Source organism: Haemaphysalis longicornis, unplaced genomic scaffold (assembly GCF_048455015.1).
Source record: "Haemaphysalis longicornis isolate Haplotype H1 unplaced genomic scaffold, Haemaphysalis longicornis Haplotype H1 scaffold_8, whole genome shotgun sequence".
NCBI classification, from domain to species: Eukaryota; Metazoa; Arthropoda; class Arachnida; order Ixodida; family Ixodidae; genus Haemaphysalis; species Haemaphysalis longicornis.
Window position 1 is genome coordinate 77,025,077 of NW_027526445.1, and position 144,179 is coordinate 77,169,255.

At 46.1% G+C, this 144,179-nt stretch overlaps 1 protein-coding gene across 1 annotated transcript; it reads left to right on the forward strand.

The window, feature by feature from the left end:
- The first annotated feature begins 48,096 nt into the window (after positions 1-48,096).
- Positions 48,097-108,665, forward strand: LOC144148349 (uncharacterized). The gene is made up of 4 exons (XM_077679897.1): positions 48,097-48,175; positions 49,389-50,303; positions 50,781-52,115; positions 108,376-108,665. The coding sequence occupies exons 1-4, from the start codon at positions 48,097-48,099 to the stop codon at positions 108,663-108,665; spliced, it is 2,619 nt and encodes an 872-aa protein (XP_077536023.1).
- Positions 108,666-144,179: the final 35,514 nt, after the last annotated feature.

The following is a 144,179-nucleotide window of genomic DNA, read 5'->3' on the forward strand; positions in this document are numbered from 1 at the left end:
TACTTGGTAAAGCGGTGCTTTAAGCGGTTAAATGGAGTGAAAGACACTGGCTGCCCTGAACAGCGGCGTTTTATTTTGCATATTTTGCTTTACGCTAACTCCCAACATAATCCCGCATTATTTATGGTCGTCTTACCGACGTGGTTCATCATAACAGGTGAAAAGAACTTTGTTGGCAAGCCCTTTGGTTTGAGGAGAATAAAATATTTGGCTAAATAAGTCTAACTGTAAAAAGTTCTCCGCGGGCAAACTAAAGCTAACCCTAACAGGTGGCACTCTAGTTGCACAGGTGCTCGATCAATGCACGAAGCTGTACCTTAGCTCGCGGTCTTGCAGTAATAATTTAACGGCTTGTTGACACGATGAAACGACTATTAACTTCACTGTCTGTACTAGCTCATTCCAGGTTGCTAGTGGTAGGCTCTCAGCATTGTGATTTAGGCCGCCTAATTTATGAACAATGTATAAATGCAGATGCTACCATGGCGCTGTTTCTGATGGCAAAGCCGAAACATTATTCTTTGCCATTCAAAAACCAGCAAGAAAAATGGTGGTATGTGCCCATGGCATATACTTTGCCCTAATAATACGAGTTGAAAATATTCTGCAACAGTATTGCAAGTTGTAGAGTTGGTAAAATTGCATGTCGAAAACTTTAAAAAGCCCAACACTTGAAAGAACGCGCCACAAACGAATGGAACACAGGACTAGCGCTCGTCCTTCGTTGCCTACGTTTGTGTCACGTTGTTTTCAAGTGTTGCACTGTTTGAAGGTTTCGACATGCTATACGAGTGAAACCGTTCCTTCTCAACGACTGCTGTTGTAATTTGAGGCAAAATTTTTGTTTGTATTTCCTATAGGCAACTAAACACTTACGTGGTAGTCAGCGCGGTGCGTGTAGCCTTTTCTTTGTTTCACATCTTCAGCGCTGTTTGTATTTTATGAGGTATTAACCCATCAGCCAAACATTTCCTCTACTCCCTGCCCTTCGTTACTTCTCAAAACTAAAGATTAACCCAGTAAATCTGGTGCATTGCAAGACCGCAGTGAAATAACCCGGCTAACCATTACAAAGATAAACATGTGAATGTGGGTTCGCGTGGAATTTTTAGGTACCTTGGTCAATTTCTACAAACCCGAATGTACCAAGTTGCTTTTCACCTCAATCGTAGAAGGTAGTTTAGAGGAAGGAAGCTTGCTGGAAAATATAGTGCCGAAGCCAATACTCTCTTACCTGCTTTTATTGTTTCAGCCATTCCCCAAATTGTGCAGCTTTTGTAAATCATTTTATTTCTGCTATGTCAGTCATGGTGTCTGCTTTGTGAGCTTGGGCTAGATCCTATACATTTTTAAATAGGTTGAGAAGCCAGGATGCCTGTTTTTCTTCTAGGAAATTGTATCTTTGCAGAGTCGGTACTCTTCTTAAGGTAATGTGAGAAATTACATTGTGGGGTTAGTTCCCACTTAATAAAACTTCTTTATTTCAATTAATACCAGACAGCAGTGAGTAGTGTCAGTTCTGCACTCCGCAACCTAATGCAGTCCCCCGAAAGTTATTTCGCATGGCCGGTTAAAGTTTGGCACGGTTGTCGTTGTACTCGCGTTTGGTTTTTATTGGGTGTTGCGAAGGTTATTAACGGTGAACATACATGGCAGCGATGTAAACATAAGATTTGAAGGGCTGAAGACGTGACGTACTTGGAATTTTCACTGAATAACGAAGTTTTCAGAAGGTTGAAGCAAATACAGTGGCAAGAAAGCTGCTTTCAAAAGGTGATATACGCCTGACGTAGTTGGTGTTATTACAACGCAAACGTTACTCTAAGTACATTTCCACCTGCTGTATTACACAGAACTTGCCGCAAACAAGAAACAAAAAAACATGTCTGCAATGAATATTAGAAGCCTGCTTTTTTGTAATGAAAAAGCTATAAGCCTGGATGCACTGCCTGCAATGCTTTTTGTTTTCAACAGACAAATACTTGAAGATGGACGAAATATTTCTAGTGCTCTATTAGAAGTTGCCCATCTGGCAAAGGGAGGGCCGTAACTCCGGCTTCTTAAAGCACAACGAATAAAGGCGAGCCTAAATAACTGACTGCCCACCTTTATCATTTCTTTTCACAGTTGTGAATGTCGGCTTCCTTAAGCAAGAATAACACTGCAATACGACTGTACTACAAAAGCTGGAAAGATTTATAAGCGTGAAATCAAACTGAGCCTGTTTTCTCATCGTGCGGAAAGTTGATACGACTTCCAGGGTCTGCTAACTGGTCAGTGTTCCTAGAATATTCCCAGATGCTTAAAAATTTAACCGATGGAAGGACTCTTTATGAGATTCACTAGCACGGCAAATAAATCAGAAGTGTAGTGAATCAAGCACGTCTATAGAAGTGTGGCCTCCAAAAAGTACAGGCCAGTTGTCTACATTGTTAAGCTCTAGCGATAATTTGGCTATAGTACCATGAGGGTAGGTATGCAGTTAACGAGCATGCTGGTACACACAGTTAATTTCAATTAAAGTAACCTAGTAGGTGTGTTACGTAGGGGTAGGCTAATCAGCGTGTATCGTTTAGAATAACCGCAATTTGCGTCTAAAGTGCGAACGGCTCAGCAATGCCGTTAAGTGCATCACTACATTTGCGTGCTGTAGCGAGACAGCAGTGGTTTTGCCACGACTTTACCTACTGCCGAAAAAAGCTACTGCACGGTTTCAGAACGTAAAATTCAGGTTTAAAACCAGTACAAATACCTTTGTATTCTTTTACCATTATTTAAATGACCAATATCTGCGCTTCGTGTGCCTAATCAAGCTGGCAAAACTCCAAATTGATTAAAAAGCCCATGGTTGTGAGGAGCAAGGAACCTGCATTTTTCCATCCAGTTGATCGAGCTTCGCAAATCAGCATGACATCACAGCAAGCTCTGTTTTCAACTAGAATCGACACAAGCTCTCCGTGTAGTTCATAAGCTAAATTGTGCGGCTCTATATTTCTCTGTTTGAGTGCCTACTGTTTGAGTGCCTACCTAATAGTTTATAAAACGTTACTTTGCCCGGACTAGCCGTGGCATATATATGTTATCAAATTTTCGTAAAAGCGTGATTTAAAAAGCATAAAAGCTCAGGGATTAGCGGATATGGTCTGAAGGCAGTCATTGTCTTTCTTCCCGTAGGATTTGGTTTAGATTTCTACTAATTTTGGCGTTACCAAAAATTTTCCAGCGTAACGTAGGACGTGGCCGTCGCTGCTTGCATAAAATAGTTCACTCTGTGGTTCCTGTGTATATTGCCGCGAACATGCAGAACATACAGGTATAAAGCTATACAGGTATACATCTTTGGAGTAATTGTCTCGTCTTTGAAGCACGAAGCCGACAACGAGTGTCCCAGGTTTTTTTTCTACTTCGCGTTACGAAGAGATCGAGCGCGAGGCGTAAACGAAAGTCCCGGTGTTATTCCTATAGTAGGCGCTAAACACCAGAGCTAGGCGTAAATGAGTTACCCGGTGTTTTAGTACCGTGATAACCTCAGACGACGACTACGACGAAGACAACAGGGGGTGTCCACAGCCCCAGCCCCAAAGGGGCTCCGCCATGGAAGACCCTATTTCAAAACCGAAAATAGCAAATATAAAATAATAGGTTCTGACAAATATTGTCCCAAAGGATAAATATTGTCCTGACCTGGACATGTATAAAATTCAATTTTTTTCTGAAATGAAGAACAAAAGAGAGAAGTCAAGAGAAAAATAGCGTGATGAATGATACCGTAGTATGTTAAGAGCTCGTTAAACAAAAATCAAGACTGTTCCACCATTTTTAAACACATGGGAAGGATTTACGTTGAATAGAAAACAACGAGAAAAAAGGATACAAAAAAGCTGAACGGAAAAACTGCAATTTTGTTTGTTAGTATGATCGCAGTGTTGCACGTACAGTTGCATAAAGCACATACTCATTGCACCACTTCAGCTTTGAGAGACTGTTTTAGTTGTGCTTCCACCCCATTTCGTTTAAGGTGCACTGAAATTGGAACGTTGGGTATGTTGTATGCGGGCCTTAAGACGATATGGTGCGAAACACTGGATGCAGGACAAAAGCGGCTTGTTGGGCTCGAAACACTCTCGCGAACGGGGTAGGGGGGACAGACATTGGAGACGGTGAGATTAGGGCGAAGCGCGGCGAGCTTCTGAGAAGCAGAGTTCTCAGATGCGTGGACGAGGAATCAAACCCTTCTTGACAACCGAACCCTTCTCTCTCTCTCTCTCTCTCTATATATATATATATATATATATATATATATATATATGTGTGTATGTATGTATGTATGTATGTATATCTATATCTATATATATATATATATATATATATATATATATATATATTTATATATATTTATTTATATATATTTATGTTGTCATGAACAATGTCCAATGCCTACTACGGCTTGTTTATTCTGCTCTGAACGAGCTCCGCGCCACTTCTTCCATCTGTTCCAGTCGGCCGCTGTCCTCTTAGCTCTGCTGGTGGATGGGCCGCTGACCCCGCCTGCAGCTTTTCGTTTGCGAAGCATGACGCCTTTGCGCTCGGCCACACTGCAAGCGGGCCCCCCAACGACCTGATTGCGTGGGCCCCTGGCTCTGGTTTTAGGGTCAACCCCCGAGGAGCTGAAACGCCCTTTGTACGTCTTCTGGGTGGACACGTCTCGTGGTTTGGTGGATGCACGCCACGGCTCAATTGAAGTCTTTCGTTCTGGTTTGTTCGATGGCCGTCTCGGTTTTCAGAAAAATTGTGTTTCGCGGTCTCAAGACAGGCGGCATGCTGTCCTTGTAGCCGGTGTGTTTTAGGCTGCTATTTTTTGTCTTGTAGAACACGTAGTTGTTTTCTTTGCTGGGGGACTTTGCCCGTTCTTGGGGGGCTTCGAGTTTTGTGTCACCGGATTGGACGCTTGGTGCGGCTCGGTTGCTGGTTCCTGACGGCATGTCCTTCAGGTTACTTACATCAGCTTTACCTGAAACGATGGGCTGTTCTGTAACAGGTACTTGGCGTATTCATCTATCGTCTTCTCGCGTTCTTGTAGCGACAAGAGGCTCTCCGTGGGGTTGTTGGTTTTGCTCGTCGCGGAGAACGGAACGTTGCGACGTTGCGTTTTGTGGGATTTAGAAGGTGGTTCCCCGCCGTCTGTGACCTTCATGGTAGTCTGTATGGCCACCTCCTCGTCTTTCAGGGACTTCTGTTCAGCGCTGATCTTTTTCTCGATCCAGCTCCGGGGTATTTTAGGTTCGTTTGCCTCTGTCGGTTCTTGTTGACCTTTTAACAGGCAGAGGTTTAGTGACGGTAATGAACGGCTCTCCGTCGGCGACAACCTCTCCGAACCTTGGGGAGTTGAAGGTGGCTCATCTTCAAGGAAGTCCTCCAATGGCATAGAGGAAACCGTCGGCTGGTTACAGGTTTGTTACGGATGCTCGACATATGGGGCCCCTTCTTCAGTCACAATAGGTGCTGTCTTGCTGGTAGCCTCCTCCTCACTCACCGCCGCATCACTTAATTCAGGACCAGGGCCCAGAATCTCCGCAAGGGTCTGCATCGAGGCTTGCAGGCGAGGCCATCGGTCTCCTGTTTCGCACCCTGCTGAGTTGCAGTTCTAGAGCAAGGTGGATGCAATCTTGCAGGCTCAAATCTCGTGGCTGAAACGTGAGGATATCAGCTTGGGCGGGGTGAGCAATGCCATCTATGTGTAGTTGCCTCTCTTCAGAAGACAGCCAAGGGAGGCCCCAGTCTACGAGCCGGTGGAGCTTGTCATAGATGTAGACCTTGAGGGCCCCTCCGCTGCCTTGGGAGCAGCTGCGCATGTCCTTGTAGCGGGTGCCATAGGTATCTGCGAAGTTACCGAACGCAGTGGTCAATGCACCGCTCAGCTTGCCCAGGACGAATGCGTGTGTAGTGATAGAGATTCCACGCCTGTGCAGCGTCGCGCAGGCGTTCTTCTGCGATTGACCACATGATGTTCTCAGGCCACGAATGGCAGGCGACCAGGCTTCCATTCAGCTGTACCCAGCAAACAGCGTTGATCTGAAATCCATGAAACGCCGGTACGTTCGCGGGGGCAGGCGATGAAAACGCACTGCCATGATCCGCATATTAAGGGGCAGGCACGACGTCGTCAAGCCGCCGGCCCACCTTTGTCAGGGCCTGGACAACCCAAAAAGGGTGGCCGCCACGCGCAGCACTGGTCGCCATCGGTAAAGGTCGCTCACTTACGAAGGAGAATTTCATGTGGATAAATCACGCGCAAACTGCGGACGCAGCGGCGAGTCAAGAAGACGTCGGCCGCTGGTGAAGGTCACGCCCAAGGCTGGCTGTCCTGGGGGCTGGGCTGTCCTTGCGATTGGCGCTCGTGCCGGGTTCTCGATCCCACCGATGAAATCGGGCAGCAGGGCTGGAAGGTACGACAGGCCTTGGCCGCTGCTGTGGGCCGACCCAGCGGTTGGAACGCAGGGAGGGAGAGCAGGTCCTGAGGCTGGGTGGCCTCGGTCTTGAAGACTGGTCGGCTGCGCCACTTGTGATGAACCAACGTCCAATGCCTAAGACGTCGTGTTTATTCGGCCCCTGAACGAGCTATGGGCCGCTTCTTCCTTCTGTTCCAGTCGGCCGCTGTCCTCTTTGCTCTGCTGGTGGATTGGCCGCTGACCACTCCTGCAGCTTTTCGTTGGCGAAGCATCACGCCTTTACAATATATATATATATATATATATATATATATATATATATTGCCACGACGACAACGACGCTGCAGTTGTTTTGAGTGAGAAACACGTTTATTGGGGCGAACTTGTGCTCCCCAAACAACTCAAAAAAATACAGAGACGGGGAAGCAGCGGTAAACAAAGTGACTTGCACAGGCGAGTGTCGTCGAATCGAATGCTCCGGCGTCCGCACTGCCGGCTTTTTACCTCTCAGCGCGCGTGGTTCTCGAAACGTCGATTCACATCGAGAACATAGTAGATCCAAGAAGATTATTCTGGGGTCTTAACGTTATAACAGAACGCTCTCCCTATCACAATAGATAACACATGCGGCACAGAAAGAAAGAATGGAACACGCGCTTCCCGTGGCGCAGAGATAACACCTACCGGCGCAGCCGGGCGGTAAAAGCAAAACACAAATAAACACACCCAATGTACGGTTCGCGGCACTACCCCCCTCTAAGAGTGCATCGACCCGATGCTAACAAAAGCGACAAGTCCGAGCAAATGAAAATAAAATTTCGTCGTCGTCCGTAGAAAGGTTTTAAGCGAACCACGTGGACGACTTCAGGCCGCGTGCGTGGTCGTGATGAGCCGGAGTCACCATCGGGGATCACTTCGTAGGTAAGTTGGCCAACACGTCATAGAATCTGGTATGGTCCGAAATACCGTCGCAGGAGCTTCTCACTGAGTCCGCGTCATCAAATGGGAGTCCAAACCCACACACGATCCCCTGGTTGGTACTCGGCGTCTCGGCGTCGGAGGTTGTAGCGGCCCGCATCCACCAGCTGCTGGTCCGTTATACGAACTCGAGCGAGCTGGCGGGCGTCCTCCGCACGTTGAAGATATCCGTGGACGTCGGCGTATAGGTCGTCCTCTTCTACGTGCGGAAGCATCGCGTTGAGCATCGTAGTCGGCCTTCTAACGTAGACAAGCTCGAACGGCGTCAGCTGCGTCGTCTCCTGGATAGCCGTGTTGTACGCAAACGTGACATACGGGAGCACTTCGTCCCAAGTCCTATGTTCAACTTCAACGTACATTGACAGCATATCTGCGATTGTCTTATTGAGACGTTCTGTTAGTCCGTTCGTTTGGGGGTGGTACGCCGTCGTTCTTCGGTGATCCGTGTTGCTGTAGCGTAATACTCCTTGCATCAGCTCCGCAGTAAATGCCGTTCCGCGGTCTGTGATTAGGACTTCCGGGGCTCCATGTCGCAGCACAACTTGGCTTATGAAGAACTTTGCGACTTCTTGTGCAGTCCCCCTCGGAAGAGCGGCGGTCTCTGCGTAGCGCGTCATGTAGTCTGTCGCTACGACAATCCACTTGTTCTCTGATCGTGACGTAGGGAACGGACCTAAAAGGTCCATTCCAATCTGGTGAAATGGTCTCGATGGGACGGCGATCGGTTGCAGAAGTCCGGCGGGTCTTGTCGGCAGCGTTTGTCGTCGCTGGCAGTCACGGCAGCTCCGGACGTAGTGGGTGATATCAGAGGTAAGGCCGGGCCAGTAGTACCTCGCCTTGATTTTTCCAATAGTGCGGGCTGTGCCGAGATGTCCGGAAGACGGGTCGTGGTGGCACGCTTCCAAAATATTTTCACCAAGGTTCGCGGGGATGACGAGAAGTTAATTCGCTCTTGTTCCGGGGGTGAAATTATTCTTCACGACGACGGAGTTTCTCAGGCTGAATGCTGGTAAGCTGCGTTTGAAGGTCCTAGGAACCGCAACGTTGCATCCCTCGAGGTACTCGATTATGACGCGTAAGTCGGGGTCGGCACGATGCTGGGCGGCTAGGTCGCTGTCCGTCACAATCCCGAAGAACGCGCTGTCTTCAGCAGAGTCTTGTGGTGGTGGGTCGACGGGGGCGTGGGACAGGCAGTCGGCGTCGGAGTGTTTCCTGCCGGATTTATAAACGATTGTAACGTCGAACTCCTGCAGGCGCAAGCTCCAGCGCCCAAGACGGCCAGAGGGGTCCTTCAAATTGGCGAGCCAACACAGCGGATGGTGGTGTGTTACAACCTTTCCATACATGTATGGGCGAAATTTTGAAATCGCCATATAATAGCCAGGCACTCTTTCTCAGAGGCAGAATAGTTTTTCGCCTCCTTCGACAGACTACGGCTGGCATAGGCGATTACCCTTTCGCAGCCGCTTTGCTTGTGGACAAGGACGGCACCAAAGCCTATATCACTGGCGTCCGTGTGCATTTCCGTTTTGGCATTTTCGTCGAAATGAGCGAGCATGGGCGGGCTTTGAGGGCGTTTTTGCAGCCCGCAGAATGCTTTTTCTTGGTCGTTTTCCCAGCTGATAGGGGTGCTATCTTTCGTCAAGCGCGTGAGTGGCTCTGCAATGCGTGCGAAGTTTTCGGCGAAGCGCTGGTAGTATGTGCACAGCCCGAGAAGTCTTCGCACGCCTTTCTTGTCTTTCGGCCTTGGGAAGTTCGCAATGGCTGAAGTTTTTGCCGGGTCAGGTAGGACTCCCGTGGTGTTGATGACGTGGCCCACGAACTTGAGTTCCCCGTATGCGAAACGGCACTTTTCAGGCTTCAGCGTCAACCCCGACGTACGAATGGCCTCAAATACCGACTCCAACCTTGCAAGGTGTTCGTCGAAAGTCCGGGCGAATACCACTACGTCGTAGAGGTATACGAGGCAGGTGTGCCACTTAAGCCCAGCTAGCACAGTGTCCATGACTCTTTGAAACGTCGCTGCTGCTGTGCACAGCCCAAATGGCATCACCTTGAACTCGTATAGGCCGTCATGGGTTATAAAAGCAGTCTCCTCTCGGTCTCTCTCGTCAACTTCAATTTGCCAGTAGCCGGTCTTCAGGTCCATCGATAAGAAGTACTTCGCGTGGCAGAGGTGGTCGAGGGCGTCGTCGATTCGCTGGAGGGGGTACACGTCCTTTTTCGTGATTTTGTTCAGTCGCCGGTAGTCGACGCAAAACCTTAATGTGCGTCTTTTTTCTTTACGAGTACGACGGGCGCAGCCCAGAGGCGTTTTGATGGCTGTATAATGTCGTCGCTGAGCATGTCGTCGACTTGAGCCCGGATGGCTTCCGGTTCGTGTGAAGAGACGCGGTACGGTGACTGTCGGGTAGGTCGGGCTCCTTCTTCGGTTATTATTCGGTGCTTCGCTAGAGGGGTCTGACGTAGTTTTGCGCTCGACGAAAAACATTCGCTATAGCGACGCAGCAAGGCCAATAATTTGTTCTGTTGTTCTTGCGGTAGCGCCGGATTCACGTCGAAGGGCTGCGGGAGCTTGGAGGTTTCTACGGGTGTGCCTTCAAAGTCGGCGACCGCGATCACGTCACTTGCTTCTAACGTTTCTTCGAGAAATGCAATCGCCGCGGCCTTGTTGAAATGCTGGTACTCCTCGGTGAAATTAGTAACCAAAATGTGGGATTGGTGTTTCTTGAAGCGCGCAATGCCTCTTGCGACAGACACACCACGGTCGAGAAGCACCCTTTGATCAGTGTCTACGATGGCGTCGACGTCAGGAGCATCATCTTCACAGTAGACTACGACCATCAAGCTTGCGCGGGATGGCAGGGTGACATGATCATCGGCAATCCTTACAGCAGCACGTCGTTCGGGGTTCGGTTCCGGCGTCTTGGAGTGATGGGGGGAAAAACTTATTGACATATTCTGCTGATCGATTATTGCACCGTTGTCCATCAAAAGTCCATTCCAAGAATTACGCCGCAGGGTACGTTGTGCCGTCTATGGTGACGCGCGAAGTGCACGTTCCACTTGGCGTCACAAGGTGGCCTCCTGCTGTGCGTGTGTGCGGACGGTCCCATCTGGTCGTAACTTTCTTCAGTTTAGACGCAAATGGTTCGCTCATTACCGAATAGTCAGCTCCCGTGTCTACGAGGGCGACTACGTCAAAGCCGTCGATGGACACCTTGACGTCAGATGCAGTCTTCCTCGAGTTCTGGGTTCGTCGGGGCGGCGTATCTCTGCTTGTACGTGTTGACGGTCGGGCACTGTGCATCGTCGTTGTCGTGGTCTTCTCAACGGACGTCTCGGTCAGGTCGGGTGCGCGTCGCGCCGCATAGCTGTCGTCGTGCTCGGAGTCTCGTCAGGGTTAGTTCGGCTCGTCGGGATGAGGGCATGTTGTGAATCACTTTCTTCAGCGCGTCCTTGCGTCGTTGGAGGGTTTTCAGTTTTTCCCCGTAGAGCAACTTCACCTCCAGAAGTTGCTGCTTTTAGTTTCCCCCGCGTGGGCTGGGGGACCATCCACGGGCGAAATCAGCATTGCTACGGCGGCTAGGCGACTGGTATGGGTAGCGCGACGGCGATCGGTGTGAGCGGGCTGGTCCTCTCTTGGTGTCGATCTCGGTAGGGCACTGGCCGGGTCGGGGTCGTGGGGCATCGACGGAGAAACCACGCAGTCCGAGTTTCCTGTACGGGCAGCGACGATAGATGTGATTGGCCTCTCCACAATGGGAGCACAGCGGACGATGATCTGGCGTTCGCCAAACGTCAGTCTTCCTCGGCGTCTGGGTTTGGGCTGGGTACGGCGGTACGGTCGACGGCGGCGACAGTGGGGACGGCAACGAGAGTGGACGGCGGTACGGTGGAGCTTCTTGTAGACGGCTGGGAGCAGGGCGGGGTCGACGAGCAGCCGCGGAGTAGGTCATCGCCTGTGGCTTGCGGGGTGCCTCGGATGGCATAGAAGTGCCCAAAGCGTGTTGAACCTCTTCGCGGATGACGTCAGTCAGGGAAGCCACTTGAGGTTGCGGCGTCGTCGGAAAAAGCTTCCGAAGCTCCTCCCTGACCACTGCTCGGATGGTCTCACGCAGTGTGTCGGAGCTTGTAGCCACGGCACCGATCGTCTCGAAAACCAGCACGTTGACTGGGCGACCGTACTGCCTCGTGCGAACTTCCAGCGTATTCTCCATCGCGGCCGCCTCAGACGCAAATTCGGCCACCGTTTTGGGAGGATTGCGGACAAGGCAAGCAAAAAGCTCCTGCTTTACCCATCTCACGAGAAACCTTAGTTTCTTTTCTTCTGTCATCTCCGGATCCGCACGTCGAAATAACCTCTTCATCTCCTCAACAAAGATCACTACCCCTTCGTTGGGGTGCTGCGTTCGAGTTTCAAGTAAAAGCGCTGCACGTTCTTTTCTGACCACGGTAGTGAAGGTCTTAGTGAACTCGCTTTTGAACTGAGCCCAGTTTGTCAAGGAGCTCTCGTGGTTCTCGAACCAAGTTCGAGCCGAATCTTCTAGCTAAAAGAAAACGTGACGGAACGTTTCTGCGTCGTCCCACCTGTTGAATTTCCGGACGCACTTCAGTTTCTCCAACCATTCTTCTGGGTCTACTGCGGGGGCTCCTCGGAATGATGGCGGTTCCCGTGGCTGCTGCAGAACGACAGGAGGATTGGCTTGGTTTAGCATGGTGCTGGTTGCGACGTCTTTCTTCTATGTCTTCTCCGGTAGTAGACCTAACTCGGGTGGTAAATCTTGCAGGCGGAGGCTGGCTCTTGTTGGACTGTCCTGGCGGCTTCCAGAGGTTGTAGTGGGCATGAAGGGTGCGTACCCCGCACGTCACCAGATGTCACAAAGACAAGGACGATGCAGTTGTCTTGAATGAGAAACACGTTTATTGGAGCGAACTTGTGCTCCCCTAACAACTCAAAAGAATACAGAGGCGGCGAAGCAGCGGTCAACAAAGTGACTTGCACAGGCGAGTGTCGTCGAATCGAATGCTCCGGCGTCCGTACTGCCGGCTTTTTATCTTTCAGCGTGCGTGGTTCTCGAAACGTCGATTCACATCGAGAACATAGTAGATCCAAGAAGATTATTCTTGGCTGTTCACGTTAGATTGGAACGCTCTCCCTATCACAACAGATAACACTAGTGGCACAGAAAGAAAGAATGGAACACGCGCTTCCCGTGGCGCAGAGATAACACAGACCCGCGCAGCAGGGCGGTAAAAGGGAAACACAAATAAACAAACCCAATGTACGGTTCGCGGCAATATATATATATATATATATATATATATATATATATATATATATATATATATATATATATATATATATATATATATATATATATATATATATATATATATAAATATATACATATATATTTATATATATATAGTGTAACTAAAGAGTCAGATACTGTGATGAGCTCCTGGAAGGAAACCGGCGCAGAAAAAAAAGCATCGGAAGGAGACGAGGGCAATTACTCGCCAATGGGTATGCGCCTTCAGAGAAGAGGAAGAGAAACAGGAACGCGACCGGGCTCTTGGATGTACGAGCCTTCGGGGTGCGCCTGCATCAGCTGCGAATACAGTCATGGATGGCGCCCGTGCGACCGCGCCGGGACAACGCCAGGTACCTCCTGGCCACCATCCGGATCCGTTACAGCACCGGGTAACAGCGCCGGGATCCCTCTTCTGACGTTTTCGCTGCGCCTGGTGTCTTGGCCTTCCATTCCGGTCAGCCTGGAGCCATCGAGCCGCTCGCGACCCAGTCTCAACGGACTGCATAAGTGAGACTGTGAGGCACGCTTGTGCTACGTCTCACAAATCGCCAAGAAACTGCGGCACAGAATGACTTATTCACGCTGTCCTCTCCCTTTGTGTTTCATTGTTTTATTTCTCTATTTTTTATTTTTTTGCCGTCTTATTCTGCGCATATCAGCTTTCCCGCTCTCTGCAATATATTGCATCTACGCTTCACCTTCGTGTTGTCGCCTTTGTCATCATCGATCTTGCGTAAACGTCTCGTGGTTTTCACCACCGAACCCTAAGATCATCACACTTGGCGTCTACGGCAGGCTCTCTTCAATACCATCTGGAAGAGGTCACGACGATTGTACAAGAGGCGTGGTGGCAGAGAACCGACCAGGAGGTAGAAAAGTTAGTGTCCAGCGGAAAGGAGCTGGGACTCCGCAATACACAACTGCAGGAATTGGTCAAAGCGGAGCTGGATTGGTTGCGCGATGAAAGGGCGGCAGAACGGGAAGCTCTGAAGGTCGCAGCAGAGCTCGAACGCGCGAACCAGGAGAGCTTAAGGCTCAGCTGAAGGCTGCAGGAAGGCACACAAAATGACCCACAAGCTGAGGTCTCCGTGGCAGCACAACCAAACCCAGTGCCTGCCATATCGACGAGCCCGCATAACTTTATTGCCCCATTTGATGCGCGCAGAGACGACCTGGACGCATACCTCCTAAAGTTCGATAGGGACGTTGCAGCTCAAAAATTCCTGGAAGATAAATGAGCCGTCAGATTGAGCACATGCCTCACCCGAGACGCGCTCTCGGTCACCGGGAGGATGACGCCAGAAGATTCCCTGGACTACACAAAAGTCAAGCTGGCCCTCCTTCAGCGGTTTTGTTTCACCCCTCATGTGTATAATTATAAACTCCGCCATTCAAAAGCTGAGGTCGGAATTACGGGAACTTAGTTCGCTACGCGACTCTCCGGTTATTTTGACCGATGGCTCGAAACGTCTGGGGTTCCCAAGAGGTTCGAAGCGTTACGCGTCAAGGTGATTGCGGAGCAATTTTCCAAGTATTGGTCGTACCAGCTGGCCATTTTTATTAAGTAAAGGGACTGCAATTCGACCAAAAAAAATGCCAAAGCATGTGATCGCTTGTGCGAAGCACAAGTTTCACAAATTTGGGAAATACAAGGGAGGAAACAAAAGAGTCGCAAGCAGACCGTCCTTCCAAGAGAGCACCCACCTGCTTGTTATGTGAAAAAAACGGGGCACAGTGCGCAAAACTGCAGAGTAGTAGGCCTGAACTTCCACTGCGGAAGCTGGGGAAAACAATGCATTCCGCAGACAGCTGTCGCTCTAAGCCGTCTGATAAAGAGCAGGTTTCGGCATGCGTAATTGATAAGTGTCACGACAAACCGCAACAGCACCCCGGGAATAAAGCACATTGGCATTATCACGTTCCCAGCGTAAAAAGCAATGCCAGCTCCAAACAAAAAGTGCTGCAAGGCGTGTGCCAGTTGTAACCGGTGACATCTACGCTCATCAAGTATCCGTTCTGAGAGACACCGGCAGCAACGCCGTCATCTTGCGATGAGAGCTGGTCCCTGATAGTTGCCTTACAGGCCGGGCATCAACCGTCCGTTTTGTGGACAATACCACAAGGAGACTTGAAAAGGCTTCCATCGACTGGGATACACCGTACTTCACAGGAAAAGTCCCGGCCAATTGCATGGCTGATCCACTGTACGACCTCTCACTTGGAAATGTACCACGTGTTAGGGACCCCAACATTCCTAACCATGCATGGAAGCCACAGCAGCCAAAGCATCCAGCAACTCCAGTGGTTCTCGGTGGAGAAGCACATCCTCCTTCAGCAAACGAGAACACCAGCCACGTCCATCAGTAGGTACCACATAACCGGCCGGCAAGTCCCATCATGTTCGTAGGTTTTACCAGAAAATAGATGCATCCACAGCAGCAGCTGGACAAGACTCTTGCCAACTGCATGAAGATGGCAGCGACCGATACCCGTTCTGGTAAAGAGATCCCCTGCAAGTTTTTTGGCCAAAAGAGGCTGCTGTACCGTTGGTACGTCTTACCATCTGGGCGTTTTATTCAACAACTTCTTCCACGTCATTTCAGAGACGTGGTAAAGAAGAAGGCTCATGAAGGAGTACCAGGTAACTAGCGCTTCCTAAAAATAGCTAAGAGAATCCTCTGGAATTTTTATTGGCCCAATGTTTACGCCGACGTCCGAGGCTTTCTTAGGACCTGTGAGCCGTGCAAGACAGGAAACCGGAAATGTGAAGTGGGCGTCGCTTCTACAAGAAAGCTGCCTACTGTTGGCCTGTGCGTAACGGAAAGTCTGTTTTCAAGCAAAACGACAACCCCATAGTGTACATACGGGCCACGATCAACATAATCATCTGCTCGAAGGTCAAAGTGTTCAACCTTGTTTTAGCGTCTCTGCAGTGAAGTGTCGTGGACACCAGACGATGCTTACGGCCGGGTCGCGAAATCTCTTGACTGTGCGAAAAGTGCTTTATTTGATTTTCCTGCACCACCTTTCGCCCACCAGAGTCTTCTGAAAGTGGTTGTGTGGCGTCACCACAAAACACTTTCTAAAGCCGGGGGTAATGTGATGAGCTGCCGGAAGGAAACCGGCGAAAAAAGAAAGCAGCGGAAGGAGACGAGGGCAATCACTCGCTAATGGGTATGCGCCTCCAGAGAAGATGAAGAGATGGAGAAACGCGACCGGGATTTTGGGCGGACGAGCGTTCCCGCTGCGCCTCATCAGCTGCAAATACACCCATCTGAAGCGCCCGTGCGACCGCGCGGGACATCGCCAGGTACTCATGGTTACTGCAATCGGTTACTGCACCGGGCAACAACACCGGGATCCCTCTTCTGACGTTTTCGCTGGGCCTGGTGGCTTCGCCTTCCATTCCGGTCAGCGTGGACGATCGATCCACTCGCGACCGAGTCTCAACGGACTGTATAAGTGAGACGGTTTAGTTTTGCTTCATCCTTGTGCTAAGTCTCACAAATCGCCAAGAAACTGCGGCAGGGAAGGACGTATACACGCTTTGCTTTCCCTTTGCGTATCATTCTTTTATTTCTCTATTTTGTTATTTTTTCCCGTCCCGTTCTGCGGATTCCAGCTTTTACGATCTCTGCAATATATTGCATCTACGCTTCACCTTCGTGATGTCGCCTCTGCCGTCATTGATCTTGTGTACACGTCTCGTGGTTCCCACCACCGTACCCTGAGATCATCACAGATACACAGCAAGAACAATAACACGTGAGGTTTACTTATGTAGCGGAGTACACTTACACACATCAGAGTGCGCTAACATGATTTTGCTGTCACAAACATTTGGAACACAGTTCTTATATAGTTTTGCAGAAAACTGTGAGAAGGAGCCGAAGATGTTTCAGAAACGTAGGGTATGCATGAAGTCGGGCTACGCCTATGTTACAACAACAAGAAAAAAAGGAGAGAGAGTCACAGAAATAAAGAGGTCGTGTTAACAAAGCAGCGTTCAAGGTTGCACCATGACAGGGCAACATGCCCGGAGTGGGATGCAATACAGACAATGCAGAAAACTGGACAATCGCGGTTTCAAAAGCAAGGGAAGAGTACAGTGTTCAGTGGTTGGAGAGACTGGTTGGGGCGGAACCGAAGATGGGTGTGCCCCCCAGGGATGAAGAGAATAGATACTGAGCACAAAAGAGCATTGCACAGAAGCTAGCAACTGAACAGGAAATAGATAGGGTCTATATACATCACAAAGTGTTAAACATTCCTAAATGGTGGTTCGAACGCGCCTTGCTTCCGATGCACAAATGGCATTGTTAAGTCGCATTAGAAAAATAAAGCTGCTGTATTTGGAGAGTTTCTGCGTATTCTGACTGGAAACTCAATGGTAGGATTAATGGACGTAGTAATAAAATCTATGAGGCCAGCAATTTTTTTCGAGGGCTAAGCACATTACTTTTCCATAACTTTCAATAATCCCAAGTGTTGCTAACCCAAACCTAAAATTAGATAAGATTCCTGAACATCGCGGTCGTGGTGGGTTTTGCAGGCGGATTTTAGATTTGTTGCTTTAAGATGTTCAATTGCATGCCATGGACTGTTCACATGTCTTGACAGGGGCAAATAAGGGCAGCTTTTTGCATGAGAGCGGTGATTATTGAACCGTATTCGGAAGGACGTTTCAGTTTGGCCGATACACTGTTGCCTACAAACAGTGCTCTCTAGAAGGTATACGACATTACCGCAGTCACAGTTAAAGTTACCTTTTATATTTACTTAGTCGTCTGAAGCCGTGCTGGTGGCACGCTGTGTAGTGGTCATGTGTGGGCATACTTTACATCAGGGTTTATTACAGGGCATGCAGCCAGTAGTTTCCCGTCGGTTGATACGAGAGTTAGAGAGAAAGTCGCTTAAATTTATATTACTCCGGTATGCAACGCCTGTTGGTTTAGGGAATATGCTTTTTAAGCGGTCACTTTGCATTAGGTAAATGTAATGTTTTTTTAGTACGGTTGACACTCTTGGAGCGGAGGATGAGTGGGTTAAAACTAAGTTAGTTTGTGGGTTACCGTCCGGGGCTTTGTTCTTACAGATTTTGTTACTGTCTAATATGTTGGCTCGCACAATAGCGTCGCCGATAACTTGTTCCATGTATTTTTTTATTCAGGAGGGTGGTCTTGAGTTCTAGACAAATTGAGTCAAAGTCGGTTTGGTTTGAGCAAATTCTCATAAATCGGTGGGCTTGGCAGTAAGGTATTGCTGTCTTGCAGTGTCTTACATGGCTAATTTGGAAGTGCAAATACTGCCGCGTGTCTGCCGGTTTTCTATACAGGTTACTTGTCAGCTGACCTTGGGGGGTAGTAATGGTGACGTTCAGAAAGTTTACACTTTGTTTCGAATAGGAATGAGCCATGGAAATGCTATGTTGGGCTATGTTAAATGCCTCAATGAAGGTGAGGAGCTCCTCGTCACCGTGCTGCCAGATCATGAACATGTCATTAATATACCTTTTTATAGTACAGTGGCTTTAAATTTTGGGTTTCAAGAAAGTTTGATTCGAGGTGAGCCATAAAGACATTGGCGTAGATAGGTCCGCTTCGAGTTCCCATTGACGTTCCGCTGACTTGCACGTAATGAACTCCGTCGAACTGATAACTGTTAAGTTCAAGAATAAGCCTAAGGAAAGTTTGGACAGCAGAAGAATCCATAGGCTTGTCGCACGGTGACTGCTCATATGCTAGGGTTACAGCGGCGATGCCATCTTCATGGGGGATGTTAGTATACAGTGACGCAACATTGAGGGTGACTAGGAGGCAGTTATCAGCAATTTCAATTTTTGAGATGTCTGAGAGAACGTCATTGGTATACTTAATGAAGAAGGGAAAGCTGGGCGGAATGCCGCAAATGAGATTATCCACGTAGCGCGAGAGGTTTTTGGTAACAGTGCCAATGCCAGAAACAAGGGGGAGCCCTGGGTTGTTCACCTTGTGAATCTTTCGGATAAGGTAAAATTCTTCGTCTGCTTGGCTTAAGGGGATCAGGGAACGAGGCGTGGTTTTATTTATTGTTTTGTCCTTATAGTCTAGAGTCGGATGATTGGGTAGTGCTTAATAGAACGTCTATACTGATAGTTGCTTATTGGCCTCGTTAACGTAGTCAGTTTTCTCAAGGATTACGATGGCGCCTCCCTTATCGGCAGGTTTAATAATTCTGTCGGGACAGCTTGCGAGTTCCTGTATGCTTAGGTTTCGTCGGTAGTCATGTTGTGGTGGAAAAAAAATTGTTTTTGGTAGGATGTTCGCACATCGCGTTGGACAGCTTTGATGTACATGTGGAGGCAACTATCACGCTGTGTGGAAGCGGTTCGGTGCTTATAGCTAGGTAAGGTTCTCCGGGCTTCTTCCGTCGCGGGGTGATCGTAGAAGTATTCTCCTATCCTCATATTTCTCCAAAATTATCTAAATCTTTAAAAAGTTGAATTTTATCAAAACAACCAGTAGCCTGGCAAAAGTTTAGGCTCTTTGACAACACGTTCATCTGGGCTGGGGAGAGGGTTATTCTTAAAAGTTTTATTAGATTCCCGGTAAGACTCTCTTTTGTGATGGCAGACGGGGGAAAATTATTAGTATACGGGTTTAACTTAACTGGTTGGGTTGCAGTAGTCGAACACATTTATTACAGTCATAGTGACATTATCGGTCTTATTGTCAGAGTGGGGGCAATTACTAGTGCCGGAGCTTGATACGTTCTTATGCATGTGGCCAGTGTTAGAAATTTTATCTTGAATAAGTTTTCGGGCTTTTGTTCGCGATATGGCGGAGGCAGTCTTGAATTCGTGGTTCCTTAAAAAATAGGTTCAACTCTCTTTGCTTAGTTCTTGACTAAGTAGTTTCTCTTTGTTTCGGAGAGGATGGGCCATAGTTTCGTAGTGATTGAGGAATATTTCAGTTAATTGTAAAGATGCTTTATTGAGCACCTGTTTCCACTTATTCATGTTGGACCGGGAGAGTTTGGTAGTAGCAGGTTGTATTGTAATCCTAAGACCCCTGGGAGCGACCGCGGCCGTCAAATACTCTGCAAGAGCGGAAACGTGCAATTCGGAACGTACGCATTTTTCAGTGATTTTTGTTAGCTTTAAAAACTGTCTTGAAACGGGGAAGGAGGCCGCGTTACCTGTTCTTTGTGTGATAGTCAGTTGCTGCTATCCGGCTTCTTTGGAAGGTTGTAAGGGCATGTGGCACAGAGGGCTGGATTTTGGACCCTGGAAGATCCGTCGGATGAGCTGCTGTTGGTTTCCGTTGGCTGGGTGGTCGAACTAACCTCCGCATCTTCAGCGAAGAAAGGCGTAAGACTAGAGATTCATAAATTGTTTCAAACCAACAACATAGCAATGGTAGTATTCATACCGGTAACCTTTCATTCTGCAACAAATAGAACAATAAATATTTCATTGGTCAAGTTTGAGTACGTAAGGTTCTCAACCCGTCGGAGGGTAACTTCCGGCTCCGCAATTTTCGTTCTTGATTTATTTGTTTAATTATATGAAACAATTCATTTATTTATTTATTTATTTATTTTTTATTTATTCATTTTTTAATACCTGCAAGCCTTGCATGTATTACAGCAGGGAGATACATAACACTAAGCATCAATTATAATATCAAATAACAAAATATATTCTACAAACCCTGGTGAAAATCGTCATAAATAGTGGATGAAATCATACGTGGAAGATAATTACACTTTCGTATTGATCTAACATAAAATATATCCCGCAAGGCGTCATACTAAAAGGAAACTAATAATTTGCTTCAAGCTACCGGTCCCAATTTGGGATATGTAGAATGGCGCTTGGATATACGTCTCCCCTTATATTCCAGTTTTCGACTGATAGATATTACGAAAACATTTCAACCTGAGGTTTCCTTTGTGATATTTTCGTCTCAACATTTAAGTTTACTTTTACATTACCTCATGCTAAGTTTACAGTGCCAGTTACCTAACACGTATCGCACTGCCCTATGCTGTATGTATTCGAGCGTATCAACAAGCTCATTGCTGTATGGATCCAAGAAAACATATACCCCTACATTGAGCGCACAGGAATGAAATATTGTTGTTCATTTATGTTATTCCGAGGTTCGCTGGATTTTTATCTCAGAAAGTCAAAAATGCGCGTGACGCCGTAACTTTTATGTCGTAAACGTGCGTATTTAAAATCAACCCAGTACTTAAATAAACTCGTAGTGATTTATATTCCCCCCGCCGTTCTTAAAGCAGTATGATGTACGCTATTCGTATTCAATTGGAATAAAGGTTTTTTTTGTAAACGTGACCTTAACGAACTTTCTAATATTCAACAACTTTTCTGAATGAGCACACGAGGATGTTATTAAATTTAAATCATGCGGCAGGTATGCGGAATCATGTTCATTCGCTATTCTCTGTAAAAAACACAGTCATTCACGGAAACTACAACTAAACTACACAGAAACAAAAGAGGGCCCGCTACTGAGCCTTGGAGAATTCCTGAGGTCACGGGAAAATGTCCGGACGAACAACGATTGAGAGCGACCGACTGCTGTGTTAGAGAGATATACGCGGCTATACATGTATAACCGATTCATTCAGTTTATTACCCGCAATATACTAACAAGAAGGTTATATGAAACACCACCAAATGCTTTTTTGCAGTACAAAAAAAATACAGTGAACTACTTTAAGAATGAACAACGTACATTTTCGAGCCGTAAGTTGGCCGGTCTCCTTTATAATACTGGTTGCCCGAAGAAAACAATTATTCTGCTGCCGGACACGTGGTTCACCGTTGAAAGACCGAATGCCCGGAAGCCGCGCTCCGGCCGGTCTCCTTTCGAACACCAACTGCCACAAGAATACGGATATTCTCTCGCCGGCCGCTCTCCATGCTTCGGCTGAACACCGCTTGCCGAATTAAAAACAAATGCCCTAAAGCCGCACGTGGGCCGTTTTTTTTTCAACATCGGCAGCAGAAGGGGACCTCAATATCAGGAAGCCAGATACCTGCCGTAGTGCGTCTGAACAAGGCCGGCGGGAGAAATACTGAAGCGCTGGTTGTCGAATGTTGGCCGTTCATCGTATGGTCAATGGCTGCCAGAACCTGGATGCTGGCAGGACATTTCAGAAAGCGGCCATAGCCGAGCCAATCTTGGGACCTACTTTCTGTGCCACCTGGAAATCCGACTTCTTGGGGTGAGGAGAAAAAGAATGTCCCCTTCACCCCTAGCAGTCGGAGTGGCGCTGGCTACCATCAAATTATAGTGACATAAATTCCCCAGATAGTGGAGTGGAAAATAGCTCCTCCGATAGTCTAGTGGTCGTCGCACCAGACCGGTATTCTGGAGTCGTGGGTTCGGATCCCACCTGGTGGACATTGTTTTTAAAACCTCGTGCCATGACTTCGGTGTCTACGACATGTAGATAGTGGCAGATGAACTTTGAACGCTTTTAAGCTTCCTATGGCACTAAGACTGCCAGAACCGAGGCCCTGTCTATGCATGTAGCGAGTCAGAATACAAAATGAGGGACCTGTTGAATTAGGACCTAAATAAGGGTTGGCAGTCAAGAAAACCTCGGAGAGAACCGGGAGAATGTGATCGGTCATTGAAACAATTAAAAAATTTTGAAAGACAGAAAGAAAGAGGAGAAAAAATACCCTCCGGGTGGGATCCGAACCCCCGCCCCCCAGAAGACTCGTCTGATGCTGTGCATACAAGGCTACGGGCGGGGCTAGTCTGCCCTCCACTTTCTGGGATATTGATGTTAAGGTATTTTTGTTTTCAGTGCTTGGAAGTGATGGTCAGCGCCACTCGGTCTACTCTGGGTGAAGCGGCTATTCCTGTTAACCCCAGGGCCATGACTCTAGGGTCTACGACATGTCGAGTGTGGTCGACCAGCATTGAATCCTCTTAAGCTCAATATGCCTCAACACAGCCACAACCAAGGTCCTCGCTTTGCATGTAGCAAATTTGAATTGGAAATGCGGGGCCTCCTATTTTAAAACAGAAATAAGGGTCGACATTCCAGAAAACCTCGGAAATCAGAAAAGGAGAATGAGTTAGGTAAATGATACAGATAAAGAATTTGAAAACACATAAAAAGATATTGAGAAAAAAATGCCCTAGAGGTGGAATCCGAAACCAAAACCTCAAGAATAGGCGTCTGGTGCCATGACCGCTATGCTACCGGTTGGACTAGTTTCTTTTCCACTTTCTCGGGTATTTATTCGAAGGTATTTTGGTTTTCTCTGGATCGGAGTTGTGGCCAGTGCCACTTGGACTACTCGGGGTGAATGGGACCTGCTTTTTATCCTCTATGCCATTACTCGCGGGTCTACGATATATTGCGAGTAGCTAACCACTGTTAAACCTTCTTAATCTCCCTATGGCACGAGTACTGCCAGATTAGAGGTCCTCGCTATGCATGTAGCGAATCAGAATAGGAAATGAGGGGCTGGTTGATTTAATACAGAAATGAGGGTTGGCAGTCAAGAAAACGTCGGATAGCAGAATGAAGAATGTGACAAGTCATTGATACAAAGAATTTGGATGGAAAGAGAGAAAGTGGAGAAAAAATTTCCGCCTGGTGGGATTTGAACCACGCCCCTTGCAATACCCTTCTGGTGCGATGACCACCACGCTACCGGTGCGGCTATTCCGACCTCCACTTTCTGCGGTACTGATGTGAAGATATTTTTGTTTTCTGTGGTTGGGGGTGGTAGCCAATAAAATTTGGACTCATCGCGGGGAAGGATACCTTCTTTCTGACTCCCGGGCCATGACTCGAGCGTCTACGACATGTCGGGCGTGATTGACCAGCGTTGCACCCTCTTAAGCTGCCCATGGCACGAAGTCTGAAACAACAGGGGTCCTCCATATGCATGTAGCGAATCAAAGTAGGAAATGAGGGCCCTGTTGATTTAAGCCACAAATAAGGGTTGGCAGTCAAGAATGCCTCGAAAAGCAAAGAGGAGAATTTGGTAGGTCAATAATACAGACAGACAATTTGAAATGTCAGAAAGTTGGGAAAAATGCCCTCCGAGTGGGATCCGAACCCCCACCTCCAGAATACGTGTCTGGTGCCTTCACAACTATGCTAATGGTGGAGTTAGTCTCCCCTCTGCTATCTCAGGTATTTATGTTAAGTTATTTTTGTTTTCTTCACTTTGGGATGGTAGGCAGCGCCACTCGGACTACTCGAAGTAAAGGGGACCTTTTTTTACCCCCGGGCCGTGATTCGAGTGTCTACCACATGTCGAGAGTGGTCGACCAACGTTAACCCCTCTTGAACTCGGTATGGCACTAAGACTGCCAGAACCTATGCCCTGGATATGCATGTAGCAAATCAGAATAATAAATGAAGGCTCGTTGAAAGAAGTTAAAAATAATGGATGGAAGTCAAGAAAACCTAAGCAAGCAAGGGAGAGTAAATGGTAGGTAATTGAAACAGAGAAAGAATTTTGGAAGACCGAAAGAGAGTGGAGACAAAAAGCCCGCTGGCTGGGATCCGAACCCAGGACCTTCTTATACGCGTCTGGTGCTATGACCTCTAAGCTACCGGTTGGGCTATTCTTCCCTCTACTTTCTTGGGAATTTCTGTTTATGAATTCTTGTTTCCTGCGCTTGGAGCTGGTAGATAGCGCTGCTCGGACTCCTCGGGGATAAGGGGGTCTTATTTTTAACCCCCGCCCCGGGACTTGAGTGTCAATGACAAGAGTGGTCGACCAGCGAAACTACTCCTTCACCGAGGAGTGTCTCGGCATATTCCACGCACATCGCAAGTTTGAGATGCACATAAAGGGGGCCAAATTCACGATCGAGACCGATCACATGACTCTGACATGGCTTTCCGCCTGCGCAAGCACTGCGACAGGCTCTTGCGATCGGCGCTGACATTGCAAGCCTGCAAATACGAAGTACGCTATCGCCAGGGTGCCACAAATGTGGGTTCCGAAGCGTTGTCACAGGCGCCGGTATCTGAAACCCAACCAGCCGGAGAAGCCGAGGAGGATGCTGAGGGCCAGAAAACACTCTCGGCGTGGGAGGTGCGCAAGGCGCAGTATTCCCTTTGCAAAGAAAGCTCACCGCACGTGCATCTAGTCGGGAGAAGACACTCCTCTGAAGTTTTTGTGCAGTCGGGCAGATATAATCGAGGCTCAGCAGGAGGATTTGTTTAGTCATGAGATGATTGCCAGTCTGAGTGAAGAGACGGGCCCTTAGGCAAATCAAACACCGGAGAATGACGGGCGCCGGGAAGGTGCAGGTCTTGCGGCTGGCGTGAGCTTTAATGCAGCTGGCATTGCTACGAGTGGGCTGTAGAGTTACCTGCTGGACGCCGATGGAGCTCTGGTGAAATACGTGCCCGGCAAATATGACTCAGACGAGTGCCATAAGGCCGTGATCCAGAGCAAGCTTTGGTGTGCTGTTTTGCAGCACTAACGAAAAACAGACGGTCACGGTAGCACCCCAAAGACCTGTCGGAAGCTTTGTCGGTATGATACCATACCCGGCATGAAGGCTCAAAAATTTAGATACGTACGCACATGCTACGTCTGCCAAGAGCGCAAACCGCGAGGCGGCAAGGCATCGGTCTTGCTACAGCCTATCGTCAGCACAAAGAAATGGGGAGATCCACGCAGTGATCTGATGGGCCCGCTGCCACGCAGAAACGGAGTGTACAAGTTTGTACTCGTGGTGACAGGTTAGTTTAGTGGGAACGCAGAACTCTATCTGCTGCACAAAGTGCCAGCACAGGAGTTCCAGCAAAAGGTGCCCTAAATGTTTTTTTACTCGGGATTCCCGGAGCGGCTGATTACTGATAACGCCACGTATTTCATATCAAGATTGTTATTTAAAGCATTTCCGGCTATGGGTATCAGGCAGCGAACAACATCGTGCTATCATCCCCAGTCTAACGTAACGGAGCGCCGCAATGGTGACTTGAAGCCACTGCTCAGAACATATTCCAGACGGCATCAAGAATGGGATACGTCCTGGAGCTCAATCTCATTTGCTCTGCGCACGAGCGTGAATTGGTGTACTGGCTTCACCCCAGCGTTCTCGATGTTGGGCAGGTAGCTGAACACACCGCTGGACACGGTTCTGGGCAAGGCGGTCAATTGGAGTCCCCTGAAAGCTGCAGACACAGCTTAGGCACAGCGGTTGCGCGGTCGGTTGGGAGACGCTATCAATGAGACGAACCGTAGTCGTGGTAGGGCCAGGGCCGACTAGAAGGTGGCCTATCACCGAGCTCAATGAGACGTCGTACTAGGTTGGCGACACTGTTTTGAAACAGAACCAAGTGCTAAGCGACGCCAAAGGTAGGCGGTAACACCCATGAGTCTACGCACTCAGACTCATTTGGACTCAAACTCACACGTGAGTTTGAGTGAGCGCGATTCTTGAGTAGCATGGTGATTTTAGGCTTGAGTGAGGTTGAGCCCGGCTGAGTTTGTGTACGCATGAAACTGAGTGAGTTCTGATTCCGTTTTCAGTTTTGAGTACATTTTGAGTTTGTGAACATTTTGAGTTTTGAGTACATTTTGAGTACTGTGTACATTTTGAGTTTGTGTACATGTTCTGTTTTGAGTACATTTTGAGTTTGAGTACCTGTTGAGTTATGAGTTCATTTTGAGTTTGACTACATTTTCAGTCCTGAGTACATTTTGAGTTTGAGTAAATTTTGAGTGCTGAGTACATTTTAAGTTTGAGTACATTTTAAATCGTGAGTACATTTTGGGTTTGTGTACGTTTTGAATACTGATTACATTTTTATAATATGTACATTTTGAGTTCTGAGTACATTTTGAGTTCTGAGAGTACATACGAGTAGCCGAGGGGCACATATAGTTGGAGGTTAAGTTTCATCTTCCTCTTTGGGCTCGCATCGGGTTAGCTGCAGGTACGCCAGAATTCGCGATGCGCATAATTGGTTGGCAGGGACTTGTGGAAACAGAAGGGCCTGGGGGTCTGATTCAGCGGCTGGGCGTGAGAATAATATAAGTCTGGTGAGGTGATAAAAAGGGGTTATCTCACTTTTTTCTTTTTAGAGGTTCTCTATGAGGGTGGTAGGACATCACACGGTGGCGCTTTCTTGCTGGTTGTTCGCCTGCTTCTGTGAACAATTTGATTTGCTAAGGTCAAAAAGGAAGAGTTCAGCGGCTGTCGCCGCCACTGTTCCAAATGAGTTGTCAACTGAACTGACGGTACGACGCCCGTTCAGATGAAATATTGACTGCATTATGGCATAGTTGATGTAAAAATTCGAACAGATGTCGCGAACGTGTGCAAGGTATTCGGTTAAAGGACCCAGTTAACAGAATTACACAAGGTAAATTTTAAAAAATTGCTTCCTTTTTATAGTCATCAGACAGTCATGACAAGTCACAGATTGGATTAAAATTCAAAATGACGCCACGAGGGCATGTGGGCAATGATATTCAAGGTCTAGATGAAGGGAATCACGTGGGACAAAAATTCATTATGGGTATATTAGACCTAGTCATGGCTGGTCATAGAGTGCGTTAAATTTCAAATTCATTGGGCTAGGGCGTGTGGCGTATGAAATAAAAGGTCTCGATAAGAAAATCACGTTGGGCAAATGCAGAAATGCTTCCTGATTATTATCATAAGACATAGTCATAACAGGTCATGAATAAGTTTAAAATTCTAAATCATGTCCTAGGGAGTTCGGGCCATCAAGTGGAAAGTGGCGATGAGGGAAATCATATGGGACAAAAATGCGGTGTCATGATTGTCATGGTTAGTCACTGTGTGGGCAAACATTTAAATTGATGCCTGTGGCGGCAATCAAATTAATAGTCTCGATGAGGGGAATCAGTTAGCAAAATACAAAAATTCTTCCTTGTTATAGTCATGCGATATTCGTGGCCATACCTCGGGAATTTGGCGTGGCTCACTTAAAGTACTCAAATTGAAAATGGGCTCAGTACTCAAAATGTCCGCAAACTCAGAATGTACTCAACTTAAAAATGTACCCAGAACTCAAAATGTACTCAAACTCAAAACGTACTCAGAACTCAAATGTACTCAAACTTAAAATGCACTCAGTACTCACAATGTACTCAAAACTCGAAATGTACTAAAACTGAAAATGTACTCAGTACTGAAAATCCACTCAAAGTCAAAGTGTACTCAAACTCATAATGTACCCGAACTCAAAATGAACTCAAAACTGAAAATGGGCTGAAAACTCAAAATAAAACCTGAAATCCAAATAGACCCGAAATCTCAAAATGAATTCAGTACTCAAATACACTCACAACCATCTCGTGCTAGGAATTTTGTCGGGCTCATATATACTCTGATTTCCTTAGCATTTAGAGTTTTAAAATTCACGTGTGGTTAAAAAATTACGGGTGCAAATACGTGAGCTCAAACTCTTGCATTTGGTACGATATGACACCCTACCTATTGTGAGGTCAGAAACAATTTTCGTTGTAGATTCAACACAGCTATACCTGCTGACCATGATGATTGCTGGTGGCAAGCAATTGCACGTATATATTGGATACCAAACTCTACATGTAGGCTCCGTGTTCGTGTTCATCACAGAGCCGGTCCAGACTCGATGGTGTGCTGGGGCACTGGGGCAAAACAAACAAGATTGGGTGAGGGGACGTGTGCTCACTTACTGAGTTCATTTACGTCGAAGCTGTATAGAGTTGCGGTTCTGTGCATACTTTCCCTGGATCATGAAAAAACGCCTTGTGTCAGCGAACTGTCCACGTGAATCTCTGAAGCGCGAGGCGTTCATAGATATGCCTATGCTTTTTTAACGCGTAGCTTCTTAGACGACTACCCCCCTCCTGTTAATCCGGCCAGGATAGTGTAACGCCCGGCATTTCACTAAAATACCGATATCACAGACGTTCAACATGTAATCATAAAACCATAAATGTAAATAAATAATCAAACGAAATATAAACAAAAACTCGGTGGGCTCGGTGGCACCGCCCGGCATATGATGCTGAAATCTTCAATCTTGTTTCTTCAGGCTTTCCTGGACGTGCTCAGTTATGGCTAAGGAACGTTCCCGCTGCGCATCGTCCCGCTGCGCACCACTTCAAAGACAACAGCGGTGTTCCACCAGCCCGTGATTCCGGTCATCCTGGCGACAACGATGCCAAAGACGACACCTTTCGTTGGTGGCGTATCTTGGCCATCTCGACTGGACCAACCCTTCGGCGCAGCAGCGACACCCGCGACAGCGTGGGAGATGCTTAAAAAGGAGACCCAGCCAAGCACCGAGTTCAGTGGGCTCGGTGGCACCGCCCGGCATATGATGCTGAAATCTTCAATCTTGTTTCTTCAGGTTAGTGATAGGTGGTTATTCGTTAAGTCAGTCAAAAGTAGTTCTCGTTGTCTTGTTGTGCTACCGAGCCCCCAGTGTATTATGCTTTGTTGCTCTGACTCTGTGCGCATTATCAGGTTGTTGTTGCAACTTAGTGGTGACGTCGAGGAAAATCCCGGTCCTGTTGATGCTAAGCTTGACGAGATTCTCAGAGTTGTCACTGAGATCAAGTCCTCGCAACATACTTCACAGGCTGGTCTACAGAGCGTAGAGCAGAAGATTGCGGACATTGAGGCCACTCTTGACACACTTAAAGAGAACCATGAGAAGGTAGATGAGTGTGTGCAAACAATCACTATCGTTCGTTCTGAGGTGAAGGAAATGAATAAAAAAATCGATGATTTAGAGAATCGTAGTCGCCGAAATAACTTGGTTGTGTATGGTGTAAAAGAAAAGGACGATGAAGATCACGGAAGTCTTGTAGAAAGTGTGGTGAACAACATTTTTAAGGAAGTTCTGGGGGTCAAAGCGACGTCAGTCGAACGCATACACCGCGTTGGCAAGAAAAAGGCCACGCGAGAGCGGCCTGATGTGATTAGATTTTACGATTTCACAGAAAAAATGGCCGTGCTACGGAATTGTTTTAAGTTGAAGGGCTCTGACATATCTGTTTCGGAGGATTTTTCATTAGCTCTCCGGGAAACGCGTCGGAAGCTGTGGCAGTCGGCAAAAGTTAACCGCGACAACGGCGATAAAGTTACTCTGGTGTATGACAAACTGAAAATAAACAAATGCTTGTATGTTTGGGATCATGCGCAGAATAAGCGAGTGGAACTGAAGAAATCCCATTATGATTCACCCCAAGATGTCGGAGCTTCTAACGCGTGACGCATTAGGAATGGCATACCGCTTTCCTTACTGTGTTTTAATGCGAGAAGTATTGTTAACAAAGTAGAAAAGTTAGAAGAGTTGTTATTGCTGTACTCCCCTGATATAGTCGTCATAACAGAAACGTGGCTAAATTCTAACATACATGACTCCGAAGTAATTCCCCCGTCTTATACCCTGCTTCGAACGGATCGTGACGGTCGCGGAGGGGGCGTAGCCATTGCAGTAAAAAACGGACTAACATTTTTTGCCCACAAAGGCATCCCTAACCATGAAAGTACGTGGTGCACAATTAAGGTTAATGATGCTTCTATTCTGGTAGGTGGAATTTATCGAAAACCAAACGCCCCTGAAAGTTACCTTATGCAAATTCACGATTTCCTTCACCAAAATATAAACGACCGCACTAAAGTTGTCATGCTAGGTGATTTCAACTTGGGAGGCATTCATTGGGACCAGCTTACAACCGGTAGCCATGAAGTAAGCAGCTGTGAGTGGCTTTTAAACATAATGTATAGTTTCTCGTTGTCACAGTTGGTAAAAGAGCCCACGCGCATACAAAGAAGTGTTCATTCAGTACTTGATCTTGCGTTTGTATCGCGTCATTTAACTCCTGAACTCAGTGTAGAAGATGGTATTTCCGATCACCAAATGCTTTTACTAACATTTGGTAACCAAAATCATAATGCGAACCACACTAAAAATTCTTCGAAGGTCCCAGTCAAGCAATACAACCGAGCAAACGACGAAAGCGTTATCGATCATTTGGAAATAGCATTCGAGGAATTTTCATCTCAGCCTGGTGCCAGTATTAATAATTTATGGTTAAAGTTCAAAAACGCAATACAGTTTTGCGAAGCTAATTTCATTCCTACTAAATGGAAGCGCACAAAACGGAAAACGCCCTGGATTACACGTAGTATCATTCATATTAAAAGAAAGTTACAAAGAATGCGAAGAAAAAAAAAATTACTCCGCAGAAATAGGCCAACTCGCGCGAAGATTAAAAGAAGAAATAAAAAATGCAAGAGAAAATTTCTTTTCAAGCACGTTGACAAGTTTTATGATAAATCAGCCACATAAGTTTTGGCGATATTTATCCAAACCAGTTGCCCCTATCGGTACACTGGAGGTTGCAGGGGTTGTTATAAACGACGCACAATCTATCTCAAACTGTTTCAATCAATACTTCCAATCTGTATTTACACGTGCCCCTACCACAGCAGCACCAGCGACAGCGTCCTCTTCCTTAATGCCGGGTATAGAGATAACAGAGCCAGGTATTCTTAACTTGCTCTTGCAGATTGACGTCAAGAAAAGTTCAGGCCCTGATAACGTGTCTAATGTTTTCCTTAAACGATATGCCGAACAGCTAGTGCCGTTCTTGCATGTGATCTTTACGACGTCCCTCAAGACAGCCACTCTGCTGGACGATTGGCTTTGCGCAAAAATCACTCCGATACATAAAGGCGGCAACAAACTGCAGGCAGAAATGTACCGGCCAATTTCACTAACCAGCTGTTCCTGCAAATTGATGGAACACATTCTAAATAAAGCAATAATAAATTATTTGGAAGAAAATAATCTGATTTATTCAAAACAACACGGCTTTCGCAAATGTTTGTCCACGGTTACTCAGCTTCTAGAAATAACTCATTATTTTGCTTCAGCAATAGATGCCAAACTCCAAGTTGATGCAATATTTATTGATTTCGCAAAAGCGTTTGACCGCGTCCCGCACAACAAATTACTTGAAAAGCTCAAGTCTATTGGCATAAATTCTCAAATATTATCGTGGCTAGCAGCATATATATCAAACCGCACTCAATACGTGTCTCTGAACAAATCCGAATCTGACCGCCTTAATGTTTTTTCAGGTGTCCCGCAGGGTTACGTACTGGGCCCTTTATTTTTTCTCGTATATGTTAATGATGTTGCGGATTGCGTTGAAGATGGAGTTACCGTGCGACTCTTTGCCGATGACTGTGTTGTTTACACTAACGTGCATGATGTTGCAGACCAAGTGAGGCTAAACTCTTCCCTCCGTAATATAGCCCGTTGGTGCGACACCTGGGATTTGAAAATTAATACTAGCAAAACAAACTGTATGAGCATAACCCAGAAGAGATCACCTCTCCAATTTAACTACACATTAAATGGCTCCCAAGTGTCCCGAACAAATTCCATAAAATATTTAGGCATAACAATTACGCATACATTGAAATGGGATGTTCACATTGAAAACACCTTCACCAAGGCCTTCAGGCAATTGTGCTTCATTCGTAGGAAACTGTCGGCAGCCCCTCCTCATGTCAAATTAACGGCTTACAAGACTCTTGTGAGACCCATCCTCGAGTATGGTAGTATAGTTTGGAATCCACATCAACAATATCTTGTACACAAATTAGAAAAAATTCAAAATAAGGCACTTCGTTTTATTTACTCTAAATATTCTATACACGACAGTGTAACTTCGTTGCGCATGCTAGCGCGCATTCCAACCTTGTCGTCACGTCGTAGTGTTGCCGCTATGAAGTTCCTGTATCTTTTGTATCGGGAAGCTATAAACATAAACAAAAGTGATTACCTTAAACCTCCTCACCGACACTCAACAAGGACGAACCATGGCAAACCTTTCAGACCATTTAGCAGTCGTACAAATACATTCAAGTATTCTTTCTTTCCGCTGGCCATTGAAACTTGGAATGGATTACCGTCTGATGTTATCAACGCCACATCGGTTGATAGCTTTGCTAGGAACGCGGAATCGTGGTTTACTTCGTCTTTGGAACAGTGAAGGCGTTCGGCAAATAAAATTTTTCTTCATCTTGATTTTGTACCAAACTTGAACAAAATTACATTGCAAGTGAATTGTTATCGCTTCTTTGCGCATGTTTGAGATTACTGTTTTCCGCCTTATTTTATCCTATCCCGTATTGCATATGTTTGCAAGTGTTTTACTGCATTGTTTTGTGTTAGAAGAGACTTATTTATCTACACCGTCATTGTTGTCGGTTGATTTAGTATTACCTGTTAAACTAAAAACACAGCGGAGAGCGTTCTGGCGTTTTCTTTTCTTTTTATGCGCTTTGGCAATGGCGTGGTTGATTGTTGTGTTCTCTTCAACGTCCAGTTTGCTTTTTGTACCTATTTGTGTAATGTGCATTATGTGCCCACTTCCTGTATGAGCCTGACCAAGGCTTACAGTATTGATAAATAAATAAAAAAACTCAAGAAAGAAAAATAAAGAAAAATATTGAAAATGTCGAATCGTGTAACACGGGTGTCATAGATAGCCAAACCGTTGTTATAACTCAAAAGTAATGTTCCGCTAGAGCATTTGGGGTATCAAATTGAAAGTCTGGAGGTAGGAAATTAGCCGGGACAAAAAAAAATGCTTCGTGGTCATAATCATGGCTAATCTATCATGAGTCATAATCAAGGTTGGACTTCATAATAACGACCGGTAGGCATATCGGATCTCAACCTAAATGTTTCGATTAAGGATAATAACCTTGGAGAAATAAGAAATACATCCTGGTAGTAGTATTAACATAGTCACGGTGAATTATACGCTGATTTAACATTCATTTTAATGTCGCTAGTGTGTCCCCCCGCACCGAATTAAAAATGTTGTTGCGTGGATTCGCGTGAACAAAAAATGCTTCCTGGTTATAATCGTGACACAGTCATGGTAAGCCATTGATATGGGTAAGATTCAAAGTGATGTGCGCTAGGGCATGTGGGGTGTCAAATTGATGGCCTCAGTGGGGGAAATCCCGAGAGACAATTAAAATTCCTCATGTTCATTATCATGACACAATCATGGTGAGTCATAGATTGGGTTAAAAATCAAAGTGACGCTACCGCGTGGTTTGAGTTTCAAACTGAAAGTCTTGATGAGGGCAATCTTTTACGACAAATAAAAGATACTTCCTTGTTATGCTTATGCGATAGTCATGGAAAGCCATAAATTAGGTTAAAATTCAAAGGAATTCCGGCACAGCGTGTGGGGTATCAAAATAAACGCTTCGATGGTAAAATCATGTCAGACAGAAAAAGGGCATCCACCTGATCAGTACTGGTTACGAGTAAATTGCGCAAAATCATAGCAGATGCTAGAAGGGTAGCACGATAGGAATAGTGGGGTCAAAGGAAAGGGTTTGAGAGAGAAAATATAAACCGTGCAATGACTGCTTCGCAAGATAATGTACACTCAAGTAAGACGTAAACACCGAGTTGTGTTGTAAGCTCATCGGGGCTGTACAATTTTTGGTTTTTGTGCCGGGATTCTCGTGTAGGTACAGGTATAAAATTGTTGGGTTTAACACGCCGACGCACCACAGGCGATGAGGCACGCCGTAAGTGAATGGTTCCGGATATTTTTGACCACCTGGGGGTCTTTAGGGGCGCCTAAATATCGTACAAACAGGCGTTTTTGCTTTCTCCACCATCATGAAGGCGCCCGCCGCCTGCGGGAATCGAGTCCGCTACCTTGTGAAGAGCAGCGCAACGCCTTAGCCACTTAGTCACCGCGCCGGGTGTAGCTACAGTGAACACATGCTATTTATTAATGGTAAGTTCAGTTTTAAAGGAAAAAATATTGTAAGCGCGAAGCACCGAAGCGTGCGAATTCATTTATTTCACTTCCACATTATCCCTATCCTCAAACACTTCGGGGAACACTTCGTCTTCTTCTGGGTTGACCATCATCATCGTTGGTTCCTGGGCCAATGCTCGGAGACGGCTCTGTCGTACAATAAACGTCTTGTTTCACCAGGTGCCCAAGGACCTTACAATTCAACAACCCTCATCTGGTGCTTCGTAGGGATTAATTCTGCTTGCGGCATTTTCGCCCACCGTCTTTAAAACGTGGCTTGTTCGACACCCTGCGGCCTGCAATGTCTGAAAAAATGCCAGCGTAGCCATCAAAACAACGGTGGTGAACAGACACAGGGGCAAGATGGAAATGGAAATCGGGAAAACATTTGTATGACGGGATGGGCCAACATCCGCAGCCAACCACTGCTCACTGTACTCCCCTTCTATAGCTTGTAAGAACTAGAATTTGCCGGGGCGGCCATTTTCTAACCATCGAGGCACCACCGGTCGGGCACTTTTTTGTGGACTGCGGGGCGAGCATACGTCGCCGTCTCACGCTGTTTCTCCGTGCTGTGCTTGGATTTCAGACGTCCAGACGGCATCGAAAATCGGTACGTGTCTTTTATTAGGTACGTCAGCAGCACCAAGTTCTACTGTTTAATAGGGCTTTACAAACAACGTTCAAAGCGGCCGATAGCTGTCAGATGTGCCAATAAAATCTGTCCCCAACCCGCTAAGGCAGCGGGACACGCCAGAATCGCTTTGTCCTGACGGGAGTTACCTGTGATGCTACGTTTAAACCTGCAAAAAGGACGCCCCACTTTTTATCCTCAATTCTTGTTAATTTTCTTAATTGGGGGCTGGTTGCCGTCGTTGCCTTCACTTGGAAATTTGCAGGTGCTAGTCGTCCTTGCTAATTACGCCATTGTTGGCTTTACCAAAAACCAGCGTTAGACAAAGGGCTCGTGCAACAAACGTGTGAAGTGCTCCGCGACAAAAGAAGTGTCTGCCTGTGCGAAAACCTATTTGGTGCACAAGTTTTGTGCCACCGCGAATTGGTCACCGTAATGAATCGGAATGACTGCGAACCAAGCAATTTTGCCGGAATATTTGCGGCCGTTGTCTGCTTCCTAGAAGCACTGTTTATTCACCCTTATGTTTAATTTCTATCGCACGTTTTCGTTCTCTGGAGGTATGTCCTGTTCACCCCATCGATGGGAAGCCGACAACACTTATCCGGACACATATGCTGAAGCTCGGGTATGCGAAAAAGTTGAGCCGCAAGGAAAAAAACCGTCGGGGTCGCGAAAAACGCCTAGTAGTGCCAGGAAATAGCTGTTCGCGGTTTGCACCCACCACTGTAACGTTAAAGTTCTTCTAAGCAAGCAAACGGCCGTGAAATCTCGGTGCACCAAATAGGTTTCCCCTGCTTTGCAGCAGAAAAAAACTTTTATGAGGCGGGAAATATTTTTTTTTATGAGCATGTACTTCTACGAAATGTACAGTTAAAAGAGTATTTAATTGCCTCGTTTACCAACCACGTTAGTATGAGTTTTGGGGTTGCGTATTGGATGTCAACACGTTCGTGGACCAACAGCAGCAAGCGATGCTTGGAAATTTGCACTATCCCACACGCGTCGGAGGCTTTCACTGATTGCGCAAACCCACTTACTTCTTAGCGTATACGTAGGAGGCATATCAGCAAAATAGTTCTTAAGCTGTTTCATGGAAACGCAGGTTTGTTGACGCATGTTGAGTGCTGCAATATGTCGAACCAACCACGCTTTCAAGATGGCGTGCCAACAATTACCCAGCCCAATTATATCTATGGAACACTGAATAAGACTTTTTATTACTCGACTGGTCATTATTCAGTGCCAGGATTTTTGATGGTGGCGTCCCATCTACCTTCATTCACCAAGGCAATAATTTATTACCCTACACGCCCAATCAGCTTCACTTTATACTTTAACCGAATCATTGACTATCCTTGACTATACCCGTATGATAAGGAGGACGCATTTCTTTATTTATTCAATGTGATTCCCTTCATTGATACCTTGAAATTGATCCCCTTAAAGCCCTATTGGAGTCATATTTAGGTTTATCTTAATCCATGACTCACCACCACTATCTCAAAAATATAACCCGAAAAATTTTTTATATTTCCCAAAATGATTCCCCTCAACGAGACATTTAATTTGATACCCCGCACAGGCTAGCATGACCATTTAAAATTTTATTCATATCTGACTGTGACTCTAAGCAGGACACATTATTTATTTGCCCCACGTGATTTCCTTATTGAAACCTTCAATCTCGTAACCTATTTGCTTTAGCGGCGTCAGATTGAGTTTTAAGCCAATCTATGACTCACCATGACTATATTTTTATGGCTCCCACATGATTCTCGTCATCACGATCGCAAATTTGATACCCTATCCGACCGACCGGAGTGACTTCAAATTTTAACCCAATAGAAAATGTGCCATGATCACCTCACAACTGTAACCAGGAAGCATTTTTCGTATTTGTCCTACGGGATCTCCCTCAACGAGACCATTATTTTATACCCAACCCATCACAGCGACATTAATTTGAATGCTAACCCAAACAGTGATTAACCATGGCTATCTCATCACATACCATACCACATTTTTGACCCATGTGATTTCCCTCATCGCAACCTTCAATTTGATGCCCCGCATACCCTAGTGGCATCACTTTGAAGTTTAACCCAATTTATGACCTATTTTGAATAGCTCGTATCATAATAATCAGGAGGCATTTCTGCATTTGTCCGACGTGATTCTCCTCTTCGAGACTTCTAATTTCATACACCACACGCTCAGCGCTAGGAATTTGACTCTTCGCACAATTTAGGACTAGCCATAACTAGGTATAATAAAACCATAACGCATTTTTGTCGCACGTGATTCCCTTCCTCTAGACATTGAATATGATTCCCCACACGCCCTCATGGCATAATTTTGATTTTTAACCCAATACGTGGCTTATGACTGTCTGATGACTATACACAAGAAGTACTTTTATTGTACCTACCGCGATTCCGTTATTCGGGGCTTTGAACTTAATATCTTCCACGCCTTAACGACATCTGTTTGAATTTCACACAACCTCTCATAATCCGGTCATTATTCTATCTGAACGGCTGTCGCGCAGTCAGTTCAGTTCACACAATCATATGAAACAGCAAAGAAGAGGACAGCCGTCGCCCCTTCCGCCCGGCGATCAACTCTTCATTTTTGACCCAAGCAAATCAAACCGATGAACGAAGCAGGCGAAGAACCAGCAAAAAAGCGCCGCAGTGTACTTTTTCACCAAGCTCTCCCACCTTGTTAGAGGATTCATCAAGAGGAAAAAGTGCGGTAACCCTTTTTATGAGATCACCCATCAAATATTATTGACACGCTCAGGTGCTAAATCAGACACCCTACGACCATACCACCACCACACCAACCGATCATGCGCATCGGAAATGGGGACGCACGAGCAAATAACCAGAATTGCAAGCCCAAAGCGACACATGAAATTTAACCGCCAACCATATCTGCTTCATAGGCTACTCATATGTACTCAGAACTCAAACTGTACTCAGAACTCAAAATGTACACAAACTCAAAATGTACTCAGTTCTCAAAACGTGCTCAAACTCAAAATGTACTCAGCAGTTAAAATGTACTCAAACTCAAAATGCACTCAAAACTCAAAATAACCTCAGAACTCACTCAGCCTGAGGTGTACTCAAACTCAGTCGGGATCAAACTCACTCAAGCTCAAACTCACCATGCAACAGTAGCCTCGCACTCACTCAAACTCAAACTCAAGTATGAGTTTGAGTTCAATGAGTCTGAGTGAGTAGACTCATGAGTGAGTCCACCGACCTCTGTTATGGCGAGTCTTATACCGGGTTAAAATTTGAAGTTACCCGGCCGGGCGAAGACTATCAAATTTGCGATCTTGTGGTGGGGAATCACATGTGACAAACTAACAAATGCTTCGTGGTTTTAATTATAAGATAGTATGGTGAGTCATAGATTGGGTTAAAATTCATGGTGAGGCCACTAACGAAAATGGCGTATAATTTTCAAGATTTTAATAAGGGAAAGCCCATTGGGCATATAAATGATGCGTCGTGCTAACAGTCATGAGTGTCATGGTTAGTCAGATTTGATCAAAATTCCGAACGATAACTCTAGGTTGTGTCGGGTATCAAATAAATGTCTCTTTGAGGGGAATAACGTGGGACAAATAATAAAATTCTTACTGGTTATATTGATGAGATAGTCGTGGTAAGTCCTATATTGAGTGAAAATTTCGAGTGACGCCAATAGGGCTTCCTGGGAATCAAGTTAAACGCCTCGATGAGGGGAATCACGTGGAACAAATGAAAAAAATGTGTCCTCCTTATCATCATATTTTGTCATGGCTAGTCAATTATTGGGTTAAAATTAAAGGTGATGTCCATAGTGCATCTAGGGTATAAATATATTGTCTCGGTGAAGGAAAGTTGTTCGGATGCAACCATCGGGAAATATGGCACTGAATACTGACCTGTTAAATAAAAAAGTCTTATTCAGATTCCGATAGATATATTCGTACACATTTTTTGTTGGCACGACATCTTGAAAGCCTGGTTGGTTCAACATAATGATCAATCAACATCCGTCAACAAGTCTGCGTTCCCATGAAACAACTTATGAACTATTGCGCTGATATTTTACTTACGTATACGCTAAGAAGCAAGTGGGTTGCCGCAATCAGCGAATGTCTTCGATCGCACGCTGTAGTGCAAATTTCCAAGCATTGCTTGCTGCTGTTGGTGCGTGATCGTGTTGACATTGAATACGCGCTCGCATACCTCATACTGAGTAGGTTGTTTAACAAGGCCCTGAATTACTCCTTGAACTGTACAGGTCATAGATGTACATGCTCATAAAATAAATATTTGCCGCCTCATAACAACATTTCCGGCTGCCAAACAGGAACAACTAATTTGATAAACGTACGTTTCATGGCCGTTTGCTTGCCTAAAGGAACTCTAGCGTTTCAGCGGCGAGTGGGAACCGCGAAAAGCTATTTCGTGGCACGACGGGGCGTTCTCCGACACCACGACGCTTTTATTTCGCTTTCTGCTTAACTCACAGATTTTTCGGGTCAACATTCGGCTCAACTTAACGACACTTACCGATTTTCGGTGCCGCCTCGACGTATGATATCCACGCGCGGCACGGAGCAGCAGTGTGGGAATGCGACGTTGTGTGCTCACCTCGCAGTCCCCAAGAAATGCCCGCCAGGTGGTTCCTCGATTGTTGGAAAATGGCCGACCCGGCAAAATTCTAGTCTATACAAGTCATAGAAGCGGGGTACAGTGAGAAGTGGTGGCGGCGGATGTTGACCGGTCCCGACATTTAAAATTGTTTCCCGAATTTCCATTTCCACCTTGCCCCTGTGGGGGTTCAGCAACGTTTTTTGGTCGCTCCGCGGGCTTTTTTCCAGACATTGCGAGCCGCAGGGTGTCCACGAAGCCACGTTTCAAAGATGGCTGGGGCAAATTCCGCAAGCACGATTGATCTATCGTAAGCACTAAATAAGGGTTTTTGTATTGTAAGGGCCTTGGGGACTTGGTGAAGTAAGACGTTTACTCTATGACGCAGCCGTCTCCGAACACCAGTCCAGGAACCAACGATGATGATGGTCAGTCTAGAAGACGAAGTGTTCCTCGAAGTGTTTGGTGATGGAAATTATGTGGAATTGAAAAAAAAAATTTCACGCTTCCCTACTTTGCGCTTACAATATTGCCATCCTTCAAAACTGAACTTGCCAAAACTAAGTGGCATGTGTTCGCTTTAGCTATACGCGAATCCCTACACGCAATCGAATATTTGTACAGCCTTGATGAGCGCAAGGCACAACTCTGAATTTTTACTTATGAAGTGAGGGCACAAAATGATCTTAAGATGCGTTCATTCCCCGTTTAAATTTTCTCCCTCAAACACTTCCCTTTGGCACCACAATTCCTCTTGTGCTACCGTTGTAGCATTTGCGCTAAATTTTCACAGTTTACTCCTAACTAGTACTGATCAGTGGTATGCCGTTGTTATCTTCCCCACATTGTTTTATTCAACGAATTCTTTAATTTGATACCCCACTCTATCTGCCGGATTTTCTTTGATTTTTAACGTAATTTATGGCTTACCATGACTATGGCATAAAAATTTTGAGGACGCATCTCTTATTTGTCCCAAGTGATCCTCCTCAACAAGAAATTCAATTTGATACCCCATACCTCGCGGCGGCATCATTTTCTTCTAACCCAATCAATGACTCATCATAACTATGTCCTGATTATGGCCAGGAGGAATTTTTATTTGGCGCACGGGATTTTTCTTATTGAGACCTTCAATTGATTTTTCTCATTGAGACGAGCGACACCCAAATGAATTATAATCATTGTATGATTCACCGTGACGATGTCATTATTTCTACCAGGATGTAGTTCTTATTCGTCTAACGCTATTTGCCCAATCTAAACCTTTTATTTGAGCTCCATAGGCCTAGGGGTCATCATTATGAAGTACAATCTTTATTATGACTCACGATAACTAAGTCATGATTATGACCACGAAGCGTTTCTGTTTGTCTCACGTGATTTTCCTTTTCAAGACTTTCAATTTGATACCCCACATGCCCTAGCGGCATGTAACTTTGATTTTTGACCTAATCTGAGGCTTTCCATGACCTCCATGTTACATGATTCGCCATTTTTCGTATTTTTCTTAATATTTCTTTTTTATATATTTCTTAAATTTCGTGTATGAATTATTTACCTTTACGCTTTTATAACAATTGCACGTTGAACTTCACTGATATCTGGATTTTCTTGGAAATGCAGGGCGTTACTTGATCCTGGTCCGGGGAGGAGGGCGGATACTTCACAATAAAAAGCAAAGGCATGATATAATATCTATGAATCTAGGAGGCATATCTATGAATGCCTCCAGCTTCAGAGATTCTGTGAGACAGTTCACTTTGACACAACAAATTGTTTCGTGATGCAGAGGAATAATGCATGGAACCGTAACCCTAAACAGATTCGACGTAAATGAACTAAGCAGTGAGCGCACGTCCCCTCGCCCAATCTTGGATCTTGGTTGTTTCGCCCTAGGACCCCAGCACACCATTGGGTGTAGACCACCTCTTTCATGAACGCGAACAAGGAGGCTACATCGAGAGTGTGGTATCCAATATATACGAACAGTTGCTTGCAAGCAGCGCTAATCATCATGGCCGGCAGGTATAGCTGTATTAAATCTGCAACGAAAATAGTCCCCGACGTGACAGGAGGTATGGTGTCATATTGGACCAAGTACAAGAGTTTGAGCTTACAAATGTGCACTTGTGATATCATTAAACCACGCGTGAATTTTAAAACTCTGAATGCTAATGAAATCAGAGCCCATGTGAGCGCGAGGAAATACCTAGCAAGAGAGAGGTCTGTGTCAATTTGTTTTCAATAATAATTTTGAGTTTCCAGTCCATTCTGAGTTATGAAATCGTTTTGAGTTTAGAGTGCATTTTGAGTTCTGAGTACATTCTGAGTTTGAGTACATTCTACGTTTTGAGAACATTTTGTGTATTTAGTTTGAGTACATTTTGGGTTTGAGGATATTTTGAGTTTGAGTACATTTTTAGTACTGAGTACATTTTAAGTTTGAGTACATTTTGAGTTTGAGTACATTTTGAGTTTTGACTCCGAGTAAGTGCAGTTTTTCGCTCACATTGAGTTTTAATGAGGGCAGATATGCTGCTCAAGATTGAGTCTTAGTTTGATTGAGTGGTGATTCGAAATAAAAATTTGTGAGTTAGTTTCAGTGAGTCGCGTACACTTAGCCGAGGTATAACCGATGTTAGCGCGGGTTTTCCTAGTGGTCTCGCATCCAGGTGGGTTGGACCTATCTTGGTGGCCGAAAGGATCTCGCGGCTATACTACAAGCCGAGAGGCCTAAGTTCATGCCTTTATTTCAAGCAGTACTTTTAGATGTTAGATATTACCGTCGAATCAACCTCGGGCGCGCGAGAACGCTAGCTCGAGGAAGGCGCGGAGAGAAGCCTCCAGACGGACAGCTACAACATCTGCAATCGGCGAGTCCTCTGACCGGGGAAGCATCAGCTGGTGCATGCTCAGGGCGACACGCCCGGGGGGAGGTGTGCGGAGGACCAGACGCCCAAGCAACGATTCCTCGTACTAGGGGAGATGCCGCAACGTGCGCGAGATGTCATCCAGAGAATTCCATGGCCGTGGTTCGGGTGTCAACCGCACCTTGACAACCCGCTCAGGCGGGCCTTTTCTCATCCTGCCAGCAGCTAGGAACCACATCTTTTCCAGCTTTATCTGCCTCCTCCAATGGCCAGAGGCATACCTGGCGCGCACCCCATTATGGGGAGTGAAGAGGCGCGGGCAGCCCGCGTCAAAAAGCCGGCAAGAGACGTGCAGCCGCGACGCTTTACCAGGACGAGTCCCGAAGGGCATGGAGGGACCAGCGTGGAGACACGGCCGCCGACGACGCTCCGCACGGTGATGACCTGGCCTCCCAAAAGGAAAAGGAGCCCCTCCGTGGCGGCGTTGAGCGGACAACTCAAACGCAAAGTAGGCATGGTGCTGGAGCAGGTGTCCCAAGCGTTCCGGGGCTGAAGGCTGGTGGAGCACAGCGCCACGCACCCGGCTGGCGTGGCAACTACAGAACCGGGGGCCGGCTACTGCGGGATTTGCGGCCGCCTCATAGTTGCCGCCACATACCATGAGCCATGGGCTCGGCACAATGCCGCCGTGAAGACCGCAAAGAAGAACGACCACGGGGAGCGCCGCTAAATTCTTTTGCGGCTGAATCCCTGGACGTCAACACCGTGCGGGCCGATCCGGCGTTTTCCTCCACTATCTCGGCTTCGGTGACAGCGGACGCCGGTGGCCCTCGCGGTTTCGGAGCAGCAGCAGCGGTTGTGTCGGCAGACCAGCGGGGACCACCTGGAGGTGCCTTCGTCAAAGGGTTGGCGTCGCCGTCGGCCGGAGCAATTGAGGCGAGCCCCATGGAGTCCGATGGTTCAGTTGGCCGGGGCGCGGCTGTGCCCGTGGTTGCTGTCGACCCCAAGGGTGCAGTAGAGGAGCCCCTCGACGACGTGTTCGCGCCTTCGGAAGCGGGGCTCGCGCCGAACCTCGTCGCGCAAGAGCAGACTGCCTTCCTGGAGCTACTCGACGACATCTCGCGGCGCTAGGCGGTGAGACCACCGCCGGCTGGAACCCTCGAGTCCTAGGGGCTACGTTCTAGGAGGGGAGGGATGTGTGGAAACCATGGGTCAGGGTGCTTTCCCCATTCCTCTCCGCCTTCCACCGGAGCGAGGGAAAAGGCTTCATCTGTCTCTTCGGCTGCTGCGCCTCTCTTGCAGTGGGGTGGGCGTGTCGTGTCGGTGGTGCGGCTGTCCCTCCTCACGTGACCGGCACGTCGGGGCTCCCTGGGGGCCGGGCTGCGTGCGCGGGAAGGAAGGAAGGAAGAAAACTTTATTAAGAAAGGATAGCCCGAAGCCGCAGGGGAAGGGGGAGGGCAGGAAGGACGCTAGTAATGTCCAGCCATCGAAGCCACACAGACAAAGCTCCAGAGTGCTGCCAAGGTGTCCTTGACACGCCAAGAGGGCCGAATTCACTCTTCGTAGGAGTGAACCCACGCCGGGCGGTGTTGGGCGCGAAGCACGGCAAGGCCCGGGCAAGACCAGACGAGGTGCGGAAGGTCAGGCTTTGTTGTGCCATGACATGCGTAGCAGAGCACATTGGGGTCCAAGAGAGAAGGGGAGGAACTGGGAGCTGATCCGGTCTGTGGAGGTCCTGCGAGGTCTACAGAATGGGAGTTTCCCGCCATTGTTGACGTCGGAGAACCTGCCTGCGGTATGGTGTTGCCGTGTTGGGATTCATTGCCCGAAGGGTCAAAGTGAGTGTGCCGTCCTCGCCACCGTGCGACGATGTCAGCGGTTATGGCGAAGCCAGAACGGGCCCGGTTGAGAAAAACCTGGGCGCCGCGAGAAAATCCAGGAGGCAGAGGATGCGGGTTCTGGGGTACTGATGACTCAAGGTGAAGGCGCCGGGCATGTCGGCGACGCTGGCGCTCCTCGTGAGGATCGAAGTGGGCTCCGCTGGCTATGGTCTCCCCGGGCTGACGGCGGTACGACGAAGATGCCTCGCTCGCCAGCCTGTGGGCGCTTTCATTACCGGGATGCCCCCCATGGCCAGGGATCCACCGTACTGTTACGGGCGTGTGGAAGGTGTTGTGCAGAGAGCTGCATGATTGTTTAATGCAGTATGCTGCAGAGTGTTTCCGTGGAATTCCTATAAGGGAACGGAAGGCCTCGGCACAGTCCGTGAAAACGTGCACGTGGTGGTACGCGCGCTGATTGCATGCCTGCAAAACGGAACGTGCTAGGCGTAGGCCTTGTTCAATAGCGCGCAGCTCAATGGTGGTGGTGTCCGGAATGGAGTCGACGATGTAGGCTGTAACGCTGCGTTCATTTCTGTCTGCCGCTACAGCTGGAAGTGCCACAGCAGCCGTGCGAGGTTGCCAGGAGGCGTCCACGTACACACGTAATGTCCGCGGATCCGCAGCGTCGGTGGCTGCGGTGGTCTGCACCAGTGTGGCACGTTGCGCCGCATAAGTAGCCCGAGCAGTTTTCCGGGGTGCTGGTCGCCGTTCTGTGATCAACACATCCTCCCATGGGCGAACGTGTGGAGGGATGGGCGGCTCATCTAGTAGTCGCTCACCGTCGTGACGTAGCAGGCGGCGTCCCTGCAGCGTCAAGTGGCGAAGGTCGTTTGCGCCTGCTATGCGCGCCGAGAGGGTATCCCCAAGCGTGGGCAAACCAGCATAACGGTACAGCTCTTCGACGCGAGTGTGACGGGGCAGGCCAGTAATAGCCCGCAGCGCCTCCCGATACAAGACCTCTAGCTGGTGAAGTTGGTACTTCGTGAGATCGTAACACATGGCGCCGTAGATCGCTCTAGATACCAGCACTGCCTGTACTAGGCGTCGAACGATATCTTGCGAAGCACCACCGAAAGTGCCAGAGATGCGACTTATTATGTGTAGGAGACGTCGCCACAATGGTTTGAGCTGTCTCAGCCACTCTTGAGCTCCCCCGTTTTCATGAAACGGAACACCTAGTATGCGGATCCAACCAGCTGGAGCTGGCTGGATGGGTTGCCCTGCGATAGTTAAACGAATGCGCTCACGATTAGTGGCTTTGCCGCGCACAGCTAAGTAATTTGTTTTTGTTGCTGACACCTCCATGCCAGTGGGTATGAGAAGGGCCGTGAATGTGTCCAAAGCATGTTGCAGGCGCTGTACGGCGGCATCAGTCGTAGGATGATCGTTGGCCTCCGTCCAGATGGTCACGTCGTCAGCGTAAGCCGTGACATGAACCCCTGTGACGGCAGCAACACCCTTGACTAGCTTTGCCATTACGATATTGAATAATATCGGGGACATTATGGCGCCTTGTGGTACCCCGCATCTGTTCTTGAAATGGTGGGTATTCACACGTCCCGAGCGTATTCCAAACGTCCTGTCGGCCAGGAAGGCTCGCACGAAATTCCTCATCCTTTTACCCGGGTAAGCTTCGCAGAGGGCTTGTAGTACCGCGTGGTGGGAGACGGTGTCGAAAGCCTTGCGAAGGTCTACAGCCACCAAGATGTGTGGCTTATGATGTCGTGTACGCCGGAGTACCCGCCGAAGGAGGTGGATGCTGTCATGCGTTGCGAGATTGCTTCTGAATCCAGTCTGCGCGGGGTGGAAAAAAGAAAGCCTCTTCTTCCAAGTAGTGGATTAGTCGGGTAGCGGCCATTCTTTCAAGTAATTTGCACAGTGTCGACGTCAGGGAGATGGGCCCTAGATTTGACATCGTGGATGGATCTTTTCCAGCCTTAGGAATGGGTGTGACGACTGCGTGCTTGAGAGATTCTGGCAGATGTCCTGAGGTCCAAATGGAATTCAACAGTTCCAGTATGTCGCATCTAGTTTGTTCATCTAGATTTCGCAGCATTGACCAAGTCATGCCATCTTTGCCAGGCACACTGCGCACGTTGACTTGCTCCAGGGCAGTTATAAGTTCAGTAATAATGAAGGGCGCCTCAAGGGGATCGTTTTCGTCTACCGGCTCCGAAAAGTAAATGTTCGGGGGTGGCGTAGAGGACGGCTGCGGGAAGAACGTCCTTGCAGCTTCTCGTTCGAAAGCCTCATGAGTGGCCCCGGTGCGCAGAAGCACAGCCGGGACTATAGCCTGCGCGCTCGTGCCACCAGTGATGGCCCGAAACGTTCCCCACAACTTTCGAGCTCCGGTTCGGTGAGAGAACGAAGCGCAATGCTCCTCCCAGCGGTTCCTCGCAAGTTGCCTAGTGTGACGTCGAATGCGGGCATTGTGTTGGCGTATTCGCACGAGATCTGAATAAGTGCGGCCTCCAGCACAGTAGCGCTCTTGTAAAGTGTCGCGAATCCGAAACAAGTTAATGAGGTGGTGGTCTGGAGGTGGTGTGTCAAGCTCTGTCTGTAAAGTTTGAGTAGCTCCTTTAGCTGCCTCAACAATGCGGCTAACAAGGGCATGCGTTGGAGTATCGCCTGGCTCGTGGAATAGCTGGGATGGTGTTTCGGCTAGAAGTATTCGGAACCGTTGCCAATCTTTTACCCTGAGTTGCTTCGTACGCAGTGTGGCACGAGTAGAGCTGCTGAGCTGAATCAATAGAGGGTAGTGGTCACTACCCCATGGAGAGCTTTCGCGCCACCAATTGGCTATCGTATTAGTAGTGGCCCATGTCAAATCGGGAATGGTGTCTCGTTGATCGGGTCCTGAGCCTAGACGGGTTGCCACTGTTAAATTATTTACCAGTACCAGGTCGCCATCCTCGGCCGCCATTTCCAGGTTGCGACCCCGAACAGATGAGCAGCGGTAACCCCACGTTGGGCTTAGTGCATTAAAATCACCTCGAAACACTGCCATGTCATTAGGGTATAGGCTACGTAGCCGTCGAATCCATTCGAAATCTGCACCTCCAACAGCAGGTCGAACGTAAGCTGACGCCACTAACAGCTTTTGACGGTCAAGGGAAATCCTTACGGCCACCACCCCCTGTACATCGCTACCAAATTCCATTGTAGGCAATTGACAGTGGGGAACACCTTGCTTGACGTAAACGGCGACCTCTTGTGTGACATCCATTAATCCCGATCCCCGAGGATGGACCCGTCGGATGGCCGGAGCGGCGTATCCTCGGTAACCGCGTATCGTAGGGCCAGTTCCGCGCGTCTCTTGCAGCAGAATAGCAACCGGCTTGTTTGGCATACCATGCAGGTGTTCATTTAGTTCATAAGCATTGGCGCGTAGGCCGCGACAGTTCCACTGCAGCAGCAGTGGAGTTGGCGTCACGTTATTGGACATACTGGTGGGGCGGCGCCATGGTGCCTTCAGACACCACGCCTTCAGGTGGTGCCATCACAGCGGTCTCTTGCAATGACCTGCCAGAGCGTATGTCTGGTACGCCGGGATGGTAGGGTAGAAATTGCTGGATTACTTTGGTTACAATATCCTCCTCATCTTGTTTAGTCAAAGGTGCCGGATCCGGGCGAATAGTGGGATGGCGCGACTTAAGGTGGGCGGGAATTTTCCGCCGGCGCTCCTGAATCATGCCGAGGCGCTTGTCCTCCTTATTCTGATATTCGGCAAGGGCCTCCTTGTACTGGCGCTGCAGGACAACCAGCTGGTCATGTAGGGCACGAATGTGGTCGGGTAAAGCTGGTGGAAGGGGCTCATTACCGTCGGGCGTGGTCACTTTTTCCTCAATGGTTTGGGAATTGTCTGCGCTGCTGTCTTGGAGAACGGCAGAGTACGTCGGCCTATCGCAGTGGCTGAGGCTTTCTGAAGGCAACTGCTGTACTGTTGTGACTTCCTCGCTCCTAGCAGAAGACACTTATCATCATCATTTCATGCTGCTTTTCACGAGCTGCCGCATGCTCTCGTGGCTGCGTCGGCTCGCTCCACTTCTTCTTCTAGTTCCATTAAAAGCCTCATACTATCACGACGTGTCGCTCCCCTTCCTGAGCATCGCGCCGCAGCTGGAGGACCCAGAGGTCCAACACATGGTGCCGAGAACCCGGGACTTCTAGATGACGCCAAGCCCATCGACGCACGGAGCCGCGAAAGCCCAGAAAAAGACGCGGCGCCTGCGATCTTGGCGAGTTCCCAGCTGCGTGCGACCGAATGGAACGACAGCTTCGACGACGACGCAGCCTACAGGCGCAACTTGATGGCCTTCTAACAGAAGCGGAAGGCCACATAAGTGGAAACAGAGAGGCGACGGCAGGAGCGGTGAGTGTACTGCTCGAACGAATAAATGCATTCTATGGCCAGATAGAGAAGTTGGACGAGGCGATCTTTGAAGAGACACCGGAGGACCTAGTAGACAGCGAGACGACAGACGCGGGACAATACCGCGACAAGGTTGTAAGCGCTACCGCGAACCTTCGTCTCAAGCTGCAAGAGTCCCGGTCTGCAACGCCACGTCCGACGACCGTCCACCCATCACCGACTGGCAAATGCAAGCTTCCTCAGCTAGAGCTCCTCAAATTTGACGGGAACCGCAGGTCGTGGCAGCGATTCTGGACACAGTTTTCGGCAGCCGTCCACAACAACGACGAGCTCAGCACGGCTGACAAGTTTAACTACTTGAGCAGCCTCGTGACCGGAGCAGCTGCATCAGCCATAGCCGGATTGCAAGCTACCGATGGCTGTTACAAGGACGCCATCGAGATCCTGAAACAGCGCTTCGGAGATGACCGCATCATCGTGCAAGATCATCTGCGAGGCCTCCTGGACTTGAAGCCGGTGTCATCGTCATCCGACGTCCGACAACTGAGGCAACTTTACGATCGGGTCCAGGTGCACATTCGCAGCCTCAAGGCACTTGGCACGAGCTCCACGACATACTGCACCATGCTTCGGGAAATTCTGCTAAGGGTTCTACCGACAGACATGGTCCTGCGGTTCCATGAGGGGCTAAAGACGTCACGTTCCACAGTTGATGCTTCGTTAAACGAACTCGGCGACTCGACCGGTCAAACGGGCCAGCCCGACCAGGAGCTACAATTGCTCTTGGAATTCTTCCAACATCAGCTCATGTGTCGGGAAGCCGTTGCTGAAAACACCGCACAGAAAATTCATCGCACCCCAGAAGATGGACGTAAAGCCAACCATCCGCGTGACCTCTCTACAACCTCTGCGCTGCAAGGCTCAGCGACCGACCCGCAGCGGTGCTTTTTTTGCCACTCTGGAAAGCACTCTGCCGATGCCTGCGATTCCAAGGAACTGAGCCTATCACGCAAAAAGCAGATGCTCGCCAAAGCCGGAAGATGTTTCCGTTGCATCAAGAAGGGCCACATGGCTAAACAGTGCAGAAGCCAGCCTAAATGTGGCAAGTGCTCGAGGAGGCATGTAACGTCCGTGTGTGCCTCAGACAGCACTAAGAACGACGATGGCAACGTTACTTCGACCCCTGTCAACTTGGTCTCAAAGCAAGCGGGCTCAGTCGTGCTGCTGCAGACTCTCACAGCGAAAGTAGCAGGCACGACAACATCCGGGCGCTACCGAGTTCTCTTCGATGGAGGAAGTCAGCGAAGCTTTATTACTGCGAATGCTGCTCAGAGACTTGGTTGCGAACCGCTTGAAGAGGAGACGCTTACCGTTGGCGTGTTTGGAGGTTAACAGACACGGAAAACGATGAAGAAGGTGCGAGTTATCCTTTTCGCTGCAGACAACAAACGTCCAGCCAGCATCGAAGCCCTGGAAGTGGACACGATCTGCAGCGAAAGCATCCCTGTACCAGAAGAAAGAGTTCTAAGGGAGATGAATAATATGCACATCGATACGAAGGCTCTTTCGGTACAAGGAGTGGAGGATAAACAGATTGCGGTCCTCATTGGGTCAGATTATTATTGGGAGATAGTGACCGGTGCAGTGAGGCCTGTGCATGGAAAGTTGAAGGCCGTAGAGACCAAACTAGGATGGACTGTTCAAGGTCCACTGCCTGATGCAGCCGACATCATTCAGTGTGCCAACGTTGTTGTTCTTCGAACATCTGTTTAAGATCAAGAGATCTCAAAACTTTTGACTCGGTTCTGGGACCTTGAAAGCATCGGAATCAAGGCCGAAGAAGAACGAGCGATGAGCAATGATTCAGTGCTGACGAATTTCGAAGACAACATCTCGAAGAAAGGCCAGCGATACGAAGTCGCGTTACCATGGAAGGAGAGGGTCGATCTGTGTGATAATTACGCTGTTGCAAACAAGCGTCTGCACAGTTTGATGAACAAGCTCAACAGAGACCCTGAGCTCCTAGAAAGATACGACTCGACTATTCGAGAATACCTCAAGGAGGGATCTGCGGAAAGAGTACCACCAACAAAAGGGCAGTCTTCAGAAAGACTATATTACATGCCGCATCGAGCTGTAATACGTGAGGACCGAACTACAACAAAAGTGCGCATCGTGTTCGACGCGTCGTCTCACGAATCGGGTACGAAGTCATTGAACGAGAACCTAGAAGCCGGCCCGAGTCTAATTCCCGACGTAGCAAGGCTATTACTCCGTTTCCGACGGTACAAAGTTGCCATGATTGCCGACATTGAAAAGGCGTTCCTCCAGATTGGCCTCCGGGAATCAGACAGAGATGCGCTTCGCTTCTTGTGGTTCAGGACATCACCGAAAGCAGGTCAGCCACTACCAGAACTAGACGTCTGGAGAATGACTCGGGTGCCCTTTGGAGCCACTTCGAGTCCTTGCCTACTGGCAGCTACATTGAAGCACCATTTTCGCTCCGTAGAGAATCGGTTCCCAGTGACAGCTCGACTCCTACAAGACTCGATGTACATGGACGACCTCCTGATTGGAGCCGATACCACTGAAAACGCGATCCAGATGCATAGGGAAATATTGGAGATTTTCCGTGAAGCTTCCATGAATATTCGAAAATGGGCCAGCAACGACCCTGTTGTAGCTGCAGAGTTCGAACAAGGAATGACTTCGGCGGAAAAATCCCTTTGCTCGCCCTCTGGGACTCTGAAAGTGTTGGGAATACATTGGAACAAGCAGTCGGACACCTTTTCTTTCAAACCGGAAGGAATCCTTCACTTCATCAAGGAGCATCAATGCACCAAACGGTTCGTGCTTCAGGCGGTGGCAAGGATCTACGATCCCCTGGGGTTTTTGTCGCCCTTTTTAGTGCGGGCTAAAATCTTCCTACAAGATCTATGGAAGGAAAACCTCGACTGGGATGACCCCTTACCACCCAACTTGTCTTCTGTCTGGCTGAAATGGAGCAAAGAGGTCGCCATGCTTCAGGATCTTCGGATTCCCAGGTTCCTAGCAGCCGGCGGTGAAGGCCCTTACCAGAAATCAGACCTTCACATTTTTTCGGACGCAAGTGAGTCGGCTTACGGGGCTGTAGCCTACCTCCGAACAGTCGACGCCAGCGGTGCCGTCACCACAATCTTACTGTTCGCGAAGACGAGAGTTGCACCGTTAAAGAAGGTAACCCTAGCGAGGTTGGAATTGATGTCGGCTTTGCTTGCGTCCCGCATGTACGACTACTTCGTCAAGAACTGTGACCTCGGCATTGCCGACACAACATTTTGGTCAGATTCCCAGATTACACTCTGCTGGATAAGCAAAGACCCCACCTCCTGGAAGGCGTTTGTGCGAAACCGCACGCAAGAAATCCACACGTTAACGGACAAAACGCGGTGGAGATTCTGTCCTGGTAAAGAGAACCCGGCGGATTTGCTCACACGAGGTTTGCCAGCGCACAGACTGAGCCGGTCACATTTATGGTGGCATGGACCTAGATGGCTTGCCAGTCCTTCAGATTTATGGCCGGAGTTTGGTGAGAAGATGGACATCGAAGACTCAAGCTTGGATGAAATTGAGACGCGACCACCAGAAGTTAATGCTTACGCTTGTAATACCAGACCGTCGGTGCCATCGCTTATTGAATGTGAACGGTTCAGCAGTCTCACAAAACTTCTACGTGTGAAGGCATGGATCCTACGATATGTAAAGAAACTAAAGAAAGAAAGTGATAGAAGTGGGGACCTGTCTGCGGAAGAAGTTCAGCAAGCAGAGCGCTACTTGCTTCGCATCGAGCAAAGAACTCACTTCAGTGCTGAAGCAGATTGCGTCGCTACCTTGAAACCGTTTCCCGCACAAAGTCCCATCGGGCAGTTGAGACTGTTTTTCGACGACAACGGGTTACTTCGAGTCCAAGGAAGAGCAGAGAATGCTGACGACTCTTACTGCTCTCGACATCCTATCCTACTGCCGAAGGACTCTCACCTCGGGAAATTGATAATCCATCATGCTCATGCAAAAGTCTTCCATGGAGGAGTCCGAGATACTCTGACACAAGTCCGGGAACGATTCTGGATTCTGAATGCGAGGCAGTCGGTGAAGAAGGCAATACGGTGGTGTGTCGTCTGTCAACGCCTCCCAGCTAAACCAGTCGAGCAAGTGTCACCTTCGCTGCCCAAAGACCGCTTTAAGCAAGCTTCTCCATTTCTGGTGACCGGAGTCTACTTTGCGGGACCCCTGTACATCAAATCGCATTGCCAGAAGCGCTCCTATGTCGCCCTTTTTACGTGCGCAGCAACAAGGGCCGTTCACTTGGAATTAGTGGCAGACATGACGACGGAAAGTTTCCTGTGCGCCCTGCGGAGGTTCATATCCAGACGTGGTCTCTGTCAAACTGTGTATAGTGATAATGCACGAACATTTGTCAAGACCTCCAAGGAACTTCAGAAGCTTTGGAGAACGATTAGAAACCCCGACGTGCTTGCCTTCTTCTCATCCTCAGCAATTGAATGGAAATTCATATGCCCGAGTGCTCCCTGGTGGGGTGGGTTTTACGAGAGGCTCGTACGGTCTGTAAAAACCTGTTTAAAGAAGATGCTTGGACGGAGGCTTGTAAATGAGACTGAGTTGTCCACGCTACTAACAGAAGTGGAGGCCGTCGTGAATTCGCGGCCTTTAACTTACGTTTTCAATGACGTTCAGGAACCATATCCTTTGTCTCCAGCAGACTTTCTCGTCGGAAGGCGACTGACAGCATTACCACCGTACGATCCAACAATCAACACCGACTCGACCACCGATCAACTAAAGAATCTTTGGCGCAAAAGAGAAGAAGATTTGCAAGCCTTCTGGTCACGTTGGTTAAAAGAGTACCTTAATGAGCTTCGGAATTTCTCATCCAACAAAGCTAAAAGGACGGATTTATTGAAGAAGGGCCGTATTGTTCTACTAGGTGAACGACAGCGTCCAAGACAACTGTGGACTTTGGCGCGAATCGAAGAGTTGATCGCCGGACGAGACGGCATTGTCAGATCCTGCTATCTCCGTTTGCCCTGCGGCACTACCGTCAAGCGCCCCGTACAGCTACTCCACCCTTTGGAAGCCACCTAGCGTCATCTGTCGGTGGGGGAGACTGTTGTGACTTCCTCGCTCCTAGCAGAAGACACTTATCATCATCATTTCATGCTGCTTTTCACGAGCTGCCGCATGCTCTCGTGGCTGCGTCGGCTCGCTCCACTTCTTCTTCTAGTTCCATTAAAAGCCTCATACTATCACGACGTGTCACTCCCCTTCCTGAGCATCGCGCCGCAGCTGGAGGACCCAGAGGTCCAACACACACGGCGACTCCTTCGGTCGAATGACCTCTCCGGACCAGGAGCTTCAACTGCTCTTGGATTTCTTCGACCATCAGCTCACGTGTCGGGAGGCTCTTGATGAACACGCCACACAGCAAATTTATCGAACCTCAGAAGATGGACGAAAACGCAGCTTTCTGCATGACGTTGCAACGACCTCAGCTTTGCAAAGCACAGTGAGCAGGCTACATCAGTGTTTGTTTTGCCACTCTGGAACGCACTCTGCCGAAGACTGTAATGCCGAACAACTGAGCCTTTCGTCCAAAAAGGAGATTCTCGCCAAAACAGGACGATGCTTCCGTTGCCTCAAGAAGGGCCACATGGCTAAACAGTGCAGAAGCCTGTCTAAATGTAGCAAGTGCTTGAGGAGGCATGCAACATCCGTGTGCGCCTCAGACAGTAGTAAGAACGACGACGGCAACGTTACCTCGACCCCTGTGAACTTGGTCTCCAAACAAGCGGGCTCAGTCATGCTGCTGCAGACTCTCACAGCCAAAATAGGAGGCATGAAAACGTCAGGGCGCTACCGAGTTCTGTTCGATGGGGGAAGCCATCGGAGCTTCAATACTGCCAGTCGGTGATGGGTGGACGGTCGTCGGACGTGGCGTTGAAGACCGGGACTCTTGCAGCTTGAGACGAAGGTTCGCGGTAGCGCTCACAACCTTGTCGCGGTATTGTCCCGCGTCTGTCGTCTCGCTGTCCACTAGGTCCTCCGGTGTCTCTTCAAAGATCGCCTCGTCCAACTTCTCTATCTGGCCATAAAATGCATTGATTCGTTCGAGCAGTACACTCACCGCTCCTGCCGTCGCCTCTCTGTTTCCACTTATGTGGCCTTCCGCTTCCGTTAGAAGGCCATCAAGCTGCGCCCGTAGGCTGCGTCGTCGTCGAAGCTGTCGTTCCATTCGGTCGCACGCAGCTGGAGGACCCAGAGGTCCAACACATGGTGTTGGAAGATAGTGCGCGGGAAGAAGGAAGGTGCTTATGGTTGGAACGTTCGGCCACGACTGACGTGAGTACCGGTGGTCTGGCTTTACCTTCCTTTGTCTGCCCTATTGTGTATTTCTTCTTATCATCGCTGGTCGGCTCTGTCAAGACAAGCGAGCAGTCGACCACGTTATTGGAGCGCCAATAAACGTCAGCTTGGACGTTTCATTGGGTGTTGTGTGTTCCTTGCTGTTCTCTGCTACTACGCCGGCCGGTGGTCCGTGGCAGGTTTCAGTGGAGCTACCCTTGCGGTCGAGTATCCAGGACCAACCTTCGTCGCTGTGAGAAACCTGGTCCCCAATATGTGTGTGTGTGTGTGTGTGTGTGTGTGTGTGTGTATACAGTCTGATAAAGAACCTTTACTCTCTTAGCACCAATAGGACTTGCCTTCACCGGAGTACATATATGTGATATTATGGCCCAGGCAGCCATATCATGTACCGGCTGGCTATAACTTTTTCGGCGGCAAATTACCTGCTCAATAAAGATGTCCCGGTGCTGTTAACCTTTCTACTGCTGCTGAAAGACAGAACCGGGAAGCGCACACTCCTTAACACCAACTAACGTATTTACATTGTAGGTTTGTAATTGCCTAAATAGGTATTGGTGGTTTCAAGCCGGAACCACCCTGCAGACTTCCTCACAATAAAGCACGGCAGTCTTAGCAGGAACAAATGGACAGAAGTTCGGGTACGCAAGCGAGGAAAGTGAAGCCAAGCCAATTTCGGTTATTTCAGGCAGAGCGGTGACCAATGGGTAGTGAAGAGGCAAACCCACAAAGAATATTCAGAATCCGATAGACTAACTAAGCCAGCAGCTGTAAGCTGTGGTCTTCCTATAAGGCTATAACCCACCTGCGTCAACATGAGTCCCCATGCGCAGTTTCCTCTCTACTTTACTTACTAATAGACATTATGCCTTAAACAAAGAAATGGCACAAACAGGGTATATATACTCACTGCCTTTGAACTTGTTACGGCGAGGAAATAGTATAGTAAGCATATTGCGTTAAAACAAAGAAGCGGAGATCTTGGCAAAAAAATCTGATAAAAAAAATATCCCACTTTTGAAAAAAAGAACCTCTGGCGAAGTGTGAATACCTACCCTCCGAATACAAGTCCGACGCCTACTGCTTCACGATCCCACTTTTAGAGCAGGCATAAATTGACTGCGATGAGAACATGAGGCAGAAAATTGGGTAGGGTGGACTTGTAAAGGGTTTATTTTGTAGGAGGGTTTTGCCTGTGTGGTTAGAATTGAGGGGAAACTCAACTTTAGCCGGGAATGATTACCACCCCCCGCGCCCTCACCAGCTCGTCTGAGCGGTGGCGGTTTGGGTCCGCAGCTTTGATCAGTTGCAATGATGGCCGTCAGTGGGTTAGCACGTCTTATTCTAGAGATAATCAACTCACAAAGAGAGGACTCAGTGGCACCGGAGAATTGTTTGATCTAATTTCGTACAAGAGAATGATGCCAGATGCGGAGGCACGGCCACACAGCAAGATCTTCTTTTGTAATCAGACAAAAATGCGGTGAAAACTTTGCTCTCGAACTAAAGGAACCCGCTACACTCTTCAACGTGGAACGTGCACCGGCCCGCCAACATTGAGGCTCCTGGTTGCACGTGCTTTTGTGGGGCTCATCCGGCAGGTTTCAAACTGAGACTTGTGGAAGCGTGGTTCGGAGAAAGCATGACCCAGATATTTTATTCAAAACGAAGAAAGGGGAATTATTTCACCGATTGGGTAAAATAATGAATTATTTCACCGATTGCGTGAAATAATGAAAGTGCTAAGTAGAGCATGGCAGGGCCGGTCTGATCTCTTTCCTCTAAGCTCGGAGTTTGTTGGCTGAAGATCTTTCTGCTAAGGGTATCAGGATAATTGATCCGTGTTCGTTAGGCAGACCTCCAGTACCCAAGTACCAAGAAAAGAATGGAGTAGTTCGGTACCAGAATAAGGGAAAACTCCCTAGGTAAATCGCTAGTACCACTGGCCGGGTACCGCCGCATGGACGGGCTGTGGATTTGAGTGTAATTGACGAACAAAGGTTGCCACCCCCTGTAAGGGTTTCTCTCTCATCGCACAGTCGATGTCCAGCCAGCCGCTCCAGTGGGTGAGTGGCAACCCCAAATAAAGGGCCATTAAATTTTAAATATCTGAGCATGATGCCTTTCCTGGGGTGAGGGATGTTGTCTGCAAAAGAGACAGGGATCTATAAAAGAAAACTACAAATTAGCTATGCCTATGCCTTTCCCAAAAAATATGACCAACATCGTTCTCCTTTTTACAATACCCTTTAACCGAATTCTTTTTGCTACTTTCCAGTGCAGATCAGGGCAGTATCCTGAGTCCGCACTCCTGCCTGTCGTTCTTTCAGTAGCTTTATCATTTTATTTTAACTCCGCCGTCAGCTTGCCAAATTTCGCTTTTTCTCGAACCAATAATTTTTTTTTTATATTTGGCTGTATAGCGATAATAGTTCGGTGTTGCCTAGTCACCCAATTTGATTTAAATTTTTTTTTTAATTTGCTCGATATGGGCGAAATCGAAAACACACCAAAAACACCTGTTTGCATTGCCCTTCATCTGGCCACTGTGTCCTCCGCTGGAAACGACTAGCCAAGCTTGTGAATTGATAAGCCATCCACAGGGAGTTTGAACATGGGAGGTTGGTGGCCAACGATGTAGACAAATGACCGGTTATTGGCAAGAAGGAACCTGTCCTCAACGACCCCATGCAGAGGAGCACCTGTTGGAACATGCCAGATCCCAGGGTTGTGCCCGCAGGGTTGGAGAAAATGACATATATGAAGCTTGATCTGCAGGAGTGCAAGTAACCGGACACGTCCGCAGAGCAGAGAGGTGTAGGCCATAAATGATGTTGACAATATTTTACAAGCAGAAGCACCTTGGTTCAGGTCGCCTGAATGCAGCCGAATGCCATCAGACAAATGTATTTTTCTCTGGGGAGGGGTGGAAGGATGGGTACGAAAAAGCACTCAAAGTGCTAAAACATGTGCAACAATTTCTGGGCGAACTTGTAGACACGAAGCTTCCGTCGTGTTTTCGCTCTCGGTGACAGAACACCATTTTTCGCCCCGGTCATTTTTCTTTTAGAGGCGAAGCCCCTTATACCCTAGTTACGTCGGTAGTTTAACATAGTTAAGCAAACTGAACTTCGAGAACTCCAAAGTTTGCTGCGCTACACTGGAGACAAAACTGCGTGTTTCCAGCTAAACATGGTTACCATAAAAAGAGCTTCGCCACCTCAGTCCGGTAACGCTAACCGCTGACGCTGCAGCCGCAGTGTTTGAAACCGCACAGGCAGTGAGCGACAAAACAATTACACCATCTTACCGTAGGGGAACCCTGAGTAGTACTCGAAGCAGACATGGGGTCAATTCAAGTGCCCATTAGTTTTCAGTTCGTCGTTTCCATTAGGTTAAGGTACATAGCTACCGTTATATTTACCGTTTGGTTTTCATGATAACTACTACGTTTTTCACTTACAGGAACTATGAAATGGAAAATTGCGTTGCACCATGGCTTTCCAGCCATGATAGGTATTCCAGCACCTACCGTCGCGCCTGTAACCGTGAGCTGCTTCGAATTATCGCGCCCACAGCCGCAGGTGTTTCCATTTGTTGTGCAATTACGAGGAGGAAAGGAGATTTGGAGAGGAGAGGAGGAATACTGGAAAGGAGGGGAGCGTCGGAGAGGAGAGGAGGGATGCCGAAGAGAAGAGGACATGAGACAGAGAGAGGAGAGGAGACATAGAGGGGACAGCAGGGAGACGAGAATGCAAATGCGCAGTAGGGGTGCGGACAATTCACGGCGGAGGGAGTGATTCGTCCCGTGCCGGCCCAGCAAGACACCGGCAACACTGTCGCTCCAGGAGCCCTTAAAGGGTAAGACACCACCGGGTGTTCAGCAAGCCGAGTGCCCGCAGGGGGAGTGTGGACGCCGCACGGCGTAGGGTGGGACATAGCCCCACCCATAAGTTGCTTCGCATTAAAAAAATTTCCCCTGGCGTGCGGTGGAGATAAAGACCCTCAGATATCAGAATCAGCGGTAGCTCATGGAGCGCCACATGCCCAAGCAGCACACCCACGTATGGCTAAGCAAGAGCTGTCCATCTCTGGCCAGGTAATTTCTTCCCGGCCATTCCCCAATCACCATGCAAAGCCCATAATCAAAAGTGGGCCTTGGCGATGAGCCGCGGCGATCGAACAGGCCGAGCTCCCGAGCCCCCAGAGAGTTCCGAGACGCATTACTCACGTTCAACGAGGTAGTCACACACTACCAACTTACGCGAAGAACACTCCCGCTGGCCCACCCTGCTCTCACACACCCACAGTCAGCAGCCTTTAGAATGCTTCAGACCGGTTCCTTCCCAACCAGGAGCCGGGTTAGCTTATTTCACCCGGAAATTGACCCTCACTGTCCTCTCTGCGACGCAGCTTACTGTAACTTAGACCATATGCTATGGCAGTGCCCGGCGTTACAAGAGGACGCCGAACTCATCACAGAGGAAGAATGGACCATGGCGCTCCACAGCGAAGATTACTACACACAACTCCGGGCTGTCCAGAAGGCCTGCGTTAGGGCGGAGGTCCCAAACCTCCCGCCACCCGCGCAGGTGCGGCCCGCGTCTACTCTAGACGGTCCTCTGGGCCGCTAGGTTTGACCTTCCGGACCTAATAAAGTTCAATGTCTGTCTGTTGTCTGTGCTGAAAGTTCCCTGGTGGAAGTTGAACAGCTGCTCACCTTTGACCAACGCATTGCCAAGGGCCTACAACTGCTCTTCGGCCGCCAGAATTCGCCGCTGTCTAGCCGTTCCTTTGTTGGCCGACGGCAGTTCAACCTTTAACAACCCACGGCCGTTCAACTCTTAACGACGATGGCTATTCATCCTAGCCAGGTGACCAGCTGTAAAACCATTGCTGCTCAGCCATCATTGAACTTTAGCCGTGCAACTTACTCGTCCGACCGTTCCACTTCAGCAGGGGTATTAATTGTGTTTCCGCTCTCATGCAGCCCTAGAATAAGTATAGTCAAGATGTTTCTACAGCAGAGTGTAGAATTTATAACCTCGTAAGAACAATCGTTCGTGCTTTTAAGAAATAAATTAAATTCAGCAACTGACAAAGACTGCGTTTATTACACAATGTAGGGCAGATTTATTCCCAGACTTGGTACCCATCAAGTGATGCTGCTTTATTTGATGCAACCGCAATTGTGGTCATGGACAGAGTACAGCTGCTTTGCTCCAATGGAAATCACAGCTGCCATGCGCAGGAGTGCCTGAAGCAAGGAACAAAAGGAAAAAATGGACGAGTTACAACACTGCACAGTCCAAAGTCCTCAAACGCAGCAAAGCAGTTCGAGGCCCCTACAGATATTTAAACTCCAGATGTGCAATGCATCTTGCTTTAAAGGGACCCTGCAATACTCTCTGAGCAGTGGAACTAAACTTTCGCAACATTTAGATTACACTGCCAAGAATACCTCAGCCAAATATTATACATGAACGTGAAGCAGTGGGCGCGCTAATGACTGTTAAAGACGCAGAAAAACCAACCGCGCTTTCACTTTTCCTTTTTATGCACCCCTGGCAGGTCCTCAACGATCTTACTGCAGCCATGGCTGTCCTATTGGCTGCTGCTGGTCAACTACGCGGCTTATTTCTCGCATTTCCTGTGGCGATCCGCCGTCGTTGGCTTTGTGTACCAAACTCTTCTAAGCCTGATCCTGTATCCACAGTTTGGGGGTTTCTTTTGTGTTTTGAGTGCGGGGAGCTTGAGTGATGAACTAAATACTCCCCTTTCAACGAGACAACTCTACAATAAAAGTTCGTTGCTTTAAAAATGCCCTACCAGCCTGAGCGCGTACTTGGGATCAAGCCGCAATGCCTGCTTTTTTTTGGTACCAGACCGGAAATACCTTTCCACATTGCGGAGAAACGAAGGAAACATCCCGGCCTGTGATATAGTGAAGGCTCCCAAAGAATATGCGGCGACTCGCCCCCACTCCAGAAGAGAGCGTGCCGCTTTTGACGCGTTGTTTGCAGGTGAGTTGAGAGGGAACAATTCCGGTCAATTTGCCATCGCGCGTAGTTTCGATTATAGTGAACACATATTCATAATACTCGTGGGAGGAGATTGCTGGGAAAATCAACTTTAACCCAAAAGTTATTGAAAATAATCGATGGTTAGGGCTGCTGGGACCCCTTAAAATGCCAAAAGTTTAGAAATAACATTTATCATGAATCTTGAGTTGCCAGTACCTGTTGTCAAGTTACAAAGAATTTCGTCAACTTTTAGGGGAAGTTCAAACAATGTATGGCCCAAATCATTTTTTCAAAGATACAACTGGTTGAAACATGTGCTGGTTCAAAAATGATAACCAGTTAAAAGGAAATATTACAAAGTAACAATAGTCACAATGTTTTAGCAGACCGGGCTCCCCAGCCTCACCGTGTCAAGACAAAGCTAAGAGTTTTTCAAATTAATCAATAGTTATCATTTAAACCATTCTTTATCCATAACCATTACTCATGACGCACAGCTAGGCTGTTTCGGACAGTTGAGTGGCTGCTGCCAGAACACTTCAGTCGATACTCAAACAGTCCATACTGACACGAGCTCTCCGACAATGACTTGATTGCTGGCCTTAACAACAAGCAAGACACTGCTGCAAATTATTTTCCATTTGCAATGATTGTGCCTTATTTGTAGTTAACAAATCAACTGAAACACCAAAAAGGAACCTATGCTCAAACTCAATATTTTAAACCTAAACTGCATTACTTCATTGTGAAGAAACTTGAAACCTCTTTTTGAGCACAAGTGCCACAGCTTCAAAGTGCGGACTGTTGGTTCGGGAGAAAAAGCCTTTCAGCTATTCCAAGTATGCAAGCTTGTTGCAATAATAAAGAGAGCTGGGCAATTGGTTCCGCAACAGTACAATCAAGGCTGGTAAAGTAATTTTTTGACATTAGAGGCACTCTGCTCCCATAAGCTAACGTGCCAGTGTACTGACCCAAAATTCGGTGTGAACATAATGGGGACGAGAGCGCTAGCTATATAAAATTTACACTAAGAAAAACAAGCTTACCCAACACTTTTTGTGTATGGGGATGGTAACCACAACTTCACAAGTGTAGCTAGAAATGAGATGGCGAATTGGTTTTTCTGGTTCAATGCAAGGAAATGACCTAAGGTAATACCTAAGCTGCTAAAAATTTCATTTCTTTGCAAAGGTGTCAAGCACAGGCCGCATTTTTAAATTATATACAGAAGATACTAAGTAGTGATCCATATAAGTTTTCCACTACAAGGCAATCTAACAGCCCCGTTAACACAACTGAATGCATGTGAACCACTACATAAAACATACTTTAGCCAGAAAATGTGCCTCCATGATTCAAGTTATCTCCGTCCCTGTACAAAATTATTTTAGCTTCCCTGTCCCAGTAACCTAACTGCAAGGACAACTGTACACCATCAACTGCATTACCTTGCACTCCTTTTACAATTACATCTACCAATGAACAAATCTGTCTGTCAAATGAATACATGACAAAATAAGTCAACCTGACATTTCCAAAGAATGAATACTTTTTTCTCAATCGTATGCTGGTGTGCATAAATTTCTTCACTTCTAATTACACACTAAATTTTTGTATTATAAATTAAGAAACCAGTTGTTGTTGCAACCATAATAACGCTTTCTTTTTTCTCTCAATACTCTATCAAACAAGCTGACTGTTTTTTGCATCTTTATAGTGTGCCTAAAAAGCACACAAAGATTTTGGCCAGCAAAAGAAGTAAAAATCCTATGTGGTGGATATTTGAAAGAAGGTAATTACTAACTAAAGCAAAAAAAAATGGCTTAACCGATGGGCAGGGCAATGGAGACAGCAGAAGCAAAATGTTCACTGCGAAGTCTGCTACGGTATGGTAGCTGGACGAATATTCAACTGAAATTTGCAGACATGAAGTTAAGCTTGATTTTTTTTGCTCAAGGTGAAGGAGAAGGCACTGAAACCATGCAATTCACTCCTTTAGGGGCAATGATTCTAAAATTTCTGAGAAGCCCAGTTATTAACACTGCCCCTTTAACTCAATTTAGTTAAACTCAGGGGCTACTTTTTAATCTCTGTTCTGACACCGTATGTACTTCATGTGTTTTAGCCGCGTACATGAATAACCTAAGGTGAAACGAGATGACTTGGAGAAGCTGCAAGCATGTCCCTCCACTTTTATTCAGGCCTAGTGGATCTAGTACCATGCAGTATTTTATTAGTGGTAAATTCTCTGGTCCTGAAGTTACACAAACAAAGTAACAACAACAGAGCTTAGTCTGAAGTTCAGAATTGCATATTGCTTATAGCGGAAGCACATTAACGAGGTCGTAAAGAGATTTTCTAATAAAGTTGTGTTGTGTGAGTACTTATATCTGTGGAACCTTAATAAGCAATGCATAACAGTTCTGCAGCCCGATACTCGGGAAAAGGAAAAAACGCAGTTTATGTTTCCCCGAGGCTTTCCTCCTCAAATCGTGAAATAACGTCTTGGTAAGAAGACAATCCCAGTTCCCCCTTATTTGCATATGTCGGCACAGACTGGGCTCGCAAAGGGTAAGAGAAATCTGCACCAGAAATAAATTCACCTTGCAAGTAAGTAGGAGATCTCTGATCTCTGATGCGACTGATCAACATCGTCGAACTTTCATTTAACAATGCGGGCGAGTGACGGAGGCAGAGGTAAGCAGGTTGAAAGTAAGCTGGTTACGCTTTTTCGCACGAGTCTAAACTGCAGACGTCTGTCTGACGTAGCCTGTAGTGTGAGTTGTGTGAACGTGAAACCTCTGACCTGAGAAGATAAATGACCAAAAGCTTAAAATGAGAATTTACTACCTAACACGTTCATAGAAAAAACTTCGAGTAGTGGCAACCTAAACCAACCCGTCATTTACTCATCAAGCACAAATATGACTAGCCAGAAGCAGGGACACAGTGCTGAGTCCCACCATCACGCAGTTCGATTGTTTGCTGTTTCCTGCAATACACAATGCTGTTAACGCTGTTTCGTTGATTGGGTATGCTCCCATTTGGCTCACTGCAGAAACACTCAACCATAAGTTGGCAGTGAAAGCTCTAAGTTGACTAGAATTTATGAAAACACACCTGAGTGCTCGGTTACAAATGTCCAGCAGCTTTTATGCTGCAGTTTTCTGTCACGCGCGCTTCTTCCATCCATAAGGTAGTGGGTAAATTGTCTGACACTAATGTGGGCTAGCCATAACCTTGGGCTGATCCGGCGGCCTCAAATTCAAATCACATAAGGGGAATTTTTTTTAGGTTTCACGATTTCTTGCCATTTATATAAAATAGGTAAGATTCCAAAGGGAATGCAGCAAAACATAAACTTCAGCAGGAAAACAGGCTACAAATTGTACAAACAGCCAGTAGGTTTGAGTCATACCCTCTACAGGAGGCTATGTCTGAGTTCTGTTACAATGGTTGCCACACGACAGAAGCGGTCGCGACACCGCTCGCGTCAATAGAAAACTGGTTTGGTAATAATTACAGGGTGCATTATTTTTAAAATATTGGGTTTAGAGTTGTACAGAAAAATATACACAAAGAGCATTTACTTTTGACTGTTTTTACTGTTTCGTCACTGCTAGTCGCGCTGCCGATTGCGATGCGCGCATGGCCGATTGAGATGCAACTCAAAACAAAAATTTAGAAGTTGTCTCCTAATTTCCAGAAGCAATGAATTGTGAAAATATTTTGGATTGATGTTCTTAAAAGGTCATTTAAGTAGGCAAAATTAAGCAAAGACAAATGAAATTTCTCTTCACGACCCCTTTACATTTTCGTGAGCTTCTAATTTGATGACATTGGATTTGAAACCAAACTTTCTTTCGCTGTGGCCTAATACTGCCTTTTCATATACACAGAATCCTGTTAGTGCGCACACTTTATTTGAAGAATGCTGCCTGTTATTATTTGCATCAGCTGTGTCTACCAATGAGCGCAAAATTGGCTAGAAACAACACTTGTAATCACGGCAAAATATTAACCACAGAGAGTGAGTAGCTGACAGGGACTGGCACAGAGTATGAACTATTATGCAATGCGAAAACACAAGCATGGGTACCGTGAATGCACATGCACAAAACAAATGTCACAAGGAAAGTTTCCGCTCTCCCTAATAAATATGCTCTTATGCACACTTCATCTATCTGGTATACACGCCTCTTGACACAATCATATTTTTTCTTATGAGGTAAGCCTCCTGCGTTTGCCTCAATTGCACGTCGCTGCACTAACATCATTATTTTTTTTGCGCGAAGGGTACTAGACTCAATATATCCTCCATCAAGTGCAAGTCATGCCTCCACAAATTTAAGGACCGCTTCGGCGTGCAGATTGTCAGGATAAAAGAATTAAAATTCCTGGAATCATTTTTCTCAGCGGCAGCGCATATAGTACTAAAAAAGAGAACCGAAAATGCTAACAGTAACACCGAAAAGGAGCGAGGAAATAAAAACCGTGAAGCTGTGTCACAGCTTCAAATATGTCCCATACCATAAGAATGGTAATGAATGACAGGAGTTGAGGTGCTGTTTTCACCACCCATCAAGCATGTAGGAATGTGCGCCCGCAGTGTAAGGAAGATGAAAGGGACCCTGCAACTTGCGTTGAGCAGTAAACAACCTACGCGCTGTTTTGATTACACTGCGAAGAATACCTGAGCCAAATATTACACGTGCACATGAAGGAGCAAGCACGCAAATCACTGTAAAAGACGCCGAAATACTAACCGCACTCTCTTCACTTTTTATCATTAATTTATGCACCACCGGAACCTCCCAAAGTACGTCATTTCTGACATGACAGTCCTATTGGTTGTTTGCAACGCTCTGCCGCCATCAGCACTGTGCACCAACCTTTTCTATGCCTGAACCAATACAAACAGTCTGAGAGTTTCTTTTGAGATCAGTGTGCACGAAGTGTGAGTGGCAAACTCAATACTTCCTTTTTAATCAAACCCCGTGAAAACAAACATTTATTTCTTCAAGAACCTGAGTGTGCGCTTGCGAGCAGGTAGCCATGCCTGTTTTTTTGTTGCTCCAGACCAGGAATACACCCCTCCACATTACGGTGAAAAGGAGAAAACTCCCCAGCCTGCGAGATATTGAAGGCACCCTAAGAGAACACCGCGAGCCACCACTTCTCTGGAAGAGAGCGTGCAGCTTTCATCGCATTGTCTCACTTGTCAGCAATGAGTTGAGAGGGACTATTTATGTGCTATCTCTCGTCTCACGTATCTTCAATCATAGCGAACAGATGTTCATGATTCTTTTAGGAGGTGATTTCTGCGACAGTAGACTTTACGCCAAAATACATTCCGAGTACTTGAGGGTAAGTGCTGCGGGTCCCTTTGATAGGCAAGGGTGCGAGAAAAAGACCACCAATGCCTACGCAAGTTGCTGTGTAGGGACATAGCTTATGAGATACCTCTTTCATGTGGAAAGGTCTACATAGGGCACACTGGAAGGTGTGTGAACGTGCGATTGCATGAACATGAACATAGCCTCTGAGTTGAGAACTGCACAAGTGGGCATCACCCCATCCATTGCTCTGGAAGCGCATGCATGACGCTCTTAAAGCAAGTGAAAATCGTAAGGTGCAGTAACAGAAGACGAAGGGGGATACATGAAGCTTATCACATACAAAAGAACGGATGCGATTGTGTCAGTGGCATTTCAATGGGTCTTTATAAGAAAGAGTGTATTTATAAGGCTGTGAAATTTTCGTATCACAATTGTTTTGCATGCAAGTGGAACCACTTAACTTTGGCCTGAAATCATGAGTGTTTTATGCTGCCTAAAAGTTAGCTACTAGTCATCACCTGTTCTGACCAGCTACTATCTTTGATTGTCAATACTTCATGCCAAGTTCAAGTATCGTAAGATACACCAACTCGCCAAATATGTCTTTTTAAGCTTCAAAGAAGGGCTGAAATGACCTTAAACACGAAGAAATCATACTGTGCTTCATGGCTATGCCAACTAACCCACCAGCAATTATTACCAGCAGGTATTGTCTAAAGCCTAATAAACTGCATGTCAATTGTTTCGATTTGAAGATGCAGAAATCCCCAAAACCTTGTGAGATTAGCAGCAGTGACGCACAGATTTCTCCCACTCTCGTCCACAGCTGTTGTGGCAGGAGCAGTAGTAAAGAGCCCTTGCTATGCACTGCAAAAAAAAACACCCATATAATATATGGTACTTTGCAAATGAAAGATGGACAAGCAACCAAAACGAAGAGAAAACCGGGCTAGCATTTTGAATGATTGAGTGGGGTCACAAACTGTTACAAAATTGTAAAAATAATCCTTTCTTTAGAATCTTTGCAGCAGCCATAAAAATTTTGGAATTTGTTAGCACCCCGACACTAGTCTTTAAATGGGTCCCCTGACACAGGGGTTCCGTCTCACAAGTATTGCAACGTAACGAGAGCAAGCTTGTCAATCTTCCCACGAAAACCTGCCTTGAGTTGTTCGCAACACCCAGAAAGTTTCCATAGATGCCACACATCTCTGCCACAAGTTAAGGTATCACCAACTGACAACCTTAGGTTGTCCAGTGCTTCATGTTCAGACGGTATACGAAAATGCTATAAATCAGGGGTTGGCAACCCGCAGCCCATTGGGCAGTATTATATGGCCCCCGGCACAATGGTAGACACCATTCTTCTCTGTCACTTACAACCTGAATGCCGACATGGAAGTTTCGACCACAACTGGCATGAAAGCTCATGACGTTTGTGCTGAAAATAAACATCATAAGGATTACTAATATAGTTTTGTACACTGCTTTCAATTTCCCCTCCAAAAATTTATTTGCCTGCAAAGCTCCCCTCCACTCTCAATCAATGTGCGCTCCGGCCGCCTCCATGTCCTTTGCATTAAACCCGGCTCTCCGCCTGAAGAGCTTGCTCGCCCCTGCTATTCAGCAAAAGTTGTAAATTTTTAACCGGTCACTACTTGTTCAATTCGAAGTAAATGAAAATAAGTAAGATACCTCCTTTGCATGCAACCCGCAATCATACAAACCCTTAAACCCTTCGTAATTTCAATGAAGGGCCCATGAAGACTTGCTGGTGTTCAGGCTAGGCCAAGTTGATTCTATGTTGAAAAAGACGAGAATGCAAAATGGGCCAGACACATAAGAAAACGAATTGACGAAAAACACAAGTGATTTCGGTTTTACTTATTTCTTTGTTTTTTGTGTTGCCTGTTTTGGGCATTTCATTCCTTTTCACCTAAGACGACAGCAGACATTTTTTTTAAAGACTGGGCAGTAGCTCATGGCTCTCGACAACTGTGTTCAACAGAAAATACTGGCGCCATCACTGAAGGATCTGTGCTTTCTCAGAAAGATCAGGCAGAACAGGCCACCTTGGATGCGTCATGGGAGCCGTGACTCAGGCAGTTTGGGGAGAGCCACGCATGGCATCATACTGATGTCGATGTGGAAAGGTAATTTGTACTTAACTTTTTCGAGCATGCACGTATTAAAACTGACCTAAAATATGTTCCACCGAACAGAGACAGGTTACCCTTCCTGAGGAGTATCTCCATTTACAAAGAAAGCTTTTTATGTAGTCATCTGTGCTTTGAAATTTTGTGCCAGCACTCCTTTAAGAGGCAGATTGAAGTTTTCACTATTGCCCACACTATAATGCGGCAAGAGCCATGTGACACACTGGAAGGCAGCAGTGAGAAAATTGGCAGTTAGGAAACTAGATTCCACACCATTGTGGTGAAACCTAAATCTTTGGAATTGCTGATCAAACCTTGCGGAGCTTATCAGTGTTTGAAGTGCAAAATGATATAGCCATGGTGTTTTTCTTTCTTCAGGTGCGGACTCTGAGTAGAAGTAGGCAACTGAAGCTCCCCTGAACCTTCTGGTAGTTCCGAGGAAATTCCAGGCAAGATTTACGTGATTTTCCGAAAATTATTTCAACTTCAAAAGTTGGCATGCTGTTGAAAACCCAATCCAAAGAATGGTGCAACATCCCACCATTAGCAAAACAGCTTTCCTTCATTTTATCTGCTCTCCTTATGCAACTGCATTGTAGCTGTTTGTCCTTTCTGTTATCATTAGAAAATATTGTTAATTTTGACATGGGGCCCTAGACGTTTTGCAAGAAGTCAACAAACCTGTTTTAATATTCAAATATTTTGGTTGTCCCCACATCATCTCTTAATTGAGATTACTACCCTAGATACATCACGGGAGTAACCGCAGTTACGTTTAATCGCGGTTATTAAATTTTAACCGCGGCTGTTGCAAACTGCGGTTTTGGCTGATACATGCGAAATTCCAAGTCTGTCGACAGAGGTCACTTCATTGTGAGCGTAACAAAAATAAAGTAAAAAACTTTAAACCTCACGATAAAAACCAAAACCGAAGCAGTGTACACAAAAGAAAATATTGTTCAACAGTTGCTTCTGACCCAATGCGACGCACTCGCGCGTGGCGAAAAAGGGGCTCCCCAGCAGCTCCTGACCGGCTTGTTCTCGGCTTGGTTTGGTCTTGGGTTAGCGGCGGATATTTGACCAATGCTATCTCTACAACTGCGAGTTACAATCCATGGCACAATTTTTAAACGCAATAACATTCACTTTCTCCAATGTCGAAGTTCTGTTTCGGGATCAGATTGATTTCGAAAAGTGGCGACAAGCTGTTGCTGTCCCGTCTCGGCCGGTTCAAGCCGCTTTCAGTGCCGTGCAGAGAGACGCGCCGGTGTGTTTGCAGGCACGGCCAACGTGTGCGAAGATCGTTTCCGAGGGCTGAAAACGCTTTATGATTGTCTGCTTTGTCAATTTTATTTAGCAAACGATGAGAGGAATTTACACATTTAGGCTTTTCTCTTAGTTGATCGGGTGAACGGGGAAACGAGCTGCTTCTCACGGGTGGTCGTGCCGACTACGAGAGACACGCAAAGAGCGCAAGCTCCTCTTGGGGGCAGCTTTGGGGTTCCCGTTTTGAGGCCTTTGTCTGCTGCGAACGCCAGGTGATTTTTTTCGCCTACACTGATCCGCCGCCACTTGCGCTGAAACTGACTTGTGCGATTTTTGAACACTGCGGCAGCGGTAAGTGCGGTTAGCGTGACCGAACTGAGGTGGACAAGCTAAGTTTGCGTTAACCATGGTTACCAGGGTAACTGTGGCCGTGTAACTAGGGTATAAGTCTCCCAGTCAACTGGGGAAACTAGCAGGCGAGTTTTACTCATTACATGACCAACTGAAGTGTGTGTTAAAATAGGCTATTCAATCTCTCAGTTGGAAAAACAAAGACCATAAAATGCGTATTTTGACAACACTAATGGATACAGTTCCGTAATTATTAAGCATCATGTTACATTTCCCCACCTGTATATTTATCAAATTAAAGCAGTGCACATAAGCCACAATGCACCTCAGTACATTAGCATCTATTTGAATAATCACTAATATCAAAAAGCCTCAAAGCAGCCACTGAGTTAAAAGGTTTGTGCGGATGACGGGAAAGGACTGCTTCTATTATGAAAATACAAAACCTGAACCCACACTTATATTATTGCACTTTTTACAGCCTACATACCATTGGCATTATTTCAGTTGTTTCAATTACGGCATAGTACCGCATTTCCTCTTTAGTGTTGTGTAATGAAGAAAGGGTATTGCAAGAAGCACACGCCGAAAAATTCTGCGCATATGTGTCCTCGGAGTGTTGAACTTTAAAAAAAATAAAAAAATAAGAAAGAACGCTAACGCGATAAGAAAAAAAAACTCCCAAGCATTTCCCCGAGGGTAAACAGGGTTAAGTGCGAATGCACGGGGTGATGCTATGAGGGGGAGTAAAGTTAAAATCCGTTGGCATTCGCCCGTGAGCGCGCGCGAGCCGACCCACGGAGGTGTGGCAGTTTATCGCTGCATATATAGGGGGGTACGCCGTGCCGAGCGCGCCGAGCCAGGTGGCTGAGAGAGGAGGCGAGCGCAAGGGGAGAGGGACAGCGGCGCACGGCAGCTGCAGCCGAGCGAGGGGGAGATGAGAGAGTGTGACGTCACGGTGGAGAGAGAGGCGCGCGGCAGCGGCTGGGGAGAGGAGGCGCGCTGTGACGTCATACCATGACGTCACGGCGCGAGGAGCGGTGCGGGGAGCGGCGCGCACCCGCGCAGCCACGGCGAGGAGGCGGAGCGAGCGCGGTCACGTGGTGAAGTGACGTCACCGCACTGTTGCTACCGACGCTCCTCTCCGCTCCACGCCGTTGCTAGGGAGAGGAGGACTGCGGACGCCGCCGCCGCCGCCGGCGGTGGAAGGTTTGGGGTCGCTTATAAAGAGCATTCGCACTTAAAACATGCCCAATTTTTTGTACAATGGCTATGAATGGTCAGTTGCCAAGATTATAATACTCTGCTGCCTCAATATTGTTGAGGCCACGAACACAGCAGGGAGCAAACTCAGTGCGCTCGCAATAGCTTTGCAGCCACATAAATGGCAGCGTGCCTAGTTCAAAAAGGAAGATGCCAAAAAAGGTGTGTCGGTGCATGTAGGAGGGGGGGATTGGGCATCAGTAGTTTCTCACTAAATCCACCAGCGGTTGTCTTACAAATAAAGGTAGAAAAAAATTTTTCGGCCAAAAAAAATGCGTGAATGCATTTGACTTGCTTTTGAAAGGGCACTTGCATTTGACTTGCATTTGAATGGATTTCACTTTGCATTTGAAAGTGCAAATGCGTGAATGCACTTTGCCATATTTAGCAGTACACAACTTTCGAAGCTCACTGACGACTTATTTTCAAGGTGTTCATACCACTGTAGAAAGCAACAGCTTCTTTCTTAATAACTGACTGCTCTAAAATTACAGCCAGACTGCATTCAGAACTTCTCTACAAGAAATACTGTGTTGCGAAGAACAAACTATTCGCCGCAGTGTTTCGCTGAGCATCATCTTTGCTACTTTCAAAACAGCAGCTTATTTTTACTACAGAAACATGGCTTGCTCGAATGTTTCTTTTTTCTATATTAGCTTATAAGGAAGGTTTGCAAACTCCATTTAAAGGCCAGGAGTGTACTGTGTTCGCAATGAACCGCCCCCCCCCCTGCTTCCTCCCCCCAAAAACCAACCAGCCGGCAATATTCACGTCTTTGCTGCGGTGCTCACAGGATAGCAGCGGTCCATGCACTACCCCAAAGCTGGTAAAAATGCAGGCAAACTCGTTTCCAAGCAAAATGTCTACAAGCTCCTAGAGCAAAATTTTCTGAGAAATACCTTAACATCAAAAATACACATTTTTCCTCGCGTGCAAGAAAATGCCCTTCAATTTTCTACTATCTTAACTGAACCTTCACAAACCGATACCTAACTCGACGACTTAGAAGCTCTTTATCAAGGTCTGTATTGTGATAATGGCTTAACCTTATTTATCTCAGTACTGATTCAATACATCAGGCACCCCATTGACTACAGGGACCTGCCAGGAGAAATGCACACATGGCTTTTGCCACATTTGCATAGTGAATGGCAAAAAAGCCGCTGCCTCTCAAGGTAGTGCCGCGGCAAAGACAGGACCATTGTCAGCTTGTACTATCCCATGGTTATTAACACAGTAAGCTTCTAGCCAACAGCAGAGGTTAGAAACTTGCACAGGAAAGGATACTAAAAAAGTGAGCAAGCCTTGTCTGCACACTACAAGAACTTCTGAACTTGTGCTTGGTTGCGGCGATTAAGTTTCTGAGGAAGCATAAATTAATGCTGCTTAAAAGACTATAAAGACGAATTGCGTTCTTATTTACATTGGCAATATTTAGTTCTTTGTATGAATATAATTTATGGTTCATCCAGTTGCCCCCAGTAGGACGTTTTTTGGCGCAGACTCGATTTCAGAGCACACATGGTGAACTTGTGCGAGAAGCTGCATCTCTCCCAGTTTTTGATAATGCTATGAACTTTCTAAAAATGAAGCACCGACGAGGTTAGATATTGCCATTACCATCAAAAAGTGCTTACCCAAATGCATTCCAGGCAATTTGTCTCAGCACCTAGGTTTTTGCAAGTAAAATTTTATCCAACGAGTAAGCACCCCACAGCTTTAGAGTGCACTGGAGTGCGCACTCATTGTTAGCGAGAACTAATTCCACGACGCGTTTGACCATGCTGTGCACAGGCTGAAAATGCACCGTGTCGCATGTAGTCTTTTCAGAATAATGGCCTCTGGGTGGTACATTTTGTCATGCCAGACTCCTTGAATATAACAGCTGTGCCCATATTTTTCATACTCTTTTTTACTCCAGCATGGAGGTCGGCATGCCTTGGTTGAAATTAACAATGTGCAAAGTGTAATTGTTTGAGCGTCACTGCACACTTGTTGAGTACACAAAAAAATTAAAACACAACATCGTTATGCAATAAAAACCATAACTAAGATTTTGGAGGTCCCAGAGTGCTTCCTCCAATAGATCATCACGCCCAATTGAACATATTTGAATATAGCACCTTTGCAACAATACGCGCTGTCGTACGCCGTTTTTAGAGCCCAGTTATTGATTCCTATCCCATTACCCATCGCTAATATCTGTTCCCAAGAGGTTAGCTGTGTTCATTTTATAGACGAGAAACCAACGAAAATCAACCCTTTTCTAGTGCTACAGCTCAGCTCTGCGGGGAAGGTGAGCGCACAGCTAATTCGTAGGGTATAGGAGTCGGGTGCACAAAATTACTTCAAAAAGCCTTGCACAGTGAACTATAGCTCCACAAACCACGATTTCGGTGAGAACCACGGACATCGTGGTCCATTTGCAGCCTGTGTACAGCATACACAGTCGCCGCATGCAACTACCTTACACTCGCCTTTAACCCACTTTCTACAGCACTGTTAAACTGTGGACTGCAAACTGTTGAACAAAGAACTTCCAATTTTTCCAATCAGATTAGGTGTCCGAATCAGCCACACGATACGCAGTCCAATGCGGCTGGTGGTAAGGGACTGAGGCCGTGGCTGCTCCCGTTGTCCCTCGGGAAATGCCTGCACGGCTCTACACCAATTTCGTGACAATGGTGCCACCCTGAGAGGTTTGGAAAATTGTGGACTATAGTCAGGTCGTCTACAAAACTCATGCGTCATAATTTCCTAGATTTTCCAAATTTCAATCAGTGCTTCAGCAAATTGCCATGAGCAACATCAGTTAATTTATCTCTAGGCAGTCTGAAAATGTCACAAGATGCTGTGATGCTCAACTATGCTTAACAATCAAAACAAGAGAGGAGGTGAACAAATATTATACATTTTCTAAATTGAATTTAAATAGATACAAATGTGAATGTTACTGGGTTTCATCGATTATAACACGTTTTCTTTTTGCAACCTGAAGTCAACTCTCGCGTTATATTTGAATACGGCGACTCAGGTTGCCTAATAATTGCAATGATACTCCAATTTGTCATCAATGCCTACAGTATTGACCATTTTAAAATCTATGTCAGCAAGATGTGCCAGAGCTGTTCTGGTCCACTACAAGCTAAGACCGACTTTTTCCGTTTCCTTGGTTTTTATTCTGTGGTGGTTGACAGCGTGCGCACCGTTTTTCTTTTGTTTTTGCGCCGTACGTTTGTTTTCAGCAATAGGTAACTTTCACTGCCCTGAAGTGTTTCAACACCTCTTCCGCTCCTCTTGTTGCGGCAACGTGCTGCACTCAGTATGACCCATGCTATTTTATTGCCTCAAAAAATTAACAATTTGGCAGCTCTGCCAAGAGTCAACATCGACCGTCTGTGGATGGCAGCTACTGCGGGAGCACCTGTTTACATGCGAACCCTGCCCAAAAAGTTTCTGAGGGCCTTGCGAAAGCAGCCATGTCGAATTACAAACGGGTGTTGCTGATTTCGTCACCAAACAGTGCAGCCGCCTTTTGGCGGTCAGTGTTGAACTCATTGATACAGCTCAAAACAAGTGATATCACTCGACAGATGGGCTTTCTGCGAAGTTATGTGTCAAAGGTGGATGCCTAGCCCAAGTGTTTGACAAATAAATGTGTTTTTCCATAATTCCACTGGCCTCACGTAAGTACTTTGGCGGCTCATCTTTTTTTTTGGCACGAGAGAGAAATGTACCCCTGAGTTACTTCTGCGGTTTTAATTTCTCTTTCTGGATGAGATGAAGTCACCACCCACGCTACAATTGCGGCCACATTACAATTCAGTAAACACGGTACGTGGTTCACTTTGGCAATATAATTAGAAGGGCAATCATCAAAATAAGCATACACTATGCTCTCTGTGCTTTTGGAGACCGATCTGGATCAGAAGAGCAAGACTACAAGCAACATCAAAACGAAATCTTAGTTTTGCACGATCATCAATGAGAGAAAAGCGTTAAGGACTCTTTCAGATACCCCTGATTCACATGCTTGTTCAAAAATAAGTGGACAATAAAGACTACACAGTGTAAGCACACACAAAGTAATTGCTAAAGGCGGGAGGGGCTGAGGCCAAATCATTAGGGAGCACTGCCTTGCTGTCCCAATATCTACCTCAAGCAGACCATGCACAATGAAGCACGTGCCAGCATGGTCTACTTCAGGTAAACCTACCCATCCGTACCATTGATGCATTTTATTTGACAGAGCTCTGAGCAACATTTTCCCCCTCCTCCCACCAAAAGGCTCTGATAAAATCACGTGATTACGTTACGCCATCGGATGGATTGGAGGGTTTAACACGCTAAAGCTGCACATGGGCTAAAAGCGGTGCAGTAGTGGAGGGCTCAAGATCACTTTTGAGCCCCTGGGAAACTTTACCTTATTCTGAATCTCGAGAAAAGGGTGTTTTTGCTTTTCGTTGCTATCAGAAAAGCAGCCACTGCGGCCAAGCTCAAACCTGCATATATAGGATCCGCACCACACCTTAGCCACTGAGCCTAGCTGCGAGTGCATTATGCTCTCAGTGTCTCAAGCTTGCGAATGCAGTAAACGCTGCTTAGGTACTAACATTACCCTATACTGCAAAGAACCAAACTTTTGACTGCAGGTAATTTACATTGGTTTTGTGCCATTTTACATTGTTTTGGTGCCATTCGTTTTTTTCCCATCCTTCGCACACTATCTAACCAAATATATGTTCAATATGATGACCAGGCGATTTATGCCTCGCCATAATTACCACCCCGTGAACAAGTGCGGTCACTTTACTGGCCTGAAAGAATGAAATCGTCAATTCTTGATTCGAGAAAGTGAACTCGTGATCTTGAGTAGCATATGATTACGCCTCATTTAAAAATAGAACCCAACATGTAAACTTTTGTCTGCACACATTTAAAAGCCCCAAGACATTTTATGCAGAGGAAGAAAAATATTTTTAAATAGTGAGCAAGAATTGAAAAAGATAGCAAAGAAAACATGACGGTTCGTTTTTTTTTTTTCAAAAAAACTCTATTTGTATACTATGAATTTGAACTCATTCATATGATATGCCACAACAACCGAATTGGTGCGCATAATGTAAGCAATGTGCTTACTGCCATTTTGAGCAGTCGCAGTATGCAATCGGCATAAATAAAGCAAAAAGGTGCCTCATTCCAGGTGCCACAAACAGTGCAGCTCAGTAGCATAGACATGATTGTATTTCAGAGAAAGGGGTGGGTGAGCTTGAATGAAAAAAAGGAAGAAATCAATCAAGAGATCAACTCACAACTCAACTTCAAAAACCGCTTCGAGACCTTGCACACACACCCATCATAACCTTCCCATTGTTTTTATTTTCTTTTACCCATTGCAAGACAGCCAGCTGATTAACTGACCACTGACAAGGAACCCGTGTAAACTCAGTTCATAGATAGCGCCAAAGGAAACCAGGAGTCTGTATTCACAGAAGAGAACAGTGCCTTCCTGTAACCACAAGAGATTCAGCTAACTAGGTCCCATTCACTGGAAGCATGCAGGCTATGCTGCCAGAAGTGTCTGCTAAAAGCACCATCACTCCACTGGTGCAGCATCCAACACCAAATGCTTAATGCTCAGTGCCACGGTAATAGAGAAGGGTCCATAGATACAGAAGGGTTTTGTGGCCGATTTACATGCGTATATGATATGCTCATGTCAGTTACCGCTGGTGCAGCTACACAGAGCCGAGTTTGGCCCGAGCTCTAGTATTTCAATTACTCATTGCCGCACTGGTACTGCACCTGCAACGTTGTTCGATCGTTTGCATGTGTATTTCAGCTTATCCTTAACCTCACGTCCTTCCAAAGTGGCAAGCAGGCTTTATCTACAAAGGGCGAACACATTTTACGACGGTATATCGCACAAAAAACATGAATACAACACGGACAACTCGCACGCCTCCATGCGCGCACTCACCGTCGACCACGCCATCAGCACTCGTTGATGAAAAAATTACATCTGAAACGATGTAAGCGCCACAACGGCCAGATGCATAAGCAGAGTTCCGACATTATATTTTCATTGAATTCATTCAAAGTGATCACCTAACATTGCCAAATTTTTCAATCATCAGAGAATCATTTATACAAAATTGTCATTGCTTTCGGTGTTCACAAGGCTTCCAGTTTAAATAGAATCCTGATCGGAAACGACCGCAGCGCCATACGCATGAGCAGACTTCACTGTTTGTATTTTCATGCAAATTGAACACCCAACATTGCCAAATTTGTCAATCTTTAAGGAATCATTCGTTCAAAAGTTTTGTTGCTTTTTGTGTTCACAAGTATGTCAGTTTTAATAGAATCCTGATTGCAACTATGTCAGTTTTAATAGAATCCTGATTGCAACTTTCTCCATCGCTGCCTCCTTGCTCCCAGTCTTTTTTTGATTGGCTCCCAGTTTTGGCACGAAAATCTACTCTAATGAGGCTGTATTTTTGGCGCCTGGCAGGGCCCTGAAAAAACCTTGAACGGGGATGATGATGACGAGTAAAAGTCTTTGAATCGGGGTGACGGCATGGTCCATTTCACTAATCTTAGCTTGTTATTTTACCTCGGATTTGTCTTACCTGCCGCTATCTCTAGCTCTGATTCCCTGCGGCTTACGCAGTCTTGTGGACTTGTCTCGGTCATAACCAGACAAATGAGAATTCCCGTGTCCCTAAAAATGTTGTTCAGCTCGGACAAAATTTGGTGTTCGGCCTGCTTCAGCGCCGGCTTCCACGGGAGTCCTGAATCATTAGGCTCACGCGTTTGCGGATCGTGATGTTGCATCAATCATTTGAAGGTGTGATCTGAGACTTCCGGGTGAGTAATCATTACTGAGGGAAATCTTTGTCGCATGTGTCGCTCGTCTTGCGCTTTTTCAACTACTTGTTTGGTAAAACTAGATCGTATCGTAAAAGGCACAGCGTTTATGTGGTTCTTTACATTACTCGCACAGGACTATTCACTAGCATTTCTTTTTTGTGGGGTGTTTTCTTCGTAACTTCTGCGAGGAAAACTGGGACGGAGGAAAACCTTTATGATACCGAGAAGTCAGCATAAAAACAGGATGCGTTGATGAATCAAAATGACAAAATGGAATGAACACACCAGCACAGAAAAGCGCACTCATACACTATCAGTTCTAGAAACGCAAGTCTGATCGAATGGCACACAAACGCGCACACAGTGCAAATGTTCACAGACTTTTCATCATAGCGCGGTCACTGAGAAAGGCAAGCCCTTCGCAGCCCTTGTCGTAGCCGCAGTCGAGTGCTGTTAGCCTATGCTAACGCTGAGTTTCAGCACACAGTACAGGTTCAATGTCCTAACGAACACTACAACAGTGACAGAGAGGTGACAATCGTCTCAAGTTGAGGGTTGTTGAGCGATGTTGAGGGTTAATCACGTTTCTGTAGGTCATGCTAAAGTAACTGACACTGGTCCATGCAGCATTCGGGAAGCCCAGGCGGGGTCATTTCTGTAGTGGCCGGTTGGCAGTTGTAGCTGCAGTGGCGGCTACAGCTGTGGCTTTTTGTGTGTGTGTTACAGCTTACATCCCGGTAATTGCGCATGTTAGGTAATGGACCCCCAAACGAATGAGATCATCTAAACAATAACGTTTGGTTAAAGCTAGTTTTGTATAAAGAAAGTTATATGCTGTCAATCAAAAGTATTAGATTCCAAACGTAAAGAGCTCTTCCGAAACATTGAAACTGCATTGCTGACTTCGTCATACAACTATAATTCTGATGGAGGCCAAAAACGAAAATGTCCGTGTGTTCGAGATTTCGGTGCACTTTGAAGATCCCCAGGCGATCGAAATCATTCCCGAGTCTCCAATACAGCGCCTCGTCGCTTGCGTAGCGTAGGCGTGTTAAACCACATAATCAATAATAATTCAACCAATCACAGAAGTTTAAGTACCAGTTTATTTTTTTTAAACAGGGCTATATTCAATTCGCTCAAATATTCAATTCATTTCTACTGGTCCCGTCTGAGTGGTTGTAAACATAACATTCGGACTAATTCGCCTTCTGCAGAAACAATGAGGGAACTAAAATTTAAGGATGCCCACGTGGTGTAATAATGAATCGTTGCCTTCACACTTAGACTGTTATCATGGCTTCGGCGAGTGAAATTCTCGTTTTCTTCAAGCGTGAAAAAAAAAACGTTATCTCTAACCGGAATTTAGGCATTTTTTTAGTAGGAGGTCTTATCGATACATAGATCTGCTGTCATGTATAGCGTCCGCCGATGGCACATTTTGTGTAGGCTATTGATTGATTGATTGTAGGGTCTAACGCGCCGACGCAACGCAGACGATGAGGCGCGCCGTAGTGGAAGGCTCCCGAATAATTTTGACCACCTAGGGATCTTTAACGTGCGCCGAAATCTCGTACACGCGGGCATTTTTGCTTTTCGCCTCCATCAGAAAAGCGACCACCGCGGCCGGGAATCGAACCCGCGACCTCGTGCTCAGCAGCGCAACGCCTTAGCCACGGAGCCACGGCGGCGGGTTTTTGTGCAGGCTATACTTCACTGAAACCGACAAAAAGAAAAACAACACGGTAAGTGGCCTTTTCTCATTCCAGGAAGCCACGCGCTTTCGCCGCTGTTCGGGTGTATGTTAGAGGGGCACTGACACAAAATTTTGAAGGTTAGATAACTTCGGAGATAGATTGATGGGAACACACATACATCATCTGCAAAATATCAGCGGCGAATACAGCCTAGAACATATTTAAAATAATTTTAAAGCGTGCGAAACGCAACCGAGCAGGCAGCAGAGGACCACGCGCAATCGACATCTCGAGGATATTGTGTAAATAAACAACATCCAAACACGTCACGAGTTTGTGTGTGCCGCTTCCGCCCTGCCGGCGTTTTTCGCCGGCTCGCCCGGCTCGCCGCTTCAATTGGAGGGCCGGAGGGCGGAGCTTCTGCTCTTGAGAACGAACGACCCGATCGTTGGCGGCGGAGGCACCGTGATTTCGTCAGCTCATGGGGCAGCTGGGCGCTACCAAAGTTCTACAGCGATTCCAGGCACTCTGTTTCTATTACTGTTTATTACCATTGGATGCGACAACGCGCCGGAGGCACAAAAAGCCCAATGAGCTAGCCGCACGGTCACTGTGCACGCGGCGGCCACGGCCGCGAAGTGGCCCAGGCCGGCGCACTTAGCTCGAGTGATAGCTTGTTACCGCTGCACGAAATTGTCCCCAAGTCCCGACCATGGTGGCTTACATGAGAAAGGAGTTAATGATGCGATGGCGGGTTGCATTAAAAATTGTCATCTGCACCGCTTACGAGAGCGGCACTCGAATATCCGCCGCAGTGCTAAGCCGAACACATCTGTAGGCGGACCTGTAGGCAGACCGGCCGGCTGCTCCCAGCGCGCGTCTTGCCACCAACCGTCTCGAGCGTCGCGCGTCGTTCTTCAGCCGCGGTAGCATTTGCACTCGCAGCGCCTGCGTCACATCCACGGTCGCTTTTTAATTAAGCGCCTCACGAGATCAGTACGTGGGGGCATTCGCAGAAACTGCCGTCTATGCGGATTCGACAGTGCTTCGGCGGCTCTGCTCTGTGAAATCCCTCCGACGGTCACGTGGTCAGCTTTGTTCACACAAAATCCACAAAATCCATCGTTTTGCGGCACTCGCTAAAAACGAAACTGCGACTGGCCGCATTTAAAATGCCTCTAATAAAACAACCGTCGCACGTTGAAGCAAATGAGGTTTCTACAGGTTATAAGTAGGTCACTAGCTACTTATCGCAACAAAAAAAAACAACAAAATGCAAACTTTTTGTGTCAGTCCCCCTTTAGAGCATTACTTGAATGATACTTGGGTGCTAAAGCGAAGAGCTAGTTCAATAGCACATGCGATTTATGCTTCTTTCCATCAACACAGACGGCAAACGAAAAGGGTTGCTTGATGGCACGTCATGGGCCAGTTATATGTAATCACTGCTATCGCAATGAATGTTCCAAAATACATCCACTATAGAATACATATTTCCGCATAGTAATTATCATAGGTGGCTTGTACGAGCAAGGAAACTTGCTGACAAACGTTCTGCGTACAGTGATTTTGAAGTGCCGAAGAAAAAAGAATGCCGGTCTTTCTTCTTCCATGTAATATGCGTTGTGCGGCCGGAGCAATAATCGTTACCTCCTCGGTGTCGCGGTTCGTCACGAAGCTTACGTTCTTAACTTGTACCAAAAATACAATACCAACGATGTCAGCGTCTATATCAATGCGGTAGGTGTCTATACAGGCTCGCAAAGCCCTAGTTGTTTTACGCAACTTCTTGTTTAGTCCAAAAAAACCATTTATTTTGTTTTCAAGTCTAAAGAACTGCTTAAAAAGTATATTTGGCAAATGAAATGCGTACTGAAAAATATGAATCAGAACACACAAATAGTGCGATTCCTTTCTAAGCAAGTGAAATAATCGCGACGCTATATAACAGAAACAAAGTTTGAAAATGTGTCTTTCCAAATATGCCACTAGCGAGCCTATATTTTGCATTCACTATCCATAATCTTTCATCTAGAGCGGTTCGTTTATTATTTTCGTGTTTTCATTCATTCGTTCATGAGTGTACGTGAATATACAGCACACTGTTCGGTGGCTGAGCACTAGGCCACGGATGACCTTCGGAATTCTAGTGATTGGGCACGGGCGGTGCTAGACGTGTGACAGACATGAGCCGTTCACCTCTCGAAGAGCAGGAGCGTGATGATTCATGAGCGGACCGGGTAACCTACGTTTCAAAAACAACTTTTGCACAACAGGCTGCTTAAGAAACACGAGTATTCTGGAACCGGATAACAGGCAATTCTCACGTGTTCCCCGGCAAGCGGAAACAAAGTGGTCGCCTGGTGGCCGAGCACAAGCTGATCATCTTTTGTAAACCCGTTTTCAAGCAACAACCGAGTACTCGTCAGCGGGAAACCTGCCAGCTGTCTTTTGATTGAACGTTGCTGGAGCAAGTGCCGTTCATCGGTGGAGGTTGAACGGCCAGAAAACTTCTAAGAAACTTTCGCCCAGGTTAAACCGTGTTTACGGTTAACGAGCACAGCTGACCAACTTTTGAACATCGGCTGCCAAAACGTGCGGAGAGAATGGTGGGCGTTTTCAAACAGTTTATCTTAAGTTCAACGCCGGCCAATTCGTTGCCGATGGCCGAACATTCCGTAAAACAGCCGTAGGTTGGCCAGTCAAGAATCGGACTGGCTGTGCTGCCTGGGTAGCTACCCCAAAGAGGAGCTTGCGTTCTTTGCCTTACTTTTGTAGTCAGCACGACTTCCTGCGATTACGATTGAAGCGCAAGCAGCTGCTCGTTGCCCGATCCACCCAATCAACTACGAAAATTGCTCTGCTAAATTTGTAATACCTCGTGCCGTTCGCCGCCGAGAAAATATATAAAGCAACCAATCATGCAGCGTTTCCATCACTCCTACATGATCCGCGTGCAGTCTGCCATGGCTACCAACACGCCAGAGTGCCTCCCCGCATCGATTTGAAAGCGGCTCGAACTCGAACTGGCATAGACCACGGCCGCAACAGGTTGTCGGTGCTCTTCGAAATCAATCTGATCGCGGTAAAGAAGTTTCATATTTGAGAAAGTGGATGTGGTGACAAATGCCACAATGAATTGTAATTCGAATATGGAGAGAGAGCGGCGGTCAAATTTCCACGGCGATCCTAAACCTAAAGTTCCCAACACTGAACCGGCCGAGCAACGGAAGCCGGTGGCGAGTTGATGCGAAAGGACCGCTCCTCATAGAGTTTCATACAATTATTATTAAAGGAGACACTGGCCCTAGTGTCAACGCGTACCTCGAGATGGCTCTTACGCTTCGAAGGGAAGGATAGGTATTGAGGGAACCAGATTGCGTAGGGTCGAAACTGTCATAAGGATGCGAAAAGTGTGTTTTTCGTCAACAAAAGTTTTATTGAGCAGTTCGCCGTTTAAAAATTACATAGCAAACAAAAACGATACTGACCAAAAACAGGTTTTGCGGGAAATAAAATGGCGCGGGTAACTAGAACGCAAACGTCGAGTAGGCGAGGTTTGCGGAGTACATTTGCCATTAGCCGCTAATACAGCGGGGTTTAGGAAAAGTTTTGTGCCGCTAAAAATGAAACCGCTTACTTTTTAGACAAGTTATTCTAGGCTGAATTCGTGACATTCATCACGCCGAGTTCCTATCAGCCGTGGGTACTGCTGGTCTACGCCGTAAGAGCAGGCGTCCGTGCGAGACGTGTGGTGTTGCAACCAATCCGCAACCGTTTTCAGCTTCGAAAATCCATTTCTCTGCCGAATAACGAGGGAACTTCGCCGCACACAGATTAGACATTTGCGTTTTCGTGCTGCCGGCAACGAATTGGTAACCCACCTAATTTGCAACACTCGTTGTAAAGGATTCCACTCAGGGCGGCGCCAGTGAGCGTGCTTCATGCAATTCAAGGCGAAACGTATTCTTGAACGCTACTTCCAACACCCCGCATAGGCAAGCAAGTGCGTTCATATAACTCCAAAACGAAAAGGAAACTGCCTGTGCCATTCAATACATACCCACTTTGACAAGTCATCGAGCGCCAATTTGAATGAAGATCTACCCACTACGCCCACCGCAGATGGCAATTGGAGGGCAAGATTCCTCTCTAGTTGTTACTGCGTTAAACGCAGTGCCTCTCCTATGTGCGCACTAGTGCGTTGCGTTTTAGTCTAAAGCAGCAGTTCTAACGATATTTTGTGGTGTCTGCACTGCTTCACTTCTCTTTTTTTATCATGAGAATAAAAATCTGTCAATATATTTTATTAAGCGCACAACAACGTGACTGCTGTTACACTTGAATTTCGCGTGTAACAGCTGAAACTTAAGTTTGCGATAACTGCGGTTTAAGTTTAGTAACCGCGCTAACCGTAACTGCGTTTACTTCCGCCGTTCAAATAGGGTAGTAGTGGCTCGAGTGTCGGCGTTTACGGTCGTCGTCGCTTTAATGTAAGTCACGCTGCTAAAACACCGGGGCACTCGTTGTGAAAATGCCTCCCGCTAGAACGTAACGCGTACTACAAGAACAAAACGGGCATTCGTTTTCTAACACAACGTGCTAGAACGCTTGTGCGTCAACACGAGACTTTTACAGAGAAGCTGTTGACCACCACTCAGAATGGTTTCATCTCCGTGCGCCAAAACCAAGTAGAGACGCTGTCTCTTTTCGTTTTTGCTGCGCTCGCCTACAAGGGTTGGCGCCCGGCGTTGCCGCTCATTTTAAACACCGATTGAATACGTTCCCTCGGTTTCTGTTTGGCGTCTAGCTGTCGTTGAAGGGCTACTGTGTACTTCTACAAAGTGTATAACTGCTTTGGATATCACACAGTGTCCCCGAAGGGCTATTTAAGAAAAGTTGTTTAACTCAGACTGGACAAAAGGTAGACACAACAATGAAATCTATGATCACGGAGCATTCATAGGACTCTACTCATAGTGTACAAATGGTGTTAAGTCTTACAGCAAAATGGAGAGCGATACGACTGAATAGTAAAGATTTCATGAAACTTTTATTTTATTCCAGAAAAGATTTGACATTCAAGATGAAAGTACCATCGTAGAACGGAGAAAATTTGTAGTATTTGTGTTTCTCAGCTAAAACTAACATAATGCCCTAGGTGCACGGAAAGCAATGAAGTCCGTCCGAAAACCACGAAACTGTTTCAGTGGTCTGCCATAACTGCGTGCCGTTTTGTGGAGCGCTATATTGATATTTTTCTACTTTGCGGCGGCACCCTTTATTAGCGATGTTCTTTTGTAGCGTCTGTTTTGCCACGGTACCATGAACCCATGGTTCTAAAGCGGGGGTGACGTGGACTAAATAACTGCGGTTGGTGAAAAATAAATAACGCTAAGTGAAGTCAGGTGTGCCAAGGTCAGTTCCTAAACGCTGCAGACTCTGCGTTTTTTTAGCTGTGTTCAAGCGAGACACAACACTTTTATAGCTCCGTAACCCGTTTTTGCAAGCGATCGCGGTGCAGGAAAGGATCTTGGCGTTTTGATTGGTTTATGTTAGTGAATATCACTTTTTGAGGTTGCGCAGCAGAAAAGAACATCGGGACCGTTTACGTACTATATCCTTGTTTTACATCTACGTCCTAGTGAGGGAAATATCTGGGAATTGCCTAGCTTGAAGTGGGAAGAACATCTCATGCCCATCAAAGCACCATTTTATCACTAAAATGTATGAAATGTTTATGGGTGTGCACGTTTTCGAGGGAGGCGGGAAAAAAGAACCTTTTACCCAAAATGCACATGAGGGCTGATACTTTGGCGTTGTCGTTCTGCTTAACCCAAATATTTTTAGCGCGGTTTGAGTGGCGCTGATACGGCGCCACGGCAATATATAAAACAAAACTTTGCGTGGATTACCTAGAATACCAAAACCCATTTTATTCAAATATTTTAGTGATAGTATTTATACCATATCAGCTCAGGATTTTCATTTTCAGAATTGAATGGTAGTGGATGGTCCAGAATGTAATCAGCGTCTTTACAAATATGCCAGCTTGAAAATTTGGTGGTCTGAATTAAACACGTACTCACCGGTGGCTTGGGTTCAGGGGGGTGGGCAGCAATTTATCCTTTTCGCGGAGACTCGGTGCCTAAATGGTTCTGTTACTAAGCTCAAGGCCGCTGGTTTCATTCGACAGATTTTGCCGTCTGTGAATTATTCTACGTGGCCAGAATTTTTTACAAGAAATTCTTTACGCCCGGCCCCGCACGGGGCACCTTGAGCAATCTTGGTGACGGTACTGGCGATACCGCGGACCCCGAGCCCCCAAACATACGCTGGATCCAACCGTGGCAATGTGTTTATAGGTGGAGGGTTAGAAACCACGAACGGTGGCCGTCGGAGCCCCGGTCAAGCTCCGGCGGATGGGCTCCCTGTCTGTTTACCAGGCAGGGAGCTCCGGGACCTCCTCAGCTATCAGGGTAAGGTTGTGGAAGAAAGTACCCCCGTACCCTGCTTCTATACATGCTGTATGGTATTATCAAACCCCCCTCCAAACGTGATCGGTCCCTGAAAAGGGGCCGCACTGAAGTATCATTTCCGTCCATACCAACGATCTCAACCCCAAAGCCAGCCAACTATCCCCGCTTCCTGATCATTCAATCCGTTGAAAAAGAAAAGCCTGTTGCCTCTCTGTCCGTCCTCTTGGTCACAAAGTTCATAGAAGGTATAATAGGAAAATCCTACAAAGCAAAGAAACAGAGAACGGGAGAACTGTTGGTCGAAGTCAATAACCAGCAGCAGGCAACAAATCTCCTGAGCCAGACACACATTGCAGATCTTGACATCACGGTCACGCCCCACCGAAGCCTTAACAGCTCACAGGGCGTGATCTCAGATCCTGACCTGATGACTGAAACTGAAACCGATCTGCTGGAGAGTCTGAAAAGTCAGGGCGTAACAGCAGTGAGGCGCATAACGATACGCAGAGAAGACAAAGAAATTCCTACTAAACATCTCATCTTAACATTTGATCGATCAACATTTCCACAATTCATTAACGCAGGATACATTCGATGTTCGGTTCGGCCATACATTCCTAACCCCCGCCGCTGCTTTAAGTGCCAGCGGTTCGGGCACAGCACCAACTCTTGCCGAGGCCGTCTGACCTGCGCAAAGTGCTCCCAGCATGATCACTCATCGGACAATTGTCCATCATCAACCCTCACCTGCGCCAACTGCCAGGGACCCCATGCCGCCTACTCTCGAAAATGTGAAAAGTTTCAACTAGAAAAGAAAATCATCAACATCAAAGTCACTGAAAACATTACCTTCCCAGAGGCGCGAAAGAGGTTCGCCTCTTTCCCCCTGGGGAGGTAGGCCGACGCGGCTCGCCGGGGGGCGGAGCGGCGTCTGGTGTCCACAGGGACCCAGTTCAGCGAGTCTGATCTGGTCCCTCCCCTAGCCCCCCCCCCCTGCGGTGCCTCAGGCATCCCAATCCGTTGCCACGCCGCTTGCTGAGGCAGCAGCGGTTGTGGTGACAACCTCTTCTGTGGGGACCGGTGACGCTCCCGCCTCTGCCTCCCGTCCTCCAGTGCGTTGGAGGTTGCCGACCCGATGGACAACGGGAGCCCCGCATCGGCTCCCGCCGCCACCGCCCCTCCCGTGCCACCTCTGGTGCCTCGGACGCCCTCGGCGGTGGCGGCTCAAACGAAGGGCTCCCGAAAGGGGGCCAAGTCCGGGGGGCCTGGTCCGCCGGGCAGCCTTCTGGCATCCGACGAGTAGATGGATGTCACGCCGTCCCTGCCTGCTACGCAGCGCAAGGAGCGGCCTCCGATGTCCAAGCCGACAGAAAAGCCTAAAAATCCTAGAACAACAGCCCCGAAAGACGACACATGAACAAACACACACACACACAAACTCCAGTTATTCTTAAACTTAAATAATGGGAACAGAAAACATCATCCAATGGAACTGCAGAGGCCTCCTTAAAAATCTTGACGATGTGTATGAGATTCTGCATGCCTGTCAGCCAAGTATCATGTGTCTCCAGGAAACCCACCTCAATTCTAAACAAACAAATTTCTTAAATAGGTACATGGTATTCAGAAAGGACAGGGTTGGCTGCACACACTCTTCAGGAGGTGTGGCAATTGTCGCCCGGAAATCATTAGCCTGCCATCCTGTCACTCTGAACACTGTCCTCAAGGCTGTAGCATTCCGCACAATAATATTTAATAGGTTGGTAACGGTATGCTCCATTTACATTCCTCCTGATTTTGCACTTCTGAGCTCTGATTTCGAGGCGCTGGTCGACCAGCTGCCCGAACCATATATTCTAACAGGCGACCTGAATGCGCACAACTCTCTTTGGGGCTCCGCCAGAACGGATGCCCGAGGTTGCCTGATAGAGAAATTCCTTACATCGTCAGGAGCATGCCTTTTCAACAAAAAACAGACTACATACCATAACTTAGGACACAATACATACTCACATCTTGACTTGGCTATTGGTTCCGCAATTCTCTTTCCTTGTCTTGAGTGGGGCGTGGGGACGGACACATATGGTAGTGACCACTTCCCCACTTCCCTAACTTACATAGGTAAAGGCCCATGCTGTCCATCTTCTCATAACAGGTTTAATGAATCAAAAGCAAACTGGAGTACATTCACAGAAACATCTAAACTACACCACACAACCATAAAACACCTACACGTGGAGGAAGCAGCCCAACTCGTCACGGCACACATACTCGACGCCGCCGAAAAGTCCATGCCCCAGGCCTCCAGTGCGTCCCGCAACCCAAGGAGGCCCTGGTGGAACGAGGACTGTAGGCGGGCGCGAGAGGCCCAGAACAAGGCGTGGGGTGTCCTTCGCCGGTACCCTACGCCAGATAATCTCATTTCCTTTAAACGGGCAAAGGCTCTTGGGAAGCGTGTGCGTCGTGAGGCGAAAAGGGAGAGTTGGAGCACCTTCCTCACTTCCATCAACTCATACACCGACACTCACAAAGTCTGGACACGAATACGTAACCTTAAAGGAGGAGAGACACACAGCCTGCCCGTGGTCAGTACAACAGGGGACACACTACAAGAGCAGGTTAACACACTTGCACAACACTTCCAACACGTTTCCAGCTCTGCACACTACACAAACACTTTCCTAAAACATAAAAATACTTGTGAAAAGAAGTCCCTACATGACACTAACAGGTCAAAATCTGGTTACAATTCTGAATTTACACTGTATGAGTTGAGGGTTGCCCTGAGCACATGTAAACCTTCAGCTCCAGGGGCAGATAAGATTTCATACACCATGATACGACACCTACACCCAGACACTCTTGAAACACTCCTACACATATACAATAAAATATGGCTTTCGGGGCAGATTCCACACTCTTGGAGGGAGGCCATAGTTGTGGCGTTCCTGAAGGAAGGGAAGGACCCTTCCTCTCCCGCCAGTCATCGTCCCATCGCCCTGACAAGCTGCCTGTGCAAGCTGCTCGAGAAGATGATAAATCGCAGGCTCGTGTACTTCCTTGAGTACAACGGTCTTCTCGAGAGCTGCCAGGCAGGCTTTAGGGTGGGGCGATCCACCAACGATCATCTTGTTGCATTGAAATCCTTCATAAAAGATATTTGCTCATAAGCAGTTCTGCCTTACGGTATTCTTTGATCTTGAAAAGGCTTACGACACAGCCTTGCGATACGGCATCCTTAGCGACCTGAAGTCCTTTGGTGTGTCAGGTAACATGTTAAATACCATTTCTAGCTACATGTCCACGAGGACATTTTGTGTTAAGGTTGGGTCATCCCTGTCCGGGATACATGTGCAGGAAAATGGTGTGCCGCAAGGTGGAGTTTCAAGCTGCACATTGTATATAATTAAGATGAACTCCCTCCGAAAGACATTGCCACCAACCATTTCCTGTTCCATCTATGTAGACGATGTTCAAATGTCTTTTAAATCCTGCAACCTGTCAAGTACAGCTCGGTGTTAAGAAGCTTGCTGGATGGGCGTAGCTTAACGGTTTTAAACTGAACCCGGGAAAAAGTACTTGTGTTCTGTTCTCCCGCAAGCGCGGGCTTAGTGCGGACCCTGAGATTGCTCTTGGCCGTGCATCTATTCCTGTTAAAAGGGAGCACAAGTTTTTAGGTGTCATATTTGATAACAAGCTCACGTTCATACCTCACGTCAAAGCACTTAAACATAAATGCCTAAAAACACTAAACATTCTCAAGGTGCTCTCCCACCATTTCTATGGTGCAGACAAGGAGCTACTTCTCCGGGTCTTTACCGCCTTAGTCGGGTCCCGGTTAGACTACGGCAGCGTCGTGTATGGGTCGGCATCAAAAACCGCACTAAAAATGCTTGACCCAGTACTCCACTTGGGCCTCCGCCTTGCGTCGGGTGCGTTCCGCACTAGCCCGGCAAAGAGTCTATACGTTGAATGTAACAAATGGTGCCTTGAGGACCAAAGAACGTACATGGACTTGCTCTACGCTTTCAAAATTTCATCGATGAATAACCATCCTTTTAAACCTGTTTTTATTGATGCATCCACATCACTGGTGTTTGTAAATCGACCGTCCGTTCCTTTGCCATTCTCACTTAGAGTGAGACAAGAAGCTTCAGATTTCAACATCTCCTTTTCAGACATTTACACATCTTCCTTTACTGATGTTTTAACACCCTGGCAGCTTAAACCTGTGTGTTGTGACTTGTCTTTCATAAATATTGATTAAATCAGGGTACCACAAACTGCAATTTTTCAGCACTTCTTCTCCCTGCAGTACAAGTATCAATGTGCAGAGTTTTATAGGGACGCATCAAAAACTGCAACCATAGTGTCTTGCGCTGCTCATGGACCAAACTTTGATGCATGCAGAACCATGAGCACATACACCACAATTTACTACGCTGAAGCATATGGCATCTTACTCATTGCACAACACATTCTTGAACACAAAATCTCGAAGTCCATCATATATACAGATTCCTTGAGCGTTGTGCGCGCATTGGCATCATACAAGCCATGCAAAAACAGAATTTTCCATATGGTTTTCAACACTATCCTGTCTATATATGCCAAAAAACTTGTTCGGGTGTTGTGCTGGATTCCAAGCCATGCTGGAATTGCTGGCAATGAGGTTGCGGATCAGAAGGCCGCAGTTGCTGCACTCAGGAACACAGTAGATATAACCATACTACCACAGAGTGACCTTAAGCCACAAATTCGACAATACCTTCGTAGGAAATGGCAAACACACTGGGATGAACAGACAGACAACAAACTACATGTAATAAAGCCACACTTGGGACGGTACACATCTGACTCACACAACAGACACACGTAAGTCGCCTTGGGTAGGCTGCGGATAGGGCACACCCATGCGACGCACTCGTATCTGCTGACGGGGTCTTCTAGACCCCAGTGCAGCAGGTGCGGAGAGGCCCTATCCGTAGTGCACATACTAATCACATGCAAGGCACTTCACACAACACGACACAAACACTTCAGAGAACTCTACAGACAACATATTCCGCTACATCCATCGTTTTTTCTAGGTGACGAATCCATTGTTTCCGTGAAACGTGTGTTTGAGTATTTGTCAGAAGTCAAGTTTTTAAAACTCATTTCCTATCACGCATCATGAAATCTGGCCCTATACACCAGCCATGCTTATTGTCGTTTTGTGATTTCACTTTTGTTTTTGCTGACTTTACTTAGTTTTTAAGGTTTCACCCCTCACATATGACTATTGTTTTGCCGCTCTTTGCCCTAGTTGGCCTTGCGCCATAAACATCCAACCATCATCATCATTCTTTACGCCCGGGGACATACCCCAATTGTTGTCATACCAAAATTATATCAATGCTGCGATCTGAAGAACGGGGTCCACTGATGTGCTTGGCATTCTTGTTGCAATCGCACATACATGCAACTTTCGCGTCTTTCTCATTTATCATACTCGCTTAACGATGCGTTTCGCCCTAGTGTGCTTTAGGTACAGGATGAGTAAAACGGACAGTTCCGGTAATGTGGTGGCCTAAATTTTGACGCAGGCTCCGACATTGGACCTCATCTTGAGGGTAGTTGCGCTCACGCGTTATAGTCACAGACGGAGTACATTCATTTAGCGGGTTTGAATGTGGATAATCTGCTGTTGATACGGAGAATACTGTTGTCAAATTAGGGTGGGTGAACCAAATTTAAATTTGCGGTGGCAACGATAACACAGCCCTAACAATGCAACTCCTCACAAAATGTAGTGCGCGGCTACGGATCTCGCTCCTCTTCTACGTCTGTAGGAATTCAGGATATTAAAAATTTTACTGCAACCATTCTTACGAACAGTACCCCAACCTGCCACACTCGCTGAGCTACCTCAATGTTCCTCACTGACCCGAGGATAAACCATCACTGTACTGTGCAAAACCGATAGTAACAGCCCACTATATATACGAAGTTTGTACGACTTTGTTACGACTGCTTTGCTCAAATAAATTGTGTTTCACAGTTGAGTTCATTGCAGTAATTCAGAGCGTAATTTAAAAGTTTTCCGAAACACCTGTAAGGGTGATCATTACCCGTAATGTAATTAATTGAGGGTTCACCAATAAACAATATGCAAAAAATAATTTTAACACCGTAGGAGAAATAATTTGTTGACACTTCTAGAAAAACTGCCCGAAGCTCAGATCAGTACCAGGTTGATGCGAATTAAAAGAAGAGACTTTGTACGGAACGTGTTATTTAATCCTAACCCTGAAGTCCACTTCGGGATAACTACATTTTTATGCAAAACAATTGCAGCTGTGGTTCATGAAACTATGGCTCTGGCCCCAGCCACAATGCCTAACCCAGAAAAAAGATGACTAAACTGATCTTCCCTGAAGGTGGTTTATATCACTTTAAAGTGCATGACTTGATCGTTAAACTAGTATTAGGGTTCGTCAACAATTTATATGCAAAGCATCTTTTGCTCTTGGTTCCGTCGTCCGTCGTCCATTCATCCACCGGCCCAAGAAGACACCGGCTACACTGCCTCTCCAGGAGCCATTTAAGGGGAAGCGTGCGCGTCTCGTGCCGGCCATGAAGACACCGGCAACACTGTCGCTCCAGCATCTCATGTTCGGGGCTATGTCCCTCCCTTGTTGTGGCGCCGTCCACACCCCCACTGCGCATGCTCGGCTCATCTCGGGCCGGCCCCGGAAGACACCGGTAACACTGTCGCTCAAGGAGCCAATAAAGGGTAAGACACCACCTGGCGTTCAGCAAGTCGAGCATGCGCAGTGGGGGTGTGGACGGCGCAACAACGACAATGGAGGGACATAGCCCTGTCGCGACTAATAAAATTACACCATCTTCCCCTAGGGGAACCCTGAGTAGTAGGCGAAATAGCCACGGGCTCAACGCAATTTCCCATTTCGTAGTTCCGGTAAGTGGAAAGTGTGGTAGTTACCATGGAAACCAAACTGTAAACGTAATGGGAGCTACGTGCCTCAACCTAACGGAAACCACGAACTGAAAACTATTTGGCACTTGAATCGACCCCACGGCTGCTTTGCATAATACTCATGGATCAACTACAAAAAGATGGTGTCATTTTATTTTCAAGATATCAACCGGAAATCACTATTCTGGACAAATCGTCTCAACTTATGTTGGGGACAGGTATTACCAACAACGTGGCGCCACATTTCAATCATATAACCTCTCAACATGCACCGGTGTTTTTATTGTGCAGGCTATACACCGGCGACACTTCACATAATTTGCCACAGTACTTTTATGAAAATAACTTTCCTTCTCAAAACAGAATTTCCTCTTTATGATTAAAAGATCGAAGGCGTGCATTCACTTCGAAACTGCACAATTATTTTAAATTGGTTTCTGGGCGGAAAAAGATTGGCCTTTCTGAAGATTGTATTTGTTCAACTGCATTTCTGTTTCCGTCATTCACGTTTCGTTCACGTCATTTTGTTCACGTCACACACGTCATTCGGCAGTATTAACAATTTCAAAAACAGCCCAATAGCACTGGCAATGACGACTCCAACCTTGATATGTGTCATTACCGAGTCCCTCGTGCCGAATCTTTCTGTTCTGCTACATGCATTACAAGGGCTCTGGCTCCAGCAGTTCGGATATGCCAATTGCTAACCCCGACCTACAACCACGTCTTACGTGGCAGCCGCTGGGAAAAACGACGGTATACGTTTCCCGCGGTGGTCGAGGGGCGAAGTCATTTGAGCGGCCTCAGAGCACTTGTAAATATAAACCCCCGCGGAAAACTCGAGAGAGAAGCCGCTGCGGGACAGCAGAATGGTCAGTGCACCGCACGCGTAATGCGGAGATGTGGGCTCGACTCCCGCTCCCGGAAAAAAAGGCGGTTTTCTCGACCAATATTTTCGCCTATTTATCACTGTATCAAGGAAACGTGGCAAAGACACGTCATTCGGCACAATAAAATATTTCGGAAACAGCCGAATAGCACTGGCAATTACGAATGCAACCTTGATATGTGTCCTTACCGAGTACCTCGTCCCGTATCTTTATGTTCTGCTTCTATGCATACAAATATATAAATATATATCCATTTATATATATATGTATAAATATATATATATATATATATATATATATATATATATATTTATATATATATATATATATATATATATACACACTAATACACTAGAGGGTAGACACACGTATGAAACCGATGATCGAACTAACGTTTCGACCGGGGTCCGGTCTTCGTCAGAGTAAACTTCGGTAATTGAGCGCGCTGAATATATAGGCACGAAATGATAAAGGCTGACGAATAGTCTTGCCACTTTGCAGATACAAATCAACAATAATAAAATAAGAAGAGCCTTTATCATTTCGTGCCTATATATTCAGCGCGCTCAATTACCGAAGTTTACTCTGACGAAGACCGGACCCCGGTCGAAACGTTAGTTCGATCATTGTTTTCATACGTGTGTCTACCCTGTCGTGTATTTTTGAAACCGAATCCCGGAACTTATTCATCGCTATAAATATATATATATATATATATATATATATATATATATATATATATATATATATATATATATATATATATATATATATATATATATATATATATATATATATATATATATATATATATATATATATATATATATATATATATATATATATATATATATATATATATATATATATATATATATATATATATACATATATATTAGTGGCTCATTCACAGAACGATCTTCCATGATTGGTGTTGGGATACCTGTGTTGTGCACTATGATAACCAAAAACTCAGTCACCGGACGTCATCGACAGTCACTGAGATCGGCGTCCTTCGTGCGGCTCATGAATACATCACAACACAGTCACCCAGCCAATAATCTCTGCAGATTCCCGCGCGGCCGTCCAATGCCTTCAGTTTTTTCCTACAGAACAGTTAGACTTGAACATACCGTTTTTACATCGTCAGGCCGTCAATGCTTAGCATTTCATCGAACTACATTGAATACCGCCACATTATGGTGTGTCAGGTAATTCTATAGCAGAATTTTAGGTTTCTAGGCGCACAAATACCAAGTGCCTACTGCGGCCATACCGTTTTCCAGGAGGGACGTGGCCGCACTGGCGTGTCGTGTTGCGCGGCTGGTGCAGATTTCTATATCGGCTGATCCATCACACGCTATACTCCGCCCCGCTCTGTCCACCCAGAATGTACTTTCCTGTTGCCCTTAAAGGCCAACTGCAACGAAATTTTCGGCTCCTTAAATGCACTATTTTACGGTAGTATATCCTTAAAAGTTGCTAACTGCGAAATTTGGAGGCCCAAATGTGCTTCGCTGCATCGTAAACGAAGATCAAAAACGCTCTTTTCAAACCTAAACTGGAAAAAAGGCCGGCCATAACGGACGGCCGGAAGTGATGTTACATTCAGGAATCGAGTGGACGTAGCCTGCGGAATTTCCCACAGCTCCCTGTGAGAACACGGCGCGCATTCGATTTGTTTCGGGTCATCTGTTGCTTCAGACATTTAAAACATGCGCGAAAAGAGGTTGGGAAGATCGTGCCACCATTATTAATTCGTTCTGTGCTGTTCAGGTGCGCCCATATTCGTCCGGTAAAACTAAAACATCGCATGACGCCGTGGCGAAGCTGGGTTCACAAAAGGCAGTGTTCAGCGCTAGATGGGCGCCGGCGCAGCTAATATACCCTGTGCCGATCGAACCATACTGTGTTTGTGAGAGAAAAGAGAAAAAAAAGCTACCGTGGCCGGAAAGTGTCGAAACATGCCGGTAGGGTGTTGGTTTCAGAGGATGTTGTGGAAGTTCAAATCCAGAATTTTATTATTTTTGTTTACACGGGCAGTTTTGTTCCTGTTAGTAGGGTGCCCGCTCCAAATCTTGAGATAATGATGCGATGCAGCGACGAAAGCACTGCAGTGTCTTCACTCGTGAAGCAATGACATTCCCCGGGGCTCATTGCTGCGAAATATGGCCTCGTTTTTTTGTTTTTTTCTTAACTGGCGAGAGAAATGTTGCCAACAGCGGCTAGCAGTTATTAGTTTTTTGACGAAGTTGTTTGAACTGAATAGATTCCGTGTAGTGCGCCGCGTGCTGTACTCGTCCGCGCTCCAACCGGCGCGATAATAGTGACAACAGCGTATCACCTCGGGTCGGCGCAGAGCTCTTCGATGGCGTCGGCGTACTCGCGCTCTCGAAAAGTTGACCGGCCGATCGTGCGGTGGGCCGCACAGCTAGCTGCCGTACTCGTTCATGCCCTGACCGGCCGCGACAACAGCCTATCGTCCAGCGCCGGCCGTTCTGCTCGCAGAAACACCCGGCCGCGACAACAGCGTGTCGTCTCGCGTCGGCCGTACGCCCGGCCGCGGGCTTGCAGTGCGCTGCACAGCCGCCGTAGTCGTTCGCACGCCGACGCACCGAGCGGCCACGACAACAGCGTATCGTCTTGCGTCGGCCGTTCTACGTATTGCGCACTCGTAGAGATGCCCGGCCGCGAGCTTGCAGTGCGCCGCACAGCTGCTGTAGTCGTTCGCGCGCCGCCGCACCGACCAGCCACGCCAACAGCGTATCGCCTCACGTAGGCCGTACACGCGTTTCGCGTGCTCGTCGAGTCGACCGAGAGCCTGCTGCCGCCGTCGCGCCCACGAAATCGGCCATTGTGCTACTGCCGTATTCGTTCTAGGCCGGCCCCGGCACTTTCCGAATGTGCTCTTAATGTATCGGCAATCCAGACTTTCTTGAGCTTCTCGCATTACGAAAACGCGTGAAAGCAATTATTCTTGCAAGAGGCACGAATTACACTGCTCACTCACGTGAGGCCGCACGTCAAAGGGTTACTGTGTAGAGGCGAAGCCGCACAGGAGTCCTGACTGGCACGTCACATCCGGAATTCTGCCGCAGTGGTGACAAGTTGCGGCGACACTCCGCTAGGTGCTTCGTCGGCTGGAGTCGTGTGTTTTCGAACGGTTTTAATAAATAAACTGCGCGTTTGTGGAGTTTAAAATTAGGTCACAAGGGACTTCAGAGATGCATACCACACATTGAAGCAGAATTTAGTGCAGGTAAATTTTTGTTGCAGTTGGCCTTTAGGCTCACCAAACACGATGCAACCGTAATACACCGTGTATGACTGAACCTCACCTGCACTCGCCTTTTTCGTTTCAAGCTTCAGCAGACCAGTTCATTCACCACGTCTTCACCACGTCTTATGTGTGTGTAAATGATAGGACTAACGCAGACGGTCCTTGAGAGCGACATCGGGCAGGCTACCACATCGTGTCTTACGCTGCATGATTTGCTTGCCCCCTCGTCAGGTGAAAAAATGGCTTCACGTGCGACGAAGGCCCTGCTCAGATTCCTTCGCAGTTCAGGCCTTGTTAACATTCTTTAACAGTGCCGATTATTAAAGCGCAATGTCCTATAGACCGTGTTAATCACATTTCCGCTCTCAAACTGTACGTGTGTACCAGTGAACATTTCCAGGTTGTGTTCAGCATGACTGCTATGCTAGCACTGAACGTGCCATGATCCCGTGTGGTCGCTACGCGGTTTTCTGCAGTGTCGTCAAATTGAATGCGAACATTTCTCCAGTGCGTTCTAACATCGCCCCAGGGTGTTTTACCACTTGTTTTATTTTCACCACACCTAGTTAACGCAGTCTGCAGATCCCAAGTTGCTACCTTTTACGTTTTTTTTTCATTTTTTTATTATTCACCTGACGTGCCTGTTAGGCTCTCTCCAAGACATATCTGATTAGCATCAGTAAACTGCATTCTTTCTATATATTTTCTGTAGTTGTTTGTAAAGAGGCAAGTTGCCGCTCCAAACCTTACCACAAACAGTACGTGTTTATTTTATACTGTCCCTTCAGTAATAGAGGTAACTTAAATTTTGTTTTTGCGACCGCTTGTCGCGTAAACCCCAGCCACAAATTTTCCATGCCGCATTTCTTTCTCATGGTTGCAATCAGCACTTATAACCTGCACGTAATATATTTTTCTACTGGTTGTATCGTTATTCATACCTATGTTGAAGTGGGCGATTTCAGCATGCATATTTTCTATTTGTTTATAATATTATATATCTTTATCGCCTTCGTCATGCTGTGTGGTGCTAATTTCTGAATCATTTTTGAAGGTGTTATAGACTTTCTTTCACTGAAAAAGCCTGAAGACTGGCTTAGCAAGCAATAAGCAACTGTGAACTCCCAAATGCTCAATTACTCCTTGTTCATACATTATCCTACTCATACGTAATCCTCCACTCGACACCTTCTGTAGATAATTAGACGAGATAAAAGATGCGTGGAGCACTCCCTTTTAAATCGGGAACTTTTGTCCTGCTTGTGATGAATTGTTCTTTCTGAACATCATTTGTACATGTCGTCTAGGGGTGCTATGTAGGTATCCTGTGTTCTTTGGCTATTATTGTAGTAGCGATGCGGCGCAAGCTCACAGAATCAAAATTTTTAATTGCGTAAAAATTCTACGTCAATGGGTTCAAGCCACCCTTCATATGTTCTACTACTTGAATGCTGCCAATTGCTTCAACCAATTCTAAAGAATTATTTCTTAAACCCAGCTTATTCTCTTGATTGTTGGGAATCTATGCGATCACTAATGCGTGCAGCAAATGCCTTGACAAATACCTTATATCTAAAAAAGTTGTTGATAAGATTTTAATGGTTAGGAAATTCAGTAAGTTCATTCAGATTAAAAAAAAATTCGGCTGGTTTTTTCTTGCACTATGGGTGCCTTTATGGTCACTACGTACTCCCAAAACACAAAAGTAATAGTTTCGAGTTAAACATTTTCTCCCTCCTTCAAATAATCCGACATAATACCATCGTCGGCAGCAATTGGTACTTCATTCAGCCCCCTGGGGGCATTGTCTACTACCTGTTTGTTTACTAGCATAGTAACACAAGCTAAGCTAATGATGATGATTGATGAATAATATTAGTTTTCCCTTAGTACCGGGGTGATGACGTGTCACCGTGCCAAGAAGGGCTCATATACCTATGGTAATTACTTGTGCGTTTATACCAGCGCTGCTTAAGGCGGGAACAAAACACTTATCAGACACAAACTGCTTTTTACCGTGTTACAGGTGGTAACTGCCCTAGGCATTCTTTCCCTTTCTGATTTTTGTCCACCAGCATTCCAATCTTCATGTACCCTCCGTAGCTTCCCCTAGTGTAATACCGCTGCTCTATCACCTGGACTACTACCATTACACTACATTTATTAACTTTTCGATGCCGTGAGGAAGGTTACCGCGCTCGTCTTTAAGTGCATAATTTCCCTCTCTTTGTGCATAGCTTGCTTCCTCAAGTTGATTTAAACTTTCATTTTTTTTCGTATTTCGTATTTTGCTTCGTATTTCCAAGATTGTGTTGCTCAAGCGGCAGTGATTTTTCCCATCAGATACCTCCTGTGTATACGTGTTGCGGCTGCCTATTCGAAGGTTTTTTCAGTCACTTTTCCCCTACCATCTTCTCCCCTTCTTCAGCGTTGTCTCGTATTACATCATTAACCTGGTTGCTTCCTAACCAAATTCTGACTCGACGTCCTCGTAAAAACTGTGTGTGGCCTGGCTATCGTACCATGCTTATGGTGTCTATACATGTACTGTGTTTACCTACACCATATTTAGTTTCCTTGATGACCACGACGTCGACTCTATTGTTAATCCTGAAAATATGCCACCTATTGTGCGCTATCTCTCTGAGGCTCAATAAACACACCTCGTGCCGTTTACTTCTCGATGTCTTCTTTCCACATACTATGAAACGCGAAATCTTTATCTATGTTGCGGAGCCCTAAAAAAAGGACGTAAGATGTCAATAATGCTCTTTCACAATTTCTTTTACACAATATTATGTGTCAGCTTGTTCATAAAAACCACTGACTGCCCATCGAATCGCTTCCACAGTTACGAAGCGTTATACCACCCAAGCACGACAGCATCTCTTTTTACATTACCCGTACTGGCAGCCATCGAATAGAAGGGCATCACCGAAAACATTATTTCACACGCTAATTCGGGGCTGTTTTAGGTGCGCTCCAATTTTGATCATTTATCATTTTATGTTCTTTATATGAATTGTACTACTGGTTTAAGCATTCGATTGTTTTGCATTGTGCCCCCGTTCTGAATAAAGTGCACTTTAAACCATTTCTACTTGTGCGTTTTTTTTTTCCTTTTTTGTAACCTGCTGTGCTTAACCACCCCATACAGAAAGCACCATGCAATGGCGTATTGAGGGTATTTGAAAATAAACAAAGGCGCTCTTTACTCAATTCTATGAAGATTTCTCTTCTTCTGCACACTTTGCTTAAGCCGATTCCTCGAGTGCTCGATAGCGCATGTAACAGTACTGCTATGCTTCCCTGTCGAGACAAGGTTTGCGCGCAGAATGTAGTCAGGCCCTTGTTCAAGGAGCGGCCTATTTAGCATCAGAGAATCTTAGTAGCCTCTTCGGTTTGCACCGGCGGACACCACCATTTTCAGTACCCATCCCCTCAGCTGCTGGTGGCTAAAAGACTATAGTTGCGTTAGTCCCTCATGACAGCTTATCTAGCCCCATGTGATTGTTTTTACATTTTATGAACACCACCAACAGTTTTCTTTGTTGCGAGTGTTGTGTTTTATTGCGGGTAGCTTTTCTTCAAGCCAACTGAGCCTGGGACATACGGCCTTCATCATCGTCAATAGCGTACGGGGTCCACAGCAAAATCGCTCCCATAGACGTCCAAACTCTCCTGCCCTGTTCTTTTCCAGTACATTTTTATCTTCTAAATTTTCTTTTTTTATCTTTTGTGGAGTTAGTGGCCTTTCGCGTTTTCTGGCCCCATCTCTCGATTTACACTTTGTTACTCTAATCGTTGGGTGGTTGTCATTTTGTCTGAATACAGGGCCAACCACACATCATTTATGTTCTTTTTTTTAACCAAATTATCTTTTTCTAGAGTTTGTTCTCTGATCCAGGAAGCTGGTGTCCCATCTCTAACTTTTACCTATTATTGTTTTTTTCCATAGGCTCCTCAGCCACCAACGATTGCTTTCAAGCTGTTTAGTAAGACGCCAATTTTCCACTTCGTATGTCTTGGCCGGTAGGGCGGATTTGTTGTGTATTCTTTTCAGTGCTAGAGGTCGGTTTCATTTCGGTATATCGGAGTGGTGGCCGAGTGCACCCCAGACGGAACCTATTCTGCGCTGTATTTGTTCGTTGTTAGTGGGATCAGCATACCGAACTGGTCAGCGCTAAGTATAATCATGGGAACAGGTTAAGCGCCAGGCACAACTGGAGGAAGTAAAACAGACAGGAAAGGGGCGCACTTCATCATGGGAACAGGTTAAGCGCCAGGCACAACTGGAGGAAGTAAAACAGACAGAAAAGGGGCGCACTTCATAATGGGAACAGGTTAAGCGCCAGGCACAACTGGAGCTTAACCTGCCTGGCGCTGGTGCCTGGCGCTTAACCTGTTCCCATGATGAAGTGCGCCCCTTTCCTGTCTGTTTTACTTCCTCCAGTTGTGCCTGGCGCTTAACCTGTTCCCATGATGAAGTGCGCCCCTTTCCTGTCTGTTTTACTTCCTCCAGTTGTGCCTGGCGCTTAACCTGTTCCCATGATGAAGTGCGCCCCTTTCCTGTCTGTTTTACTTCCTCCAGTTGTACCTGGCGCTTAACCTGTTCCCATGATGAAGTACCAACTAGCTCGCATCGACACATTAACTAAGTATAATCATCTACTTGTTATTGCGTTTTTTATATGCGCGAAACAGGGCGCTTTTGACAGGTTTATTATTCTTTATATACAATGTAATATTGCTTACTTTGAATAATTTTGGTAATTATTTTATCCCTATCGCCGGTATTTCTTACTTTCTTTTCTGAAACATACTTTGCCGGTGTTCTGAAAACTTCATTACAAAGACTTCATTACATCGCCGGCAGGGCGGAGTTGTTGTGTATTGTTTTCAGTGCTAGAGGTCGTTTTCATTTCGGTATATCGGAGTGGTGGCCGAGTGCACCCCAGACGGAACCTATTCTGCGCGGTATTTGTTCGTTGTTAGTGGGATCAGCATACCCAACTGGTAAGCGGTAAGTATAATCATCTACTTGTTATTGCGTTTTTATATGCGCGAAACAGGGCGCTTTTGACAGGTTTATTATTCTTTATATACAATGTAATATTGCTTACTTTGAATAATTTTGGTAATTATTTTATCCCTATCGCCCGTATTTCTTACTTTCTTTTCTGAAACATACTTTGCCGGTGTTCTGAAAACTTCATTACAAAGACTGCGCCATCTACATTAACAGATAATTGATGTATTTAACCGTTTATTTGTTACCTTGTGCGATCTCACGGTGAGCTTCATGAAAGTGCCTCCAGAAATGCACTGAAGAGTTTTGACTAGATGGTATCATCCTGTCGTACGCCTTTCTAGATTGCAAATTTGTCGGTCGGCTTAAAAAGAAATATCGTGCCCGTACATCCTCCATTTTCTCGTCTTTTTATACTTCAAGCACTGTTGCTGTGGTTACCGAATCAAACCCTTTTTCGTTATTTATAAACGTCTTCTACGGGGTTTCGTTATGCACGGTGGAGTTTTCTATCGTGGGTGATAACATGGACGCTATCCATCGTTGAATATCTTTCTCTAAACCCAGCCATCTCGCTGACTTGTTGTAAATATAGGCTATGACATATTCTCCCACCTACGGGGTTAACTACATCTTTGTAAACAGCTTTTAAGGTAAACTGTCTGTAGTGGCTAATGTTTTGGTGCCGCAATTGTAGCAAATCGGAATTGTTTTGGGATTTTCCAGGCAATGTGCGTTTTCAAATCTTTGGGAATTCTGCAAATAGTGCAGCAAACGTTTCTAGTGGAATATTTTTATTAAAAATTGGACGAATATGCCATTGCCACCTGAGGCGTTCATAATTTTTATTCTGTTGAGAGTTCCTTCTACTTCCTCTTTCATTAGTAAGCAGACCTCGCAAGATCAGCTTTTGCGCTCAGAGGTTTCCCGTGGCCTAACACCACTGTGGCATAGCCTTGGGTGAAATCCTCCCGCTATTTTCATTAGCCAGTACAAGATATGTGTATTGTTACCTTGCTCGTTTCTGAATGAGTAAAGTTTGTATTTGCCAAGAGCTAGTTTTTTTTTACTGAGCTTCATAGTGCTTCCTAATTGTTTCTGTGTTCCCTCAATCCCTGCCATATGGTACGCGTGAATGTCAATCATTTTATTAATCTTTTAAGTCACCCACCATGATGAAAACTTTCATTTTTTTACGTTCTGCTTTTCGTTCCTGCTTTTTCTGAGTTACGTTTTCGGTGCTTCCTGCAGGCTACCTCCTCTTCAGATTCTGTTCACTCGGTGATTCGTGTTATCAGAGTGTGATTTAGCATGCCTCACTTTCCTCAGCCTGCCCGGTTAAACTTGTTACATTGTTTTGAAAGATTTTTTAAAGTCCTGCGTACTGGCTCTCTGTGTACTGGTGCAAAGAATAAAGGCATGAACAGTAGGTATACAAAAACAGAAATTACGACATTTACAGTAGTCAGAAAAGTTTAGTGAGAGGTCCATTTTTTCTACAAGTATAACAAGGAGCACTGGCACCTAACTGCCAACGATGTCTTCCAAAGTCGTTCAACGATAACGAAGAAACTCTTTCGGGCTCGCCAAATTCCACCCTTTCCTGAAGTTTTTTTTTATAGTAGACCTTGTGTAAGCTGTTGCTGTTTGTTTTGGTGGCCAGGTATCGTCAAGAATTTGTCTTTGGCCTGAAATGCTGTGACGTCCTACTATGAGAGAACTTGCCTAAGCACTTCATGCAATGGTTCAGGCTTGAGAGAAACTGGTTGGTTTTGAAATGTTACGAAACCGCTTGGGAATGTTACTAAATGTTATGAAACGTTCCACCTTTCTTTACACTTGCTGAAATCGAGAAATTGAGCAACTTGTCACTAGTATCTTTCCTTCTTCGGTGCAGCGGAATGTTCGAAAAGATTACAAAATAAATGTTCTTCCTTCGCTTCCTGTGCTGACGCACTCGCACACCGTGATATTTTGGCTAATTGCTGTAATTTAGGCGTTGACCAAAATTCTGGCCAAGTATTCTAGGAAATTTGAGCCGAGCAGTCGCGATTTTGAATACGCATTATCTCAAATCTTTATCGCTTTCCCATTTTGCATTAGTGGTACCGACGTTTATTAGATGAAAAGGCATTTACGGAACAGTAATACCTTACGAAGAATTAAGTGCTCCCATTTCCTAATGTGTTTTGATCACGCGAATATTCAAGGGGTTTAATACAAGTCACTTTATGCAGAACCTTCTTTAAATTGTTGCCTAGCCAGTTACGGCTTGCTCGTTGCAGGAAGAGTTGCGCCGAGACGCGCAATAAAGCACACCCGTAATCCGGTATTTAAGGTTTGTAGAAAAGCATGAATACACATAAATTAGAGAGTGTGTTGCCGGCTTGTACCAAAACAAGAAAAAAAATGCTGCATTGGTAGAGCAGCATTCAGCCGGCACCCTGAAATATAGATCCGGAAAAATGTTATGATGTTCCAAATAATTACATGAAACAATCTGTGGGCTGGTGATGACGTAAAAGGGGTAGACTACGCCTTGCCGAATGCTTTGAAAGAAACTTTGGAAAACTATCGGCGTTCTTCGCCGCAAAGGTCTCAAAAGACTGCAGGGTTCTGCCGCCTCTGCAACGCAAAAGCTTCTCCTCCTAATGGCTGCTTGAAACGTAAACGACGGGAACCTAGGCGCCAGTTGTATGACTTTGAGGGTACCTGAGATGACTATAACGATTCATATTCAGGAAAGAACATTTCGTGGCATTTTGGGGGGAATCTGAACGAGAAGAGAGTTGTAATTCTTGAACAGTGCTTGCGACTATATGTTTGTGCGATTGCCAGGTGAAGTATATATATGTTTTGTTTGGCTTGGAGCTCTATGCTTCCTTGTCAATATTCACTGTACTTTTTATTCAACCTTCTATTTAATGTTACGCTTCTGGCATTTAGGCGCCTATCTTTTCAAATTTATTTTGTCTTCTGTGTCAATGTTGTCTTCACACTCTCTCCCACCAAACTCAGTAGATTACAATATATCCCACCTAGCCTAGCAAGCACTTGCAGCTAGCGGACCTGACATCTCAAGTCAATTTTAAAATCTTCTCTCTCCCTGTCTTTCTTTGTTTCCCCACCTACTGCTCGTACTTTAGTCCTCGCTTTCGGTAGTCCTAATCAACGTGTGGAGGTTTGCTGAGGTCAATTCAATTTCCAATTTTTCCTATGCTAGCGCCAGCTACTGGAAGCTTTTGGTACTGATGAACTTGCCATACCAACAATGGCTCTATGCTCTCGGAAGCGCGTTTTTTAATTTCGGTATCACCATGTGTTTTCAACATGTATTTTGATTTCCAAACGCATTTATCAAGCGCATGTTTATTTTCGAATAAGAGCGCAGTGCGGGCACTAGTTGATCGTAGATGTTCTTGCACAAATATGCCAAATATTTGTATAAACTTACCGCTTAGAACTGCCTCTTACTTTTGTTCGAATAGGTGAACAGAGTGACAGACATACAGCCCAAACAAAAATTTTAGGTTGGAGGAGCCCAGGAAAGAACATCGTCTTCAAACACTCCGAGGTAACGATAGGGAACAAAAGAAAAAATGGTACTTGCGGCCAAAAGAGCTCTGGAAGAGCGAAACAACGAAGGCATCGCGGGCAAGACTAGTGCCGGGTTAAATTCCGGACAACTGACAACACGTGGTACTTTGGGGTAGGATAGCCGTCTCCTAGAAATGTGACTTCAAGTAGGGGAATATTATTAGCGCAATAGAACAGCAGAATACCAAAGGTAGGAGGGTGAGAATCAAATCATTAGGACTTTGAAATATCGCCGTTATTGTTTGTGAGAGCAAGAAGTTTCCTAGAACGTCAGACAAAAATGTTGCTTCTTAAGGTAATAAAACGCCTAAATTTTACATTTATCAGGACAGCAAAATTAGCAATCTGCGCTGGCGCTTCTCGAGAACTGGCTGATATCCAAGACGAGCACAAGGCTTCGCGGGTATGAAGCCTCAATGAATGGCTCCATGGCAGTGTAAGAAATTCTGCTCACGATGTGGGCATTCGCCAAAGAGAAATACCTGTGCAGAAATACTTAAAAACGTCGACTATATTTACTTCATTTTATCACCCTTTTCCTTCTTCATCCACACCTGCATCCCTGGGAAATTTTAATATTTGTGTGAAATATAAGTAAGTGTTACCGGATAGAAGTCACGAGAAAGGTGATTTATGATTTAAATTTGCATAAAATAGGTTCGGGCTACCCTGCGATCCGATGAAATTTCTTTTTTGTGACCATCAATACACTTGTTACTCCTACGTTATTGGTGCCTCCGGTTGGCATAAAATTTTTGACTATTTATGACGCGTTTTGAAAGTGCTTGAACGGCTTCAAGGGTACTTTAAAAGCCTCGTTGTTTGAAATAATTGGTTTCAAAACAAAACAAAAGTAAACTTCCAGATAGAATTCTCGCATGACGAAAACTACTGCTAAGTTTAAAAGTTCAAGAAACTGGCTAAGTGCTCTATATCTGTATTCCACTTTTGGAGCAAGTGGTGTTGTGCCGGTAATTCCTGTTGGGCCTGTACATAATGCCATAGCATATTGCATGAGCATTTAGTTCGTGACCATCAGAAATTCAAGAAAATGATGATTAACTTTATATGATTTATTGTTTTCCTTCATGAACCACGTGGCTTATCTTATTCTTGGTTCTTCTAATTGAAGGCTGTTTCTCTTGCTACTTTATCGTTTTGCAGCAAGAATTTACCCGGAAAGGACCCAATAAACGTTGGATGGATCGCCTTAAGATTATCGTACAGACCAACCGGAGTCCTCTAAAATGAGCGTGGGCACTTTGGCTTGCAATGCGCCGTACTCCTACCCTTGAAGTACGCGAGGGGGGTGCCAAACTGTAAAATCGCATAAGCTCTGCCCAGAAGGACAAATTATTCCATGACGTAAAACGACAGTAAATTATTGCGCAAGATGACTGGTGCTGCGAGCGTCCTTTCGCCACACCGAAGTTCAACGCCGGTTTACGTATTCCGTCACGAAAAGCAATACACTATGCCTAATACAGTGTAGGGATTCACCACAATTAAAATGAGGGGGAAGGTTGTAAAAATTGTAGCCACGACCATGCCCGGATGAGGTAATAGCCTGGCACACAAGGAGCAGGGAGGAGGCAACAAACCATCAAGCGAAAGGAGCACGTTAGCTTCAAGAAACAAGCCAGGGAGACGCGACGCGGCCACCTAAGGTGCCTTCCAAGCCTGGGTTGGAGTGGGCCGACTTCGCTTCGGCCGCCGCATCCTAGGCGCTCCACCTCCTGACGGCCCCAGCTGCGGCAGTCTGGCACCTGCGACCAATGTCGACCCTCCGTCCACCTTTGCTTCGACGGCCCCGAAAGGCTACGTTCATGCCGAGACCAACAAGGGACCTCCACCGGCAGCGGCTACCAGGGAGCAGCCAGTGGCGAAACACGCCGTGCAAGGAACGACCGCACGCATCGACCGCTGGCACCGAGGACCTGCAGCGGCAGCGGCTACCAGGGGTAGCCACCGAGGAAACCCATCGCGACGTGCGGAGCCCCCGCCATCCAAATAATGACCGCGCGCATCGCACGCTAGCATAAGCAAGAGGCGACAACAGCTACTATTGATTCGCGGCTACGCAAGGGTGGGACACGTCAGCACCGACCACGGGTGAAGGCGCAAGGGTGGGACACTTCAGCATCGACCACGGGGGAAGGCCAGTCCAATAGCGACGCGTAACATATTACCCAGCTATTGACCAGTTGTTGATAATACTTAAGAAAGGACGACTAATTAGTGAAGCGGGATATGGATCGTAGGATTTAACGATGCATGAATTTTATTTGAGTGACTTTTGTGTGTGAATATTTGCGTAGGGATGGTTAGAGGTTTTACTGTTAATGATTTGTGTGAAATTGATTCCTAGACTGCGTCGCGTTTGGTTTTTTTAGTGTGTTATAAATGTGGGTTTTGTTAAACCCTTCAACGGCTTTCGTCCATCCAAATCTTTGATCCGGTCAAGACAACCTCACCATTCGTTCACGTGATACTTCATACCGTAACTCGAATAGAAATTTTATTGGGTATGGGAAGAACTTGCGGGAAATTGGTTGGTCAATTGTTTGTTACTTCGCTCACTTTAAAAATTTTGAGTGAAAATTTGTACGAATGATCTTTATACCAAGCTTCCTCAACAACAATCAGTATTAGTTTAAAAAAAAAAAAACGTTCCGCCCCTTCAAGAAAACTCACTCAGGTTGATACATAAACAGCAGCCATTGACAAGCGTTTCAGTGCGACGGTAGAGGGTAGCAATTTACTTCACAAATACTGTCACGTGGCCAAAGTCGACGCACCTAGCTTGAAGGAAAAGCTCGCTTATTCTAGCGAACCTGTGCTCTCCTAACATATAAAAGTATAAACAGGCAGCGAAGCAGCAGTCAACAAAGTGACGAGCGCATGTTGTCGAAGAATCGAATGCCAAGGCGCCTGCTCGGCAGTCATTTATCTTTCGGGTGCGGGTGTTGAAAGACTCTTATTGGCATGTGGCGTTAGGGCTATACATTCTCCCTGTCAAATGACATAACCCGGGGGCATAAGAAAGAAAGAATGGAACATGTGCTTAACTTGGGGCACAGATATCACCACCCGACAGGGCAAGAACACAAATAAACAAGTGCAATGCACGGTTCAAGAATCCTCTAAGAGTGCATCGGCCCCATGCTGAAATAAAACGAAAGTTCCTACAAACAAAAAACAAAAATTTGTCATCTTCCATCGTAGGGGTTCCGGCGAACTAACCATGTTGCGAAATAACCATCGGGAATCGCCTTGTCACTTGGCCAACACGTTGTAGGATCCAGAACGGTATGAAATACCGCCGCAGAAGCTTCTCACTGAGTTCACGTCGTCGGAAGGGAATCCAAACCCACACACAATCTCAGGGTTGGTACTCGGCGTTTCGGTGTCAGAAGTCGTAGCGGTCGTCATCCACCAGCTGGTGGTCCGTTGTACGAACTCGACCGAGCTGGATGCCCTGCCCCGCATTCTGACGGTATCCTTGCACGTCGGCGTTGAGATCGTCATCTTTTACGTGCGGAAACATGGCGTCAAACAGCGTAGTCGCCCGTCTTCCGTAGACAAGCTCGAATGGTGTCATCTGCGTGGTTTCCTGCATAGGCGTGGTAGAAGGAAACGTGACATACGTCTTGTGGTAAACGTCGGCGTATATAAACATCATATCCGCGATCACCTTGTTCAGACGTTTCGTTTGTTCACTGATTTGGGGGCGGGACGCCGTCGTTCATCGGTGACCCGTGTTGCAGCGCCGCAACATTTCTTTCATTGGCTCTGCAGTGAAGGCCGCGCCATGGTCCGTGATTAGTACGTCAGGGCTTAGCAGCCGTGTAGGCCATATTTTGTGGGTTGCGGGGTGCATGTGGCGTAGTTGAAGTTCCCAGCATTTGCTGCGCTTCTTCCCTAATGGCGTCGGTAACGGAAGCGACTTGGGGTTGCGGCGGCGTTTGGAAATGTTTCCGCAGCTCCTGCGTGGGCATGCACCCACGGAGTGGGCGCATGCCGACGGAGGAGCTGCGGAGGAGGAGGAGCACGGAGGAGCTGTTGCAAAGAAAGAAGTAGGCATGCGCTTACTTAGGGACATGGATAATTCTGCCCGACGCTGCTGGGCGGTAAAGGCAAAAACATAAAAATTTCAATGCGTGGTTCCCCGAGATATTTTAAAATAGTTTTATATAGACTGTTTGCTGGGAAATCATTACCAGAGAAGACTCTAATGAGTTAATGGTATTCTTCTTTTAGCCCCGTCTTTCTCTGTCCATTCTGTTGCCATTATGGTCCATCTTTTGTCAGTTTCTCACTCATACTACAGGGCCAGCCCATTCATTTCATTTTCTTAGCTTGAACAATGGCATTTTGTATTCAAGCTTGGTCGAGTTGGCTCGACCTTCGTGCATCGATTATTGGGGCGAGGGATGACGGCAGGCAGTTTCATCGGTTCGATGTTTTCTGAATGAATGAATACAAAACTAGATTCGAATGTCATTATTGAAAGGTAACCTTGCAAGAATGATCGGTGCGGGGCTATAAATATGACGGGATTGGTAGCCCTACGTTTTCTGTATTGGTTTAGAATTGAACACCTGTATAAACTGATTCAGTCGAGCCAGGTTTGTGCTCCAAAAAAAGACTGAGAGGAATTAAACGGGGTTTTATAGATCTTACGCTTGCCATGCGACAATAGTTGGCCAAGAGGAAGTGTGCGCTGAGGTTGTGTGCACAATCTGATTCTTTTATAGGATGATAATATAGCGGGCCCCATAGCTCGCAGGCATGTTCTAGTTACGGACGAATTCGTGTTGTGCAACGCATCAATTTTAGGTGTGATCGTGCAGCAGAAAAGTTACAGTGGAGGTAACCAAGCGTTCTATAGATAGCTTGCACTGACGTCACCGTAGCTGATCTTTGTGACCCACAAACACGGCGAAAGGCTGCACACTTACCTGGTGCTCTAATCTTTCGGAGCACTAAAAATCTGTAATTAGGTCACAAGAAATGGCTCTGATGACGTCATGCGAAGCTCTGTATTAGCATTATGTTTATGTTTTGACGCGCGTTTCATAAGAGGTGAGTTTTGTTGACACCTAAATAATGTATGTTTTATTCTCTTCAATCAGGTGGCCTTCCATTGTGTAAATGGAAGTCTCAGAAAAAATAAAATGCCAGGAAAATCTAATTGATTTATATTTCATATTTAAAAACGCATTATCAATTATTACACCAGTTGCAGACTATCCTAAATGAGGCTGCAGCAAAGGAGAGTAGGATGTTTAAGAAATTGTCCAATACAGTACAAAATCATCTGCTAACAATCTGCCGGAAGGGGTAATGGTGCGAGGGAAATTATCGCAGTAAATTAGGTAGCGTGGTATGTTTTTCCCGTCGTGCCTGCAACACGCGGTGCTGTGCGGCAGGCCGCACGCTGGTTTATCTCTAAAATAATAACTGTACGTTTAATTTTATTTGCGAAGGGACTCTATGGCTTCCCGCAACAAATGAGAGCTTTTAAAGCAAAGACAAAACATGGTACTTTCCTTACTAAGTCAAGCGCACATCAACACTTTGTCATCAGCACAGCCTTAAGTTGTTGTCGGACCACTTGCAGAAAACTCACACCAAACGCCCGGACCATTCGTGGACTACTTTCCTCATGTTCCTTTCAAAGTGATTCGCCCATGCGCTAAAAAGCCCAGCCCACGCCTGGCCCACTCTGACCCACTGGCACCCGGTACAATCTGTGAAGAGGTCAGACACATATTTTTCTCTTTTGCTCGTTATCTAATGTTGTGTTTGCCTTATTTTGAAGGTGCTGGGTGATCTTTACAGCCCCATGTTTTTCTTATTTTGAAGCTGCTTGACTAACTTTTGAGCCGCCATCTCTGGTAGCTGAGTAGGCACCAATCGGTGGCACAGCACTTGCGTAGGACTCCTTTTACCGTCGCTCTGTTGCTAGCATAATAAGATGAATTTCATCGAGAGACCACATCACTGTATATATGATAAACGCAACAAATATTACCTTTGCACCAATAACATGCACAAGGGCAGTGAGGGCCAGTATTGCGGTAGGAGACATTTCTAATATGCGCACACAGCAACCATCCATCGTGCATGCGTATCAAGCACCCCTCTACAAAATCAATATTCTGCAGTGCAAAACTCTTTAATACGCCGAACTCAGAAGGAGTTTCCCTTTCTAAAGGACTCGTAAAAGCTGCGAACTTCTTCCTGTTAATGAGCTAATTGATTATAGGCGTGAGGCATGGGTCGCTGATTTTCTTTATTTTTTGGTGTCCATAAACGAATGTTTGCTGGAATAAACCGTGTGTAAGCCTTTGGTATAAGCCGTGTTAAAGTTGTAGCATATCTTCGGTCCGTTCTTAGCGCCCTGGAATGTTCGCAATGAGGATAGATCCTTCAAACACCGCAAGGGCAGGCACTAGGCTCGAGGTTGGGAGAGCAAGTTTGGGGGTAGAAGCTCTTTGATCAACGAATAACAGCTCTGCTGCCGCATAACCCCATATTGTTTTATCAAGCACTGTACCTAGAACAGGGAAACCTTTGTTTTGATAAGCATACAACATCTGCGGCTTAGCTCAGTTAACCGTATGACTGCTAAAGCTTGGCTTAGCCTGGGTAAACCTTGGTTTCACTTGACTATAATTTCATTTCGGTGTTAATATTATGCTATTCTTCCGAAGCATGCCTTCGTATACGGTTGTGGTCCCGCTTCAAGCGTTCTCTGTTCCGAACACCGTGCTGTTTCCCAGATCAAGCACTAGCTTGAACCGGTTGGCATTCCTCACGCTCTCCACTGAAGCAGCACACTATGCGACATTTGCGGGATAATAAGGCCCCACTTGTTGCCGATGGTTCAAAGTGTCCTGCTTGTGCCCCATGGTCAGACAATACGGTGTGGCTTCGCTTTCATCCTCGGCCAGGCTCGCATACACACAGCGAGTCAGGTGTTCAGGCGGCGGCCCAGCAGCGGAGAGCGCATTAGCCCAGCTGGCACCGCTGCTGGCGGCAGCCAGCGACTGCCGCCACCGGCAGACCTGGGCACGGTGAGTGACGTTATTCATTGCCAATTATATTGCTCTGTTGCGGTCAAATAAGGTCAAACTGTCAGCGTCGGCGATACGGTTCGTGACATTACTAAATGTTTCGTTTAAAAACTGCCGGTGCTATGGCATCGCTTTGGTATTGAAGAGCCGCGTCGAATTACCGCGAATATGGACAGATAGAAGAAGTTGTTGAGGGGTAGAACGACGGACTGGGCGCATTTTAGGGGAATTCACAGGGAGGCCAAAACCATCAACTCTATTACCGCCCTTAGTACTAGGAACCTGTCATTGACGTATTCGTGCGAATCCTTAACGGCCAGGTGTAGGCCACTCTTCCCCCACGACGTTTGGCAGTTCTAATATTCGCTGTTTTGCCCGATACCACCGAGTGCCATCCGAAAAGTTTGTCCCTTTTTCAAAGGCTGCTCAGAAAGGGAGAGCCGCGAAAATTGCCGGAAGCTCTTGCAGGCGCATGCTTAGATAACGTTCGAGGAAAAGATGCCTCCTTCTGTGCGCCACCAGTACAGTTGCCGTATGCGAGGGCAAATACTTGTTAAAAATTCCGCAAAAGTAGCTCCTCTCAGTAGCTTGTACAAACCACCCACCATTCCGGTGTTAGTGTTTGTGATGTTTGGGTGTCAGGGTTTCGGCCAGTTGACATACATCTTTGTACATGCAATCGCCAATTGTTGTGACTTCTTACGAAAGGTGCCCCTTTTGGTGGGGGGGGGCGTCGTTGATTACAACGGGTTCATCATTTTGAGTGGACTTTTTTAACACTTAAAAAGTGGTGAATCATCAAATGGTCAACCTCCGGTGTAGAAAGATAAACAAAATTTGTCAATAGCGCACCAGCAAGATATTAAAAAGAAAGGCGCTGCGCTATTGCCACATTTTGATCTTGGCGATTGATGAAGGGGTGACGGACGTTATCGCGAAACATAACGTGGTGATGTTTGCGACGGCTTTTGGACCCTGCAAATACCGTTGGAGCCGTGTGTGGAGGTTATAAGGTTATAAGCCTTTGTGATGTGGACATAAGCTTCTAACACGCTCATGTGATGGAGGAATCTGGAACCTCTTCAGCCTGAAATTAGGAATGAGATAAGTGCGTTGATAGATCCAGCCGTACAACCGTAGGAAGGATTTATGTCAGGCAGAGTTGGCGAATGCAATGGAGGCAACAGCAAACGATGCCTCCAGTGTTTGGCCTTCTGAGTGCTGCTTCCGCAGCCAGTACAGTACGTTGTCGCCTTTCCGAGAGACACTTACATGGCTGCCTTAAAGGTGTAGCAACTTTATTGCTCCTATGCGGGGCGACATTAGTCTGCTGTAAGGCCAGAGCCCTTGATAGTTCTTGAGTAATTTAGGTTTCCAGATTCACATCTTGCACAATAAAAATCACAGGTTTTTCTCGCGGGTACATTGCGTTACCAAGAAAATGCGTAAACACACAAAATTAGGTTAAAACAAGGCTGTTTCTGTCTTCAGGCAAAATGAAAGTCGGTCGACGTTTTGGGGGAAAGTTGGTCAACAAACAAGCTATAGCCAAAATATTTGCAGTGTATCGCCGTTGTACAAAAAATCCATAGTGTGTCGCGAGAGACAAATGAGGACAACTCCTACAGATGAAATAAATTCTACCTTTCCAAACACAACCACATCAAACACGGTTGCGAATCTCAGCAGGAGTTTGAGGCGCACTTTCTATAGGGTTACTTGTGTGGTCACAAAACTGGCATCAGTTTTTCTACAGGAATGTCAACTTGATCTTTGTTTATTGGACGCTGGAGATCATGCAACGAGCTCTTACCAAATTGCCAAGGAAGCTCAACAACCAAAATTCGAACACACTACTGCGAAGTTTGTCTAGTATTGAAGATACGCGTAAAGGCTCAGCGGCATCGGAATAAACAAAAAAATTGGTCTATTTACTGGAACAGATTCAGGTGAATGGTGAAGCAGGAATGCGTTTGTTGTACCGCTTTAATGAAAACATATATAGCTTCGTCGGAAAAGTCGCAGATTCCGTCGGGAAACGTACGGCTACATTGCAGGTTCCTATTATATTGCCGTCGCTGATTCAGTTGATTTACTGGCTTTAGTATTAAATGTTTCATTCAGAATGTTAAACTGTATGCCACAGTAAACCTTTTTTTATACAAACATTAGGTGTTTTTGTAAAATATTTTGAAATTCTGGCCTTAAGTGTTTGGCTCAGCAAGCAGTGAATAGATTTCACGGAGGGCTATTTGTATATACCAATTTTCGCAGTGAATATGCAGTAAATTTGAATTTCGCAGTAAGTTTGAGTTGCAGCAGAACACAATATGACAATTTGTGCTGTATTTTGTACATCCTCGCTAGAAGTGTAAAAACTGTGACAACACGTTATCACTTTTATTGACTTTTCAATTTTGGGTTTTGTATGTTGTGAGCTTAACATTGAAACCGTACAATTATAACCGCATAATGCCCAGTCTTTGCGGAACCTGCTACGCTGTTGCGCAAAGTGTACAGCCCAAAATGTCAATGCTCTGCTGTGTATCGTTATTTCGTTTCTACCCGCCAAATCAGTAACTACGTTCACAATCACAACAAGTAACTACGCCGCGTAACCTTGTCCTACCAAAACGCGGGTACTACCACGTTTCGCTAAATTAGCAATAGCAGCCTCCGCATTCGTTAATTCATAAAGCGGTATTGAGCTGTAGTGTAAGCCTCGTAACTGAACGCGTCCAACAGGACAGCGTTAGCGCCATTCACGTCGACTATAGCTACCGGTCAGTTGGACGTTTTTCTGGTTTGATTAGCTCCCGCCCTAAGCGGCAATAACCTCTGCTTCTTTCATCGCAAAAAAGGCGATGTCCGTGCGCAAGTTATATGCCCTTTGGATGTGTTGAAGCCTACTCGGGTGAAACAGTTTTGTCGTTTATACCTGGATATTAACGCAATTGCAAAGCCCTATCTTGCCGCAATTCCATACGTCTTAGCGTATGCGTTTTGTGTTTTGTATTCTAAAGTTTAGTTTAACGCGCGTGTCAAAATATATTTATCGTGTCGTTATAGTAGGCAACGCTCGTGCGTAGACAGTCGTGCGTGAGGTCACTCGAAGAGATGCCTCAGGCACACTTAGTTTTCATGCGGTTTTTATAATTTCACTGATAGTGCAGCCTGGTAAAACTCCTTGCGATTATCTACCATTTTTAAATATCTACATATCTGGCTCGCGAACCGTGGACAAACAACTTCACAGGCCTAAATTGGGGCGCCCTCAAAAGTTGATAGGAATCAGGAAACAACGTGCACCTAGTAGTACCCATATCATGAAAATTGTTAGAAATAATCTTTTTCTGTGTTTAGAAAGTCAGAGTATTACACGATTTCTTAAGCAAAAATAGGTTTACAAAAAGGCAGAATGGGGTTTTCTATAATTAATCGAGAAAAAAATTCCTGAATATTGCTTATAAAACACAAATTCCAACCTTTGCTCTAAACACTTGGTGTATCTATGGGATTTTAGTTTCGTAGATTTAAAATGGCGCTTCTTCAATGAAAGGAAGATATTATGCTAGTTTTTTTGCTCCGTGATATCTTGCAGTGTGTAAAATGGCATGCAGAAGGTAAAGTAACTTTCTGATGCAGAATCTACACTACAACTCCTGCCACGTGCAGCTACAAGAAGCTTTGAATGTTGTACCCATATGTCCCAGTTCTGTTTAGGATTCGGCGGTGATCAATTTCTGGATCCTTAATATGGGCACTGAGAACAGCGGCGTTGGACAGAAAAAAAGACATCCGTCAATTACCACATTTGCAAGGCCACCAAATTCCTACTACCTGAGAGCATGCGCACAAATCTTTGGTTGTGTGGAATTAAACCAAAAGCAGTTACACGGTAGGGCGTTTATTTCTAGCATAGGTGAAAGCATGGCGGTATTGCTCCCAATACAAATAAGATTTCGCTTATGGCAGTTTGGTTTGGCATTTCTAAATTCCAATGATTCGGTTGGGGTATTTTTGTAGAAGTGTTTGCTGATGCTGAATTTCAGGAGGTGTTCTAGAACACCAGATATCGTGTCCTTAGAAGCTTAGGAGCTATCTTATATGTCAGAAGCAGGTGTGGTTGAAATAAATAAATTAACTTTGCACTCAACGAAGGAGGGCTGCTCAGTACAATATTTTCACTGATTCTAGAAAATGTCACAGCGAATGAAGATAGAATTATGTTATCATTGAGACAATCTATTAGCCTTGATAACAGGAAGTACGCGAAATGAGCTGCCGTATCGTATACAGCATTACCGGACAAAGCATATAATTTTGTATATCCTCGGTATTCAATTGCGTGGAATGCATGCAGGCAACCAAGTGTGCGCCGCCATATCGGTGGCGAAACGTCTGTTGCTAGGCGACGTTGTGCGCACGACCCGCAGATCAGGCACCTCTCTTCTCCTCCGTGCAACTGTGTGAAAGCGCCCGTAGCCTACGCGATTTGCTGCAGTCGGCGCGCCGGCACCGCCGGCAGCAAATCGCGGAGGCCACGGTGCGCCACGGCCAGGCTGAAGAAGCGACGCGCGCGCACTTTCATGAAAGTGCGCGCTCGCCTTCCTCCAGTCCGGCCGCGGGTGCGCCGTCACTCGTTACGTCGGGCTCCGCGGGATGGCGGCACTTGTCCAGCTAAGCACGACTGTGAAACGCATGAATGTGTTTCACGTTACGAACTAATCGCCGAACAAAAATTATTGCGTCCAGTTCACTATGAGTTCGATTAATAATATCTCTGTTGGCGCCACAGTTTAAAATCGGATTGGAACGGAGCAGATGACGCACGCCGGTGTCTTTTTTTTCTTCGGCGTGCGGCCGCAGTTGCCCAGGATGCGCCGCATCCGTGGCGCATCGGCCATATCTGTGGCCGTTTCCAGTGTTGCCAAGCGAAGAAATTGACCGCTAAACTTTTCAACGAATTCCGTCTATAGCTTTTGGCGCAAAACGTAGGCATTGTAAATGCTTAAAACTTTCCACCATTGTGTCTGAGGTGACCAAGTACATTGAAATTTTGGCGGATCCCAAGCTGGGCACGACGTCACATATGTACCATAAGGCTGCCTAGTCAAAACCTATCAGCCGTCTCCAGCAGACCCTGTAGCGTCAGAACCCGCACAACAAAGGAGACAATTTCGAAAGACTGACTCGCAATAACTCCACAACATTTAAAAGGTTTGCTACAAGTTTTGTGGCTCTCTAGGAACAGCTTCTGTATTTCTGTGGTTTATGACTGCATACAATTCTCTGTTCCAAGCAGGTTTGGCTTGTCTAAGATGTTTTAAGCTTTATTGATTTCATATTCTTTTACGATTTTCCAAATTCCTAAAAAAAACATACTACTGGGGTCAGATTTTTTGCAGTGAGTATTTGTGGTGCCTGAAAGTTCATTACCCATTGTGTTGAGAGCTAAATCAAATGTTATATGCAGTATATGTTTATGGTTTTTTCATCCTCTCAGCAGCACGGTATGCTGCTTTGAACGTGGCAGCTCTGGTGTGCAATAAAAGAAAACGGGTGTAACCTTCCAGTTAATAAAATGCTCGCCGCCAAAATGGGATCTAGCATGACTGGAAGCGCTGTAATTGGAAAAGGTCACCAGGGGCGCATACTACTTTATTTAATTGACAAAATGAAATCCTTTAGCAGTTTTATTTTTACCCGCAGTTTCTTTTTCGGTTGATAATTCGTGTTTCCTGGGTCGGCGGATCCGAAAACCTTAGGCTTAGATGCCTTCTTCGTAGGGATGCTACAACCTAATTTGGAGCAGCTCCAGCTACGTCCATCGTGGGTATAGGTGTGAGTTTTCTGCAGACGTGAAAAAAGTCTGGCGCAAATAAATAACTAATAGTCGTGCGGAATGGGGCTTTCAGCCGAAATTGCAACAAAATAAAGGTGCGTCTAGTATGGTTTATGATCCGTCGTCTTGTTTTAGAAGTTCCTCTACCACTGTCACTTTCCATTTCCCGACGGGCGCTACAAAATTATTAGTGAGTTTAGGTACCACGCAATGATTTTCTCTACATTACTATTGCAAAGAAAGAAATTTATAAGTGTTTTATGTTGAAAAAATTCTGCACCCGAGTTTTTCTAGAACTTTATTCTCTGCCACTCGACCTCATTTTTCTTACGCACAAACAATTTGCGGTTACGAGCGTTCGAAGTATTCGTGGAGGTCTCCAAACAGCCAACCACCTCAGCAGGACACAAACTGATTACGTACTCTTGGGTTCGACAGCTGTACTATGCCTATACAATGGCGGTATATAAGCCTCTGTAAACTGCTAGACCGGAGAAAGAGTAATATTTTGAATTTGTTCGGTGCCTGAAAAAGCGGCACACAGCTAATCTTATAATGACAGCCTTCTGAGAAGAACTTCTCCGGGTGAAAGTTCAGCGGACGCCCCCTCGAAAAGGTTAAAAAACTGTTTCCAAGAACAAATTCCGAAACCTTCCTCCAAGAGGGGAATAACCGAAGAAAAACATACTGGTGGTTTGGGACAAAGCTCCATCACCACAGGTCTGGTCTTTGGACGCTAGCATAGAAATGGTAATTGAATTAATATTCTTCGATGTAAAAGATATAAATCTTACTGTCAGCAGCGGACAATTCAAATGTGGTTTAAAAGTTGGGGCGTAAACTAAAAGGCCATAGGTGAGTGCTAATGTTTCTCATAAACCCATGTTTCGCTTAGGTTAATATTTAGCAATAATAGAGCACCACGTCTCTGGGTTGCTCAGGGAAGCTATATTATAGAACGTGTAAAAATTTTGGTACAGGAAACAGGGCTTCTTTAATTTCAACTTTTCTTCAAGAGAGAACTTCAGCTAATGACAACTACTAGCATTCCTGTAGGGGAAGCTCTTCCACATTACGTAGATAATATAGGGTGTGGGAACATAATGCACAAGTGAGGTTAAGGGAGTACTTTGCGCTTGTATGTTCTTAGCAATGACAATAAGCTAAATCGTAAGAAGCTTAGACTAAAAAATTAAAACAATAAAATTGCATAAAAGCTATACTGTCAGCATTAAACTTGCTTCAGCAGGGATCAACAATATTCAACATCACTGTACACAGGTCCGCTGCAAGACGAAATCCTCTCGCGCTGGCGGCCAACCGCCCCGTTTCGGCACTGTTCTAGTCTACAGTTAACTCCCGAATTTCCTTAATTCATCCCTCCATCGAAATATTGGCGTTCTACTCATCTACACCAACCCCTTGGTATTCACTCTGTTGCCGTAATTGCCCAACACTTGCGCTTCGTCTCACTGCCATACCAGCCCAAGCCCATTTCTTTTTCTTCATTTGAACTATTTTATCGTCTACTCAACTTTGTACCGTGATCCAGGTAGCTTCTTTTCTCTGACTGAGTGTTACAACTATGATTTTTTGTTCAATTGCCCATTGAGCCAACCTAAGTTTGTTTAGAAGTTGTTTAATAAAGCACCAAGTGTCAGCTCTGTCCGTCGTAACCTGCACTTTGCACTGGTTGTACATTTCACATCGGAGTGACAGAGTTAGCTTAGTTTCCTTTACTGGAAGCGCTTGCTGAGTGCTCTCCCACACACACCTATTCTGCACCACAATTCATTCAAATGCTTAGGGTCAGCAGTTATCATTTGTCCGAGGTAGTTATATTGTTTACTTTCTTCTGGCGTTTTGTTTCCTAAGATGAAGAGGACGGTTATGGCATGCTTATTTCTTGTTGGTTTAGAATTATTCATAGTTATTGTCGGACTCGGGGCCATGCTTTCTCGTTGTATTTCTGCAACCATTCTTTTCTGGTGTTCTGCAGTTTCGCTCAACAATTCTAAGTCGTCCGCGAACCTCAAATAGCTCAAGTTACCCCATTTTTTTCCAATTATACACTGTTTTCCCAGTGGAGCTCTTTAACAATCCCTGCAGGCATGCTGTTAATAGTTGAAGGAGATGACATTTCCCTGTCTTATTCCTTTGAAATCTAAAATTTATCGCTCTGCTTTAGGATGGTTATCCTGCCCGTGAATTCTTTACAGATGTCCTCTAGAAGTCTCCTGCAGCTCTCCTCAATTCCCTGGTCCTTTAGTGCGCCTAGCACGGCAGCGGTGTGCACAAAATCAAACGCTTTCTGATTGTCTATAAACACCATGTAAAGGTTTAGAGTATTATCCGAATTTTTCTATTACTTGATTGGAGACATGGATGTGATCTATTGTTGATTACCCTCTCTTACATCCACCCTGCTCTCTAGGTCGATGGTAATCTAGGCTGTCACATATGCGGCTATCTAAGATCCTGTTAAAAAAAACTTGTAAAGGATTTCGAGTAAACTGATGGATCTGTAATTCCCCAGGTGCTTAACATTTTCGATATTATGAATCTGAATTATTGTGGTGCTTTCCCAGACTACGGGCATTGTTGGAGTGTTCAAGTACTCAGAAAATATAACACCAAGCTTTTCAGTACATTATGTCCGCCCTCCTATAAAAGATACACGGTTACGCCGTTGTCAACTGCAGAGTTTTCTCTTTTAGTGCCTAAGAGAGGCTTTCCAAAACCCTCTTTATTACAATCATCATTATCAGCAGCCTATCTACGCCCACTGCAGGGCGTAGATAGGCTGGTGTCGGATTGTTGTACTAGCTATCTTATCACGTCCAAATCTGCGTTATGTTGCACTGCTCGTCCCTTGGTGCGTACACCCTGTCATTGCCGATGGTTAGCTTTCTCGTAGTTGCTCTCAACTCCCCCTATTTGTAGCGTTTCGTCGATCACGGCCATATTTTGTGCATGGATCTCGTGTGTTCAACTTATGTTAAGCAGTTTAAACACCTCGTGTAATTTAATCTCATGTGCCATATTTCACACGTTCCTGTTCCTAGGCTTGGGAAGTAGCTCCGCCGTGTTTTCAGATAGTTTTTCGGTTTGTCTATTTTCGATAGTCAGGTGGCGAAGTTAGATTGTTCGATTGCAGATGTTTGTTCAGATTGCCGATTATACGTTGTAATTTACGCTGTCTGCACTGACCTTAATCTGCCTATTCAAAAGCACGATTTTGTTTTGAAGACTTATTTTAAACTGGTTCAATTTTGCTATGAATAACTTCATGTAGTGTGTCCGAGTTTTCCGGAGTTTCCTTCTTCCTGTTTTGATACTAAGCCTTAGCTTGAATTTTACTATTATATGATCGCTGCTCCGAATCTTACTTATCACTTCTGTGTTGAACACTACATCGGTTGTAACTTAAAATGCAACCAATTTTGTTTTTTGTTTTACCATCGAGACTTGACAAGTATATTGAATATTCTTTTGTTTATAAAGAATGTGTTCAAGAACGTCGGGTTGGTTGTTGCTTTTTTGTGTTTTTGCTTTGTCATATCTGATTCGACATCTTCGTAGACGCTGTCCACAGCTTCAACAAAGTGAGTGGTGGATGGTAAAAAGGAATGTACTATCGTTATCTGTATCACCTGTTTAACGTGATCGCAAAAGGAGGAACTCTCTCGTTAATGCTGAAAAACTTCTCTTCCCTATTTCCCGCTATTTCTCTGCCGACTAAAAACCCCACTTTGCGTTCTTTCTATTCTTAGGGTCCACTTTAGCACAGAATATGCTAAGGCTGCTCACACTTAAATATAAATACACATTACGCTAGAAGGATATCTTTCTAAATCGTGTGTCTGTCCCCATAAGACATGTTTTACAAGTATGTAGAATCAGCAAAGAGAATGACACAACAATAAAATTCAATCCAGTTCCAAGCTTGTGAAATCTAATTGAACTGCGGAGCTTTGTCATCACGTTTTAGAAAATAAAATAAGATGATGGTCATATAATTTTTATCAATAGGTGAGAACACAAAGGTAACATTTGAGGATATCGGTACATAACTTTAAAGATATCACGTTTTCTCTCCTTTTTCTTGCCAACAATTGGGCATACACACAAGCACTACACAGCACCCCTTTTCTTACACATATTCAATCAGAGCTGCACTGAAGTGTCACGCGATTTGCGCGCAGCTGCACAGAGCAGTGTTCCAGCGTCGGATCTGGTTAAAAGATCGTCTTTTTTTCTGCGTGTCATATGACCGGTTTTCGGTCGAAAAATTACACAGCCAGAGGCTGACCGATGTGTACACGGACCAAGTAAATAAAGCTTCCTCGCATCATCGTTGGTACTTTCCTATCACATGAAATTCGCCTCAAGAAAGAGCACTCTAGCATAAATTCCATCAACCAAGGCTGTAAAATTGCATTGACATTGAAATTGCTGAGTAGAATGAATGTATTTTTGTAATACCAGTCGCATTCGTACTAGTCTATGGAGGAAGATTTGTATTTAATCAATTCTACGAGTGTGGCGAACTGTGCAAGGTGGTGAATGTTGACGGCGTAAACAGCGCATCCAAGACGAAGACCGAGTAGGAAAAACACAAACACGGCGCGGGCTAGCAACTGAATATTTAAATGAAGAAAACAGTCATACCTATAGTGTAACTCACGAAAAACACAAAGAAGAAAGAAAAAGACAAAACCAGTTAGAACTGACTACCACATTAAGCGATAGACACAGCAGTCATGCGCGATCAAGATATGCAACTTCTCTTTTAGAAAGGCGACAGATGAACAACTGATACATTTTTCGTGCCGCTTAGCTATTACATGCGCCTCGATAATCTCTCGCGTGAATCTATCTCGGTGCTTGGCAAGAATTGTTGGGCCAAAAAAACACGGGACACAACGACATGTGCTTGTCTGCTCGGCCAGGTGCGCTGAGGTATCGTTTTCTACGGATGGTACATGCTCTTTTAATCGAACGTTCACACCCAACCCTGTCTGTCCAACGTACATCTTATCACAAGGCAAAGGAAAATTATATACTACATTTTTGGCGCACTGTACAAACTTCGACCCATGGTTGACACCGCCGCTATTTTGACGTCTCTTCATTCTAGATGTCTCAGCTGCCCTCTGTAGTGCTGGGCGAATGATCCTAAGTCATACAGGAGCACTGAATACAACCCTGAAACCATACCGACAGGCTACGTTTCTTATCCAGTGGGACAGTTTTGGATATAGGGAACAACCACAGGTCTACATCGTTTTGAGACTTCACGATTGCTGCGATGATAACCTTCTTTGACAGCCCGCAAAATCTTTTCGCAGCTTCGTGACAGCACTTGTTCCGGAGGCCCAGCATTTTCAGTCTGCATACCTGCTCACAAAGACTGAACGACATGATGGGATGGCAAGATTTTGTCACGGCTGCCCTAATACACGACACCGCTATACCAGCCCTAATATTCTTCGAATAGCCTGACTCGTAAATAACAGAGGCTTTAACGTTCATGGTTTATACACCCAGCATACGTGATCACGGGAAAAAGTAAGTTCCAGATCCAAAAACCAAAGCTTATCATTTTCTGGAATTTACGGTGAATTGAAGCCCACAACCGTTACCCTTAGACCTCCACCACCTCATGCAGTTTATCATCTACATGTGGGGTTTGTACGAATGTGAGAAAGTCATCAACATACCAACAAAATTGCTGGCCCATCCCACAACAGCCCACAGCACACCTTACAATCCACCATGCCCAGAAAGAGGCTTCTAAGCAGAGGAGCCACTGCAGCGCCTTTACACACCGCTTTCTTTTGCAAAAAACAGAGAATTTTTTCCACCCAGTCTCCGTAGAAGCAAGGTACAAAGATAATATAATCAAAAACCATTCCACAGAACTGCCACAATTGTTGATAAATTCCAGCTCATTATGACGCTCAGCGATACATTCTCGAACACAGTACAAGAACACAGAACGCGGCATAGAGTAATACAGGTCTACCACATCAATGCTAAAGGCACGGCAACACCCCGGATTGGCCAATCTTGAGTACGCGTCTAGGTAGTTTGAGTTCCGGACAAGAAAATGGTTCTGAACCCACAAGAAATCAAGGTTTTTTCACGAGTAGTCGCCCACAGTGCGCTGCCAAGCACCCCTCTCTGAGAAAATGATGCAAAAGGGCTTCTCGCTTTTATGTGTTTTTGCAGAAAAGAAGCCTTCAACTGCATATGTTCTGCTTTTTTAACCGACGACACCAGGTTTTCAAGACCGCAATTGGATAGAAGCTCTAGAGCTCTTTCCTTCTGCTTTCACAGTTTTCAGGCGACTGGCTTGAAATTTTTCTTGATAGCTGCGGAGGATTTTTAAGAAGGCCTTCTGGTAACCCTATGAAACAGTGTCGGCATCAACTACCCTGAGGCTGCTAGTGGGGAAATCCTGAACCGGGTCTTTTATATTACCGCCCTTTTTTTCTGTTCCCGGAGCGTTCAAACACATCGACACACTCTGTGACAAACTAATGTCTGTCCTCGTCCACAACACGGTTGGAAATGACCTATGCTGGGGCCTATTTCTCATAGGGCACCAACATCGGTTCAAAACCAAACTTCGGGCACATGCCTAGCCTCTAAAAGTGTGTCTCTGCAACCACCCAATCACTGAGGACCACTTCCCTCCCCACTGCAGCAGTGGATTTATTCTTGCTGGCAGGTCTGGGAGCACTGAATTTCAAAGCACATCGGCGGAGCCTTTACCAGTCTTGCACCACTCCCTCTACACATGTTTGCCGCGGTGGGTCCCAGCTTTTGTTTAGCAGGCGACACGAAGGTGGTCCTTGAAAAGGCGTCCTTATCTCCCCAGTTCCGACCTGACTATTTTGCTTAACGATTTTGCGAAGTCTCAAAAAGCGAGAGGCCTGTGGTTTTGCCCTATATCCACAAACTGCCGCACGGCAATAGAAACGTAGCCCCTCGGTATGGTGTCAGGGTTGTGTTGAGTGCTCAAACAACTCGTTATAGTGTCAACCATGGGTCGAAGTTCTTAGCGTGCGTTAAAAATGTGGTATAAATTTACCTTTGCCCTGTGATAGATCATACGTTGGCCAGACAGGGAGGTGTGTGAACGTTAGATTAAAAGAACATGAACAATACGTAGGAAACGACACCTTGGCGCACCTGGCCACTCAGACACGCAAGTGTCATTGTGTGCCATGTTTTTAGGCACAACAATTCTAGCCTAGCACCGAGATAGACTCAAAGGAGAGATTATTGAGGCGCATGCAATATCCAAGCAGCGTGAAAAATTTATGAGTTGTCCATCTGTCGCCATTTCTGAAAGAGAAATTGCATATCTTGATCGTGCATGAGTGCTGTGTCTATCGCTTAATGTACTAGTCAGTTATAACTGGTTTTGTCTTTTTCCTCCTTTATTGTGTTTTTCGTGATTTACACTACAAGTATAACTGTTTTTCTACATAAAAATCTTGAGTTGTGAGTCAGCCACGTGTTTGTGTTTTCCCTTGTAAGTCTTCGTCTTGGGTGCTCTGTTGTCGCGATGATTAATCAGATCAGTTTTAGAAAAATGCGACAGGTACAAAACAGTGACGAGAATGGCACGGTCTGATCGCATAGCCGCGTTGTTGCCATTTACAGAATCCATATGTTGAGGAAGTTTTCATGGAATGGCCGAACTGCTTGTAAAATCTGACTCGTCAGTTTGTTGTCTTCTAATTGCAGATGGCGACAAGCGGTGAAACTTGCTGATTTTCGGTATTTAGGTGTTCAAAATTTATCCGCAGCCAATATGTATCAATTTTGAGAGAACTTGATCATTTATGACGTTTGTATGTGTATCTAGATAGACCAGTCAATTAGGAGAGCCGCTTTGAGTTCTTGAATTTATTTACGTTTGCTAGTTGTGAGGAATGCTTGTAAGTATACGTTCTCGAGTTTTTTAAAATTCAGCAAATATAAATTATTCAATGTTATCAATAAAATGATACGATTTGCGATCCGGCTCCGAGCTTGTAACAATGTTTATTTAGGTTTGCGTATTTGCTCAAACGCACATACGCATCTTGTTGGAGTGTTTTGCTGTGAGAATAGACAATGAATGTTTAAGTTCTTCTTTGCGACATTTTTTGGGGCTACGGCAACGACCTGGACAAGGGGAAACAGTTTATTGGGCATTCAACGCCGGTCTTTTGCTGTAAAGCTGCACACAGGTGGGTCTCGTTGTTGTTTCTGCTTAGTGCTTCCACTGAGTAAATTAAAAATACATACTCTCATTGCTTTGCCGTATTTCTAGGTTTGTACACGGATCATTAGGGGGTCTGCCTCAGAAGCTGTTAAAATCGGTTGTTATCCTTAACTAACATGCTTTGCTTTTCAAGAAGATGTAGAGCAGGATGTTTACTCACTTATCTCATTCCTTTTGATATTTGGTGTATGCTATTGCCACATCGCCACTGATCTGTCTTATTCAACGTATCGTTTCAAGATTGCGTGATGACTTGATTTGCATACAAATTCCTTTTTTCTACTTTTCAGAGGTTGCTTTTACTACTACTACTTTTCAGAGGTTGCTGGTGTCCTTCACAGCTCTCGCAATTTCATCAGGGACCCATGCGCGACGTTTCGAACGCTCAATAAAACTGCTTCAGTGCTCGTGATCTGGCAAGAGTGCCAGAAATATGTGATGTTTGCCGAACTGCGAATCATTGGGAACATTTGCACCTGGTGCTTCTGCACGTAGTTAACGGCGCTATGTTCAACCTGCACGAAAGCAAACTTCCTATTTCTGTGGTCTTTTGCGAGGTTTTCGCGCGCAAGATGTTGACCGGTGATGCTATTGTTAGCTGACTTGTACGGATGGTCACGCTTCTCTCGACCATGTTGAGGTGGGTGACTTTCATAGCCATGTTAGGCGCGTGTGCGGGATGCACTCCTCTATGGTATGTACCGGGTATTTGATGTGCGGAGTACATCAGGACCACCCAAAGTGCGCCCGAGTCCTCGCGTATAGCATTTATAATTCCAAAATGTCACACAGGGACAGGTAGGACTCGAGCATGTCTCTGGTAGACCAGACAGATTTAGTGTCAGTCTTCTTACCCATTGGGCTACGAGCGTGAGTTAGTACCCATGAGTCAAACGGCTTACTCCCTCGCCTGTTACTGTGTGGAGTATCTTAGGACCTCCAATGTCTGTCGGCGTCCATCAGGGTGCACACCACAATCAAGCGAAAAAAACAGGCGAAATTTGATTAAAGCCGTGAGTTGCAGTTTCATTTAGGGAATAATCAATGTGAAACTCATGGCTCAGATGGAAAGAGGGCCAGGGCGCAAATTGAATGTCACTCGGGGCGAAACTTGGATGTCATTTGGAGTCGCCTTACTCTGCACCCTCGCCATCCGGAGTGGATCTTCTATTTTTCTTAGCTTTTGTGAAGGGAGTCAGACATAAACTGAAAATCCAGGTGGTGTTCCCAAGTAATTGTGGTGGAGTCACAATTTTGAAGCGTATAAATCTTGGATTATAGGAATCGGCATTTGTTAGGCGGTCAGGCTATGTTCAAGCACTGGCTCGGTCGGCAAATAGTTGTGATGTGCACCACCGTCATGCACGATCGTGTTACTTATAATAATAATATTAATAATAATCAATCAATCAATCAATCAATCAATCAATTTTAATAATAATAATAATAATAATAATAATAATAATAATAATAATCAATCAATCAATCAATCAATCAATCAATCAACCTTTATTATAGTGCCCAGGAACAGCCAAAGCCTTGGTGCTGGCGCACTGAGAAAAAAAAAAGAAAAAAATGCCGCATTGAAATACATCAGCGGCTGACACATATAAAACCAGGAAAAAATGTGGGTGAATGAACAGCAATAAACTGGAATACGACAGGGAAAAAAATTAAAAGTGGTATCCAAACTACATTATACGAAGTTATGGTACATTGCACAAACACAGCGTACAATGACCATAGCAATCGGCTGAAGCATCAATTACACAAAACGTATGAAACAAAGTACAGGAAATGTTTGTAACTATTCACATAAACTGATAAGTTATAGAAACATTTGTTTCTATAACATTTGGTTCGCCCGGGCCACTTAAACATATGTATGAAGAGTTGACTACACAAGTGTAGCATAGTACTTACAACGATTACGCCCGCAGCACTAACAACATATATGAACAAATGAGAACAGACTCTGTGGAAACAATATACACATGCGGAAAATAACTGAGGAACACGAGAACTGTCGAAATGAAGTTAGTGCGCCACGGCTAACAGCCCGGACAAAAACCCCCCAAGGGGACGGCAAAAAAATATCAAGTTTCCCTGAGTGAAGGTTATATAGGCGTTGCAGTCTATCAAGAGGAGAACATCTGCTAAGTTGAGCAGCTGTGTGGAAAGGGTGGTTAAGCCTTGTTGCTTTTTTCGAAACACGAAACCCGATTGCTGCAAGCAGTTCCGGCATGAAATTGTACCATGAAGCAGTTTATATAAGAAAACAAGATCTGAACGGGTGCGCCGGTAACTTAAAGAGACAGTTATCGGGAGAGGCTCAGAGGGAAAACGATGCATAAATATGGATAAAAATTTCGTCTGTACACGCTCTACACGTTTACAATTAGATGTGCAGGTTCCATTCCAAATGACAGAGCCATATTCAAGTTGAGGAATACAAAGTGCCATAAAAAGTTTTAGGAATGAATGAGGAGACTGGAAGTCTCTTGAAAACCTACATACAGCACCAAGCGAGCGGAGCGCCCGCCGAGTCAGTTGAGTGACATGAGGCGAGAAAGTTAAGGCGCTGTCGAAGAGCAGTCCGAGGTCTTTGATCTCGTCAACTCTAGATAGAAAACCGTCATCAATACTGTAGCGAAAGAAAATGGGGTTCGTTTTTCGGGTATAAGACATGACCTTTGTTTTCGCCGGGTTAAGATTTAGTCTGTTATCTGAGCACCAGTTAGCAAAGGAGAATATATCTTGCTGCAGGGCATCACAGTCTTCGATGGACTTTATACGTCTGAAAATTTTGATGTCGTCAGCATAGAGAAGAAAAGAAGACTTTCTAATTGCGACTGACACATCATTCACAAAAATGGAGAACAAGAGAGGGCCCAACACGGAGCCTTGGGGCACACCGCTTGTTGATCTATACATAGAGGACGTCTGCCCATTAACACTAACGAAACTGAACCGATTGCTTAGATAGCTACCCAGCAAAGCCACGAGTGGTGTATCAATGCCTGACAGCAAAAGCTTATCAAGTAACAACGCGTGGCAGACAACATCAAATGCTTTGCTCAGGTCACAGTAGTCGACGTCCAACTGGCCTCGCTCAGAAAGTGCAGCGGAGGCCTGCTCCATAAAGCAGGCGAGATTAGTCGTTGTCGACCTTCCTGACATAAAACCATGCTGTTTACTTGTGAGAAACTGCTGTACAGAACTTGACAATACCTTGTGCAGCGCTGTCTCAAAAAGCTTGGAGGCAGGCAAATATTAATAATAATCAATCAATCAATCAATCAATCAACCTTTATTATAGTGCCCAGGAACAGCCGAAGCCTTGGTGCTGGCGCACTGAGAAAAAAAAAAGAAAAAATGCCGCATTGAAATACATCAGCGGCTGACACATATAAAACCAGGAAAAAATGTGGGTGAATGAAATACCACAGAGAAAAAATTAAAAGTGGCATCCAAACTACATTATACGAAGTTATTGTACATTGCACAAACACAGCGTACAATGACCATAGCAATCGGCTGAAGCATCAATTACACAAAAACGTATGAAACAAAGTACAGGAAATGTTTGTAACTATTCACATAAACTGATAAGTTATAGAAACATATTTGTTTCTATAACATTTAATAATAATAATAATCAATCAATCAATCAATGTTTATTATAGTGCCCAGGAACAGCGGAGGCCTTCGTGCTGGAGCACTCAGAGGGGAAAATGCAGCACTGTAGTACATCAACAATTTGCTAATAAACACTCAGTGAGCAAAAAAAAAAAAAAAGAGAGAGAAAAAAAGACAGAAAGACTTCCAAAAAACGGCAAAGAAGATTAGTAATAAAATAGTGCAATCCAACCGACTTTACACAATCAAGTCATGCTTGCGCACAGAAAAGGTATAAGACAGCAATGAAATGCATCAACAGCTGGCAAAAGAACAGTGAGCGAGCAAAAAATATGAAGAAGCTACAACTTCAAAGAAGAATAAAAATACCATAGTGTAATTTTAGGCAACATTACACAATCAATAGAAACTGTAATGTCTGGTCAATTGCAAGAAGACATCTTACAATAAGCGTAACTATACGGAAGGGTGAGTGAAAAGAAGAAAGTTTTTACAAGATTCGGGAAGCGTACATTTTCAGTTTCAAATGGACGCATGAAGTGAATATGGCAACTTTTAATGATAAAAGTGGCAGAAAAAGAAAAATTCTACGATAATTACAGTCGCAGTATCAGCACAATACACGAATAACAGGAACAAGAACAAGCTCGGTGAAGTCAATGCACACGTCAGGACGATAAGTGAAGAAAAAGAGCACTGCCAAGATGAACCTAGTGTGTCAGAGCTGACAACCCGGCCAAAAACTCCCGAAGAGGACGCTGAAAGATATCGAGCTTCTCGGAGTGAACATTATGCAGATGCTGCATCCTTTGAAGAGGAGAACGTGTGCTGAGAGCTCCAGCTGCTTTAAAAGGGTGGGCGAGCCTTGTAGCTTTTTGTGGAACGCGAAAACTGATTGATTCAAGTAGTTCCGGGCATAAAATAATACCATGAAGCAATTTGTACATGAAAAGAAGGTCTGAGTGGGTCCGCCGGGAACTCAGAGAAACTGTTATAGGGATAGGCTCCGAAGGAAAACGATGCCTAAATATTGATGCAAATTTGGTTTGTACACGCTCTATACGTTGACAGTTCGAACTACAGGTTCCATTCCAAATGACAGAAGCATATTCTAGTTGCGGAATACAAAGCGTTCTGAATAGTTTTAGGAATGAAGAAGGAAACCGGAATTCTCGAGAAAACCTGCAAACAGCCCCAAGAGAGCGTAGCGCCCGCCTAGTAAGTTGAGTGACATGAGGTGAGAAAGTTAAGGCACTGTCGAAAAGCACGCCGAGGTCTCTGATCTCTTCAACTCTAGACAAGTAACCGCCGTTAATACTGTAGCAAAATAAAGTGCGGTTCGTTTTCCTGCTATAAGACATGACCTTTGTTTTTGTAGAGTTAAGATTTAATCTATTGTCTGAGCACCACTTGGAAAATGAGGATATATCTTGCTCCAGGGCAATGCAGTCATTAATGGACTCAATCCGTCTGAATATTTTAATGTCGTCAGCGTAAAGAAGGAAAGAAGACATCTTAATTGCGGCTGACACATCATTAACAAAAATGGAGAACAAGAGAGGCCCCAACACGGAGCCTTGAGGCACACCGCTTGTTGATCTGTACAGAGCAGACGTCTGCCCGTTAACGCTAACGAAACGCTTAGCGCTAACGAAACGTTAACGCTAATAATAATAATAATAATAATGTTTATTTCTGCCTCAAAAACATACAAAGAGAGACAGAGGAGCTGCAGAAAAAGCCGTCATTACGGCTTGACTAGGCCGCAGCCCCCGTTCAGACAAGCAACAGCAGCAGCAATGAACAGCGAAGCCTTAATTACAGCTTGAAACAAAACTACGAACGTGTACAAGCTTTATGCGTTACATAACAAATTGGTGAAGAAATAACACATTCATCAAACAAAAAATAAAAACAAACACACATATTTAGAGCATAATGATGTACCGAAAAACTCAGCTGAAATACATTAAAATACATTATATATACCTGCAACGCAGTTCCCGGTGCGTACATCTGAACAAATCAAACCCTTCACAGTCATACATGTTCAAAAGAGAAGGCAAAGCATATTTCAAGCATTCCCAATTTAGGCGCACCATTGGAACAAACCAACTTCCTTGCATTCTGAACGGGTAACTTGTTTTCTTTTGTTGAAGATGGGCGAGATTTCGTATATGGTCTATATTCCTTTTGGTTTCTATTTTAAATCGAACACTCAGCCGGTTTTTTACAAGTCGTATATTGTAATTACACCTGCTTCAAGAAAGAGACATTTGCTTGGCGCACAGTACTTCACATTGAAAACATAACGAAGGAACTTTTTTTGTAATAGATGAATTTTCTTTGGAAGTGACTGTGTGGCAGTTCCCCATACAAGCTGACAGTAGTTCATACGAGAGTAAAATAAAGAGTTATACAATAGTAGCTTTAAAGATTTTGGGAGAATATATCTGATACACCCAACGGTACCGGTTATCCTTCCCAAGCGCGAGACAACATGATTTACATGATTTTCCCATGACGTAGTGGACGAAAATACTACACCAAGGCACTTAAACTGATCTACAACTTCTATTTGTCGACAGCTAAACATAATGGGATCGTGGGAGGGAACTGGTTTGTTTTTCGGATGAAATAATAATGCTTTTGTCTTTTTTTCATATACGTGCATGTAATTAGACTTCGACAGTATAAAAATTATAATATCGCTCTATGTACTCTTATCTTGGTTGCAAGCCTAATCATTTCTTGTTTGCTCATTTCATTTTCGTTTTCTTCAAACTCTGAAATTGAATCGCAATCGATTCTGGTGCATAAGGCTTGTACAATGGTGTTTTGCATTGAAGCTTTAACCAGAACGGGGATTATGCATCTTCACGAGACCGGCTTTGCCGGAGGGGATACTCCGGAGCTTTCTCATTATGTATTTGTTCACAGATTTATCATCGAAAATGTTTCTAGACAAGCATCGAACTGTTATCTCGACAAGAACAGGAATCCTGTCCACCCTGGGCTCCTTTCATTCAAACAGTCTACTTGCATGCGTCGATCTATGCGTCGATCTCATGAGTTGTAGCCTGGCAGCGATTATTCTTTGTCGAACTGGGTTGGAAGTAGGAAGGGGAGAAGGCTTTGGTTTATACGGGTGAACAATTGTGAAGCACATCTAGAGTTTTTGCAAACACTAAGGAGTCCTTACCCGCCGACAGAACTTAAATTTTACCGGCGATGTTTTCACCACGCCGCAGGAAATTCTTCCTCGAGCCCCTCCATGGCTCTAGCTCATCAAATAGTCTTTCGTATTTGGCTAACGAGAATGAACTTCTTGTGGAAACCCAAGTGGTCACACACATTGCAACTTGGCCCGGAGCAGCCACCGTGGAAGTGCCGCTTCAACCATTGTCGGGGCATTCCAGGTAGGGTGCATCTCTTAACAGGCGTTTCTGTTACGCTTCTCGCTTGTGAAGCTAGGGGCCCTATTAACTGCTTTTGCGTGTCATCTTCTAATTTTGTGTTCAGAACTACAATATCCCCTGCTCTCTCCTGTCGTACCGCACCCGCTTCATTCTTCCGATGCTCGTAGGTGGCTACTTGGCGCCGGAGTTGAGCGTCCATCGTTTTGTGGGCGTTGAATATTCTCCAGGAGTGTGTAGCTGCGGCTTGCAGCCAACAATTACACGAATGTTTTCTTCCTTGGCCCTGGTGCTCACTAGAGCGCTTGCGCTGAAGGACTAGGTGTTTTTTGACACATTTTTCTGAAGCACGTTCACCGGAGAGCGAACTGTCGCCTTCCAAATGTTCGGTTTACATTTCGGGAAATCAGTATGATGACCGCGCTTTCTTTCATAGACGTCTTCTTCTCCCCCAAACACTCCTTCATCCTATGACGAGTTCTGATTAGCCCGCTAGTTTCATGCGGTCATAACAAATATTTAAGTGGACAGGAGTTTTCTTCTCTGAACGCATTCAATTTTGATTGTAATCAATGAGTTCAAGCTCCCCTCCCTAAAAACCGAGGTTTGCTCACAATAAAACTTGCCATCATATTGGTAAACTCAAAGCTCACTTAGTGCTGCACGGTAGTTCATCAGTGGATATACTGGGCGGAGGTGGAAGTGCGCTGAGTACGGAGACCTTGCACTAGAAAACCATTATTTCTTTGGTGGACCCTGCCTCCAAGCGGGGTATACTCTGGAATAATGGGCATTACCTTCCCCTGTCGGCACGGGCCTCACCGCTAGGCGTTGCGAGCCCCTGAACTGACACACACGGAAATAAGGCGCAATGTATGCAAACAGAACAACGGCAAACCCGCAGTGCAATACGCGGTCTCAATTATAGTAAAAATGTGAAATACGTTGTTTCAATCATTGAAATGATGCAATGCTAGGAATGGCATAAAAACGGCTAGTATGTCAACGAATATAAACATTCGGGAAAGAAAATTACATCAACATAGGAAGCCACTTGCGCTCCCGCCAAATTGAACTCAACGTCTTTTTTTTAATTCTAATACTTGGAACATTTACCATGATGTTTAAGAATGAACAAAAAAGTTTCTGCTGGTTAGCAAGATTAGAACAAAGCAAAGTGGAAATGCTTAAAGGTACTACAAATGGTTGTTATAACTAATAAAATTGCACTCATTAGTAACAATGTTCTTGCGCTCACAGGTCTTATTTTATATTACTGGTTCAGTCATATTCACCACTCAGAAGAACTAACCACGCTGCGCAATACCTGACTATCTGAAGCAGTGATTTATTGGAAAAAGCTTTTGCTACGTCACTTAGAAAATGTTCATGGCAATAGGTGCCAATAAAATTTCCCGAAATGCCTAATGCAGCACAAACAAAACACACCATTAAGTGTTTTCAACAGTTCATTTGTGGTATCAAGTGAAGTACCACTCTAGTACAATGGAATGGTTTGAAATTGATCTGAAAGCGACATGGTGTACCACCGCGGCTAGTAGTGTTCAAAATATTCAACGTTGCACTCCAAGAATAGTGTAAGAGTGGTGCAGACTGCACAGAACAAGCAAATTACTCCCGAAAAATGAGCTGGCTTGAATTTGTGTAGTCGTATAAAGTCCCAGAAATATAGCTGTAAAAGTGAGAATAAACTTCTATTATCTCGACTTTCAGTTATATAGCTCCCATAAGAAGAACATCATTTGGGTTGCAATTTTCGAATATCAACAAAATAAACAGTAGGAGCCCGAAGGAAGTATTTAACAGAAGTCGCCTTTATGTAGTGCGAGAAAAATTATTGCTGAAACATCAAACAGCTGCAGTAGACTACAGGCATATATAATGCAGGACGATTTCTTATCTTCTTCAAATTTTATTCAAGGCAACGTTAGGAACACTGCCTTTTGGGGCACGCTGAACGCCAAATGATTTGCTTTATGGAGGCCATGCAGCCTATGGCAGTAGGCGGCTGAGGAAAAACAATGCACGTGGGACGACGAAAATACAATAAAAGTGCAAGCGTAAAAATGCCTATGCATTGGTACATGTTGATCCGACAAAAAAAAGTCGAGATTACAACTTTCTACGAAGCTGCTTACGGTCATGAAAGAAAATAGAAACAATGCCTAAAAAGGACAGAATATAAAAATACAGACAATTCAGAAGCGGGTTCTATTACACTAACAAAAAATCTTTTTTACGAGCATGAGTTCAACAAAAGATTTATTACCTTGCGACTGAACATAGAATATTTTTATAAAACTCGAATTTTGACTGCGTTGTTCCGGCTAATAACGTTTTGTATACTGACGGGGGTCTGTTCAATACATCACATATTTTTAAGGTACTTTATCTTCACCGCAACTCGTTCGATCTATTGGCTTGCTAAATAAATTGTTTCTTACCTCTAAAGGTTCTCTTTTCTTCACTACTTTAGCAAAAGAAAGTTCGGTTCGGTGCAGTAAGGCGTAATGCCCTAATCGAGTCGAATATTCCTTATAGCACGCAATGCTCGGTTTTAAAGTGCGTGCAGGTAGTCCATATTTCTTTTTGTTGTAGTCTGCTACAACAGTGCACAGGAGCTTAGGTGAAGTGCTTGAGAGCATGGTATATATCACGTTTTAAAATCGGCGAGAAATACCTGCTGTGTGTATACAGGGTGTCCCAGCTATCATGCACCAAGATTTAAAAAAAGAGAAATGGCGTAACTCGAAGAAAACCTAGTGCATAATGCTTGCAGTACTGTGAAGAAGCGGAGAGTAATTTTTTCGTTAATGAGACTTAATTAATTAATTGTAAATAATTATCTAACTCGAGAAATACTGTCCTAATCACTTAAGTGTCAATGGGGCACTTGTAGGTAACCACGAGGGGCATCTAACTGCGCTATTTTTAGCGACGAACTAATTGCGTACTCATTTATTCTGACTGATAAAGGAAACCCGCGAAATATGAAAAATACCACGTGACGACGCTTACGCGCGCATTGTAAAGCAGCGTCCCCAAACAAAGCTGATTGAAAGCAACTGCTTCGCGTGTTACCCGCCCGAAGAGACAGCGCATCACCTTGATAATAGTGCCGCGAACCATACATTGGGTTTGTTTATTTGTGTTTTGCTTTTACCGCCCGGCTGCGCCGGTCTGTGTTATCTCTGCGCCAAGGGAAGCGCGTGTTCCATTCTTTCTTTCTGTGCCGCATGTGTTATCTGTTGTGATAGGGAGAGCATTCTGATCTAACGTGAACAGCCCAGAATAATCTTCTTGGATCTACTATGTTCTCGATGCGAATCGACGTTTCGAGAACCACGCGCGCCAAAAGATAAAAAGCCTCCAGTGCGGACGCCGGGGCATTCGATTCGACGACACTCGCCTGTGCCAGTCACTTTGTTGACCGCTGCTTCGCCGCCTCTGTATTCTTTTGAGTTGTTAGGGGAGCTTAAGTTCGCTCCAATAAACCTGTTTCTCATTCAAGACAACTGCATCGTCCTTGTCTTCGCGACATCTGGTGGAGGTGCTGGGTACGCACCCTTCATGCCCACTACAACCTCGAGAAGCCGCCAAGCCAGTCCAACAAGAGCCAGCCCCGCCTGCAAGATTTACCACCCGAGTTCGGTTTGATGCCAGAAGGGCCCAAGAAAAGGAACGCTGCAACCAACACCATGGTGCAAGAAACAACGTCGCCAATCGTCCTGCAGCAGCCCCGGGAACCGCCATCGTTCCGGGGAGCCCCCGCTGAAGACCCCGAAGAATGGTTGGAGAAGCTGGAGCGCGTCCGCATCTTCAACAGGTGGGACGACGAAGAAACTTTCCGGCATGTCTTCTTTTACTTAGAAGATGCTGCTCGAACTTGGTTCGAGTACCACGAGAGTTCTTTGACCGACTGGACTCACTTCAAAAGGGAGTTCCTGAAGACATTCACTACCGTTGTGAGAAAAGAGCGAGCTGCGCTTTTGCTTGAATCTCGGACACAACACCCCAACGAAGGGGTCGTGATCTTCGTTGAGGAGATGAAGCAATTATTTCGCCGCGCGGACCCCGAAATGACGGAAGAAAAGAAGTTACGCTTCTTGATGCGCGGTGTGAAGGAGGAGCTGTTTGCTGGACTTGTCCGCAACCCGCCCAAAACCATCGCTGAATTCGTGACCGAAGCCAGCACGATTGAGAAGGCTCTCGAAATGCGTGCTAAGCAGTATGACCGGAACTTTGTTGGCGCGGCCAGTGCGAACTACATCGACAACATGCGGATTCCGGCTGATAGCCTACGCGAGACCATCCGCGCAGTAGTGAGAGAGGAGCTGCGGAAACTTTTCCCGACGACGCCGCAACCCCAGGTCGCTTGCCTAACTGACGTGATCCGGGAAGAAGTTCAAAACGCTTTGGGAACTTCTGTGCCGTCCGAAGCAGCCCGCGAGCCCGAGGCTATGACCTACTCTGCGGCTGTTCGTCGACCCCGCCCTGCCCCAACACGCCGTCAAGAGGCCCCGCCGTACCGCCGCCCACTGTCACCCGCCCGACTGCGGACTGCGTGGTTTCTTCGTCGACGCACCTCGCCCTCTCCCTGGCCAACGACCACGCGAGATCGACGAGTATCTATCTGAAACCAGCCGTGGCTCATCCCGTTTCAACCGCTCGCCATCGCCCTACCCGTACCAATCGCCGAACCGCCGTAGCAATGCTGACTTCGCCCGTGGAAGGTCCCCCAGCCCACGCGGGGGAAACTAAAAGCAGCAACTTCTGGAGGTAAAGTTGCACGATCGCGGAAAAATGAAAACCCTCCAACGACGCAACGACTCGCGGAAGACAGTGACTCACAACATGCCCTCATCCCGACGACCCGACCCAGACCTGACGAGACTCCCGTACACGACGACAGCTATACGCCGCGAAGTGTACCCGACCGGACCGAGACGTCCGCTGAGAAGACGATGACAACGACGACGTACAGTGCCCGACCGTCAACACGCACAAGCCGAGATGCGACGCCCCGACGCACCCGGAACTCGAGGAAGGCGGCATCCGACGTCAAGGTGTCCATCGACGGATTTGATGTAGTCGCCCTCGTAGACACGGGAGCCGACTACTCCGTAATGAGCGGACCATTTGCGTCTAAGCTGAAGAAGGTTATGACCAGATGGGACGGTCCACACATACGCACAGCAGGAGGCCACCTCGTGACGCCAAGTGGAACGTGCACATCGCGCGTCACCATAGACGGCACGACGTACCCTGCGGTGTTCGTCGTTTTGCCCAACTGCTCCCGCGACGTAATTCTCGGAATGGACTTTTTGACGGACAACGGCGCAATAATTGATCTGCAGACCAAGTCGATAACATTTTCCTCCGATCACTCCACGACGCCGCAGCCGAACCCCGATCACCGTGCTGCTGTCAGAATCGCCGACGATCACATCACCCTGCCACCCCGCGCAAGCTTGATGATCGCCGTCTACTGTAAGGATGCTGCTTCTGACATCGACGCTATCGTAGAGAGTGATCGAGGGTTGCTTCTCGACCGCGGTGTCTCCGTCGCAAGAGGCATTGCGCACTTTAAGCAACGCCAATCTCACGTTTTGGTCACTAATTTCACCGAAGAGTACCAGCATTTAAACAAGGGAGCTGCAATTGCGTTCCTCGAAGAAACGCAAGAAGCAAGTGATGTGATCGCAGTCGCCGACTTTGAACGCACACCCGTAGAAACCTTCAAGCTCCCGCAGCCATTCGACGTGAATCCGGCGCTACCGCAAGAACAACGGAAAAAACTATTGGCTTTGCTGCGTCGCTATAGCGAATGTTTTTCGTCGAGCGCAAAACTACGTCAGACCCCTCTAGTGAAGCACCGAATAATAACCGAAGATGGAGCCCGTCCTACCCGACAGTCACCGTACCGCGTCTCTTCACACAAACGGGAAGCCATCCGGACTCAAGTCGACGACATGCTGAGCGATGACATTATACAGCCATCGAAAAGCCCCTGGGCTGCGCCCGTCGTACTCGTAAAGAAAAAAGACGGCACATTAAGTTTTTGTGTTGACTACCGGCGACTGAACAAAATCACAAAAAAGGACGTGTACCCCCTCCCCCGAATCGACGACGCCCTCGACCACCTCTGCCACGCGAAGTACTTCTCATCGATGGACCTGAAGACCGGCTACTGGCAAATTGAAGTGGACGAGAGAGACCGAGAGAAGACTGCATTTATAACCCCAGACGGCCTATACGAGTTCAAGGTGATGCCGTTTGGGCTGTGCACAGCACCAGCGACGTTTCAAAGAGTCGTGGACACTGTGCTAGCTGGCCTTAAGTGGCACACCTGCCTCGTATACCTCGACGACGTAGTGGTATTCGCCCGGACTTTCGACGAACACCTTGCAAGGTTGGGGTCTGTACTCGAGGCCATTCGTACGTCGGGGTTGACGCTGAAGCCTGAAAAGTGCCGTTTCGCATACGGGGAACTCAAGTTCTTGGGCAACGTCGTCAACGCCGCGGGAGTCCTACCTGACCCGGCAAAAACTTCAGCCATTGCGAACTTCCCAAGGCCGAAAGACAAGAAGGACGTGCGAAGATTTCTCGGGTTGTGCGCATACTATCGGCGCTTCGTCGCAACCTTCGCACGCATTGCAGAGCCACTCACGCGCTTGACGAAAGATAGCACCCCTTGCAGCTGGGAAAACGACCAAGAAAAAGCATTCGGCGAGCTGCAAAAACGCCTGCAAAGCCCACCCGTGCTCGCTCATTTCGACGAAAATGCCGAAACGGAAATGCACACGGACGCCAGTGATATAGGCGTGGGTGCCGTCCTTGTCCAAAAGCAAAGCGGCTGCGAAAGGGTAATCGCCTATGCCAGCCGTGGTCTGTCGAAGGAGGAGAAAAACTATTCTGCCTCTGAGAAAGAGTGCCTGGCTATTATATGGGCGATTTCAAAATTTCGCCCATACGTGTATGGAAGGCCATTCAAGGTTGTAACAGACCACCATGCGCTGTGTTGGCTCGCCAATTTGAAGGACCCCTCTGGCCGTCTTGGGCGGTGGAGCTTGCGCCTGCAGGAGTTCGACGTTACAGTCGTTTATAAATCCGGCAGGAAACACTCCGACGCCGACTGCCTGTCCCGCGCCCCCGTCGACCCACCACCACAAGACTCTGATGAAGACAGCGCGTTCTTCCGGATTGTGACGGAGAGCGAGCTAGCCACCCAGCAGCGTGCCGGCCCCGACTTACGCGTCATAATCGAGTACCTCGAGGGATGCAACGTTGCCGTTCCTAGGACCTTCAAACGCAGCTTACCAGCATTCAGCCTGAGAAACTCCGTCCTTGTGAAGAAGAATTTCAGCCCCGGAACAAGAGCGAATTACCTTCTCGTCATCCCCGAGGACCTTTGTGACGAAATTTTGGAAGCGTGCCACGACGACCCGTCTTCCGGACATCTGGGCACAGCCCGCACTATTGGAAAAATCAAGGCGAGGTACTACTGGCCCGGCCTTACCTCTGACGTCACCCACTACGTCCGGAGCTGCCGTGACTGCCAGCGACGAAAAACGCCGCCGACAAGACCCGCCGGACTTCTGCAACCGATCGCCGTCCCATCGAGACCATTTCAACAGATTGGAATGGACCTTTTAGGCCCGTTCCCTACGTCACGATCACAGAACAAGTGGATTGTCGTAGCGGCAGACTACATGACGCGCTACGCAGAGACCGCCGCTCTTCCGAGGGGGACTGCACAAGAAGTGGCGAAGTTCTTTATAAGCCAAGTTGTGCTGCGACATGGAGCCCCGGAAGTCCTAATCACAGACCGCTGAACGGCATTTACTGCGGAGCTGATGCAAGGAGTATTACGCTACAGCAACACGGATCACCGAAGAACGACGGCGTACCACCCCCAAACGAACGGACTAACAGAACGTCTGAACAAGACAATCGCAGATATGCTGTCAATGTACGTTGACGTTGAACATAAGACTTGGGACGAAGTGCTCCCGTATGTCACGTTTGCGTACAACACGGCTATCCAGGAGACGACACAGCTGACGCCGTTCGAGCTTGTCTATGGTAGAAGGCCGACTACGATGCTCGACGCCATGCTTCCGCACGTAGAAGACGACGACCTCAACGCCGACGTCCACAGATATCTTCAACGTGCGGAGGAGGCCCGCCAGCTCGCTCGAGTTCGTATAACGGACCAGCAGCTGGTGGATGCGGGCCGCTACAACCTCCGACGCCGAGACGCCGAGTACCAACCAGGGGATCGTGTGTGAGTTTGGACTCCCATCCGACGACGCGGACTCAGTGAGAAGCTCCTGCGACGGTATTTCGGACCCTACCAGATTCTACGACGTGTTGGCAAACTTACCTACGAAGTGATCCCCGATGGTGACTCCGGCACATCACGACGACGCACGCGGCCTGAAGTCGTCCACGTGGTTCGCTTAAAACCTTTCTACGGACGATGACGAACTTTTATTTTCATTTGTTCGGACTGTCGCTTATGTTAGCATCGGGTCGATGCACTCTTAGAGGGGGGGTAATGCCGCGAACCATACATTGGGTTTGTTTATTTGTGTTTTGCTTTTACCGCCCGGCTGCGCCGGTCTGTGTTATCTCTGCGCCAAGGGAAGCGCGTGTTCCATTCTGTCATTCTGTGCCGCATGTGTTATCTGTTGTGATAGGGAGAGCATTCTGATCTAACGTGAACAGCCCAGAATAATCTTCTTGGATCTACTATGTTCTCGATGCGAATCGACGTTTCGAGAACCACGCACGCCAAAAGATAAAAAGCCTGCAGTGCGGACGCCGGGGCATTCGATTCGACGACACTCGCCTGTGCCAGTCACTTTGTTGACCGCTGCTTCGCCGCCTCTGTATTCTTTTGAGTTGTTAGGGGAGCACAAGTTCGCTCCAATAAACCTGTTTCTCATTCAAGACAACTGCATCGTCCTTGTCTTCGCGACAATAGCATGCATGGAAGGAGCAGCAGCAGCAAGATTCGCAGGACGCGTGTGCAGATAAGGAACAAACTCGATTGCGATTTCTTCTTTGTTTCTTTTGTCTATTTCATTCTGGCTAACTCAGAGGCAGCCTGTTTGAGGGCGTTGCTTTACGGTGCGCGCGGAGGCGCCGTCACGTGGTATTTTTCATATGTCGCGGTTTCCTTTATCAGTCAGAATTAAATGAGTACGCAATTAGTTCATCGTTCAGCGAGAAATGC

Excerpts from the sequence above, each read along its gene's own strand:
- LOC144148349 (XM_077679897.1), top strand. The coding sequence starts at position 48,097 with ATGGTGCCTTCAGACACCACGCCTTCAGGTGGTGCCATCACAGCGGTC. Across the intron at positions 48,176-49,388 it reads CCTGCCAGAGCGTATGTCTG|CTGCATCAGCCATAGCCGGA; the intron begins GTACGCCGGGAT and ends TGACCGGAGCAG. Across the intron at positions 52,116-108,375 it reads TCACATTTTTTCGGACGCAA|GCGCTCCACCTCCTGACGGC; the intron begins GTGAGTCGGCTT and ends GCCGCATCCTAG.